Source organism: Pseudophryne corroboree, unplaced genomic scaffold, assembly GCF_028390025.1.
Source record: "Pseudophryne corroboree isolate aPseCor3 unplaced genomic scaffold, aPseCor3.hap2 scaffold_883, whole genome shotgun sequence".
Lineage (NCBI taxonomy): Eukaryota > Metazoa > Chordata > Amphibia > Anura > Myobatrachidae > Pseudophryne > Pseudophryne corroboree.
In genome coordinates, this window is record NW_026970462.1 from 100,924 (window position 1) to 244,695 (window position 143,772).

Here is a 143,772-nt window from a genome sequence, read left to right on the forward strand (position 1 = left end):
ATTTGTTTATTCATGTCAGGTTTGTGCACAGCATAAGGTTCCCCGTTCCTTGCCCATCGGGCAACTTATGCCCTTAAATGTTCCTCTCAGGCCGTGGTCTCATATTTCCATGGATTTTGTGGTTGACCTTCCCCTTTCAGCCGGATTCCGAGTCATATGGGTGGTAGTGGACCGTTTTAGTAAAATGGCTCATTTTATTGCTCTTCCCCGATTGCCTTCTGCCCAAGGGTTGGCAGTTTTGTTTCTCCGCCATGTATTCAGGCTTCATGGGTTACCTACTGATATTGTTTCTGATCGGGGTCCACAATTCATCGCACAATTCTGGAAATGTTTTTGTGCCTCATTGAAGATGAAATTGTCGTTAACATCCGGTTACCACCCACAATCCAACGGGCAAACCGAACGAGTTAACCAATCATTGAAACAATATTTGCGCTTGTATTCAGCCAAACTCCAGAATGATTGGTCCGAGTTTCTTCCGTTGGCTGAATTTGCTTACAATAATTCTTGTCATTCCTCCACTAAAGAGTCTCCATTCTTTTCAGTTTTTGGTTTTCACCCCAGAGCTAATTCTTTTTTTCATCATTCCTCAGTCTCCTCGCTTACCTTAACCTCCCATCTCAGAGCCATTTGGAAAAAGGTGCACCTTGCTCTCAGAAAAGCGGCCTTTCGAGAGAAGAAATTTTCTGACAGGCTCCGACGTCCTTGCACTTTTAAGGTGGGAGATAGGGTGTGGTTGTCGACTCGCAACATCAGGCTTCGACAATCCTCAGCTAGACTGGGACCCAAATTTATTGGGCCATTTCTTATTATTAAAAGAGTCAACCCAGTTGCCTTTCGGTTACGTTTACCAAGATCTCTCAGGATTGGAAATACGTTTCATTGTTCCCTGTTGAAACAATACGTTTCTTCCAGTAGATTTCCTCGGAAGATCTCTCAGGGTAGATCTCCAGTGGATGTACAGGGACAACAGGAGTTCTTGGTAGAGAAGGTTCTCGATTCCAAATTGTCCCGGGATCGGCTGTATTTTCTGGTTCACTGGAAAGGCTATGGTCCGGAGGAAAGGTCTTGGGTCCTGGATAAGGATCTTCATGCCCCGAGGCTCAAGAGGGCATTTTTTCGGGAATTTCCTCAGAAACCTGGCTTTAGGGGTTCCTTGACCCCTCTTTAAGGGGGGGGTACTGTTAGGCGCCGGGGTCCGCTTGATGGTCTGCGCGGCCCGGCGCCTAGCAACTAGAGATGCCATGCACGTACAGCCGCCGGCTCCCAAGCAATGCTAGACGCCGGGCGCGCTGAGCCGCACGGACCCTAGCAACGGGGACGCCACTGGTGGACCGCGTTCCCCGTTGCTAGGCTTTAGGAAATTAAGATATTCACCTGCTCTCTGGCCGTGCAGCAAGGCAGCTGCACGGCATTTATTCTAATCAGCCTTTAGCAGCTGATTGGAGGACTCCTTGTTAAATACACTCCCAGGGCTTCTCACAGATGCCGGTAATAGCTTCCTGCATGCTGCCTTTGTTTGCTGAGAGTCTGTTTCCAGTCCTGCTGTATCCGGTCATTCCAGTCCACAGAAGTCCGGTATTCGGGAGTTGTCATCTCATCCCAAGAGGTCGTTTGGTTCCCTGGAGTCCTGACTGATCACCGTTTTATATCCAGTGGTGTTCGTGAGTTGCGGCTCTGCCATGTGTTGCGGCTCAGCCGCTTTACCTTTTATATTTTGTGTTTGGAGCATTTGCGGAGGGTTCCGCTTCCACAAGTCCTCTCTGGTACTCGGCGGTGCCGGGTAGGAGAATTGGACAAGTGGATATTTTGGTTGTCCTTTTTCCTGGCGGTTTCTCCGCACATATTATAGTTTTGAGTTTGCTTAGCCCCTGGCCTGGTTGTTTAGTTAGAGGGCCTCTTGTTATCACCCTGTCTCGGGTTTCCCTTTGTCTCTCATTAAGACCGGGGGGCATCGAAGTTGGGCAGACATAATCCGCCCTTCAAACGCGGCTGCCAAGGGCTCAAGAAACCATAGTCTCGCAGGGGATTTCTGACAACACGGGTGAGACAACAGAGTTAGGGCGCCAGGGGCTATTTTCCTGTCCTGCTCCCTTCCCCAGCATTCCGTTCCAGTGCTCCGGTCCTTGCCATAAGATCTTCTCTGACCAGAGTGCTGGAATCATAACACATACTGGACACAGAAGAGGTTTTCTTCCAGTGGAAAGGCTATGGAGATCCAGAGTCTGGTCAAACAAATTCTGAAACCAGCAAGAGTGTTAATCCATCAATGCATTCAGTTGCTGGGGAAGATGGTTGTGGCCTACGAGGCCATTCAGTTTGGCAGGTTCCATGCCAGAGTGTTCCAGTGGGACCTGTTGGACAATTGGTCCGGATCCCACCTACACATGCACCGGAGGATAATCCTGTCTTCCAAGACCAGAATCTCACTCCATTGGTGGCTGCACAGTTCTCACCTCCTAGAGGGGCGATGGTTCGGGATCCAGGACTGGATCCTAGGGACCACAGATGCAACCCTCCGAGGCTGGGGAAAACGTCCAAGGAAGATGGTCAAGTCAGGAAAGTTGTCTCCACATAAATGTTCTGGAGTTAAGGGCCATTTAATAACTGCAGACACAGTACACACTGGGACGGGTGCCCAGCATCCTCAACAGACTAAGAGAAAAGGATTTACCGGTAGGTATTAAAATCCTAGTTTCTCTAACGTCCTAGAGGATGCTGGGGACTCCGTAAGGACCATGGGGATAGACGGGCTCCACAGAGTTCATGATCTTCACTGAGGTAGCGCACAGCACTGCAGCTGTGCGCCATTGCTCCCATACACCTCACATACTCCGGTCACTGTAAGGGTGCAGGGCGCAGGGGGGGCGCCCTGGGCAGCAATATAAACCTCTTTTTGGCAAAAATATAACATATATACAGCTGGGCACTGTATATATGTATGAGCCCCCACCAATTTTACAGTTTAAGCGGGACAGAAGCCCGCCGCCGAGGGGGCGGGGCTTCTCCATCAGCACTCACCAGCGCCATTTTTTCTCCACAGCACCGCTGAGAGGAAGCTCCCCGGACTCTCCCCTGCTTATACCACGGTAGAGAAGAGGGTTGAAAAGAGAGGGGGGGCACATAATTCGGCCCAAATTACATACAGCAGCGCTACTGGACAAACATTAAGTTACTGTGTTATTCCTGGGTTATATAGCGCTGGGGAGTGCGCTGGCATACTCTCTCTCTGTCTCTCCAAAGGGCCTTGTGGGGAAACTGTCTTCAGAAAAAGTATTCCCTGTGTGTGTGGTGTGTCGGTACACGTGTGTCGACATGTCTGAGGAAGAAGGCTATATTAGAGAGGAGCGGGAGCAAATTAATGTGGTGTCTCCGCTGACACCTGATTGGATGGATATGTGGAATGTTTTAAATGCTAGTGTAAACTCATTGTACAAAAGATTAGACAAGGCTGAAGCTTTGGGACAGTCAGGGACTCAACCCATGCCTGATCCTATGTTGCAGGGACTGTCAGGGTCTCATAAGCGCCCACTATCCCAGATTGTTGACACAGATACCGACACGGATTCTGACTCCAGTGTCGATTACGATGATGCAAAGTTACAGCCAAAATTGGCAAAATCCATTCGATATATGATTATGGCAATAAAAGATGTTTTGCACATCACAGAGGAACCCCCTGTCCCTGACAAGAGGGTACATATGTACAAGGGAAAGAAGCCTGAGGTAACCTTTGAGGGGGTCACACGAGCTGAACGAGTTATGTGAAAAAGCTTTGGAATCTCCAGATAAAAGACTGCAGATTTCCAAAAGGATTCTTATGGCGTATCCTTTTCCATCAACGGATAGGTTACGATGGAAATCCTCCCGTAGGATGGACAAAGCATTAACACGCACAGCTACAGTTGGAAAATCAAATTTTTTACCTTATGTTCCCTCACAGCATAAGAAAGCTCCGCATTATCAAATGCAGTCCTTTCGGTCACAAAGAAACAAGAAAGTGCGAGGTGCGTCCTTTCTTGCCAGAGGTAGGTGCAGAGGAATAAAGCTGCACAACACAGCTAGTTCCCAGGAACAGAAGTCCTCCCCGGCCTCTACAAAATCTACCTCATGACGCTGGGGCTCCACTGGCAGAGTCCGGCCCATGTGATGTCATGCAGCTGCTCTGACCACGCCTCCTGTTTCTCCGTTGCTGACCCCATTTTGAAACCGTGCCCCGCACCGCTCCATCTCTGACTTGGAAATGGAGTGTTGTTGACCCCCCTCCCCCCCCCCCCTTCACCGATTCACAGGCAGAGGTGATCGCATTATCTGCGGGGTGCCGCAGAAAATGCAGGTGGATGCGTATGCTCTTAGCAGTTTTTGCAGTTGGATTGCGATCCAACCTGAATCAGGCCCCATTACCTATCACAATGCACTGCGGGTAGTACAAAATGGGGTTAATATAGGAGAAAAAACCCCAGAGCTGTGCTCCTTAACTGTCCCTGGTGGCTAGTGGAGCGGCTGCCCAGTAATCAGTGTCCACGCCAGTGCGCACACGGCCCGCCCCCATCAGCGGCCTCGTGATCCCGGAGGGCGGTGTGTGTGTGACTGACCTTAGGAAGAAACCGGAGCCTCCGCTGCAGTGACCCAGCAACCGGGGCACGGGAGTATACTGCGCCACTGGGAGTGATGGAGCTGCAGTAAAGAGGTCTATTAGACCTAGCCTGCTGCAGCCCTTGTAGATTCTTATAAAAAAAGTTCTTCTTTTCTTGCCAAAATTAATAGCTAAGAATAGGCTGCCTGAGGCAGCCCCCTGTTAAGTGGCCTGCTACTGAAGGCACCAACTACAAACTGAGCTCCCTGTTCATGGAAGCGAGGTTATAGAGGAGGGGGCGCTGAGCATCTTGGGAACAGTCAAAAGCTTTGAGCCTGTTGGTGCCTCAGATCAAGATCCTACTCTGGTGTACATATACAATGTGAATCCTTGTGGAGTCCAGTGTACCCCACAGAAGAAATGAATGCGTCACACCCATTGGCAGCAACATTAGAATAGCTGCCGATGGGCACAATTGAGAAAGGAAGGGGGGAAAACATTTGAATCCAGCACATATATGTAATTTGAATATGTAATTTGTACCTTCCTACTTTAAAATGTAATGGATGAACCTCACCCTGTGAGAACTATCTTCATGATCAAGAGATCTCATATGCAAGATAAGTATGTGTTGGGATAGGGCTGTGGAGGGCGGCTGCTCGGGCACACCCCTGTCAAGTTAAGGAGATTCAACTGAGGAAGCACAAGGGAACTCTCATCTGGGAACAACAACTGCAGGGAGAACACATTTTCAGACGAATGTGGGAGGGCAGAAGGCTGCCTAATACTGAAGCACCCCCAAACAACAAACCAAATGCAACAACTACTGCAAGCATTCCTGGGGGAAGGCCTGCAGCAGATGGATTTGCATATAGTGATGTCATCCAAGCAGTGGGCATAGTTGGCTGCAACCCTCGTCTGCATATGAAAAGAGAAAAGGGTCACGCAGGGCATGGCGGCCTTTGTGGGGTTGCGCTTTCGAGAGTTCCCTTGTGCTGCCTCAGTTGGATCTCCTTCACTTGACAGGGGGGTGCCCGAGCAGCGACCCTCCCCAGCTCTAGCCCAACTCCTACTTACCTGCCAGGTGAGATACTATGATCAGGAAGGTGCAAAACCAGTGCTGTTGGCTGGCAATCATAACATATGTGCACAAGCAGAAGCAAATCCTGTCCCCTACCAAAGGGCCAGTGCTAGGGTGTTTGGCGCCTCCCTGCAAACTATTAATTTGGGCCCTCTCTCCAATACTTAATAAAGGGACAGTGCGCTCCTTAAAAAAAGAAGGTGTGGTATCACAAGGAAGGGGCATGGCCACACAATAGCACCCCAAATCAAAATACGCCACACAGTAGCACTATCTTATTGTCATTACACCACATGTAATAATAATAATAATAATAATAATACCCACAGTCGCAGTGCCCTTTATACACATAACCACCATATCAGTGCAGCTTACACACATAATGCCAACAGTAGCAGTGCCCCTTCTACACATGCCCACGGTGGCAATCCTTTACATGGCAAATATCAACCTGGTTTTGCCATGTAAAGGATTGCCACTTTAAAAAACAAACAATAAAAAAAAAAAAAAACAACAGGAAAAAACACAAAATCTCTCACTTTCTGATTCTCACACCCTATTACATTCCTCCCTATATATTTAAATGTTTCTATTACTGTATGTTCCCTCTTCCCTTCTCCAAACTATACACATAATCTTTTAGTATTTCCAGGTAAGTTTTGTGATGTAGGCCATGCACAATTTTAGTTGCCCTAATGTATTTACAGCCTTCTGGAGATATGGCTTCGGGAACTGAACACAGGATTCTAAATGTGGCTGTACCAAGGACCTATACAGTGGCATTACAGGTTGAGTATCCCTTATCCAAAATGCTTGGGACCAGAGGAATTTTGGATATCGGATTTTTCTGTATTTTGGAATAATTGCATACCATAACGAGATATCATGGTGATGGGACCTAAATCTAAGCACATAATGCATTTATGTTTCATATACACCTTATACACACAGCCTGAAGGTCATTTTAGCCAATATTTTTTATAACTTTGTGCATTAAACAAAGTGTGTGTACATTCACAGAATTCATTCATGTGTCATATACACCTTATACACACAGTCTGAAGTTCATTTAATACAATATTTTTAATAACTTTGAGTATTAAACAAAGTTTGTGTACACTGAGCCATCAAAAAACAAAGGTTTCACTAGATAGTGGTTGGTGGAGCAACAGAGTCAAGAGCAGAAGTAAGGGAAGCATTGTATGTGGAAGTGGCTTGTTCAGGGCATGAGAGAGAGAGAATAGGAGAGAGAAGTGAGTCAAACAGGGAGGAAAGGAATGTGGTGTCAATAGCTTCAATGTTACGCTTAGTGATGGTAGCCTTAGGAGGTAGAGATGGGGAAGTCGAGAGAGATAGGTTGAAGGAGAGCAGGTGGTGGTCAGAGAGGGGAAATGGGGAGTTGGAAAAATCAGAAATATCACAGCGGTGAGTGAAGACCAGATCCAGTGAGCTCCCATTCACATGGGAGGGTGAGGAGGTCCACTGGGAGAGACCAAGTGAAGAGGTGAGGTTAAGGAGTTTAGAGGCAGGGGATTGTGTGGGGATGTCAATAGGGATGTTGAAATCGCCTAGGATAATGGTGGGAATGTCAGAAGAGAGGAAGTGAGGAAGCCAGGAAGCAAAGTTGTCGATGAATTTGGAAGCAGTGCCAGGGGGGCGGTAAATGACAGCTACTCTAAGATGGACTGGTTGGAAGAGGCATATGGCGTGGTCCTCAAATGTAGAGAATATAAGGGATGGTTCTGGTGGTATGAGTTGGTAGGAGTAACTAGAAGGTAAAAGGATCCCAACACCACCCCCATGGCGACCCCCAGGTCGGGGTGTGTGTGTGAATGTAAGGCCCCCAGCAGAGAGAGCAGCAGCAGAAGTAGTGTCAGAGGGCGTAATCCAAGTTTCAGTAATGGCTAGTAGGTGTAGGGAGTTGGAAATGAAAAGGTCATGAGTGGGGACCAGTTTGTTACAAACAGATCTGGCATTCCAGAGGGCACAGGATAGGGGGTATGAGTTTGTGGGAGAGATGTGAATTAGATTTTCAGGGTTGCTGTAGCGATGAGGTGGGATTAACTTTGAGGGCAGGGATGATGAGAGAGTAGTGATGGTACGGGTGCCTGAGCTAGGAGTGGAAACTGCAGGAGGTGGGCAGGGAGGGAGGTCAGTGTGATGTGGATGGGGGTGTGGGGAGGTGACAGGGAAGGGAGAGAGGGAGCAGGGCTGAGTTGTGGGGTAGCAGGACCATGGGGCAGAGGTGAATGAAAGTGGGGTAACAGGAAAGGTGGGGGAAGGAAACAGAGGGATGGAGGGGAGACAGAGGAGGGGAGAGAGGAGGAGGTGGAGGAGACTAGTGGGGAAGGATAAAGATACATTATTAGGTAGACACTGAGTGATGTGGGGAGTATAAGAAAACCTTGACATAGTGTTAAGTAGGTAAATAGGTTGAAGTAGTGGAAGTAGGAGAGGAGACTGTAAGGCAATCCGAGCAGAAGAATTGCAGAAATGCAGGTGAGAAAAGCAGTGTAGGCTCAAGGGGTGTAGATTTAGTATGAAATGAGTCAAAAGCGTAGATAAAGTGGGTGCAGAAATGTATTTGGAGTGTAAGAAATGAAAGGATTGTGAGAGGTTTAAGAAGCAATGGTAATTATGTTAGATGTTTTAAGTGTTTGCAGGCAAAATTGCATTGGTGCAGCTGTGCTTAAAAAACAAAATTACAATAATACAGATACAGGCATTTGTAGGTGAAATGGATGGTTTATGAAATGTCCAAGTAAGGTAGTTCTGTGCTATGTAATCAGATGCAACAATCAGGAGGTGAGTGATCTGAGGAGTAAGTGACTCACATTTGTTATTAGTTCTTCAGTTTTCTTTGTTTTGTTAGATTGGTGTGCTTCTGTTTTCCTTCTTTTTCACTTCGATTGAACGCTGATTGAACACTGCTGTTATGTGTCAATTTTATCACGCTTTGATAAAAATGCACGCTTAGATCAATAAATGCACAGCCAAATGGCTTTGCACAGCCTACACCATTGGACTTAAGTAGAAGACTATTACAAGTGAAACCAATAATTGAAATCTGTAACCACACCCCACCCCCTCAAATGCCAGGCAATAAATTACCTTAAAAACAACAACCAGGCATTCCACAAAGATTAAACTGGGTCTATATCATTCAAAACTTTAAAAAAGTACTTCAAAATCACATACTATGCAATAATGTTTCAATTTGCATTACCCAGCAGAATTAGCTTTGCATATATAGATATAGTGCAGCAGAATATATTGGTGGTTGTAGTCAATTGTAATTACCTGGAGGTGACAAGAAGAGAAGAAACGTCAATTCACAATCGATATCAGCTGAAGATAAATTAATGCTGATTGAACACTGCTGTTATGTGTCAATTTTATCACGCTTTGATAAAAATGCATGCTTAGATCAATAAATGCACAGCCTACACCATTGGACTTAAGTAGAAGACTATTACAAGTGAAACCAATAATTGAAATCTGTAACCACACCCCACCCCCTCAAATGCCAGGCAATAAATTACCATAAAAACAACAACCAGGCATTCCACAAATATTAAACTGGGTCTATATCATTCAAAACTTTAAAAAAGTACTTCAAAATCACTTACTATGCAATAATGTTTCAATTTGCATTACCCAGCAGAATTAGCTTTGCATATATAGATATAGTGCAGCAGAATATATTGGTGGTTGTAGTCAATTGTAATTACCTGTAGGTGACAAGAAGAGAAGAAATGTCAATTCACAATCGATATCAGCTGAAGATAAATTAACGCTGATTGAACGCTGCTGTTATGTGTCAATTTTATCACGCTTTGATAAAAATGCACGCTTAGATCAATAAATGCACAGCCAAACGGCTTTGCACAGCCTACACCATTGGACTTAAGTAGAAGACTATTACAAGTGAAACCAATAATTGAAATCTGTAACCACACCCCACCCCCTCAAATGCCAGGCAATAAATTACCTTAAAAACAACAACCAGGCATTCCACAAAGATTAAACTGGGTCTATATCATTCAAAACTTTAAAAAAGTACTTCAAAATCACATACTATGCAATAATGTTTCAATTTGCATTACCCAGCAGAATTAGCTTTGCATATATAGATATAGTGCAGCAGAATATATTGGTGGTTGTAGTCAATTGTAATTAACTGTAGGTGACAAGAAGAGAAGAAACGTCAATTCACAATCGATATCAGCTGAAGATAAATTAACGCTGATTGAACGCTGCTGTTATGTGTCAATTTTATCACGCTTTGATAAAAATGCACGCTTGGATCAATAAATGCACAGCCAAACGGCTTTGCACAGCCTACACCATTGGACTTAAGTAGAAGACTATTACAAGTAAAATCAATAATTGAAATCTGTAACCAAACCCCCCCCCACCTCAAATGCCAGGCAATAAATTACCTTAAAAACAACAACCAGGCATTCCACAAAGATTAAACTGGGTCTTTATCATTCAAAACTTTAAAAAAGTACTTAAAAATCACATACTATGCAATAATGTTTCAATTTGCATTACCCAGCAGAATTAGCTTTGCATATATAGATATAGTGCAGCAGAATATATTGGTGGTTGTAGTCAATTGTAATTACTCAGCAGAATTAGCTTTGCATATATAGATAGAGTGCAGCAGAATATATTGGTGGTTGTAGTCAATTGTAATTACCCAGCAGAATTAGCTTTGCAAATATAGATATAGTGCAGCAGAATATATTGGTGGTTGTAGTCAATTGTAATTACCCAGCAGAATTAGATCTTCATATATATAGTGCAGCAGAATATATTGGTGGTTGAAGTAAATTGTAATTACCCAGCAGCAGCTCTACTGCACTCAACATCACCAGTGCTCACAATATATATAATGCTATATACTATGCCATAGTGGTGCTTACTATATAACACCTCCTACTGCGTTCCCCCTGGCAATGAGCATGACACCCAGAGAGTGAAACCCCTGGCAATGAGCATGACACCCAGCACGTGAAACTCTTGGCGTTGAGCAGTTTTTGTAAAAGTAATTAGAAGCTTTACTGTAGGGCATAGTGTATCACAGATATTGTGGTGTGTGACATAATATGTTCCAAAGGGCATTAATGTGTGGGGCTTAACATGGTGGAAATTACTGTACTTTTTTCCCTGTGGTGGCCGAGGTCTGTTGGTGCAGGGTCAAGAACTAGGGTGTAAGGTAGTCTTTGCCTGCAAGGCTACGCTCATTTTATGGAGACCATACCCATACATTTAAGTGTGGCATATACCTGCGCTTGCTCGCGGGGTGAGAACATCTCCCTAATTGAATTCAGCGATATGAATAGAGGTTGTGCAGCAGCCACAGAAAGGGTTAATCTCTGCAGCTTGTCACTAAATTACATTGTTGCAATTTTAGCTGGGAGCTGCAATAATTACTCTAATACATAACACAGCCAACACTTCTATATTCACACAATATACTGCATGGTGAATATAGAAGTGGTGCTTGCTAAACAGCACCTCCTACTGCATTCCACATCACCGCTGGTCACACTCATATCAGGCCCATAATGCTGTATACTATGCCATAGTGGTGCTTACTATATAACACCAGGTGCTGTGCAGTGGTCAAAACACACTAACTGGTCCCATGCTGTTGTTGAACTAAAGGCCAATACACACGATGAGATTCGGTCTATGCTAATAGGTTTAAAAAGGTTACATAAAAGCTACTTTATGTATTTATTCATTAAAGTTTTTAAGTTGTATTTTACAACCATACAATGATATGATATATAATGTATCGTATAATCATTACATAATGTTGATGGCATTGAATTGTCTCTGCCTTGACTAGTGGCAGCAGCTTCAGCACTAGGTGGAAGTGGATCTTGATCTTTCCCTATTTTACCCTCCACCTTTTTGTTCTCCATTTTTTAATGTGTGGAATTATATGCCAGTAATATATCTGGAATTAGACGGTGGTAATGTCTGGAATTAGATACCACTAGATAGATACCAGATATCACTGTGACTGGAATGATGACATATGCACAGTGACAGGACACTACCACAGCACCCTACAGCAGCCATATGCGGCACAAGACACTGGAGTATTAGTAATGTACTGTAGTATACTGAGCACCACAAGACAATGAGCAGTGATACGGAGCACTGATGAGATTACTAGAACTGACACTGAGCAGCCAGATGCAGCACTGGACTATTAGTAATGTTCTGTAGTATACTGAGCACCACAATGCAGCACAAGACAATGAGCAGTGATACTGAGCACTGATGAGGATACTAGAACTGACACTGAGCAGCAAGATGCAGCACTGGACTATTAGTAATGTACTCTAGTATACTGAGCACCACATTGCAGCACAAGACAATGAGCAGTGATACTGAGCACTGATGAGGATACTACTGAGAACTGACACTGAGCAGGAGAGACACACTGCAATTTCATCTTGCGCCTCTTTTTTTATTTATCTTTGCATCATGTGCTGTTTGGGGCTATTTTTTTAAGTGCCATCCTGTCTGACACTGCAGTGCCACTCCTAGATGGGCCAGGTGTTTGTGCTGCCCACTTGGGTCGCTTAGCTTAGTCATCCAGGGACCTTGGTGCAAATTTTAGGACTAAAAATAATATTGGGAGGTGTGAGGTGTTCAGAATAGACTGGAAAGGAGTAGAAATTATGGTTATTGAGCTTAATACTATAGGATCAAAATTACCCCCAAATTCTATGATTTTAGCTGTTTGAGGTTTTAAAAAAAAATCACCCGAATACAAAACCCGAAAGGGTGGTTTTGCCAAAACGCGTCCGTATCCAAAACACAACTGCGGATCCGAAACCAAAACCAAAACATGAAACACGAAAAATGCCCGCTGCACATCTCTAGTTAGGGGAGAAGCATGTAGCCTTGTAGACTATGCACAGCTATATCTAGAAAAATATACGATCTAATCTTTAACCAACCAATGCAAGAAAGTATTTAATGTGAAAATACGAAACACTAGACTAATTGGAGGTGCGCCCTAAAGCAAATTACAATGTTAGGATTAGGGGGTTCGGAAAGACCTCTAGTGTAAACACTACTATATACATTTTAAGATAGGAAGGTACAAATTACATATTCACATTGCATCTATGGGCTGGATTCAAATGTCCCTTTCCTCCCTCAATCGTGCCCGTCAGCAGCTATTCTAATGTTGCTGCCAACGGGTGCGACATGTTTATTTCAGCTAGCTACCCCCAGGGGAAACAAGCTGAAATGTGTGCAAAGAGACCCATTTGGGCAACCAAACGGTGTCTTTTCATGATCGCGCCCATTACTTTATTCAGGTTTAGGTGCTTTGTGCACCTAAACCAGAGTGTAATGGGCGCAATAATTGAGGGCATTTGAATTTCCCTTATATGTGTGTGTGTGTGATATACACACAGACACACATACTGTATTTCTTTATATAATGGACACCTCAGTTTCTATTCATTCATGTCCTGCCCCCTACTCTGTCAGACCCCTTCCCCTCTACTTTTCTGACCCCAAACGCCACTCATTCTTGTTGAGTGCTGGTGGGCCCATTCAGAATTTTGCTATGGGGCCCACAAAGGTCTAGTTACGCCACTGGGCAGGGTTGTAGAGGAGGCGGTGCAAGGCATCCTGGGAACAGTCAAAGCTTTAGCCTGTTGGTGCCTTGGATCAAGATCCAACTCTACACCCCGATGTTAGTGTAGTGCCTTTTGGGGTTAAGGTTTTACAGAAAGTTACAGGTTTTTTTAATTTAGTAAAATATGCCCCATTTTAAAGATAGGGCATTTACATTTGTTGCACCTGTGCAGTACATAGCAGCCTGCAGGGCATGTACAGTGGCTTCATTTGGGTGCACATACATTGCCGGCTCCTGGTCGCAAACTGAAATTATTGTGTGTAAGTGGAATTAGCGGTGTTTATGTCATACAGGGGGTGGGGGAGGTTTGTGATTGGTGGGGGGCACGCTGTGTGATTATTATCCTGCATCTATACATACATGCGCTAACACCTGGACATACACTGATGTACCCACACCTAATATCCATACATACACGCCCTGACACCTGGACATACACCAACATTCCCACACCTGCATCTATACATACACATGCTGACACCTGGACATACACCAACATACAAGCACCTGCATCTATATATACACGCGCTGACAAATGGACATACACCGACGTACCCACACTTGCATCTATACATACATGCACTGACATCTGGACATACAAGCACCTGCATCTATACATACACGCGCTGACACCTGAACCTACACTGACGTTCCCACACCTGCATCTATACATACACATTCTGACACCTGGACATACACAGACGTACCCACACCTGCATCTATACATACACGCGTTGACACCTGGACGTACACTGACGTACACACACCTACATCTATATATGCATGGATGCAAATGTGGGTACGTCTGTATACGTCCAGGTGTTAGCATGTGTATGTATAGATGTTAGGTGTGGGTACATCAGTGTATGTCCAGGTGTCAGCACATGTATGTATAGATTCACATGTGGGTAAGCCGGTGTACGTCCACGTGTCAGCATGTGTAGGTATAGATGCAGGTGTGGGTACGTTGGTGTACGTTTAGGGGTCAGCGTGTTTATCTATAGATGTTGGTGTGTGTATGTCAGTGTACGTACAGATATAGGTGTGTGTATGTATGTATGTATGTATGTATGTATGTATATGTATAGAGGAAGGTGTGATACATACATATAACACATACATGATAGATACATACATATATCACACACACGATAGATAGATAGATAGATAGAACACATACATACAAGATAGATACATACATACATACATGATAGATACATATATATACACACACATACGATAGATAGATAGATAGATAGATAGATAGATACATACATATATATTTATATATATATCACAAACATATATGATTCATACATATATCACACACACATACATGATACATACATGAGAAAGACCTGGGATGGTGATGAGGCCAGGGCCCCCTGCTGATGTTGCGTTGAGGAAGGCAGTGTTCCAGGGCGGATGCCAGTCGGGGAGAGCGCCGCGCAGCCCGGGAAAAATACTGCTGAGGAGCTACATCTGGAAGAGCCCCTGGGAGGGAGAGTGCCACATGCCCCATCCTGCGTGGCAGACTCTGCAGGCCTGCACATGGGAAAGGAGGTCTCTGGCCACACATACTCACCCTTCTGCTGAAGCCCCGCTGCTGTCCCCATCAGCGCTCTCCAGCGGGGAGCGGGGCCAGGATGAACCTCAACCTGTGAGAACTATCTTCATGATCAAGAGATCTCATATGCAAGATAAGTATGTGTTGGGATAGGGCTGGGGAGGGCGGCTGCTCGGGCACACCCCCGTCAAGTTAAGGAGATTTAACTGAGGAAGCACAAGGGAACTCTCGTCTGGGGACAACAACTGCAGGGAGACCACATCTTTTCAGATGAACATGGGAGGGCGGAAGGCTGCCTAATACTGAAGCACCCTCAGACATTAAACCATATGCAACAACTATTGCAAGCATTCCTGGGGGAAGGTCTGCAGCAGACGGATTTGCATACGGTGATGTCATCCAAGCAGTGGGCCAAAGTTGGCTGGAACCCTCATCTGTATATGAAAAGAGAAAAGGGGCATGCAGGGCATGGCGGCCTTTTGCGGCGCTTGTATAACCCCAAGTTTGCATTAAACACCCCCACCCTCCTTCGGTGTGGGGCTCATGTTGGCCATGCCCAAGCCCCTGAAGCATTCAAGCTGATTTCTTGCAGCAGCTGGGCACTGTAACAGCTTCAGAGCTGCTCTACAAGACAAGTAAAAGGGTGTGGGCCCTGCAGCACCACCTGTAGTTTGCATACACACATATATAGGACAGCATCTCTTATATGCCCCAGGGTCAATAAAATAGTATCCTTGTCTAGGCTATCCATCCCCTCAGATAAGGTATTTGTCCATGCCGCTACAGCACTACACACCCAGGCCGACGCAATTGCCGGTCTGAGTAAGGTACCTGAATGTGTATAAATGGACTTCAGGGTAATCTCCTGTTTGCGGTCAGCACACTCTTTGAAGGTAGCCGTATCCTGGGACGGGAGGGCTACCTTCTTGGATAAGCGTGTTAATGCTTTGTCCACCCTAGGGGAGCATTCCCATCGTAACCTATCCGTTGATGGGAAAGGATACGCCATAAGAATCCTTTTGGAAATCTGCAGTCTTTTATCTGGAGATTCCCAAGCTTTTTCACATAACTCGTTCAGCTCGTGTGAGGGGGGAAAGGTTACCTCAGGCTTCTTTCCCTTGTACATATGTACCCTCTTGTCAGCGACAGGGGGTTCCTCTGTGATGTGCAAAACATCTTTTATTGCCATAATCATAAATCGAATGGATTTTGCCAATTTTGGCTGTAACTTTGCATCATCGTAATCGACACTGGAGTCAGAATCCGTGTCGGTATCTGTGTCAACAATCTGGATAGTGGGCGCTTATGAGACCCTGACAGTCCCTGCAACATAGGATCAGGCATGGGTTGAAACCCTGACTGTCCCAAAGCTTCTGCCTTGTCTAATCTTTTGTGCAATGAGTTTACACTAGCATTTAAAACATTCCACATATCCATCCAATCAGCTGTCTGGCTATCAGAGGATGATCTCTGCTCCTGCGATCTTGAAGAGGATGCAGACCTCTTCTCTCTTCTCCTTCCTCTACCTGCAAAGAAAGGGGAATCTTAACTTCTTGCATATCTATTGGGCCGAAATGACTGCATCAGATAATGATGCGTCTTCATCCGTTGGGAGGGAACATAGGGCAAGAAGGTTGACTTACCTGCGGGAGCTGCCGAGATCAAATTAACTAGGCAGTCACCAAACAAGGCTTCACCTTCATAGGGAAGAGACTCCCTTTCTTCTTGGAGTCAGCATCAGAATTCTCTTGGTGAATCCACAATGCCCTCCTATCCGACACTGCCATGAAATTGGCCCGTGAACTCAAGAGTCCTATATCCCTTGCAGTCTCACGTAAGTATGCTGCAGTGTCCTTGATATGATACAACGTAAGGAGTATCCCATCTCTCCAGGGTATCTATATCGGATGACAAGGTATTCGACCAATTCTTGAATACTACTACTCACCCATGCACATGTAATGGCAGGTCTAAGTAATGTACCCGTGGTTACATAACTAGAAATAATGTAGCTTCCTGCATACGATCCGCTGGATTTGTGACAGGGCCCCGTGCAGAACAGGGGGTGACTCCCACTTTATTCTGTCCGCGGCGGGAAATGAATAAACAACCAGAATCCTTTTGGGGATTTGAAACCATCTTGTCGAGCTGGCCCAGACTTTCTCAAACAGAGATGGAGGAACGTTACATCAGCTTTCATTATATATCTATATATACATACATATAGACCCCTTTGTCAGGAACAGCAGGGTCTTCAGTGATTTTAATATGTCCTTAATATCCACAATCATGTACTGAATGCTCCTTGCCAATATTGGATCTAATCAGGAAACATTATGGTCGACATAAGTATCAGTATCCGTGTCAGTATCAGTGTGTAGTAACTGGGCAAAATAACATTTTTGCGACCCAGCGGGGCCTGAGGGAAAAGAAACATAGCCATGAATATCACATCTATTCTCTACGTCTGTGTCTGGGACACAGATTTATCCAACCTTACTCTGATATTACTGAAACATTTACCAAGTCAGTTATTGGTGGTGCCAACAGGGCCACCATCATATGTCTGCATTCCTAATATAGTTTCCTCTTGGGAAAAACATTCAGCCACCGACATGTTGACACACATATACCAAGTACCCACAGACACACCGGCTTATGGGGGACAGACCGTCAGTAAATCTGTCAGAGGGACACAGAGGATTTTTCAGCTCACAATCCAGCGCCAAAAGTACACAGTCTGGGAAATAATAAACTCTATAGTGATAGACTTGTAATGCTCTAAAGATGTTCTGGTGAGGTGAGGAAGAAGCCCCGCCGCTGTAATGGCGCGTATCTGTCCCGCTCAGAAATAATTAATTACGCTAGTGGGGTAAGGACAGTGCCCAGGCACTAATGTCCACTTTTTCCAGCCTTTTGTGAGGAATTTATGCTGCCCAGGGTGCCCCCCCCCCCCCCTGTGCCCTGCACCCTGCAGTGCCTGTGTTTGTGTGTGAGCATGGCGCGCAGCGTTCCGCTCGCTGCTCGGTACCTCAGAATGCCGTCACTGAAGAAGAAGTCTCTGTTCTTCTGCTACTCACCTGTCTTCTGGCTCTGTAAGGGGGTGACGGCAGGCTTCGGGAGTGTGCATCTAGGCGTACCCAGCGATCAGCACCCTCAGGAGCTAATGGTGTCCTGTCAGCCTGAAGCAGAGCCATTGAACTCACTAGAAGTTGGTCATACTTCTCTCCCCTAAGTCCCACGAAGCAGGGAGACTGTTGCCAGCAGCCTCCCTGAAAATAAAAAAAACTAACAAGTCTTTTCAGAGAAACTCAGTAGAGCTCCCCTGTAGTGCATCCAGTATCACTGCGCACAATACTAAAACTGGAGTCTGGAGGAGGGGCATAGAGGGAGGAGACAGTTCACACCCTTTGAAAGTCTTAAAGTGCCCATGTCTCCTGCGGATCCCGTCTATACCCCATGGTTCTTAATGTGACCCCAGCATCCTCTAGGACGTATGAGAAAACAAATAACGCACACACGAGGAGGAGAGAACTAAGGAAGCTATAAGGAGAAGAGGGGAGGGAGGGGGGGTTGAAAGGTAAGGTAGTAAAGGCATATTGGATAAACTACAACCTTATAGATATTCATTAATGTACCAGTAGTTAGAAGTAGAAGAGCTCTAACAGAAACCACAAAGCTTATCTAAAGCCACACCACACTGGATATGCCCAATCTCATTTGATTTTTGAAGCAAAGCAGTATTGGACTTTGTTAATACATGGATGGGAGACTGCTTGGTAGTATCAGATTCTTTAGGTGTTTTTAAACTACCAACACCATTTTCTTGGTACATTTAATTTTTACATGTATTCTTTTATGTACCAGAAGTTAGAAGTAGAAGAGCTGTAACAGAAACCACCAGCTCATCTACAGCCACAGCACACTGGATTTGCCCAATCTCTCCTGATCATGGAAGCTGAGCAGTGTTGGTCCTGGTTTTAGTACTTGGATGGGAGACCACAAGGAAATACCAGGAGCTGTGTGTATTTTTTCAATACTAACTAGAGATGAGCGCCTGAAATTTTTCGGGTTTTGTGTTTTGGTTTTGGGTTCGGTTCCGCGGCCGTGTTTTGGGTTCGAACGCGTTTTGGCAAAACCTCACCGAATTTTTTTTGTCGGATTCGGGTGTGTTTTGGATTCGGGTGTTTTTTTCAAAAAACACTAAAAAACAGCTTAAATCATAGAATTTGGGGGTCATTTTGATCCCAAAGTATTATTAACCTCAAAAACCATAATTTACACTCATTTTCAGTCTATTCTGAATACCTCACACCTCACAATATTATTTTTAGTCCTAAAATTTGCACCGAGGTCGCTGTGTGAGTAAGATAAGCGACCCTAGTGGCCGACACAAACACCGGGCCCATCTAGGAGTGGCACTGCAGTGTCACGCAGGATGTCCCTTCCAAAAAACCCTCCCCAAACAGCACACGACGCAAAGAAAAAAAGAGGCGCAATGAGGTAGCTGTGTGAGTAAGATTAGCGACCCTAGTGGCCGACACAAACACCGGGCCCATCTAGGAGTGGCACTGCAGTGTCACGCAGGATGGCCCTTCCAAAAAACCCTCCCCAAACAGCACATGACGCAAAGAAAAAAAGAGGCGCAATGAGGTAGCTGTGTGAGTAAGATTAGCGACCCTAGTGCAGAAGAAGACACAAACACCGGGCCCATCTAGGAGTGGCACTGCAGTGTCACGCAGGATGTCCCTTCCAAAAAACCCTCCCCAAACAGCACATGACGCAAAGAAAAAAAGAGGCGCAATGAGGTAGCTGTGTGAGTAAGATTAGCGACCCTAGTGGCCGACACAAACACCGGGCCCATCTAGGAGTGGCACTGCAGTGTCACGCAGGATGTCCCTTCCAAAAAACCCTCCCCAAACAGCACATGACGCAAAGAAAAAAAGAGGCGCAATGAGGTAGCTGACTGTGTGAGTAAGATTAGCGACCCTAGTGGCCGACACAAACACCGGGCCCATCTAGGAGTGGCACTGCAGTGTCACGCAGGATGGCCCTTCCAAAAAACCCTCCCCAATCAGCACATGATGCAAAGAAAAAGAAAAGAAAAAAGAGGTGCAAGATGGAATTGTCCTTGGGCCCTCCCACCCACCCTTATGTTGTATAAACAAAACAGGACATGCACACTTTAACCAACCCATCATTTCAGTGACAGGGTCTGCCACACGACTGTGACTGATATGACGGGTTGGTTTGGACCCCCCCCAAAAAAGAAGCAATTAATCTCTCATTGCACAAACTGGCTCTACAGAGGCAAGATGTCCACCTCATCTTCACCCTCCGATATATCACCGTGTACATCCCCCTCCTCACAGATTATCAATTCGTCCCCACTGGAATCCACCATCTCAGCTCCCTGTGTACTTTGTGGAGGCAATTGCTGCTGGTCAATGTCTCCGCGGAGGAATTGATTATAATTCATTTTAATGAACATCATCTTCTCCACATTTTCTGGATGTAACCTCGTACGCCGATTGCTGACAAGGTGAGCGGCGGCACTAAACACTCTTTCGGAGTACACACTTGTGGGAGGGCAACTTAGGTAGAATAAAGCCAGTTTGTGCAAGGGCCTCCAAATTGCCTCTTTTTCCTGCCAGTATAAGTACGGACTGTGTGACGTGCCTACTTGGATGCGGTCACTCATATAATCCTCCACCATTCTATCAATGTTGAGAGAATCATATGCAGTGACAGTAGACGACATGTCCGTAATCGTTGTCAGGTCCTTCAGTCCGGACCAGATGTCAGCATCAGCAGTCGCTCCAGACTGCCCTGCATCACCGCCAGCGGGTGGGCTCGGAATTCTGAGCCTTTTCCTCGCACCCCCAGTTGCGGGAGAATGTGAAGGAGGAGATGTTGACAGGTCGCGTTCCGCTTGACTTGACAATTTTGTCACCAGCAGGTCTTTCAACCCCAGCAGACTTGTGTCTGCCGGAAAGAGAGATCCAAGGTAGGCTTTAAATCTAGGATCGAGCACGGTGGCCAAAATGTAGTGCTCTGATTTCAACAGATTGACCACCCGTGAATCCTTGTTAAGCGAATTAAGGGCTCCATCCACAAGTCCCACATGCCTAGCGGAATCGCTCCGTGTTAGCTCCTCCTTCAATGTCTCCAGCTTCTTCTGCAAAAGCCTGATGAGGGGAATGACCTGACTCAGGCTGGCAGTGTCTGAACTGACTTCACGTGTGGCAAGTTCAAAGGGCATCAGAACCTTGCACAACGTTGAAATCATTCTCCACTGCGCTTGAGACAGGTGCATTCCACCTACTATATCGTGCTCAATTGTATAGGCTTGAATGGCCTTTTGCTGCTCCTCCAACCTCTGAAGCATATAGAGGGTTGAATTCCACCTCGTTACCACTTCTTGCTTCAGATGATGGCAGGGCAGGTTCAGTAGTTTTTGGTGGTGCTCCAGTCTTCTGTACGTGGTGCCTGTACGCCGAAAGTGTCCCGCAATTCTTCTGGCCACCGACAGCATCTCTTGCACGCCCCTGTCGTTTTTTAAAAAATTCTGCACCACCAAATTCAAGGTATGTGCAAAACATGGGACGTGCTGGAATTTGCCCATATTTAATGCACACACAATATTGCTGGCGTTGTCCGATGCCACAAATCCACAGGAGAGTCCAATTGGGGTAAGCCATTCCACGATGATCTTCCTCAGTTGCCGTAAGAGGTTTTCAGCTGTGTGCGTATTCTGGAAAGCGGTGATACAAAGCGTAGCCTGCCTAGGAAAGAGTTGGCGTTTGCGAGATGCTGCTACTGGTGCCGCCGCTGCTGTTCTTGCGGCGGGAGTCGATACATCTACCCAGTGGGCTGTCACAGTCATATAGTCCTGACCCTGCCCTGCTCCACTTGTCCACATGTCCGTGGTTAAGTGGACATTGGGTACAACTGCATTTTTTAGGACACTGGTGAGTCTTTTTCTGACGTCCGTGTACATTCTCGGTATCGCCTGCCTAGAGAAGTGGAACCTAGATGGTATTTGGTAACGGGGGCACACTGCCTCAATAAATTGTCTAGTTCCCTGTGAACTAACGGCGGATACCGGACGCACGTCTAACACCAACATAGTTGTCAAGGCCTCAGTTATCCGCTTTGCAGTAGGATGACTGCTGTGATATTTCATCTTCCTCGCAAAGGACTGTTGAACAGTCAATTGCTTACTGGAAGTAGTACAAGTGGGCTTACGACTTCCCCTCTGGGATGACCATCGACTCCCAGCGGCAACAACAGCAGCGCCAGCAGCAGTAGGCGTTACACGCAAGGATGCATCGGAGGAATCCCAGGCAGGAGAGGACTCGTCAGAATTGCCAGTGACATGGCCTGCAGGACTATTGGCATTCCTGGGGAAGGAGGAAATTGACACTGAGGGAGTTGGTGGGGTGGTTTGCGTGAGCTTGGTTACAAGAGGAAGGGATTTACTGGTCAGTGGACTGCTTCCGCTGTCACCCAAAGTTTTTGAACTTGTCACTGACTTATTATGAATGCGCTGCAGGTGACGTATAAGGGAGGATGTTCCGAGGTGGTTAACGTCCTTACCCCTACTTATTACAGCTTGACAAAGGGAACACACGGCTTGACACCTGTTGTCCGCATTTCTGGTGAAATACCTCCACACCGAAGAGCTGATTTTTTTGGTATTTTCACCTGGCATGTCAACGGCCATATTCCTCCCACGGACAACAGGTGTCTCCCCGGGTGCCTGACTTAAACAAACCACCTCACCATCAGAATCCTCCTGGTCAATTTCCTCCCCAGCGCCAGCAACACCCATATCCTCCTCATCCTGGTGTACTTCAACACTGACATCTTCAATCTGACTATCAGGAACTGGACTGCGGGTGCTCCTTCCAGCACTTGCAGGGGGCGTGCAAATGGTGGAAGGCGCATGCTCTTCACGTCCAGTGTTGGGAAGGTCAGGCATCGCAACCGACACAATTGGACTCTCCTTGTGGATTTGGGATTTCGAAGAATGCACAGTTCTTTGCTGTGCTGCTTTTGCCAGCTTGAGTCTTTTCATTTTTCTAGTGAGAGGCTGAGTGCTTCCATCCTCATGTGAAGCTGAACCACTAGCCATGAACATAGGCCAGGGCCTCAGCCGTTCCTTGCCACTCCGTGTGGTAAATGGCATATTGGCAAGTTTACGCTTCTCCTCCGACAATTTTATTTTAGGTTTTGGAGTCCTTTTTTTTCTGATATTTGGTGTTTTGGATTTGACATGCTCTGTACTATGACATTGGGCATCGGCCTTGGCAGACGACGTTGCTGGCATTTCATCGTCTCGGCCATGACTAGTGGCAGCAGCTTCAGCACGAGGTGGAAGTGGATCTTGATCTTTCCCTAATTTTGGAACCTCAACATTTTTGTTCTCCATATTTTAATAGGCACAACTAAAAGGCACCTCAGGTAAACAATGGAGATGGATACTAGTATACAATTATGGACTGCCTGCCGACTGCAGACACAGAGGTAGCCACAGCCGTGAACTACCGTACTGTACTGTGTCTGCAGCTAATATAGACTGGTTGATAAAGAGAAGATGTCTATGTAACTATGTATGTATAAAGAAGACTGAAAAAAATCCACGGTTAGGTGGTATACAATTATGGACGGACTGCCTGCCGAGTGCAGACACAGAGGTAGCCACAGCCGTGAACTACCGTACTGTACTGTGTCTGCAGCTAATATAGACTGGTTGATAAAGAGAAGATGTCTATGTAACTATGTATGTATAAAGAAGAATGAAAAAAAACCACGGTTAGGTGGTATACAATTATGGACGGACTGCCTGCCGAGTGCAGACACAGAGGTAGCCACAGCCGTGAACTACCGTACTGTACTGTGTCTGCAGCTAATATAGACTGGTTGATAAAGAGAAGATGTCTATGTAACTATGTATGTATAAAGAAGAATGGAAAAAATCCACGGTTAGGTGGTATTACAATTATGGACGGACTGCCTGCCGAGTGCAGAGACACAGAGGTAGCCACAGCCGTGAACTACCGTACTGTGTCTGCTGCGACTGGATGATAAATGATATAAAAAATATATATATATCACTACTGCAGCCGGACAGGTATATATTATATATTATATAATGACGGACCTGCTGGACACTGTCTGTCAGCAGAATGAGTTTTATTTTTATAGAATAAAAAAAAAAAAACACACAAGTGAAGTCACACGACGAGTGTTTAACTTTTTCAGGCAATCACAATATAAGTATACTACTAACTATACTGGTGGTCAGTGTGGTCAGGTCACTGGTCAGTCACACTGGCAGTGGCACTCCTGCAGCAAAAGTGTGCACTGTTTAATTTTAATATAATATGTACTCCTGGCTCCTGCTATAACCTATAACTGGCACTGCAGTAGTGCTCCCCAGTCTCCCCCACAATTATAAGCTGTGTGAGCTGAGCAGTCAGACAGATATATAATATATATAGATGATGCAGCACACTGGCCTGAGCCTGAGCAGTGCACACAGATATGGTATGTGACTGACTGAGTCACTGTGTGTATCGCTTTTTTCAGGCAGAGAACGGATATATTAAATAAACTGCACTGTGTGTCTGGTGGTCACTCACTATATAATATATTATGTACTCCTGGCTCCTGCTATAACCTATAACTGGCACTGCAGTAGTGCTCCCCAGTCTCCCCCACAATTATAAGCTGTGTGAGCTGAGCAGTCAGACAGATATATATAATATTATATATAGATAATAGATGATGCAGCACACTGGCCTGAGCCTGAGCAGTGCACACAGATATGGTATGTGACTGACTGAGTCACTGTGTGTATCGCTTTTTTCAGGCAGAGAACGGATATATTAAATAAACTGCACTGTGTGTCTGGTGGTCACTCACTATATAATATATTATGTACTCCTGGCTCCTGCTATAACCTATAACTGGCACTGCAGTAGTGCTCCCCAGTCTCCCCCACAATTATAAGCTGTGTGAGCTGAGCAGTCAGACAGATATATATAATATTATATATAGATAATAGATGATGCAGCACACTGGCCTGAGCCTGAGCAGTGCACACAGATATGGTATGTGACTGACTGAGTCACTGTGTGTATCTCTTTTTTCAGGCAGAGAACGGATATATTAAATAAACTGCACTGTGTGTCTGGTGGTCACTCACTATATAATATATTATGTACTCCTGGCTCCTGCTATAACCTATAACTGGCACTGCAGTAGTGCTCCCCAGTCTCCCCCACAATTATAAGCTGTGTGAGCTGAGCAGTCAGACAGATATATATAATATTATATATAGATAATAGATGATGCAGCACACTGGCCTGAGCCTGAGCAGTGCACACAGATATGGTATGTGACTGACTGAGTCACTGTGTGTATCGCTTTTTTCAGGCAGAGAACGGATATATTAAATAAACTGCACTGTGTGTCTGGTGGTCACTCACTATATAATATATTATGTACTCCTGGCTCCTGCTATAACCTATAACTGGCACTGCAGTAGTGCTCCCCAGTCTCCCCCACAATTATAAGCTGTGTGAGCTGAGCAGTCAGACAGATATATATAATATTATATATAGATAATAGATGATGCAGCACACTGGCCTGAGCCTGAGCAGTGCACACAGATATGGTATGTGACTGAGTCACTGTGTGCTGTGTATCGCTTTTTTCAGGCAGAGAACGGATTATAAAGTAAACTGCACTGTCCTCACTAGTAAACTCTCTCCACTCAGTCTCTACACTTCTACAGTAACAGTACTCCTCCTAGTCAGCTCCAGTAAATCTCTCTCAGTCTCTTATAATCTAAATGGAGAGGACGCCAGCCACGTCCTCTCCCTATCAATCTCAATGCACGTGTGAAAATGGCGGCGACGCGCGGCTCCTTATATAGAATCCGAGTCTCGCGATAGAATCCGAGCCTCGCGAGAATCCGACAGCGTCATGATGACGTTCGGGCGCGCTCGGGTTAACCGAGCAAGGCGGGAAGATCCGAGTCTGCTCGGACCCGTGAAAAAAACCATGAAGTTCTGGCGGGTTCGGATTCAGAGAAACCGAACCCGCTCATCTCTAATACTAACACCGTTCTCTTGATGCATTCCATTTTGAAACATTGGGGCAGATCTATTAAGCCTGGTGAACTGATAAAGTGCAAGGTGATAAAGTACCAGCCAGTCAGCTCCTAACTGTCATTTTTCAAACCCAGCCTGTGACATGGCAATTAGGAGCTGATTGGCTGGTACTTTATCACCATGCAAATTATCATTTCACCAGGTTTAATAAATCGGCTGCTTACTCATTTATGTACGAGTAGTTAGAAGTAGAAGAACTCTAACAGAAACCACTAAGCTCATCTACAGCCACACCACACTGTATATGCCCAATATCACCTGATTTTAGGCCTGGTTTGTTCTTGGATGTGAGACCACCTGGGAATACCAGGTGCTGTAGGTAGTTTTATACTACCAACACCGTTCTCTTGATGCATTATATTTTGAAACTTATTCATTGATGTACCAGTAGTTAGAAGTAGAAGTTAGAAACAGCAAAAATCATCTACAGCCGCATCACACTGGATATGTCCAATCTAATCTGATGTTGGAAGCTAAGCAGTGTTGTGCCTGGTTAGTTTTTGGATTTCAGGTCCTGCCTTCTGGTTTGGCCATGGCACCTCGGAAATTCACCAAGGTCATGGCCGTGATGACGACCCTTCACCATCGGTGGACCAGGGAGGAATCTCTCCTCCCGATAAACATTCTGGAATTGCGGGCAGTGTTCAATTCATTGACACTGGCCCTGCCTCTAGTACAGAACAGGCCTGTTCAAGTACAATCGGACAACGACACCACGGTAGTGTACACAAATCATCAAGGCGGCACTCGAAATTGCATGGCAAAGCTGGAAGTATCAAAAATCCTCAGTTGGGTAGAACGTCATCTGCCAGCAATATCGGCAGTGTTCATTCCCGGAGTCCTCAACTGGGAAGCGGATTTCCTCAGTCGTCAGTACGTTCACGCTGGAGAGTGGAGAGGCCGCAGCAGAAATGTCTGCACTGGTGTCAGTAGGTGACTGAGGCAGGGATGACTGGGAGATAGTGGGTGACTGAAGCATGTATGACTGGGAGATAGTGGGTGACTGAGGCCGGGGTGACTGGGAGATAGTCAGTGACTAAGGCAGGGGTGATAGGGATATAGTGGATGACTGTGGCAGGGGTGACAGGGACAGTAGGAGACTGAGGCAGGGGTGACAGGGATAGTGGGTGACTGAGGCAGGGGTGATAGGGTGACAGTGGGTGACTGAGGCAGAGGTGACAGGGATAGTGGGTGACTGAGGTAGGGGTGATATGGAGATAGTGGTTGACTGAGGCAGGGGTGACAGAGATAGTGGGTGACTAAAGCAGGGGTGACTGGTATAGTGGGTGACTGAGGCAGGGGTCGCAGGTATAGTGGTTAACTGAGGCAGCGGTGACTGGGAGATAGTGGGTAACTGGGGCAGGGGTGACAGGGAAAGTGTGTGACTCAGGCAGGGGTGATAGGGAGATAGTGGGCAGCAGATCACTGCCTCGCTGACAGCAGCACATCCCTGCTTCACTGACAGCAGCACATCCCTGCCTCATTGACAGCAGCACATACCTGCCTAACTTATAGCAGCACATCCCTGCCTCACTGGCAGCAGCAGATCCCTGCCTCACTGGCAGCAGCAGATCACTGCTTCACTGACATCAGCACATCCCTGCCTCACTGGCAGCAGCAGATCCCTGCCTTACTGACAGCTGTATTCAGACCTGATCTCTGCTGTGCATATTCACACAACAGGAGATCAGGTCTGAAGTGTGTGTGTGTGTGCTGGTGCCGCAGTGCACCTGCACATGCCAGAGATGCGATCAGCATCTCTGCCCAGTGAGCGCCTCTGCCAACACATACTTATCTTGCATATGAGATCTCTTGATCATGAAGATAGTTCTCACAGGGTGAGGTTCATCCATTACATTTTAAAGTAGGAAGGTACAAATTACATATTCAAATTACATATATGTGCTGGATTCAAATGTTTTCCCCCCTTCCTTTCTCAATTGTGCCCATCAGCAGCTATTCTAATGTTGCTGCCAATGGGTGTGACACATTCATTTCTTCTGTGGGGTACACTGGACTCCGCAAGGATTCACATTGTGGTGTAGAGTAGGATCTTGATCTGAGGCACCAACAGGCTCAAAGCTTTTGACTGTTCCCAAGATGCTCAGCGCCCCCTGCTCTATAACCTCGCTTCCATGAACAGGGAGCTCAGTTTGTAGTTGGTGCCTTCAGTAGCAGGACACTTAACAGGGGGCTGCCTCAGGCAGCCTATACTTAGCTATTAATTTTGACAAGAAAAGAAGAACTTTTTTTATAAGAATGTACAAGGGCTGCAGCAGGCTAGGTCTAATAGACATCTTTACTGCAGCTCCGTCACTCCCAGCGGCGCAGTATACTCCCGTGCCCTGGTTGCTGGGTCACTGCAGCGGAGGCTCCGGTTTCTTCCTAAGGTCAGTCACACACACACCGCCCTCCGGGATCACGAGGCCGCTGATGAAAGGGAGGTAAGGGGCTTCTGTGCCCACACTATACCGTGATCCAGCATGGCTGTAGGGGGCGGGCCGTGTGCGCACTGGCGTGGACACTGATTACTGGGCAGCCGCTCCACTAGCCACCAGGGACAGTTAAGGAGCACAGCTCTGGGGGGTTTTCTCCTATATTAACCCCATTTTGTACTACCTGCAGTGCATTGTGATAGGTAATAGAGCCTGATTCAGGTTGGATTGCAATCACAATAAGCAATTCAACTGCAAAAATTGCTAAGAGCATACGCATGCGCCAGCATTTTCTGTGACTGTCAATCGGTGCGGGGGGGGGTCAGCAACACTCCATTTCAAAGTCGGAGATGGAGCGGTGCGGGGGCAGGGCTTCAACGGAGAAACAGGAGGCGTGGTCAGAGCGGCTGCATGACATCACATGCAGCCGTTGCGATCACAAAAATGGTGGCGGCTTCCTGCGCACACGTACAGTCTGCACCAACAGGAGGCTAACCCATTTTTTATGATCACGCTGAACTGCACTGGGACTGCAATTTCAGCGTGGTCAAGAAGGGAGGCGGCATGCTGGGTGGCCATGCCCTGTGATGGGTGGCCCCAGCATGCGAACCAAAGGATTGCAAATTCTGTTACTTAGCAGAATTTGCAATCCTTACTGAATTAGGCCATTGATTACAAAATTGTAAACAATATTTGAAGTTTTTCTTCAGGGACTAACACAAAAGATGCTTGGGGCTACTAACACATGGGTAAGCCACGTAAAGCTTCCCATGGGTCAGTGGCATCACAACGGGGTTGCGGCACACACCCGAGTGTCACCCGCCAAGTGGGGTGACACCAAAGTGCCGGCTCTTCTTCAGTGACAGAATATGGGTGTTTCACTGTGACATTACGTGCAACACCCAGTTTCTGTCACTGTGCAGGAGCCAGCACCACTCACACACTAGTCCCCGGGTACAGCCCCCAACCCCCGGGATACCCGCAGCAACAAAATGGTGATTCAGGCCACGCCCCTACCTATGAGACCATGCCTCCTTTTTACCATTGCGCTGCTTATCTGCGCGCACTGCATTACAATCTCCCTCGCCGCCTCTCTGGGTGTCACCAGTGATAGTGACACCTCTGCCATGCTTGTAGCAGCTGGTCCTAAGATCTACGCCTCCAGCCCTGAGTGTTTTCCCTTGTGACTTGTTGATCATCATAGCGAAGCAGATGCTTACAGAAAACTGCAGGGGTTTAGATTGAAAAGAAAAACATTGACGAACCCATCATTTCAGCGACAGGGTCTGCCACACGACTGACTGAAATGACTGGTTGGTTTGGGCCCCCACCAAAAAAGAATCAATCTCTCCTTGCACAAACTGGCTCTACAGAGGCAAGATGTCCACCTCATCATCCTCCGATTCCTCACCCCTTTCACTGTGTACATCCCCCTCCTCACAGATTATTAATTCGTCCCCACTGGAATCCACCATCTCAGATCCCTGTGTACTTTCTGGAGGCAATTGCTGGTGAATGTCTCCACGGAGGAATTGATTATAATTAATTTTGATGATCATCATCTTCTCCACATTTTCTGGAAGTAACCTCGTACGCCGATTGCTGACAAGGTGAGCGGCCGCACTAAACACTCTTTCGGAGTACACACTGGAGGGAGGGCAACTTAGGTAGAATAAAGCCAGTTTGTGCAAGGGCCTCCAAATTGCCTCTTTTTCTCCACCATTCTTTCAAAGGTGACAGAATCATATGCAGTGACAGTAGACGACATGTCAGTAATCGTTGCAAGGTCCTTCAGTCTGGACCAGATGTCAGCACTCACTCCAGACCCCCTACCAAGAACTCCTGTTGTCCCTGTACATCCACTGGAGATCTACCCTGAGAGATCTTCCGAGGAAATCTACTGGAAGAAACGTATTGTTTCAACAGGGAACAATGAAACGTATTTCCAATCCTGAGAGATCTTGGTAAACGTAACCGAAAGGCAACTGGGTTGACTCTTTTAATAATAAGAAATGGCCCAATAAATTTGGGTCCCAGTCTAGCTGAGGATTGTCGAAGCCTGATGTTGCGAGTCGACAACCACACCCTATCTCCCACCTTAAAAGTGCAAGGACGTCGGAGCCTGTCAGAAAATTTCTTCTCTCGAAAGGCCGCTTTTCTGAGAGCAAGGTGCACCTTTTTCCAAATGGCTCTGAGATGGGAGGTTAAGGTAAGCGAGGAGACTGAGGAATGATGAAAAAAAGAATTAGATCTGGGGTGAAAACCAAAAACTGAAAAGAATGGAGACTCTTTAGTGGAGGAATGACAAGAATTATTGTAAGCAAATTCAGCCAACGGAAGAAACTCGGACCAATCATTCTGGAGTTTGGCTGAATACAAGCGCAAATATTGTTTCAATGATTGGTTAACTCGTTCGGTTTGCCCGTTGGATTGTGGGTGGTAACCGGATGTTAACGACAATTTCATCTTCAATGAGGCACAAAAACATTTCCAGAATTGTGCGATGAATTGTGGACCCCGATCAGAAACAATATCAGTAGGCAACCCATGAAGCCTGAATACATGGCGGAGAAACAAAACTGCCAACCCTTGGGCAGAAGGCAATCGGGGAAGAGCAATAAAATGAGCCATTTTACTAAAACGGTCCACTACCACCCATATGACTCGGAATCCAGCTGAAAGGGGAAGGTCAACCACAAAATCCATGGAAATATGAGACCACGGCCGGAGAGGAACATTTACGGGCATAAGTTGCCCGATGGGCAAGGAACGGGGAACCTTATGCTGTGCACAAACCTGACTTGAATAAACAAATTCCTTGACGTCTTTAGAAAGACCAGGCCACCATACTGAGCGAGAGACTAACTCCAATGTCTTAGAGACTCCTGGATGCCCTGAAACTTTGTTATCATGGAATTCCGTTAAAACAGTAACTCTCAAAAACTCAGGGACGTAAAGACGACCAGCAGGAGTAATTCTAGGAGCTTGGTGTTGAAGCTGTTTTAACTGGGTAAATAAATCTTGTGTGAGGCCCGCCCAGATGACCGAAGATGGAAGTATGGGGGTAACAGGATTGTTATTGTGAACCGGAAGAAAGCTATGTGACAGGGCATCAGCCTTAGTATTCTTGGAACCAGGCCTGAAAGTGATTATAAATTTGAAACGCGTAAAAAATAATGCCCAACGTGCCTGCCGGGCATTAAGCCGCTTAGCCGATTCAATCTATTGCAGGTTCTTATGGTCAGTCAATACCGAAATAGTATGTTTTGCTCCCTCCAGCCAATGCCTCCACTCCTCGAAAGCCCATTTTACCGCCAGTAACTCCCGATTACCAATGTCATAGTTGGATTCAGCGGAGGAGAATTTCCTGGACATAAAGGCACAAGGATGTAACTCCAGAGACTCCGGATCCTTTTGAGAAAGGATAGCCCCCACTCCAACCTCCGAGGCATCAACCTCCACCACAAAGGGCAATTCCGGATTAGGATGTCAGAGGACTGGAGCCGAGACAAAGGCTTGTTTCAAGGCCCGGAAGGACAACTCAGCTTCACGCGACCAGTTGGTAGGATCCGCTCCTTTCTTTGTCAGAGCTACAATGGGAGCAACCAGGTCAGAAAAAGAATGAATGAACCTCCTATAATAATTCGCAAACCCTAAAAAACGCTTAATTGCTTTTAAATTGGTGGGTTGCGCCCAACTAAGGATGGCCTGGAGTTTCTTTGGTTCCATGGAAAATTATGTACCCTAAAAAAGATACTTCCGTGACATGAAACTCACACTTCTCCAGCTTGGCATATAAATGATTCTCACATAACTTTTGAAGAACCAGACGCACCTGGGTAACATGTTGTTCCATTGATTTAGAAAAAATCAGGATGTCGTCTAAGTAAACGACCACGAATTTCCCTAGGAAGTCACGGAGCACATCGTTAATGAGGTCTTGAAAAACTGCCGGAGCATTGGACAGGCCGAACGGCATCACCAGGTATTCGTAGTGACCCGACTGAGTACTGAAGGCCGTTTTCCACTCATCTCCAGATTTAATTCGGATGAGGTTGTACGCTCCTCTAAGGTCAATTTTAGAAAAAATCACAGCAGAACGTAACTGATCAAAGAGTACAGAAATCAACGGCAAAGGATAGGTGTTTTTAACTGAGATCTTATTCAGGGCTCTAAAATCAATGCAAGGTCTAAGCGAGCCATCCTTTTTCTCCACAAAGAAGAAGCCTGCACTTAAAGGAGATTTTGATGGTCTAATAAATCCTTTCTCAAGGCTCTCCTTTACATAATCATTCATAGCCGCAGTTTCTGGCCCGGATAATGCATATAATCTTCCCTTTGGCAATGCGGCACCAGGAATTAACTCAATAGCACAATCATAAGGCCGATGGGGAGGCAGAATGTCCGCATTGCCTTTTGAGAAAACATCAGCAAACTCCTGGTATTCCACCGGAATGAGTTCTGGAATGATAGCTGCTACTCTGACTGGAAACGTGATACATTCCTTATCACAAAAAGTACCCCAATGTGAAATCTTCCCCGACCGCCAATCAATGGTGGGATTATGAAAGGCCAGCCAAGGGTGACCCAGAACAACTGGAACTGCTGGGCAATGTGTAAGAAAGAACTCGATTTTCTCGGAATGTAGAGCTCCTACTGTAAGTAGTACAGGGGGTGTACGGAGAGAAATAATCCCATTAGACAGCGGACTCCCATCTAAGCCATGCATGGTGACACACCTACCCTACAAGGTGAAAAAGCCTGAGGTAACCTTTGAGGGGGTCACATGAGCTGAACGAGTTATGTGAAAAAGCTTGGGAATCTCCAGATAAAAGACTGCAGATTTCCAAAAGGATTCTTATGGCGTATCCTTTCCCATCAATGGATAGGTTACGATGGGAATCCTACCCTAGGGTGGACAAAGCATTAACACGCTTATCCAAGAAGGTAGCCCTCCCGTCCCAGTATACGGCTACCCTCAAAGAGTCTGCTGACCGCAAACAGGAGATTACCCTGAAGTCCATTTATACACATTCAGGTACCTTACTCAGACCGGCAATTGCGTCGGCCTGGGTGTGTAGTGCTGTAGCGGCATGGACGGATACCTTATCTGAGGGGATGGATACCCTAGATAAGGATACTATTTTATTGACCCTGGGGCATATAAGAGATGCCGGGCATTAAGCCGCTTAGCCGATTCAATCTATTGCAGGTTCTTATGGTCAGTCAATACCGAAATAGTATGTTTTGCTCCCTCCAGCCAATGCCTCCACTCCTCGAAAGCCCATTTTACCGCCAGTAACTCCCGATTACCAACGTCATAGTTGGATTCAGCGGAGGAGAATTTCCTGGACATAAAGGCACAAGGATGTAACTCCAGAGACTCCGGATCCTTTTGAGAAAGGATAGCCCCCACTCCAACCTCCGAGGCATCAACCTCCACCACAAAGGGCAATTCCGGATTAGGATGTCAGAGGACTGGAGCCGAGACAAAGGCTTGTTTCAAGGCCCGGAAGGACAACTCAGCTTCACGCGACCAGTTGGTAGGATCCGCTCCTTTCTTTGTCAGAGCTACAATGGGAGCAACCAGGTCAGAAAAAGAATGAATGAACCTCCTATAATAATTCGCAAACCCTAAAAAACGCTTAATTGCTTTTAAATTGGTGGGTTGCGCCCAACTAAGGATGGCCTGGAGTTTCTTTGGTTCCATGGAAAATTATGTACCCTAAAAAAGATACTTCCGTGACATGAAACTCACACTTCTCCAGCTTGGCATATAAATGATTCTCACATAACTTTTGAAGAACCAGACGCACCTGGGTAACATGTTGTTCCATTGATTTAGAAAAAATCAGGATGTCGTCTAAGTAAACGACCACGAATTTCCCTAGGAAGTCACGGAGCACATCGTTAATGAGGTCTTGAAAAACTGCCGGAGCATTGGACAGGCCGAACGGCATCACCAGGTATTCGTAGTGACCCGACTGAGAACTGAAGGCCGTTTTCCACTCATCTCCAGATTTAATTCGGATGAGGTTGTACGCTCCTCTAAGGTCAATTTTAGAAAAAATCACAGCAGAACGTAACTGATCAAAGAGTACAGAAATCAACGGCAAAGGATAGGTGTTTTTAACTGAGATCTTATTCAGGGCTCTAAAATCAATGCAAGGTCTAAGCGAGCCATCCTTTTTCTCCACAAAGAAGAAGCCTGCACTTAAAGGAGATTTTGATGGTCTAATAAATCCTTTCTCAAGGCTCTCCTTTACATAATCATTCATAGCCGCAGTTTCTGGCCCGGATAATGCATATAATCTTCCCTTTGGCAATGCGGCACCAGGAATTAACTCAATAGCACAATCATAAGGCCGATGGGGAGGCAGAATGTCCGCATTGCCTTTGGAGAAAACATCAGCAAACTCCTGGTATTCCACCGGAATGAGTTCTGGAATGATAGCTGCTACTCTGACTGGAAACGTGATACATTCCTTATCACAAAAAGTACCCCAATGTGAAATCTTCCCCGACCGCCAATCAATGGTGGGATTATGAAAGGCCAGCCAAGGGTGACCCAGAACAACTGGAACTGCTGGGCAATGTGTAAGAAAGAACTCGATTTTCTCGGAATGTAGAGCTCCTACTGTAAGTAGTACAGGGGGTGTACGGAGAGAAATAATCCCATTAGACAGCGGACTCCCATCTAAGCCATGCATGGTGACACACCTACCCAAAGGTAACTGAGGAATGCCTAAGGCCTTAGCCCAAGTTAAATCCATAAAGTTTCCTGCAGCTCCACTGTCAACAAAAGCCGACACCAAAGAACTGAGGCTGCCAAAGGAAACTTTAACTGGGACTAAAAGGGAGTTATTCGAGGAGATAAGCTGCAGACCTAGGTGAACCCCCTCACAATTCACCTGGTCAAAGCGTTTCCCGACTTGTTCGGACAATTACGAGCAAAATGTCCCTTACCCCCACAGTACAGACAAAGACCAGAATTTTGCCTTCTGGCTCTTTCTTCAGGAGACAGCCGGGAGAGACCCATCTGCATGGTCTCCTCTACGTCTTCAGGAATGGAATATACACACGGACTTGTCCTTACAGGTGCTCCTTTTTCAGCCCTCCGCTCTCTGAGACGACGATCAATCTTAATAGAAAGCTCCATGAGTTTATCGAGAGTCTCAGGAGCAGGGTACTGAAGGAGACTGTCTTTTATAGACTCTGATAAGCCGAGGCGAAACTGACTGCGCAGGGCTGGGTCATTCCAGCCACAGTCGTTCGACCAACGGCGAAACTCCGTACAATAAACCTCTGCAGGATTTCTACCCTGTCTGAGAGGGCGCAACTGACTTTCAGCGGACGCCTCTCTATCAGGGTCATCATACAAGAGCCCTAAAGACTCAAAAAAAGCGTCAATTGACAACAATGCCGGATCCTCTGCTCTTAAACCAAATGCCCAGGTCTGAGGATCCCCCTGGAGCAAAGAAATAATAAACCCGACCCGCTGAGATTCAGTACCCGAGGAAGTCGGTCTTAAACGAAAATAAAGTTTACAGGATTCTTTAAAATTAAAAAACTCTTTTCTATCACCAGAAAAACGGTCAGGCAAATGCATCTTTGGTTCAGGGACTACCCTTGGGGAAGCTCGCAAAAGATCTTCCTGCGACTTCACCCGAAGAGAAAGATCCTGAACCATCTGAGTAAGTTCTTGAATCTGGCTGACTAAGAGCTGACCAGGATTTGGCCCTAAACCTGTTGGATTCATGAGGCCGATAAACTCTCACAAAACTGAATGAGAAAAAATTAAACCCCGTTTAATTTTAAGTTTTGGTATGGCCGGTAATAATGTTATGATTCCAGCACTCTGGTCAGAGAAGATCTTATGGCAAGGACTGGAGCACTGGAACGGAATGCTGGGGAAGGGAGCAGGACAGGAAAATAGCCCCTGGCGCCCTAACTCTGTTGTCTCACCCGTGTTGTCAGAAATCCCCTGCAAGACTATGGTTTCTTGAGCCCTTGGCAGCCGCGTTTGAAGGGCGGATTATGTCTGCCCAACTTCGATGCCCCCCCGGTCTTAATGAGAGACAAAGGGAAACCTGAGACAGGGTGATAACAAGAGGCCCTCTAACTAAACAACCAGGCCAGGGGCTAAGCAAACTCAAAACTATAATATGTGCGGAGAAACCGCCAGGAAACAGGACAACCAAAATATCCACTTGTCCAATTCTCCTACCCGGCACCGCCAAGTACCAGAGAGGACTTGTGGAAGCGGAACCATCCGCAAATGCTCCAAACACAAAATATAAAAGGTAAAGCGGCTGAGCCGCAACACACGGCAGAGCCGCAACTCACGAACACCACTGGATATAAAACGGTGATCAGTCAGGACTCCAGGGAACCAAACGACCTCTTGGGATGAGATGACAACTCCCGAATACCGGACTTCTGCGGACTGGAATGACCGGATACAGCAGGACTGGAAACAGACTCTCAGCAAACAAAGGCAGCATGCAGGAAGCTATTACCGGCGTCTGTGAGAAGCCCTGGGAGTGTATTTAACAAGGAGTCCTCCAATCAGCTGCTAAAGGCTGATTAGAATAAATGCCGTGCAGCTGCCTTGCTGCACGGCCAGAGAGCAGGTGAATATCTTAATTTCCTAAAGCCTAGCAACGGGGAACGCGGTCCGCCAGTGGCGTCCCCGTTGCTAGGGTCCGTGCGGCTCAGCGCGCCCGGCGTCTAGCGTTGCTAGGGAGCCGGCGGCTGTACGTGCACGGCGTCTCTAGTTGCTAGGCGCCGGGCCGCGCAGACCATCAAGCGGACCCCGGCGCCTAACAGTATGACTCCCAAAAACAACAACCGCGTCATTGGGACCAACTGCGATTTTGGCAAGTTTAGGAGCCAACCATGTTGTTGAAGAACTGTCAGGGAGAGTGCAATGTTTTGCACCAACTGGTCCCTGGATCTCACCTTTATCAGGAAATCATCCAAGTACGGGATAATTGTGACTCCTTGCTTGCGAAGGAGAACCATAATTTCCGCCATCACCCTGGTGAAAATCCTCGGAGCCGTGGACAGACCAAACGGCAATGTCTGAAATTGGTAATGACAATCCTGAATTGCAAACCTTAGGTAGCTTGAGGCAGTGGCTAAATGGGAACATGTAAGTAGGCATCCTTTATGTCTACCAAAACCATGAAATCTCCGTCCTCCGGACTGGAGATCACTGCCCTGAGAAATTCCATCTTGAAATTTAATTTCTTTAGGAAGAAATTGAGGGATTTCAGATTTAAGATTGGTCTGACTGAGCCGTCCGGCTTCGGGACCACGAAGAGGCTTGAATAAAAACCTTCTCCCTGCTGACTAAGGCCAATTTGAACAATCGGTGAGGGGGAACGTCTTGAAACCCCAGTTTGTACCCTTGGGACACTATTTGTAAAACCCACGAGTCCAGGTCCGAATGAATCCAGAACTGACTGAAGAGTTTTAGACGTGCCCCCACTGGTGTGGGCTCCTGCAAGAAAGCCCCAGTGTCATGCAGTGGATTTGGCAGAAGCAGAGGACAATCTCTGGTCCTGCGATCTTGAAGAGGCTACAGACCTCTTCCTTTTCCTTCCTCTACCTGCAAAGAAAGGGGAATCTAAACTTCTTGCATATCTATTGGGCCAAAATGACTGCGGTAGATAATGATGCGTCTTCATCCGTTGACAGGGAACATAGGGCAAGAAGGTTGACTTACCATTGAAATGAGGATGCATCTTGCTGCCTTTCCAATGAAGCAAGTTTAATTTAGTAATAGGTGAAAAACCATCCTTTTTCTCTGCAACCCACTGCTAAATTGTGCTTCCTAGCTGTTTTTATAAAATCACTGAATCAAATCTAACTCTGATTACATCAGAGAAGGCCAGGTACCCTACACCATAACAGGGGGTTTGAAATTTTGACTTGTCTACTTAAAGATCACCAAAATCTGATAACAAGGTCAATTAGGTCCCTGGGTGGGATTGAACCACCAACCTTATGGTTAATAGCCGTACATACTAACTGATTGCGCCACAGAGACACTTTGCGAAAGACCATACTGACAAAGGCTAATAAGCATTCATCTAAAACGTTTCCGTTTCCTAGAAAAACTTTAAAAAGTCAATAATCTGGAGAGTTTTTGTAAGATGTTTCTTCCATCAACCAACGAAGAAACACATTGGTACTTTCCCATGATGAGTGAGTGCTTCAGGATCTCTTGCACTTACATGTGCAGCAGAGTACTGCAATGGAAGCATGCTGGGCCCATAACCCAGAGGTAGGCAGATTGAAACTATCCTCTGCTATTTGCATTTTTTTTTGTTAATTAAAGTAATCCAAAACTGGGATTGATATTTTGGCTCTTTTATTTTTACTTAAAGTACAATAACTTTTACCATTTTAATTTGTTTTAATAGTATATTGACAGTATTGTTTTCTTTCAAAAATCCACTTCATTTTCTTTACCCTATTATTAAAATGGTAATTGACAAAAACAAACTACATTGTCACCAGAAGAGCAATACAAAATGTACAAGTGATATATTAAAATCATCTTTCCAGCTTGAATTTCAATGATGCATTGGGGCAACGATTTTGTGAGAAACATCTTCACCCTTAAATAAAGATTTTCTTAATTCCTTACCTGTGTGCTAATTAGATATCACCTTGTTTTCACATTAAACAGACTTCCACATGAGAAAGCAGCAAGGATGCAGTGGCGTTAATGTTTCCTGGTGTCAACCTGTATTATTTCAGTAGACATTGAAATGAGGATGCATCTTGCTGCCTTTCCAATGAAGCAAGTTTAATTTAGTAATAGGTGAAAAACCATCCTTACAAAGGTGTTAATCAGAGACTTGGCTTTGTGGACACTTTTCAGAGAACAAATTTGTTAGCATAAAAATAAAGCCAGAAAATAAAGAGCTGTTTAATCACTCAATTGGATTTTTCTGCCAGCATATTTTTTTTCTCTGCAACCCACTGCTAAATTGTGCTTCCTAGCTGTTTTTATAAAATCACTGAATCAAATCTAACTCTGATTACATCAGAGAAGGCCAGGTACCCTACACCATAACAGGGGGTTTGAAATTTTGACTTGTCTACTTAAAGATCACCAAAATCTGATAACAAGGTCAATTAGGTCCCTGGGTGGGATTGAACCACCAACCTTTTGGTTAATAGCCGTACATACTAACTGATTGCGCCACAGAGACACTTTGCAAAAGTACATACTGACAAAGGCTAATAAGCATTCATCTAAAACGTTTCCTAGAAAAACTTTAAAAAGTCAATAATCTGGAGAGTTTTTGTAAGATGTTTCTTCCATCAACCAACGAAGAAACACATTGGTACTTTCCCATGATGAGTGAGTGCTTCAGGATCTCTTGCACTTACATGTGCAGCAGAGTACAGCAATGGAAGCATGCTGGGCCCATAACCCAGAGGTAGGCAGATTGAAACTATCCTCTGCTATATGCATTTTTTTGTTTGTTAATTAAAGTAATCCAAAACTGGGATTGATATTTTGGCTCTTTTATTTTTACTTAAAGTACAACAACTTTTACCATTTTAATTTATTTTAATAGTATATTGACAGTATTGTTTTCTTTCAAAAATCCACTTCATTTTCTTTACCCTATTATTAAAATGGTAATTGACAAAAACAAACTACATTGTCACCAGAAGAGCAATACAAAATGTACAAGTGATATATTAAAATCATATTTCCAGCTTGAATTTCAATGATGCATTGGGGCAACGATTTTGTGAGAAACATCTTCACCCTTAAATAAAGATTTTCTTAATTCCTTACCCGTGTGCTAATTAGATATCACCTTGTTTTCATATTAAACAGACTTCCACATGAGAAAGCAGCAAGGATGCAGTGGCGTTAATGTTTCCTGGTGTCAACTTGTATTATTTCAGTAGACATTGAAATGAGGATGCATCTTGCTGCCTTTCCAATGAAGCAAGTTTAATTTAGTAATAGGTGAAAAACCATCCTTACAAAGGTGTTAATCAGAGACTTGGCTTTGTGGACACTTTTCAGAGAACAAATTTGTTAGCATAAAAATAAAGCCAGAAAATGAAGAGCTGTTTAATCACTCAATTGGATTTTTCTGCCAGCATATTTTTTTTCTCTGCAACCCACTGCTAAATTGTGCTTCCTAGCTGTTTTTATAAAATCACTGAATCAAATCTAACTCTGATTACATCAGAGAAGGCCAGGTACCCTACACCGTAACAGGGGGTTTGAAATTTTGACTTGTCTACTTAAAGATCACCAAAATCTGATAACAAGGGAAATTAGGTCCCTGGGTGGGATTGAACCACCAACCTTATGGTAAATAGCCGTACATACTAACTGATTGCGCCACAGAGACACTTTGCAAAAGTCCTTACTGACAAAGGCTAATAAGCATTCATCTAAAACGTTTCCTGGAAAAACTTTAAAAAGTCAATAATCTGGAGAGTTTTTGTAAGATGTTTCTTCCATCAACCAATGAAGAAACACATTGGTACTTTCCCATGATGAGTGAGTGCTTCAGGATCTCTTGCACTTACATGTGCAGCAGAGTACTGCAATGGAAGCATGCTGGGCCCATAACCCAGAGGTAGGCAGATTGAAACTATCCTCTGCTATATGCATTTTTTTTTGTTAATTAAAGTAATCCAAAACTGGGACTGATATTTTGTCTTTTATTTTTACTTAAAGTACAATAACTTTTACCATTTTAATTTGTTTTAATAGTATATTGACAGTATTGTTTTCTTTCAAAAATCCACTTCATTTTCTTTACCCTATTATTAAAATGGTAATTGACAAAAACAAACTACATTGTCACCAGAAGAGCAATACAAAATGTACAAGTGATATTTTAAAATCATCTTTCCAGCTTGAATTTCAATGATGCATTGGGGCAACGATTTTGTGAGAAAACATCTTCACCCTTAAATAAAGATTTTCTTAATTCCTTACCTGTGTGCTAATTAGATATCACCTTGTTTTCACATTAAACAGACTTCCACATGAGAAAGCAGCAAGGATGCAGTGGCGTTAATGTTTCCTGGTGTCAACCTGTATTATTTCAGTAGACATTGAAATGAGGATACATCTTGCTGCCTTTCCAATGAAGCAAGTTTAATTTAGTAATAGGTGAAAAACCATCCCTACAAAGGTGTTAATCAGAGACTTGGCTTTGTGGACACTTTTCAGAGAACAAATTTGTTAGCATAAAAATAAAGCCAGAAAATGAAGAGCTGTTGAATCACGCAATTTGATTTTTTTGCCAGCATATTTCTTTTTCTCTGCAACCCACTGCTAAATTGTGCTTCCTAGCTGTTTTTATAAAATCACTGAATCAAATCTAACTCTGATTACATCAGAGAAGGCCAGGTACCCTACACCATAACAGGGGGTATGAAATTTGACTTGTCTACTTAAAGATCACCAAAATCTGATAACAAGGTCAATTACGTCCCTGGGTGGGATTGAACCACCAACCTTTTGGTTAATAGCCGTACACACTAACTGATTGCGCCACAGAGACACTTTTCAAAAGTACATACTGACAAATGCTAATAAGCATTCATCTAAAACGTTTCCTAGAAAAACTTAAAAAAGTCAATAATCTGGAGCGTTTTTGTAAGATGTTTCTTCTATCAACCAACGAAGAAACACATTGGTACTTTCCCATGATGAATGAGTGATTCAGGATCTCTTGCACTTACATGTGCAGCAGAGTACAGCAATGGAAGCATGCTGGGCCCATAACCCAGAGGTAGGCAGATTGAAACTATCCTCTGCTATATGCATTTTTTTTTTGTTAATTAAAGTAATCCAAAACTGGGATTGATATTTTGGCTCTTTTATTTTTACTTAAAGTACAATAACTTTTACCATTTTAATTTGTTTTAATAGTATATTGACAGTATTGTTTTCTTTCAAAAATCCACTTCATTTTCTTTACCCTATTATTAAAATGGTAATTGACAAAAACAAACTACATTGTCACCAGAAGAGCAATACAAAATGTACAAGTGATATATTAAAATCATCTTTCCAGCTTGAATTTCAATGATGCATTGGGTCAACAAATTTGTGAGAAACATCTTCACCCTTAAATAAAGATTTTCTTAATTCCTTACCTGTGTGCTAATTAGATATCACCTTGTTTTCACATTAAACAGACTTCCACATGAGAAAGCAGCAAGGAAGCAGTGGCGTTAATGTTTCCTGGTATCAACTTGTATTATTTCAGTAGACATTGAAATGAGGATGCATCTTGCTGCCTTTCCAATGAAGCAAGTTTAATTTAGTAATAGGTGAAAAACCATCCTTACAAAGGTGTTAATCAGAGACTTGGCTTTGTGGACACTTTTCAGAGAACAAATTTGTTAGCATAAAAATAAAGCCAGAAAATGAAGAGCTGTTTAATCACTGGATTGGATTTTTCTGCCAGCATATTTTTTTTCTCTGCAACCCACTGCTAAATTGTGCTTCCTAGCTGTTTTTTTATAAAATCACTGAATAAAATCTAACTCTGATTACATCAGAGAAGGCCATGTACCCTACACCATAAGAGGGGGTTTGAAATTTTGACTTGTCTACTTAAATATCACCAAAATCTGATCACAAGTTTAATTACGTCCCTAGGTGGGATTGAACCACCAACCTTTCGGTTAATAGCCAAACACACTAACCGATTGCGCCACAGAGACACTTTGCAAAAAGTGCATACTGACAAAGGCTAATAAGCATACATCTAGAACGTTTCCTAGAAAAACATTAAAAAATCAATAATCTGGAGAGTTTTTGTAAGATGTTTCTTCTATCAACCAATGAAGAAACACATTGGTACTTTCCCATGATGAGTGAGTGCTTCAGGATCTCTTGCACTTACATGTGCAGCAGAGTACAGCAATGGAAGCATGCTGGGCCCATAACCCAGAGGTAGGCAGATTGAAACTATCCTCTGCTATATGCATTTTTTTTGTTAATTAAAGTAATCCAAAACTGGGATTGATATTTTGGCTCTTTTATTTTTACTTAAAGTACAATAACTTTTACCATTTTAATTTGTTTTAATAGTATATTGACAGTATTGTTTTCTTTCAAAAATCCACTTCATTTTCTTTACCCTATTATTAAAATGGTAATTGACAAAAACAAACTACATTGTCACCAGAAGAGCAATACAAAATGTACAAGTGATATATTAAAATCATCTTTCCAGCTTGAATTTCAATGATGCATTGGGGCAACGATTTTGTGAGAAACATCTTCACCCTTAAATAAAGATTTTCTTAATTCCTTACCTGTGTGCTAATTAGATATCACCTTGTTTTCACATTAAACAGACTTCCACATGAGAAAGCAGCAAGGATGCAGTGGCGTTAATGTTTCCTGGTGTCAACCTGTATTATTTCAGTAGACATTGAAATGAGGATGCATCTTGCTGCCTTTCCAATGAAGCAAGTTTAATTTAGTAATAGGTGAAAAACCATCCTTACAAAGGTGTTAATCAGAGACTTGGCTTTGTGGACACTTTTCAGAGAACAAATTTGTTAGCATAAAAATAAAGCCAGAAAATGAAGAGCTGTTTAATCACTCAATTGGATTTTTCTGCCAGCATATTTTTTTTCTCTGCAACCCACTGCTAAATTGTGCTTCCTAGCTGTTTTTATAAAATCACTGAATCAAATCTAACTCTGATTACATCAGAGAAGGCCAGGTACCCTACACCGTAACAGGGGGTTTGAAATTTTGACTTGTCTACTTAAAGATCACCAAAATCTGATAACAAGGGAAATTAGGTCCCTGGGTGGGATTGAACCACCAACCTTATGGTAAATAGCCGTACATACTAACTGATTGCGCCACAGAGACACTTTGCAAAAGTCCTTACTGACAAAGGCTAATAAGCATTCATCTAAAACGTTTCCTGGAAAAACTTTAAAAAGTCAATAATCTGGAGAGTTTTTGTAAGATGTTTCTTCCATCAACCAATGAAGAAACACATTGGTACTTTCCCATGATGAGTGAGTGCTTCAGGATCTCTTGCACTTACATGTGCAGCAGAGTACTGCAATGGAAGCATGCTGGGCCCATAACCCAGAGGTAGGCAGATTGAAACTATCCTCTGCTATATGCATTTTTTTTTGTTAATTAAAGTAATCCAAAACTGGGACTGATATTTTGTCTTTTATTTTTACTTAAAGTACAATAACTTTTACCATTTTAATTTGTTTTAATAGTATATTGACAGTATTGTTTTCTTTCAAAAATCCACTTCATTTTCTTTACCCTATTATTAAAATGGTAATTGACAAAAACAAACTACATTGTCACCAGAAGAGCAATACAAAATGTACAAGTGATATTTTAAAATCATCTTTCCAGCTTGAATTTCAATGATGCATTGGGGCAACGATTTTGTGAGAAAACATCTTCACCCTTAAATAAAGATTTTCTTAATTCCTTACCTGTGTGCTAATTAGATATCACCTTGTTTTCACATTAAACAGACTTCCACATGAGAAAGCAGCAAGGATGCAGTGGCGTTAATGTTTCCTGGTGTCAACCTGTATTATTTCAGTAGACATTGAAATGAGGATACATCTTGCTGCCTTTCCAATGAAGCAAGTTTAATTTAGTAATAGGTGAAAAACCATCCCTACAAAGGTGTTAATCAGAGACTTGGCTTTGTGGACACTTTTCAGAGAACAAATTTGTTAGCATAAAAATAAAGCCAGAAAATGAAGAGCTGTTGAATCACGCAATTTGATTTTTTTGCCAGCATATTTCTTTTTCTCTGCAACCCACTGCTAAATTGTGCTTCCTAGCTGTTTTTATAAAATCACTGAATCAAATCTAACTCTGATTACATCAGAGAAGGCCAGGTACCCTACACCATAACAGGGGGTATGAAATTTGACTTGTCTACTTAAAGATCACCAAAATCTGATAACAAGGTCAATTACGTCCCTGGGTGGGATTGAACCACCAACCTTTTGGTTAATAGCCGTACACACTAACTGATTGCGCCACAGAGACACTTTTCAAAAGTACATACTGACAAATGCTAATAAGCATTCATCTAAAACGTTTCCTAGAAAAACTTAAAAAAGTCAATAATCTGGAGCGTTTTTGTAAGATGTTTCTTCTATCAACCAACGAAGAAACACATTGGTACTTTCCCATGATGAATGAGTGATTCAGGATCTCTTGCACTTACATGTGCAGCAGAGTACAGCAATGGAAGCATGCTGGGCCCATAACCCAGAGGTAGGCAGATTGAAACTATCCTCTGCTATATGCATTTTTTTTTTGTTAATTAAAGTAATCCAAAACTGGGATTGATATTTTGGCTCTTTTATTTTTACTTAAAGTACAATAACTTTTACCATTTTAATTTGTTTTAATAGTATATTGACAGTATTGTTTTCTTTCAAAAATCCACTTCATTTTCTTTACCCTATTATTAAAATGGTAATTGACAAAAACAAACTACATTGTCACCAGAAGAGCAATACAAAATGTACAAGTGATATATTAAAATCATCTTTCCAGCTTGAATTTCAATGATGCATTGGGTCAACAAATTTGTGAGAAACATCTTCACCCTTAAATAAAGATTTTCTTAATTCCTTACCTGTGTGCTAATTAGATATCACCTTGTTTTCACATTAAACAGACTTCCACATGAGAAAGCAGCAAGGAAGCAGTGGCGTTAATGTTTCCTGGTATCAACTTGTATTATTTCAGTAGACATTGAAATGAGGATGCATCTTGCTGCCTTTCCAATGAAGCAAGTTTAATTTAGTAATAGGTGAAAAACCATCCTTACAAAGGTGTTAATCAGAGACTTGGCTTTGTGGACACTTTTCAGAGAACAAATTTGTTAGCATAAAAATAAAGCCAGAAAATGAAGAGCTGTTTAATCACTGGATTGGATTTTTCTGCCAGCATATTTTTTTTCTCTGCAACCCACTGCTAAATTGTGCTTCCTAGCTGTTTTTTTATAAAATCACTGAATAAAATCTAACTCTGATTACATCAGAGAAGGCCATGTACCCTACACCATAAGAGGGGGTTTGAAATTTTGACTTGTCTACTTAAATATCACCAAAATCTGATCACAAGTTTAATTACGTCCCTAGGTGGGATTGAACCACCAACCTTTCGGTTAATAGCCAAACACACTAACCGATTGCGCCACAGAGACACTTTGCAAAAAGTGCATACTGACAAAGGCTAATAAGCATACATCTAGAACGTTTCCTAGAAAAACATTAAAAAATCAATAATCTGGAGAGTTTTTGTAAGATGTTTCTTCTATCAACCAACGAAGAAACACATTGGTACTTTCCCATGATGAGTGAGTGCTTCAGGATCTCTTGCACTTACATGTGCAGCAGAGTACAGCAATGGAAGCATGCTGGGCCCATAACCCAGAGGTAGGCAGATTGAAACTATCCTCTGCTATATGCATTTTTTTTGTTAATTAAAGTAATCCAAAACTGGGATTGATATTTTGGCTCTTTTATTTTTACTTAAAGTACAATAACTTTTACCATTTTAATTTGTTTTAATAGTATATTGACAGTATTGTTTTCTTTCAAAAATCCACTTCATTTTCTTTACCCTATTATTAAAATGGTAATTGACAAAAACAAACTACATTGTCACCAGAAGAGCAATACAAAATGTACAAGTGATATATTAAAATCATCTTTCCAGCTTGAATTTCAATGATGCATTGGGGCAACGATTTTGTGAGAAACATCTTCACCCTTAAATAAAGATTTTCTTAATTCCTTACCTGTGTGCTAATTAGATATCACCTTGTTTTCACATTAAACAGACTTCCACATGAGAAAGCAGCAAGGATGCAGTGGCGTTAATGTTTCCTGGTGTCAACCTGTATTATTTCAGTAGACATTGAAATGAGGATGCATCTTGCTGCCTTTCCAATGAAGCAAGTTTAATTTAGTAATAGGTGAAAAACCATCCTTACAAAGGTGTTAATCAGAGACTTGGCTTTGTGGACACTTTTCAGAGAACAAATTTGTTAGCATAAAAATAAAGCCAGAAAATGAAGAGCTGTTTAATCACTCAATTGGATTTTTCTGCCAGCATATTTTTTTTCTCTGCAACCCACTGCTAAATTGTGCTTCCTAGCTGTTTTTATAAAATCACTGAATCAAATCTAACTCTGATTACATCAGAGAAGGCCAGGTACCCTACACCGTAACAGGGGGTTTGAAATTTTGACTTGTCTACTTAAAGATCACCAAAATCTGATAACAAGGGAAATTAGGTCCCTGGGTGGGATTGAACCACCAACCTTATGGTAAATAGCCGTACATACTAACTGATTGCGCCACAGAGACACTTTGCAAAAGTCCTTACTGACAAAGGCTAATAAGCATTCATCTAAAACGTTTCCTGGAAAAACTTTAAAAAGTCAATAATCTGGAGAGTTTTTGTAAGATGTTTCTTCCATCAACCAATGAAGAAACACATTGGTACTTTCCCATGATGAGTGAGTGCTTCAGGATCTCTTGCACTTACATGTGCAGCAGAGTACTGCAATGGAAGCATGCTGGGCCCATAACCCAGAGGTAGGCAGATTGAAACTATCCTCTGCTATATGCATTTTTTTTTGTTAATTAAAGTAATCCAAAACTGGGACTGATATTTTGTCTTTTATTTTTACTTAAAGTACAATAACTTTTACCATTTTAATTTGTTTTAATAGTATATTGACAGTATTGTTTTCTTTCAAAAATCCACTTCATTTTCTTTACCCTATTATTAAAATGGTAATTGACAAAAACAAACTACATTGTCACCAGAAGAGCAATACAAAATGTACAAGTGATATTTTAAAATCATCTTTCCAGCTTGAATTTCAATGATGCATTGGGGCAACGATTTTGTGAGAAAACATCTTCACCCTTAAATAAAGATTTTCTTAATTCCTTACCTGTGTGCTAATTAGATATCACCTTGTTTTCACATTAAACAGACTTCCACATGAGAAAGCAGCAAGGATGCAGTGGCGTTAATGTTTCCTGGTGTCAACCTGTATTATTTCAGTAGACATTGAAATGAGGATACATCTTGCTGCCTTTCCAATGAAGCAAGTTTAATTTAGTAATAGGTGAAAAACCATCCCTACAAAGGTGTTAATCAGAGACTTGGCTTTGTGGACACTTTTCAGAGAACAAATTTGTTAGCATAAAAATAAAGCCAGAAAATGAAGAGCTGTTGAATCACGCAATTTGATTTTTTTGCCAGCATATTTCTTTTTCTCTGCAACCCACTGCTAAATTGTGCTTCCTAGCTGTTTTTATAAAATCACTGAATCAAATCTAACTCTGATTACATCAGAGAAGGCCAGGTACCCTACACCATAACAGGGGGTATGAAATTTGACTTGTCTACTTAAAGATCACCAAAATCTGATAACAAGGTCAATTACGTCCCTGGGTGGGATTGAACCACCAACCTTTTGGTTAATAGCCGTACACACTAACTGATTGCGCCACAGAGACACTTTTCAAAAGTACATACTGACAAATGCTAATAAGCATTCATCTAAAACGTTTCCTAGAAAAACTTAAAAAAGTCAATAATCTGGAGCGTTTTTGTAAGATGTTTCTTCTATCAACCAACGAAGAAACACATTGGTACTTTCCCATGATGAATGAGTGATTCAGGATCTCTTGCACTTACATGTGCAGCAGAGTACAGCAATGGAAGCATGCTGGGCCCATAACCCAGAGGTAGGCAGATTGAAACTATCCTCTGCTATATGCATTTTTTTTTTGTTAATTAAAGTAATCCAAAACTGGGATTGATATTTTGGCTCTTTTATTTTTACTTAAAGTACAATAACTTTTACCATTTTAATTTGTTTTAATAGTATATTGACAGTATTGTTTTCTTTCAAAAATCCACTTCATTTTCTTTACCCTATTATTAAAATGGTAATTGACAAAAACAAACTACATTGTCACCAGAAGAGCAATACAAAATGTACAAGTGATATATTAAAATCATCTTTCCAGCTTGAATTTCAATGATGCATTGGGTCAACAAATTTGTGAGAAACATCTTCACCCTTAAATAAAGATTTTCTTAATTCCTTACCTGTGTGCTAATTAGATATCACCTTGTTTTCACATTAAACAGACTTCCACATGAGAAAGCAGCAAGGAAGCAGTGGCGTTAATGTTTCCTGGTATCAACTTGTATTATTTCAGTAGACATTGAAATGAGGATGCATCTTGCTGCCTTTCCAATGAAGCAAGTTTAATTTAGTAATAGGTGAAAAACCATCCTTACAAAGGTGTTAATCAGAGACTTGGCTTTGTGGACACTTTTCAGAGAACAAATTTGTTAGCATAAAAATAAAGCCAGAAAATGAAGAGCTGTTTAATCACTGGATTGGATTTTTCTGCCAGCATATTTTTTTTCTCTGCAACCCACTGCTAAATTGTGCTTCCTAGCTGTTTTTTTATAAAATCACTGAATAAAATCTAACTCTGATTACATCAGAGAAGGCCATGTACCCTACACCATAAGAGGGGGTTTGAAATTTTGACTTGTCTACTTAAATATCACCAAAATCTGATCACAAGTTTAATTACGTCCCTAGGTGGGATTGAACCACCAACCTTTCGGTTAATAGCCAAACACACTAACCGATTGCGCCACAGAGACACTTTGCAAAAAGTGCATACTGACAAAGGCTAATAAGCATACATCTAGAACGTTTCCTAGAAAAACATTAAAAAATCAATAATCTGGAGAGTTTTTGTAAGATGTTTCTTCTATCAACCAACGAAGAAACACATTGGTACTTTCCCATGATGAGTGAGTGCTTCAGGATCTCTTGCACTTACATGTGCAGCAGAGTACAGCAATGGAAGCATGCTGGGCCCATAACCCAGAGGTAGGCAGATTGAAACTATCCTCTGCTATATGCATTTTTTTTGTTAATTAAAGTAATCCAAAACTGGGATTGATATTTTGGCTCTTTTATTTTTACTTAAAGTACAATAACTTTTACCATTTTAATTTGTTTTAATAGTATATTGACAGTATTGTTTTCTTTCAAAAATCCACTTCATTTTCTTTACCCTATTATTAAAATGGTAATTGACAAAAACAAACTACATTGTCACCAGAAGAGCAATACAAAATGTACAAGTGATATATTAAAATCATCTTTCCAGCTTGAATTTCAATGATGCATTGGGGCAACGATTTTGTGAGAAACATCTTCACCCTTAAATAAAGATTTTCTTAATTCCTTACCTGTGTGCTAATTAGATATCACCTTGTTTTCACATTAAACAGACTTCCACATGAGAAAGCAGCAAGGATGCAGTGGCGTTAATGTTTCCTGGTGTCAACCTGTATTATTTCAGTAGACATTGAAATGAGGATGCATCTTGCTGCCTTTCCAATGAAGCAAGTTTAATTTAGTAATAGGTGAAAAACCATCCTTACAAAGGTGTTAATCAGAGACTTGGCTTTGTGGACACTTTTCAGAGAACAAATTTGTTAGCATAAAAATAAAGCCAGAAAATGAAGAGCTGTTTAATCACTCAATTGGATTTTTCTGCCAGCATATTTTTTTTCTCTGCAACCCACTGCTAAATTGTGCTTCCTAGCTGTTTTTATAAAATCACTGAATCAAATCTAACTCTGATTACATCAGAGAAGGCCAGGTACCCTACACCGTAACAGGGGGTTTGAAATTTTGACTTGTCTACTTAAAGATCACCAAAATCTGATAACAAGGGAAATTAGGTCCCTGGGTGGGATTGAACCACCAACCTTATGGTAAATAGCCGTACATACTAACTGATTGCGCCACAGAGACACTTTGCAAAAGTCCTTACTGACAAAGGCTAATAAGCATTCATCTAAAACGTTTCCTAGAAAAACTTTAAAAAGTCAATAATCTGGAGAGTTTTTGTAAGATGTTTCTTCCATCAACCAATGAAGAAACACATTGGTACTTTCCCATGATGAGTGAGTGCTTCAGGATCTCTTGCACTTACATGTGCAGCAGAGTACTGCAATGGAAGCATGCTGGGCCCATAACCCAGAGGTAGGCAGATTGAAACTATCCTCTGCTATATGCATTTTTTTTTGTTAATTAAAGTAATCCAAAACTGGGACTGATATTTTGTCTTTTATTTTTACTTAAAGTACAATAACTTTTACCATTTTAATTTGTTTTAATAGTATATTGACAGTATTGTTTTCTTTCAAAAATCCACTTCATTTTCTTTACCCTATTATTAAAATGGTAATTGACAAAAACAAACTACATTGTCACCAGAAGAGCAATACAAAATGTACAAGTGATATTTTAAAATCATCTTTCCAGCTTGAATTTCAATGATGCATTGGGGCAACGATTTTGTGAGAAAACATCTTCACCCTTAAATAAAGATTTTCTTAATTCCTTACCTGTGTGCTAATTAGATATCACCTTGTTTTCACATTAAACAGACTTCCACATGAGAAAGCAGCAAGGATGCAGTGGCGTTAATGTTTCCTGGTGTCAACCTGTATTATTTCAGTAGACATTGAAATGAGGATACATCTTGCTGCCTTTCCAATGAAGCAAGTTTAATTTAGTAATAGGTGAAAAACCATCCCTACAAAGGTGTTAATCAGAGACTTGGCTTTGTGGACACTTTTCAGAGAACAAATTTGTTAGCATAAAAATAAAGCCAGAAAATGAAGAGCTGTTGAATCACGCAATTTGATTTTTTTGCCAGCATATTTCTTTTTCTCTGCAACCCACTGCTAAATTGTGCTTCCTAGCTGTTTTTATAAAATCACTGAATCAAATCTAACTCTGATTACATCAGAGAAGGCGAGGTACCCTACACCATAACAGGGGGTATGAAATTTGACTTGTCTACTTAAAGATCACCAAAATCTGATAACAAGGTCAATTACGTCCCTGGGTGGGATTGAACCACCAACCTTTTGGTTAATAGCCGTACACACTAACTGATTGCGCCACAGAGACACTTTTCAAAAGTACATACTGACAAATGCTAATAAGCATTCATCTAAAACGTTTCCTAGAAAAACTTAAAAAAGTCAATAATCTGGAGCGTTTTTGTAAGATGTTTCTTCTATCAACCAACGAAGAAACACATTGGTACTTTCCCATGATGAATGAGTGATTCAGGATCTCTTGCACTTACATGTGCAGCAGAGTACAGCAATGGAAGCATGCTGGGCCCATAACCCAGAGGTAGGCAGATTGAAACTATCCTCTGCTATATGCATTTTTTTTTTGTTAATTAAAGTAATCCAAAACTGGGATTGATATTTTGGCTCTTTTATTTTTACTTAAAGTACAATAACTTTTACCATTTTATTTTGTTTTAATAGTATATTGACAGTATTGTTTTCTTTCAAAAATCCACTTCATTTTCTTTACCCTATTATTAAAATGGTAATTGACAAAAACAAACTACATTGTCACCAGAAGAGCAATACAAAATGTACAAGTGATATATTAAAATCATCTTTCCAGCTTGAATTTCAATGATGCATTGGGTCAACAAATTTGTGAGAAACATCTTCACCCTTAAATAAAGATTTTCTTAATTCCTTACCTGTGTGCTAATTAGATATCACCTTGTTTTCACATTAAACAGACTTCCACATGAGAAAGCAGCAAGGAAGCAGTGGCGTTAATGTTTCCTGGTATCAACTTGTATTATTTCAGTAGACATTGAAATGAGGATGCATCTTGCTGCCTTTCCAATGAAGCAAGTTTAATTTAGTAATAGGTGAAAAACCATCCTTACAAAGGTGTTAATCAGAGACTTGGCTTTGTGGACACTTTTCAGAGAACAAATTTGTTAGCATAAAAATAAAGCCAGAAAATGAAGAGCTGTTTAATCACTGGATTGGATTTTTCTGCCAGCATATTTTTTTTCTCTGCAACCCACTGCTAAATTGTGCTTCCTAGCTGTTTTTTTATAAAATCACTGAATAAAATCTAACTCTGATTACATCAGAGAAGGCCATGTACCCTACACCATAAGAGGGGGTTTGAAATTTTGACTTGTCTACTTAAATATCACCAAAATCTGATCACAAGTTTAATTACGTCCCTAGGTGGGATTGAACCACCAACCTTTCGGTTAATAGCCAAACACACTAACCGATTGCGCCACAGAGACACTTTGCAAAAAGTGCATACTGACAAAGGCTAATAAGCATACATCTAGAACGTTTCCTAGAAAAACATTAAAAAATCAATAATCTGGAGAGTTTTTGTAAGATGTTTCTTCTATCAACCAACGAAGAAACACATTGGTACTTTCCCATGATGAGTGAGTGCTTCAGGATCTCTTGCACTTACATGTGCAGCAGAGTACAGCAATGGAAGCATGCTGGGCCCATAACCCAGAGGTAGGCAGATTGAAACTATCCTCTGCTATATGCATTTTTTTTGTTAATTAAAGTAATCCAAAACTGGGATTGATATTTTGGCTCTTTTATTTTTACTTAAAGTACAATAACTTTTACCATTTTAATTTGTTTTAATAGTATATTGACAGTATTGTTTTCTTTCAAAAATCCACTTAATTTTCTTTACCCTATTATTAAAATGGTAATTGACAAAAACAAACTACATTGTCACCAGAAGAGCAATACAAAATGTACAAGTGATATATTAAAATCATCTTTCCAGCTTGAATTTCAATGATGCATTGGGGAAACGATTTTGTGAGAAACATCTTCACCCTTAAATAAAGATTTCTTAATTCCTTACCTGTGTGATAATTAGATATCACCTTGTTTTCGCATTAAACAGACTTCCACATGAGAAAGCAGCAAGGATGCAGTGGCGTTAATGTTTCCTGGTGTCAACTTGTATTATTTCAGTAGACATTGAAATGAGGATGCATCTTGCTGCCTTTCCAATGAAGCAAGTTTAATTTAGTAATAGGTGAAAAACCATCCTTACAAAGGTGTTAATCAGAGACTTGGCTTTGTGGACACTTTTCAGAGAACAAATTTGTTAGCATAAAAATAAAGCCAGAAAATGAAGAGCTGTTTAATCACTCAATTGAATTTTTCTGCCAGCATATTTTTTTTCTCTGCAAACCACTGCTAAATTGTGCTTCCTAGCTGTTTTTATAAAATCAATGAATCAAATCTAACTCTGATTACATCAGAGAAGGCCAGGTACCCTACACCATAAGAGGGGGTTTGAAATTTTGACTTGTCAATTTAAAGATCACCAAAATCTGATAACAAGATCAATTACATCCCTGGGTGGGATTTAACCACCAACCTTTTAGTTAATAGCCGTACACACTAACTGATTGTGCCACAGAGACACTTTGCGAAAGTGCATACTGACAAAGGCTAATAAGCATTCATCTAAAACGTTTCCTAGAAAAACTTTAAAAAGTCAATAATCTGGAGAGTTTTTGTAAGATGTTTCTTCCATCAACCAACGAAGAAACACATTGGTACTTTCCCATGATGAGTGAGTGCTTCAGGATCTCTTGCACTTACATGTGCAGCAGAGTACAGCAATGGAAGCATGCTGGGCTCATAACCCAGAGGTAGGCAGATTGAAACTATCCTCTGCTGTATGCTTTTTTTTTTAATTAAAGTAATCCAAAACTGGGATTGATATTTTGGCTCTTTTATTTTTACTTAAAGTACAATAACTTTTACCATTTTAATTTGTTTTAATAGTATATTGACAGTATTGTTTTCTTTCAAAAATACACTTAATTTTCTTTACCCTATTATTAAAATGGTAATTGACAAAAACAAACTACATTGTCACCAGAAGAGCAATACAAAATGTACAAGTGATATATTAAAATCATCTTTCCAGCTTGAATTTCAATGATGCATTGGGGCAACGATTTTGTGAGAAACATCTTCACCCTTAAATAAAGATTTTCTTAATTCCTTACCTGTGTGCTAATTAGATATCACCTTGTTTTCGCATTAAACAGACTTCCACATGAGAAAGCAGCAAGGATGCAGTGGCGTTAATGTTTCCTGGTGTCAACTTGTATTATTTCAGTAGACATTGAAATGAGGATGCATCTTGCTGCCTTTCCAATGAAGCAAGTTTAATTTAGTAATAGGTGAAAAACCATCCCTACAAAGGTGTTAATCAGAGACTTGGCTTTGTGGACACTTTTCAGAGAACAAATTTGTTAGCATAAAAATAAAGCCAGAAAATGAAGAGCTGTTTAATCACTCAATTGGATTTGTTTTGCCAGCATATTTTTTTTCTCTGCAACCCACTGCTAAATTGTGCTTCCTAGCTGTTTTTTATAAAATCACTGAATCAAATCTAACTCTGATTACATCAAAGAAGGCCAGGTACCCTACACAATAAGAGGGGGTTTGAAATTTTGACTTGTCTACTTAAATATCACCAAAATCTGATCACAAGGTCAATTACGTTCCTGGGTGGGATTGAACCACCAACCTTTTGGTTATTAGCCTTACACACTAACCAATTGCACCACAGAGACACATTGCAAGAAGTACATACTGACAAAGGCTAATAAGCATTCATCAAGAACGTTTCCTAGAAAAACTTTAAAAAGTCAATAATCTGGAGAGTTTTTGTAAGATGTTTCTTCCATCAACCAACAAAGAAACACATTGGTACTTTCCCATGATAAGTGAGTGCTTCAGGATCTCTTGCACTTACATGTGCAGCAGAGTACTGCAATGGAAGCATGCTGGGCCCATAACCCAGAGATAGGCAGATTGAAACTATCCTCTGCTATATGCATTTTTTTTTGTTAATTAAAGTAATCCAAAACTGGGATTGATATTTTGTCTCTTTTATTTTTACTTAAAGTACAATAACTTTTACCATTTTAATTTGTTTTAATAGTATATTGACAGTATTGTTTTCTTTCAAAAATCCACTTCATTTTCTTTACCCTATTATTAAAATGGTAATTGACAAAAACAAACTACATTGTCACCAGAAGAGCAATACAAAATGTACAAGTGATATATTAAATTCATCTTTCCAGCATGAATTTCAATGATGCATTGGGTCAACAATTTTGTGAGAAACATCTTCACCCTTAAATAAAGATTTTCTTAATTCCTTACCTGTGTGCTAATTAGATATCACCTTGTTTTCACATTAAACAGACTTCCACATGAGAAAGCAGCAAGGATGCAGTGGCGTTAATGTTTCCTGGTGTCAACTTGTATTATTTCAGTAGACATTGAAATGAGGATGCATCTTGCTGCCTTTCCAATGAAGCAAGTTTAATTTAGTAATAGGTGAAAAACCATCCTTACAAAGGTGTTAATCAGAGACTTGGCTTTGTGGACACTTTTCAGAGAACAAATTTGTTAGCATAAAAATAAAGCCAGAAAATGAAGAGCTGTTTAATCACTCAATTGGATTTTTCTGCCAGCATATTTTTTTTCTCTGCAACCCACTGCTAAATTGTGCTTCCTAGCTGTTTTTATAAAATCACTGAATCAAATCTAACTCTGATTACATCAGAGAAGGCCAGGTACCCTACATAATAAGAGGGGGTTTGAAATTTTGACTTGTCTACTTAAATATCACCAAAATCTGACCACAAGGTCAATTACGTCCCTGGGTAGGATTGAACCACCAACCTTTTGGTTAATAGCCGAACACACTAACCGATTGCGCCACAGAGACACTTTGTGAAAAGTTCATACTGACAAAGGCTAATAAGCATACATCTAGAACGTTTCCTAGAAAAACATTAAAAAATCAATAATCTGGAGAGTTTTTGTAAGATGTTTCTTCCATCAACCAACAAATAAACACATTGGTACTTTCCCATGATGAGTGAGTGCTTCAGGATCTCTTGCACTTACATGTGCAGCAGAGTACTGCAATGGAAGCATGCTGGACCCATAACCCAGAGGTAGGCAGATTGAAACTATTCTTTGCTATATGCATTTTTTTTTGTTAATTTAAGTAATCAAAACTGGGATTGATATTTTTGCTCTTTTATTTTTACTTAAAGTACAATAACTTTTACCATTTTAATTTGTTTTAATAGTATATTGACAGTATAGTTTTCTTTCAAAAATCCACTTAATTTTCTTTACCCTATTATTAAAATGGTAATTGACAAAAAAAACTACATTGTCACCAGAAGAGCAATACAAAATGTACAAGTGATATATTAAAATCATCTTTCCAGCTTGAATTTCAATGATGCATTGGGGCAACAATTTTGTGAGAAACATCTTCACCCTTAAATAAAGATTTTCGTAATTCCTTACCTGTGTGCTAATTAGATATCACCTTGTTTTCACATTAAACAGACTTCCACATGAGAAAGCAGCAAGGATGCAGTGGCGTTAATGTTTCCTGGTTTCAACCTGTATTATTTCAGTAGACATTGAAATGAGGATGCATCTTGCTGCCTTTCCAATGAAGCAAGTTTAATTTAGTAATAGGTGAAAAACCATCCCTACAAAGGTGTTAATCAGAGACTTGGCTTTGTGGACATTTTTCAGAGAACAAATTTGTTAGCATAAAAATAAAGCCAGAAAATGAAGAGCTGTTTAATCACGCAATTTGATTTTTTTGCCAGCATATTTCTTTTTCTCTGCAACCCACTGCTAAATTGTGCTTCCTAGATGTTTTTATAAAATCACTGAATCAAATCTAACTCTGATTACATCTGAGAAGGCCAGGTACCCTACACAATAACAGGGGGTATGAAATTTGACTTGTCTACTTAAAGATCACCAAAATCTGATAACAAGGTCAATTACGTCCCTGGGTGGGATTGAACCACCAACCTTTTGGTTAATAGCCGTACACACTAACTGATTGCGCCACAGATACACTTTGCAAAAGTACATACTGACAAATGCTAATAAGCATTCATCTAAAACGTTTCCTAGAAAAACTTAAAAAAGTCAATAATCTGGAGAGTTTTTGTAAGATGTTTCTTCTATCAACCAACGAAGAAACACATTGGTACTTTCCCATGATGAGTGAGTGCTTCAGGATCTCTTGCACTTACATGTGCAGCAGAGTACAGCAATGGAAGCATGCTGGGCCCATAACCCAGAGGTAGGCAGATTGAAACTATCCTCTGCTATATGCATTTTTTTTTGTTAATTAAAGTAATCCAAAACTGGGATTGATATTTTGGCTCTTTTATTTTTACTTAAAGTACAATAACTTTTACCATTTTAATTTGTTTTAATAGTATATTGACAGTATTGTTTTCTTTCAAAAATCCACTTCATTTTCTTTACCCTATTATTAAAATGGTAATTGACAAAAACAAACTACATTGTCACCAGAAGAGCAATACAAAATGTACAAGTGATATATTAAATTCATCTTTCCAGCATGAATTTCAATGATGCATTGGGTCAACAATTTTGTGAGAAACATCTTCACCCTTAAATAAAGATTTTCTTAATTCCTTACCCGTGTGCTAATTAGATATCACCTTGTTTTCACAGTAAACAGACTTCCACATGAGAAAGCAGCAAGGATGCAGTGGCGTTAATGTTTCCTGGTGTCAACTTGTATTATTTCAGTAGACATTGAAATGAGGATGCATCTTGCTGCCTTTCCAATGAAGCAAGTTTAATTTAGTAATAGGTGAAAAACCATCCTTACAAAGGTGTTAATCAGAGACTTGGCTTTGTGCACACTTTTCAGAGAACAAATTTGTTAGCATAAAAATAAAGCCAGAAAATGAAGAGCTGTTTAATCACTCAATTGGATTTTTCTGCCAGCATATTTTTTTTCTCTGCAACCCACTGCTAAATTGTGCTTCCTAGCTGTTTTTTATAAAATCACTGAATCAAATCTAACTCTGATTACATCAGAGAAGGCCAGGTACCCTACACAATAAGAGGGGGTTTGAAATTTGACTTGTCTACTTAAATATCACCAAAATCTGACCACAAGGTCAATTACGTCCCTGGGTGGGATTGAACCACCAACCTTTTGGTTAATAGCCGAACACACTAACCGATTGCGCCACAGAGACACTTTGCGAAAAGTACATACTGACAAAGGCTAATAAGTATACATCTAGAACGTTTCCTAGAAAAACATTAAAAAATCAATAATCTGGAGAGTTTTTGTAAGATGTTTCTTCCATCAACCAACAAATAAACACATTGGTACTTTCCCATGATGAGTGAGTGCTTCAGGATCTCTTGCACTTACATGTGCAGCAGAGTACTGCAATGGAAGCATGCTGGACCCATAACCCAGAGGTAGGCAGATTGAAACTATTCTTTGCTATATGCATTTTTTTTTGTTAATTTAAGTAATCAAAACTGGGATTGATATTTTTGCTCTTTTATTTTTACTTAAAGTACAATAACTTTTACCATTTTAATTTGTTTTAATAGTATATTGACAGTATTGTTTTCTTTCAAAAATCCACTTCATTTTCTTTACCCTATTATTAAAATGGTAATTGACAAAAAAAACTACATTGTCACCAGAAGAGCAATACAAAATGTACAAGTGATATATTAAAATCATCTTTCCAGCTTGAATTTCAATGATGCATTGGGGCAACAATTTTGTGAGAAACATCTTCACCCTTAAATAAAGATTTTCGTAATTCCTTACCTGTGTGCTAATTAGATATCACCTTGTTTTCACATTAAACAGACTTCCACATGAGAAAGCAGCAAGGATGCAGTGGCGTTAATGTTTCCTGGTTTCAACCTGTATTATTTCAGTAGACATTGAAATGAGGATGCATCTTGCTGCCTTTCCAATGAAGCAAGTTTAATTTAGTAATAGGTGAAAAACCATCCATACAAAGGTGTTAATCAGAGACTTGGCTTTGTGGACACTTTTCAGAGAACAAATTTGTTAGCATAAAAATAAAGCCAGAAAATGAAGAGCTGTTTAATCACGCAATTTGATTTTTTTGCCAGCATATTTCTTTTTCTCTGCAACCCACTGCTAAATTGTGCTTCCTAGCTGTTTTTATAAAATCAATGAATCAAATCTAACTCTGATTACATCAGAGAAGGCCAGGTACCCTACACCATAAGAGGGGGTTTGAAATTTTGACTTGTCTACTGAAAGATCACCAAAATCTGATAACAAGATCAATTACACCTCTGGGTGGGATTGAACCACCAACCTTTTAGTTAATAGCCGTACACACTAACTGATTGCGCCACAGAGACACTTTGCGAAAGTGCATACTGACAAAGGCTAATAAACATTCATCTAAAACGTTTCCTAGAAAAACTTTAAAAAGTCAATAATCTGGAGAGTTTTTGTAAGATGTTTCTTCCATCAACCAACGAAGAAACACATTGGTACTTTCCCATGATGAGTGAGTGCTTCAGGATCTCTTGCACTTACATGTGCAGCAGAGTACAGCAATGGAAGCATGCTGGGCTCATAACCCAGAGGTAGGCAGATTGAAACTATCCTCTGCTGTATGCTTTTTTTTTTTAATTTAAGTAATCCAAAACTGGGATTGATATTTTGGCTCTTTTATTTTTACTTAAAGTACAATAACTTTTACCATTTTAATTTGTTTTGATAGTATATTGACAGTATTGTTTTCTTTCAAAAATCCACTTAATTTTCTTTACCCTATTATTAAAATGGTAATTGACAAAAACAAACTACATTGTCACCAGAAGAGCAATACAAAATGTACAAGTGATATATTAAAATCATCTTTCCAGCTTGAATTTCAATGATGCATTAGGGCAACGATTTTGTGAGAAACATCTTCACCCTTAAATAAAGATTTTCTTAATTCCTTACCTGTGTGATAATTAGATATCACCTTGTTTTCGCATTAAACAGACTTCCACATGAGAAAGCAGCAAGGATGCAGTGGCGTTAATGTTTCCTGGTGTCAACTTGTATTATTTCAGTAGACATTGAAATGAGGATGCATCTTGCTGCCTTTCCAATGAAGCAAGTTTAATTTAGTAATAGGTGAAAAACCATCCTTACAAAGGTGTTAATCAGAGACTTGGCTTTGTGGACACTTTTCAGAGAACAAATTTGTTAGCATAAAAATAAAGCCAGAAAATGAAGAGCTGTTTAATCACTCAATTGGATTTTTCTGCCAGCATATTTTTTTTCTCTGCAAACCACTGCTAAATTGTGCTTCCTAGCTGTTTTTATAAAATCAATGAATCAAATCTAACTCTGATTACATCAGAGAAGGCCAGGTACCCTACACAATAAGATGGGGTTTGAAATTTTGACTTGTCTACTTAAATATCACCAAAATCTGATCACAAGGTCAATTACGTCCCTGGGTGGGATTGAACCACCAACCTTTTGGTTAATAGCCTTACACACTAACCAATTGCGCCACAGAGACACTTTGCAAAAGTACATACTGACAAAGGCTAATAAGCAATCATCTAGAACGTTTCCTAGAAAAACTTTAAAAAGTCAATAATCTGGAGAGTTTTTGTAAGATGTTTCTTCCATCAACCAATGAAGAAACACATTGGTACTTTCCCATGATGAGTGAGTGCTTCAGGATCTCTTGCACTTACATGTGCAGCAGAGTACTGCAATGGAAGCATGCTGGGCTCATAACCCAGAGGTAGGCAGATTGAAATTATCCTTTGCTATATGCATTTTTTTTGTTAAAGTAATCCAAAACTGGGATTGATATTTTTGCTCTTTTATTTTTACTTAAAGTACAATAACTTTTACCATTTTAATTTGTTTTAATAGTATATTGACAGTATTGTTTTCTTTCAAAAATCCACTTAATTTTCTTTACCCTATTATTAAAATGGTAATTGACAAAAACAAACTACATTGTCACCAGAAGAGCAATACAAAATGTACAAGTGATATATTAAAATCATCTTTCCAGCTTGAATTTCAATGATGCATTGGGGCAACGATTTTGTGAGAAACATCTTCACCCTTAAATAAAGATTTTCTTAATTCCTTACCTGTGTGCTAATTAGATATCACCTTGTTTTCACATTAAACAGACTTCCACATGAGAAAGCAGCAAGGATGCAGTGGCGTTAATGTTTCCTGGTGTCAACCTGTATTATTTCAGTAGACATTGAAATGAGGATGCATCTTGCTGCCTTTCCAATGAAGCAAGTTTAATTTAGTAATAGGTGAAAAACCATCCTTACAAAGGTGTTAATCAGAGACTTGGCTTTGTGGACACTTTTCAGAGAACAAATTTGTTAGCATAAAAATAAAGCCAGAAAATGAAGATCTGTTTAATCACTCAATTGGATTTTTCTGCCAGCATATTTTTTTTCTCTGCAAACCACTGCTAAATTGTGCTTCCTAGCTGTTTTTATAAAATCAATGAATCAAATCTAACTCTGATTACATCAGAGAAGGCCAGGTACCCTACACAATAAGATGGGGTTTGAAATTTTGACTTGTCTACTTAAATATCACCAAAATCTGATCACAAGGTCAGTTACGTCCCTGGGTGGGATTGAACCACCAACCTTTTGGTTAATAGCCTTACACACTAACCAATTGCGCCACAGAGACACTTTGCAAAAGTACATACTGACAAAGGCTAATAAGCATTCATCTAGAACGTTTCCTAGAAAAACTTTAAAAAGTCAATAATCTGGAGAGTTTTTGTAAGATGTTTCTTCCATCAACCAATGAAGAAACACATTGGTACTTTCCCATGATGAGTGAGTGCTTCAGGATCTCTTGCACTTACATGTGCAGCAGAGTACTGCAATAGAAGCATGCTGGGCCCATAACCCAGAGGTAGGCAGATTGAAACTATCCTTTGCTATATGCATTTTTTTTGTTAATTAAAGTAATCCAAAACTGGGATTGATATTTTGGCTCTTTTATTTTTACTTAAAGTACAATAACTTTTACCATTTTAATTTGTTTTGATAGTATATTGACAGTATTGTTTTCTTTCAAAAATCCACTTAATTTTCTTTACCCTATTATTAAAATGGTAATTGACAAAAACAAACTACATTGTCACCAGAAGAGCAATACAAAATGTACAAGTGATATATTAAAATCATCTTTCCAGCTTGAATTTCAATGATGCATTGGGGCAACGATTTTGTGAGAAACATCTTCACCCTTAAATAAAGATTTTCTTAATTCCTTACCTGTGTGCTAATTAGATATCACCTTGTTTTCACATTAAACAGACTTCCACATGAGAAAGCAGCAAGGATGCAGTGGCGTTAATGTTTCCTGGTGTCAACCTGTATTATATCAGTAGACATTGAAATGAGGATGCATCTTGCTGCCTTTCCAATGAAGCAAGTTTAATTTAGTAATAGGTGAAAAACCATCCCTACAAAGGTGTTAATCAGAGACTTGGCTTTGTGGACACTTTTCAGAGAACAAATTTGTTAGCATAAAAATAAAGCCAGAAAATGAAGAGCTGTTTAATCACTCAATTGTATTTTTTTGCCAGCATATTTTTTTTATCTGCAACCCACTGCTAAATTGTGCTTCCTAGCTGTTTTTTATAAAATCACTGAATCAAATCTAACTCTGATTACATCAGAGAAGGCCAGGTACCCTACACAATAAGAGGGGGTTTGAAATTTTGACTTGTCTACTTAAATATCACCAAAATCTGATCACAAGGTCAATTACATTCCTGGGTGGGATTGAACCACCAACCTTTTGTTAATAGCCTTACACACTAACCAATTGCGCCACAGAGACACTTTGCAAAAGTACATACTGACAAAGGCTAATAAGCATTCATCTAGAACGTTTCCTAGAAAAACTTTAAAAAGTCAATAATCTGGAGAGTTTTTTAAGATGTTTCTTCCATCAACCAACGAAGAAACACATTGGTACTTTCCCATGATGAGTGAGTGCTTCAGGATCTCTTGCACTTACATGTGCAGCAGAGTACTGCAATGGAAGCATGCTGGGCTCATAACCCAGAGGTAGGCAGATTGAAATTATCCTTTGCTATATGCATTTTTTTTTGTTAATTAAAGTAATCCAAAACTGGGATTGATATTTTTGCTCTTTTATTTTTACTTAAAGTACAATAACTTTTACCATTTTAATTTGTTTTAATAGTATATTGACAGTATTGTTTTCTTTCAAAAATCCACTTAATTTTCTTTACCCTATTATTAAAATGGTAATTGACAAAAACAAACTACATTGTCACCAGAAGAGCAATACAAAATGTACAAGTGATATATTAAAATCATCTTTCCAGCTTGAATTTCAATGATGCATTGGGGCAACGATTTTGTGAGAAACATCTTCACCCTTAAATAAAGATTTTCTTAATTCCTTACCTGTGTGCTAATTAGATATCACCTTGTTTTCACATTAAACAGACTTCCACATGAGAAAGCAGCAAGGATGCAGTGGCGTTAATGTTTCCTGGTGTCAACCTGTATTATTTCAGTAGACATTGAAATGAGGATGCATCTTGCTGCCTTTCCAATGAAGCAAGTTTAATTTAGTAATAGGTGAAAAACCATCCCTACAAAGGTGTTAATCAGAGACTTGGCTTTGTGGACACTTTTCAGAGAACACATTTGTTAGCATAAAAATAAACCAGAAAATGAAGAGCTGTTTAATCACTCAATTGGATTTTTTTGCCAGCATATTTTTTTTCTCTGCAACCCACTGCTAAATTGTGCTTCCTAGCTGTTTTTTATAAAACCACTGAATCAAATCTAACTCTGATAACATCAGAGAAGGCCAGGTACCCTACACAATAAGATGGGGTTTGAAATTTTGACTTGTCTACTTAAATATCACCAAAATCTGATCACAAGGTCAATTACGTCCCTGGGTGGGATTGAACCACCAACCTTTTGGTTAATAGCCTTACACACTAACCAATTGCGCCACAGAGACACTTTGCAAAAGTCCATACTGACAAAGGCTAATAAGCATTCATCTAGAACGTTTCCTAGAAAAACTTTAAAAAGTCAATAATCTGGAGAGTTTTTGTAAGATGTTTCTTCCATCAACCAATGAAGAAACACATTGGTACTTTCCCATGATGAGTGAGTGCTTCAGGATCTCTTGCACTTACATGTGCAGCAGAGTACTGCAATGGAAGCATGCTGGGCCCATAACCCAGAGGTAGGCAGATTGAAACTATCCTTTGCTATATGCATTTTTTTTTGTTAATTAAAGTAATCCAAAACTGGGATTGATATTTTTGCTCTTTTATTTTTACTTAAAGTACAATAACTTTTACCATTTTAATTTGTTTTAATAGTATATTGACAGTATTGTTTTCTTTCAAAAATCCACTTAATTTTCTTTACCCTATTATTAAAATGGTAATTGACAAAAACAAACTACATTGTCACCAGAAGAGCAATACAAAATGTACAAGTGATATATTAAAATCATCTTTCCAGCTTGAATTTCAATGATGCATTGGGGCAACGATTTTGTGAGAAACATCTTCACCCTTAAATAAAGATTTTCTTAATTCCTTACCTGTGTGCTAATTAGATATCACATTGTTTTCACATTAAACAAACTTCCACATGAGAAAGCAGCAAGGATGCAGTGGCGTTAATGTTTCCTGGTGTCAACCTGTATTATTTCAGTAGACATTGAAATGAGGATGCATCTTGCTGCCTTTCCAATGAAGCAAGTTTAATTTAGTAATAGGTGAAAAACCATCCCTACAAAGGTGTTAATCAGAGACATGGCTTTGTGGACACTTTTCAGAGAACAAATTTGTTAGCATAAAAATAAAGCCAGAAAATGAAGAGCTGTTTAATCACTCAATTGGATTTTTCTGCCAGCATATTTTTTTTATCTGCAACCCACTGCTAAATTGTGCTTCCTAGCTGTTTTTTATAAAATCACTGAATCAAATCTAACTCTGATTACATCAGAGAAGGCCAGGTACCCTACACAATAAGAGGGGGTTTGAAATTTTGACTTGTCTACTTAAATATCACCAAAATCTGATCACAAGGTCAATTACATTCCTGGGTGAGATTGAACCACCAACCTTTTGATTAATAGCCTTACACACTAACTAATTGCGCCACAGAGACACTTTGCAAAAGTACATACTGACAAAGGCTAATAAGCATTCATCTAGAACGTTTCCTAGAAAAACTTTAAAAAGTCAATAATCTGGAGAGTTTTTGTAAGATGTTTCTTCCATCAACCAACGAAGAAACACATTGGTACTTTCCCATGATGAGTGAGTGCTTCAGGATCTCTTGCACTTACATGTGCAGCAGAGTACTGCAATGGAAGCATGCTGGGCCCATAACCCAGAGGTAGGCAGATTGAAACTATCCTTTGCTATATGCATTTTTTTTTGTTAATTAAAGTAATCCAAAACTGGGATTGATATTTTTGCTCTTTTATTTTTACTTAAAGTACAATAACTTTTACCATTTTAATTTGTTTTAATAGTATATTGACAGTATTGTTTTCTTTCAAAAATCCACTTAATTTTCTTTACCCTATTATTAAAATGGTAATTGACAAAAACAAACTACATTGTCACCAGAAGAGCAATACAAAATGTACAAGTGATATATTAAAATCATCTTTCCAGCTTGAATTTCAATGATGCATTGGGGCAACGATTTTGTGAGAAACATCTTCACCCTTAAATAAAGATTTTCTTAATTCCTTACCTGTGTGCTAATTAGATATCACCTTGTTTTCACATTAAACAGACTTCCACATGAGAAAGCAGCAAGGATGCAGTGGCGTTAATGTTTCCTGGTGTCAACTTGTATTATTTCAGTAGACATTGAAATGAGGATGCATCTTGCTGCCTTTCCAATGAAGCAAGTTTAATTTAGTAATACGTGAAAAACCATCCCTACAAAGGTGTTAATCAGAGACTTGGCTTTGTGGACACTTTTCAGAGAACAAATTTGTTAGCATAAAAATAAAGCCAGAAATGAAGAGCTGTTTAATCACTCAATTGGATTTTTTTGCCAGCATATTTCTTTTTCTCTGCAACCCACTGCTAAATTGTGCTTCCTAGCTGTTTTTATAAAATCACTGAATCAAATCTAACTCTGATTACATCAGAGAAGGCTAGGTACCCTACACAATAAGAGGGGGTTTGAAATTTTGACTTGTCTACTTAAATATTACCAAAATCTGATCACAAGGTCAATTACGTCCCTGGGTAGGATTTAACCACCAACCTTTTGGTTAATAGCCGTACACACTAACCAATTGCGCCACAGAGACACTTTGCAAAAAGTACATACTGACAAAGGCTAATAAGCATTCATCTAGAACGTTTCCTAGAAAAACTTTAAAAAGTCAATAATCTGGAGAGTTTTTGTAAGATGTTTCTTCCATCAACCAACAAAGAAACACATTGGTACTTTCCCATGATGAGTGAGTGCTTCAGAATCTCTTGCACTTACATGTGCAGCAGAGTACTGCAATGGAAGCATGCTGGGCCCATAACCCAGAGGTAGGCAGATTGAAACTATCCTTTGCTATATGCATTTTTTTTGTTAATTAAAGTAATCCAAAACTGGGATGGATATTTTTGCTCTTTTATTTTTACTTAAAGTACAATAACTTTTACCATTTTAATTTGTTTTAATAGTATATTGACAGTATTGTTTTCTTTCAAAAATCCACTTAATTTTCTTTACCCTATTATTAAAATGGTAATTGACAAAAACAAACTACATTGTCACCAGAAGAGCAATACAAAATGTACAAGTGATATATTAAAATCATCTTTCCAGGTTGAATTTCAATGATGCATTGGGGCAACGATTTTGTGAGAAACATCTTCACCCTTAAATAAAGATTTTCTTAATTGCTTACCTGTGTGCTAATTAGATATCACCTTGTTTTCACATTAAACAGACTTCCACATGAGAAAGCAGCAAGGATGCAGTGCCGTTAATGTTTCCTGGTGTCAACCTGTATTATTTCAGTAGACATTGAAATGAGGATGCATCTTGCTGCCTTTCCAATGAAGCAAGTTTAATTTAGTAATAGGTGAAAAACCATCCTTACAAAGGTGTTAATCAGAGACTTGGCTTTGTGGACACTTTTCAGAGAACAAATTTGTTAGCATAAAAATAAAGCCAGAAAATGAAGAGCTGTTTATTCACTCAATTGGATTTTTCTGATAGCATATTTTTTTTTTCTCTGCAACCTACTGCTAAATTGTGCTTCCTAGCTGTTTTTATAAAATCACTGAATCAAATCTAACTCTGATTACATCAGGGAAGGCCAGGTACCCACACCATAACAGGGGGTTTGAAATTTTGACTTGTCTACTTTAAGATCACCAAAATCTGATCACAAGGTAAATTACGTCCCTGGGTGGGATTGAACCACCAACCTTTTAGATAATAACCGAACACGCTAACTGATTGCGCCACAGAGACACTTTGCAAACTTACATTCTGACAAACGCTAATAAGCATTCATCTAGAACGTTTCCTAGAAAAACTTTAAAAAGTCAATTATCTGGAGAGTTTTTGTAAGATGTTTCTTCCATCAATCAACGAAGAACATTCATGCTGATTTCTTGCAGCAGCTGGGCACTGTAACAGCTCCAGAGCTGCTCTGTAAGGCAACTAAAAGGGTGTGGGCCCTGCAGCACTACCTGTAGTTCGCATTGTGCGTTGGAAGGCACAAAGTAAGCAGACGGGAGAAGTCAGGATAGTGCGCAAGGGCATAGAAGGGAGCGGCTCAAGAAAAGAGAAGTGGAAACTGACAGCAAACTAGGCTGGAGAGAGACCTGAGACAAAGAGATCTGAATTATACGAGAGCCGACCAGGGGAAACACAAATTATGCAGTCGAGTTTCCCACATTTGGGGAAATAGCTGGAGCAGCACACACAGAGTGCAATGGGTGAGCCTTGCCCTGGGAGAAGCACCTTCATGATCATAGTATCTCACCTGGCAGGTAAGTAGGAGTTGGGCAAGAGCTGAGGAGGGTCGCTGCTCGGGCACCCCCCTGTCAAGTGAAGGAGATCCAACTGAGGCAGCACAAGAGAACTCTCGAAAGAAGAACAAGGCTAGAGGAAGATCTGAGACACAGAAATCTGGCTTTTACCAGAGCTGACCAGAGGAAAGCACAAACACAGTCCCCCACTACCACAAATAATGCAGTCGAGTTTCCCACATTTGGGGAAATCACAGGGGTCAGCATACCCAGAATGCAATGAATGAACCTCACCCTGGGAGAACAATCTTCATGACCATGGTATCTCCTATGCAAAATAAGTATGATTTGGGATAGGGCTGGGGAGGGCCGCTGCTCAGGCACATCTCTGTCAAGTAAAGGAGATTCAACTGAGGCAGCACAAGGGAACTCTCATCTGGGGACAACAACTGCAGGGAGAACACATATTTTCAGATGAACATGGGAGGGCAGAAGGCTGCCTAATACTGAAGCACCCCCAAACAACAAACCAAATGCAACAACTAGTGCAAGCATTCCTGGGGGAAGGCCTGCAGCAGATGGATTTGCATATGGTGATGTCATCCAAGCAGTGGGTCAAAGTTGGCTTCAACCCTCGTCTGCATATGAAAAGAAAAAAGGGATGTGCAGGGCATGGCGGCCTTTTGCGGCGCTTGCATGACCCCTAATTCGCATTAAACACCTCCACCCTCCTTAGGTGTGGGGCTCATGTTGGCTATGCCCCAGCACCTGAAGCATTCAAGCTGATTTCTTGCAGCAGCTGGGCACTGTAACAGCTCCAGAGCTGCTCTGTAAGGCAAGTAAAAGGGTGTGGGCCCTGCAGCACTACCTGTAGTTCGCATTGTGCGTTGGAAGGCACAAAGTAAGCAGACGGGAGAAGTCAGGATAGTGCGCAAGGGCATAGAAGGGAGCGGCTCAAGAAAAGAGAAGTGGAAACAGACAGCAAACTAGGCTGGAGAGAGACCTGAGACAAAGAGATCTGAATTATACGAGAGCCGACCAGAGGAAACACAAATTATGCAGTCAAGTGTCCCACATTTGGGGAAATCGCAGGAGCAGCACACCCAGAGTGCAATGGGTGAGCCTTGCCCTGGGAGAAGCACCTTCCTGATCATAGTATCTCACCTGGCAGGTAAGTAGGAGTTGGGCTAGAGCTGGGGAGGGTCGCTGCTCGGGCACCCCCCTGTCAAGTGAAGGAGATCCAACTGAGGCAGCACAAGGGAACTCTCGAAAGAAGAACAAGGCTAGAGGAAGATCTGAGACAAAGAAATCTGACTTTTACCAGAGCTGACCAGAGGAAAGCACAAACACAGTCCCCCTCTACCACAAATAATGCAGTCGAGTTTCCCACATTTGGGGAAATCACAGGGGTCATCATACCCAGAATGCAATGAATGAACCTCACCCTGGGAGAACAATCTTCATGACCATGATATCTCCTATGCAAAATAAGTATGATTTGGGATAGGGCTGGGGAGGGCCGCTGCTCAGGCACATCTCTGTCAAGTAAAGGCGATTCAACTGAGGCAGCACAAGGGAACTCTCATCTGGGGACAACAACTGCAGGGAGAACACATATTTTCAGATGAACATGGGAGGGCAGAAGGCTGCCTAATACTGAAGCACCCCCAAACAACAAACCAAATGCAACAACTAGTGCAAGCATTCCTGGGGGAAGGCCTGCAGCAGATGGATTTGCATATGGTGATGTCATCCAAGCAGTGGGTCAAAGTTGGCTTCAACCCTCGTCTGCATATGAAAAGAAAAAAGGGATGTGCAGGGCATGGCGGCCTTTTGCGGCGCTTGCATGACCCCTAATTCGCATTAAACACCTCCACCCTCCTTAGGTGTGGGGCTCATGTTGGCTATGCCCCAGCACCTGAAGCATTCAAGCTGATTTCTTGCAGCAGCTGGGCACTGTAACAGCTCCAGAGCTGCTCTGTAAGGCAACTAAAAGGGTGTGGGCCCTGCAGCACTACATGTAGTTCGCATTGTGCGTTGGAAGGCACAAAGTAAGCAGACAGGAGAAGTCAGGATAGTGCGCAAGGGCATAGAAGGGAGCGGCTCAAGAAAAGAGAAGTGGAAACAGACAGCAAACTAGGCTGGAGAGAGACCTGAGACAAAGAGATCTGAATTATACGAGAGCCGACCAGAGGAAACACAAATTATGCAGTCAAGTGTCCCACATTTGGGGAAATCGCAGGAGCAGCACACCCAGAGTGCAATGGGTGAGCCTTGCCCTGGGAGAAGCACCTTCCTGATCATAGTATCTCACCTGGCAGATAAGTAGGAGTTGGGCTAGAGCTGGGGAGGGTCGCTGCTCGGGCACCCCCCTGTCAAGTGAAGGAGATCCAACTGAGGCAGCACAAGGGAACTCTCGAAAGAAGAACAAGGCTAGAGGAAGATCTGAGACAAAGAAATCTGACTTTTACCAGAGTTGACCAGAAGAAAGCACAAACACAGTCCCCCACTACCACAAATAATGCAGTCGAGTTTCCCACATTTGGGGAAATCACAGGGGTCAGCATACCCAGAATGCAATGAATGAACCTCACCCTGGGAGAACAATCTTCATGACCATGGTATCTCCTATGCAAAATAAGTATGATTTGGGATAGGGCTGGGGAGGGCCGCTGCTCAGGCACATCTCTGTCAAGTAAAGGAGATTCAACTGAGGCAGCACAAGGGAACTCTCATCTGGGGACAACAACTGCAGGGAGAACACATATTTTCAGATGAACATGGGAGGGCAGAAGGCTGCCTAATACTGAAGCACCCCCAAACAACAAACCAAATGCAACAACTAGTGTAAGCATTCCTGGGGGAAGGCCTGCAGCAGATGGATTTGCATATGGTGATGTCATCCAAGCAATGGGTCAAAGTTGGCTTCAACCCTCGTCTGCATATGAAAAGAAAAAAGGGATGTGCAGGGCATGGCGTCCTTTTGTGGCGCTTGGATGACCCTTAATTCGCATTAAACATCTCCACCCTCCTTCGGTGTGGGGCTCATGTTGGCTATGCCCCAGCCCCTGAAGCATTCAAGATGATTTCTTGCAGCAGCTGGGCACTGTAACAGCTCCAGAGCTGTTCTTTAAAGCATGTAAAAGGGTGTGGGCCCTGCAGCACTACCTGTAGTATGCATTGTGCGTTGGAAGGCACAAAGTAAGCAGACGGGAGAGGTCAGGATAGTGCGCAAGGGCATAGAAGGGAGCGGCTCAAGAAAAGAGAAGTGGAAACAGACAGCAAACTAGGCTGGAGAAAGACCTGAGACAAAGAGATCTGAATTATACGAGAGCCGACCAGAGGAAACACAAATTATGCAGTCAAGTTTCCCACATTTGGGGAAATCGCAGTAGCAGCACACCCAGAGTGCAATGGGTGAGCCTTGCCCTGGGAGAAGCACCTTCCTGATCATAGTATCTCACCTGGCAGGTAAGTAGGAGTTGGGCTAGAGCTGGGGAGGGTCGCTGCTCGGGCACCCCCCTGTCAAGTGAAGGAGATCCAACTGAGGCAGCACAAGGGAACTCTCGAAAGAAGAACAAGGCTAGAGGAAGATCTGAGACAAAGAAATCTGACTTTTACCAGAGCTGAGCAGAGGAAAGCACAAACACAGTCCCCCACTACCACAAATAATGCAGTCGAGTTTCCCACATTTGGGGAAATCACAGGGGTCAGCATACCCAGAATGCAATGAATGAACCTCACCCTGGGAGAACAATCTTCATGACCATGGTATCTCCTATGCAAAATAAGTATGATTTGGGATAGGGCTGGGGAGGGCCGCTGCTCAGGCACATCTCTGTCAAGTAAAGGAGATTCAACTGAGGCAGCACAAGGGAACTCTCATCTGGGGACAACAACTGCAGGGAGAACACATATTTTCAGATGAACATGGGAGGGCAGAAGGCTGCCTAATACCGAAGCACCCCCAAACAACAAACCAAATGCAACAACTAGTGCAAGCATTCCTGGGGGAAGGCCTGCAGCAGATTGATTTGCATATGGTAATGCCATCCAAGCAGTGGGTCAAAGTTGGCTTCAACCCTCGTCTGCATATGAAAAGAGAAAAGGGGCGTGCAGGGCATGGCGGCCTTTTGCGGCGCTTGGGTGACCCTTAGTTCGCATTAAACACCTCCACCCTCCTTCGGTGTGGGGCTCATGTTGGCAATGCCCCAGCCCCTGAAGCATTCAAGCTGATTTCTTGCAGCAGCTGGGTACTGTAACAGCTCCAGAGCTGCTCTGTGAGGCAAGTAAAAGGGTGTGGGCCCTGCAGCACTACCTGTAGTTTGCATTGTGTGTTGGAAGGCACAAAGTAAGCAGACGGGAGAAGTCAGGATAGTGCGCAAGGGCATAGAAGGGAGCGGCTCAAGAAAAGAGAAGTGGAAACAGACAGCAAACTAGGCTGGAGAGAGACCTGAGACAAAGAGATCTGAATTATACGAGAGACGACCAGGGGAAACACAAATTATGCAGTCAAGTTTCCCACATTTGGGGAAATCACAGGGGCAGCACACCCAGAGTGCAATGGGTGAGCCTTGCCCTGGGAGAAGCACCTACATGATCATAGTATCTCACCTGGCAGGTAAGTAGGAGTTGGGCTAGAGCTGGGGAGGGTCGCTGCTCGGGTACCCCCCTGTCAAGTGAAGGAGATCCAACTGAGGCAGCACAAGGGAACTCTCGAAAGAGGAACAAGGCTAGAGGAAGATCTGAGACAAAGAAATCTGATTTTTACCAGAGTTGACCAGAAGAAAGCACAAACACAGTCCCCCACTACCACAAATAATGCAGTCGAGTTTCCCACATTTGGGGAAATCACAGGGGTCATCATACCCAGAATGCAATGAATGAACCTCACCCTGGGAGAACAATCTTCATGACCATGGTATCTCCTATGCAAAATAAGTATGATTTGGGATAGGGCTGGGGAGGGCCGCTGCTCAGGCACATCTCTGTCAAGTAAAGGAGATTCAACTGAGGCAGCACAAGGGAACTCTCATCTGGGGACAACAACTGCAGGGAGAACACATATTTTCAGATGAACATGGGAGGGCAGAAGGCTGCCTAATACTGAAGCACCCCCAAACAACAAACCAAATGCAACAACTAGTGCAAGCATTCCTGGGGGAAGGCCTGCAGCAGATGGATTTGCATATGGTGATGTCATCCAAGCAGTGGGTCAAAGTTGGCTTCAACCCTCGTCTGCATATGAAAAGAAAAAAGGGATGTGCAGGGCATGGCGGCCTTTTTCGGCGCTTGCATGACCCCTAATTCGCATTAAACACCTCCACCCTCCTTAGGTGTGGGGCTCATGTTGGCTATGCCCCAGCACCTGAAGCATTCAAGCGGATTTCTTGCAGCAGCTGGGCACTGTAACAGCTCCAGAGCTGCTCTGTAAGGCAACTAAAAGGGTGTGGGCCCTGCAGCACTACCTGTAGTTCGCATTGTGCGTTGGAAGGCACAAAGTAAGCAGACGGGAGAAGTCAGGATAGTGCGCAAGGGCATAGAAGGGAGCGGCTCAAGAAAAGAGAAGTGGAAACAGACAGCAAACTAGGCTGGAGAGAGACCTGAGACAAAGAGATCTGAATTATACGAGAGCCGACCAGAGGAAACACAAATTATGCAGTCAAGTGTCCCACATTTGGGGAAATCGCAGGAGCAGCACACCCAGAGTGCAATGGGTGAGCCTTGCCCTGGGAGAAGCACCTTCCTGATCATAGTATCTCACCTGGCAGGTAAGTAGGAGTTGGGCTAGAGCTGGGGAGGGTCGCTGCTCGGGCACCCCCCTGTCAAGTGAAGGAGATCCAACTGAGGCAGCACAAGGGAACTCTCGAAAGAAGAACAAGGCTAGAGGAAGATCTGAGACAAAGAAATCTGACTTTTACCAGAGCTGACCAGAGGAAAGCACAAACACAGTCCCCCTCTACCACAAATAATGCAGTCGAGTTTCCCACATTTGGGGAAATCACAGGGGTCATCATACCCAGAATGCAATGAATGAACCTCACCCTGGGAGAACAATCTTCATGACCATGATATCTCCTATGCAAAATAAGTATGATTTGGGATAGGGCTGGGGAGGGCCGCTGCTCAGGCACATCTCTGTCAAGTAAAGGCGATTCAACTGAGGCAGCACAAGGGAACTCTCATCTGGGGACAACAACTGCAGGGAGAACACATATTTTCAGATGAACATGGGAGGGCAGAAGGCTGCCTAATACTGAAGCACCCCCAAACAACAAACCAAATGCAACAACTAGTGCAAGCATTCCTGGGGGAAGGCCTGCAGCAGATGGATTTGCATATGGTGATGTCATCCAAGCAGTGGGTCAAAGTTGGCTTCAACCCTCGTCTGCATATGAAAAGAAAAAAGGGATGTGCAGGGCATGGCGGCCTTTTGCGGCGCTTGCATGACCCCTAATTCGCATTAAACACCTCCACCCTCCTTAGGTGTGGGGCTCATGTTGGCTATGCCCCAGCACCTGAAGCATTCAAGCTGATTTCTTGCAGCAGCTGGGCACTGTAACAGCTCCAGAGCTGCTCTGTAAGGCAACTAAAAGGGTGTGGGCCCTGCAGCACTACATGTAGTTCGCATTGTGCGTTGGAAGGCACAAAGTAAGCAGACAGGAGAAGTCAGGATAGTGCGCAAGGGCATAGAAGGGAGCGGCTCAAGAAAAGAGAAGTGGAAACAGACAGCAAACTAGGCTGGAGAGAGACCTGAGACAAAGAGATCTGAATTATACGAGAGCCGACCAGAGGAAACACAAATTATGCAGTCAAGTGTCCCACATTTGGGGAAATCGCAGGAGCAGCACACCCAGAGTGCAATGGGTGAGCCTTGCCCTGGGAGAAGCACCTTCCTGATCATAGTATCTCACCTGGCAGATAAGTAGGAGTTGGGCTAGAGCTGGGGAGGGTCGCTGCTCGGGCACCCCCCTGTCAAGTGAAGGAGATCCAACTGAGGCAGCACAAGGGAACTCTCGAAAGAAGAACAAGGCTAGAGGAAGATCTGAGACAAAGAAATCTGACTTTTACCAGAGTTGACCAGAAGAAAGCACAAACACAGTCCCCCACTACCACAAATAATGCAGTCGAGTTTCCCACATTTGGGGAAATCACAGGGGTCAGCATACCCAGAATGCAATGAATGAACCTCACCCTGGGAGAACAATCTTCATGACCATGGTATCTCCTATGCAAAATAAGTATGATTTGGGATAGGGCTGGGGAGGGCCGCTGCTCAGGCACATCTCTGTCAAGTAAAGGAGATTCAACTGAGGCAGCACAAGGGAACTCTCATCTGGGGACAACAACTGCAGGGAGAACACATATTTTCAGATGAACATGGGAGGGCAGAAGGCTGCCTAATACTGAAGCACCCCCAAACAACAAACCAAATGCAACAACTAGTGTAAGCATTCCTGGGGGAAGGCCTGCAGCAGATGGATTTGCATATGGTGATGTCATCCAAGCAATGGGTCAAAGTTGGCTTCAACCCTCGTCTGCATATGAAAAGAAAAAAGGGATGTGCAGGGCATGGCGTCCTTTTGTGGCGCTTGGATGACCCTTAATTCGCATTAAACATCTCCACCCTCCTTCGGTGTGGGGCTCATGTTGGCTATGCCCCAGCCCCTGAAGCATTCAAGATGATTTCTTGCAGCAGCTGGGCACTGTAACAGCTCCAGAGCTGTTCTTTAAAGCATGTAAAAGGGTGTGGGCCCTGCAGCACTACCTGTAGTATGCATTGTGCGTTGGAAGGCACAAAGTAAGCAGACGGGAGAGGTCAGGATAGTGCGCAAGGGCATAGAAGGGAGCGGCTCAAGAAAAGAGAAGTGGAAACAGACAGCAAACTAGGCTGGAGAAAGACCTGAGACAAAGAGATCTGAATTATACGAGAGCCGACCAGAGGAAACACAAATTATGCAGTCAAGTTTCCCACATTTGGGGAAATCGCAGTAGCAGCACACCCAGAGTGCAATGGGTGAGCCTTGCCCTGGGAGAAGCACCTTCCTGATCATAGTATCTCACCTGGCAGGTAAGTAGGAGTTGGGCTAGAGCTGGGGAGGGTCGCTGCTCGGGCACCCCCCTGTCAAGTGAAGGAGATCCAACTGAGGCAGCACAAGGGAACTCTCGAAAGAAGAACAAGGCTAGAGGAAGATCTGAGACAAAGAAATCTGACTTTTACCAGAGCTGAGCAGAGGAAAGCACAAACACAGTCCCCCACTACCACAAATAATGCAGTCGAGTTTCCCACATTTGGGGAAATCACAGGGGTCAGCATACCCAGAATGCAATGAATGAACCTCACCCTGGGAGAACAATCTTCATGACCATGGTATCTCCTATGCAAAATAAGTATGATTTGGGATAGGGCTGGGGAGGGCCGCTGCTCAGGCACATCTCTGTCAAGTAAAGGAGATTCAACTGAGGCAGCACAAGGGAACTCTCATCTGGGGACAACAACTGCAGGGAGAACACATATTTTCAGATGAACATGGGAGGGCAGAAGGCTGCCTAATACCGAAGCACCCCCAAACAACAAACCAAATGCAACAACTAGTGCAAGCATTCCTGGGGGAAGGCCTGCAGCAGATTGATTTGCATATGGTAATGCCATCCAAGCAGTGGGTCAAAGTTGGCTTCAACCCTCGTCTGCATATGAAAAGAGAAAAGGGGCGTGCAGGGCATGGCGGCCTTTTGCGGCGCTTGGGTGACCCTTAGTTCGCATTAAACACCTCCACCCTCCTTCGGTGTGGGGCTCATGTTGGCAATGCCCCAGCCCCTGAAGCATTCAAGCTGATTTCTTGCAGCAGCTGGGTACTGTAACAGCTCCAGAGCTGCTCTGTGAGGCAAGTAAAAGGGTGTGGGCCCTGCAGCACTACCTGTAGTTTGCATTGTGTGTTGGAAGGCACAAAGTAAGCAGACGGGAGAAGTCAGGATAGTGCGCAAGGGCATAGAAGGGAGCGGCTCAAGAAAAGAGAAGTGGAAACAGACAGCAAACTAGGCTGGAGAGAGACCTGAGACAAAGAGATCTGAATTATACGAGAGACGACCAGGGGAAACACAAATTATGCAGTCAAGTTTCCCACATTTGGGGAAATCACAGGGGCAGCACACCCAGAGTGCAATGGGTGAGCCTTGCCCTGGGAGAAGCACCTACATGATCATAGTATCTCACCTGGCAGGTAAGTAGGAGTTGGGCTAGAGCTGGGGAGGGTCGCTGCTCGGGTACCCCCCTGTCAAGTGAAGGAGATCCAACTGAGGCAGCACAAGGGAACTCTCGAAAGAGGAACAAGGCTAGAGGAAGATCTGAGACAAAGAAATCTGATTTTTACCAGAGTTGACCAGAAGAAAGCACAAACACAGTCCCCCACTACCACAAATAATGCAGTCGAGTTTCCCACATTTGGGGAAATCACAGGGGTCATCATACCCAGAATGCAATGAATGAACCTCACCCTGGGAGAACAATCTTCATGACCATGGTATCTCCTATGCAAAATAAGTATGATTTGGGATAGGGCTGGGGAGGGCCGCTGCTCAGGCACATCTCTGTCAAGTAAAGGAGATTCAACTGAGGCAGCACAAGGGAACTCTCATCTGGGGACAACAACTGCAGGGAGAACACATATTTTCAGATGAACATGGGAGGGCAGAAGGCTGCCTAATACTGAAGCACCCCCAAACAACAAACCAAATGCAACAACTAGTGCAAGCATTCCTGGGGGAAGGCCTGCAGCAGATGGATTTGCATATGGTGATGTCATCCAAGCAGTGGGTCAAAGTTGGCTTCAACCCTCGTCTGCATATGAAAAGAAAAAAGGGATGTGCAGGGCATGGCGGCCTTTTTCGGCGCTTGCATGACCCCTAATTCGCATTAAACACCTCCACCCTCCTTAGGTGTGGGGCTCATGTTGGCTATGCCCCAGCACCTGAAGCATTCAAGCGGATTTCTTGCAGCAGCTGGGCACTGTAACAGCTCCAGAGCTGCTCTGTAAGGCAACTAAAAGGGTGTGGGCCCTGCAGCACTACCTGTAGTTCGCATTGTGCGTTGGAAGGCACAAAGTAAGCAGACGGGAGAAGTCAGGATAGTGCGCAAGGGCATAGAAGGGAGCGGCTCAAGAAAAGAGAAGTGGAAACAGACAGCAAACTAGGCTGGAGAGAGACCTGAGACAAAGAGATCTGAATTATACGAGAGCCGACCAGAGGAAACACAAATTATGCAGTCAAGTGTCCCACATTTGGGGAAATCGCAGGAGCAGCACACCCAGAGTGCAATGGGTGAGCCTTGCCCTGGGAGAAGCACCTTCCTGATCATAGTATCTCACCTGGCAGGTAAGTAGGAGTTGGGCTAGAGCTGGGGAGGGTCGCTGCTCGGGCACCCCCCTGTCAAGTGAAGGAGATCCAACTGAGGCAGCACAAGGGAACTCTCGAAAGAAGAACAAGGCTAGAGGAAGATCTGAGACAAAGAAATCTGACTTTTACCAGAGTTGACCAGAAGAAAGCACAAACACAGTCCCCCACTACCACAAATAATGCAGTCGAGTTTCCCACATTTGGGGAAATCACAGGGGTCAGCATACCCAGAATGCAATGAATGAACCTCACCCTGGGAGAACAATCTTCATGACCATGGTATCTCCTATGCAAAATAAGTATGATTTGGGATAGGGCTGGGGAGGGCCGCTGCTCAGGCACAGCTCTGTCAAGTAAAGGAGATTCAACTGAGGAAGCACAAGGGAACTCTCATCTGGGGACAACAACTGCAGGGAGAACACATATTTTCAGATGAACATGGGAGGGCAGAAGGCTGCCTAATACTGAAGCACCCCCAAACAACAAACCAAATGCAACAACTAGTGTAAGCATTCCTGGGGGAAGGCCTGCAGCAGATGGATTTGCATATGGTGATGTCATCCAAGCAGTGGGTCAAAGTTGGCTTCAACCCTCGTCTGCATATGAAAACAAAAAAGGGATGTGCAGGGCATGGCGTCCTTTTGTGGCGCTTGGATGACCCTTAATTCGCATTAAACATCTCCACCCTCCTTCGGTGTGGGGCTCATGTTGGCTTTGCCCCAGCCCCTGAAGCATTCAAGATGATTTCTTGCAGCAGCTGGGCACTGTAACAGCTCCAGAGCTGTTCTGTAAAGCATGTAAAAGGGTGTGGGCCCTGCAGCACTACCTGTAGTATGCATTGTGCGTTGGAAGGCACAAAGTAAGCAGACGGGAGAGGTCAGGATAGTGCGCAAGGGCATAGAAGGGAGCGGCTCAAGAAAAGAGAAGTGGAAACAGACAGCAAACTAGGCTGGAGAAAGACCTGAGACAAAGAGATCTGAATTATACGAGAGCCGACCAGAGGAAACACAAATTATGCAGTCAAGTTTCCCACATTTGGGGAAATCACAGGAGCAGCACACCCAGAGTGCAATGGGTGAGCCTTGCCCTGGGAGAAGCACCTTCCTGATCATAGTATCTCACCTGGCAGGTAAGTAGGAGTTGGGCTAGAGCTGGGGTGGGTCGCTGCTCGGGCACCCCCCTGTCAAGTGAAGGAGATCCAACTGAGGCAGCACAAGGGAACTCTCGAAAGAAGAACAAGGCTAGAGGAAGATCTGAGACAAAGAAATCTGACTTTTACCAGAGCTGAGCAGAGGAAAGCCCAAACACAGTCCCCCACTACCACAAATAATGCAGTCGAGTTTCCCACATTTGGGGAAATCACAGGGGTCAGCATACTCAGAATGCAATGAATGAACCTCACCCTGGGAGAACAATCTTCATGACCATGGTATCTCCTATGCAAAATAAGTATGATTTGGGATAGGGCTGGGGAGGGCCGCTGCTCAGGCACATCTCTGTCAAGTAAAGGAGATTCAACTGAGGCAGCACAAGGGAACTCTCATCTGGGGACAACAACTGCAGGGAGAACACATATTTTCAGATGAACATGGGAGGGCAGAAGGCTGCCTAATACTGAAGCACCCCCAAACAACAAACCAAATGCAACTACTAGTACAAGCATTCCTGGGGGAAGGCCTGCAGCAGATGGATTTGCATATGGTGATGTCATCCAAGCAGTGGGTCAAAGTTGGCTTCAACCCTCATCTGCATATGAAAAGAGAAAAGGGGCGTGCAGGGCATGGCGGCCTTTTGCGGCGCTTGGATGACCCCTAGTTCGCATTAAACACCTCCACCCTCCTTCGGTGTGGGGCTCATGTTGGCTATGCCCCAGCCCCTGAAGCATTCAAGCTGATTTCTTGCAGCAGCTGGGCACTGTAACAGCTCCAGAGCTGCTCTGTAAGGCAAGTAAAAGGGTGTGGGCCCTGCAGCACTACCTGTAGTTCGCATTGTGCGTTGGAAGGCACAAAGTAAGCAGATGGGAGAAGTCAGGATAGTGCGCAAGGGCATAGAAGGGAGCGGCTCAAGAAAAGAGAAGTGGAAACAGACAGCAAACTAGGCTGAAGAGAGACCTGAGACAAAGAGATCTGAATTATATGAGAGCCGACCAGGGGAAACACAAATTATGCAGTCAAGTTTCCCACATTTGGGGAAATCAAAGGGGCAGCACACCCAGAGTGCAATGGGTGAGCCTTGCCCTGGGAGAAGCACCTACATCATCATAGTATCTCACCTGGCAGGTAAGTAGGAGTTGGGCTAGAGCTGGGGAGGGTCGCTGCTCGGGCACCCCCCTGTCAAGTGAAGGAGATCCAACTGAGGCAGCACAAGGGAACTCTCGAAAGAAGAACAAGGCTAGAGGAAGATCTGAGACAAAGAAATCTGACTTTTACCAGAGCTGACCAGAGGAAAGCACAAACACAGTCCCCCACTACCACAAATAATGCAGTCGAGTTTCCCACATATGGGGAAATCACAGGGGTCATCATACCCAGAATGCAATGAATGAACCTCACCCTGGGAGAACAATCTTCATGACCATGATATCTCCTATGCAAAATAAGTATGATTTGGTATAGGGCTGGGGAGGGCCGCTGCTCAGGCACATCTCTGTCAAGTAAAGGCGATTCAACTGAGGCAGCACAAGGGAACTCTCATCTGGGGACAACAACTGCAGGGAGAACACATATTTTCAGATGAACATGGGAGGGCAGAAGGCTGCCTAATACTGAAGCACCCAAAAAACAACAAACCAAATGCAACAACTAGTGCAAGCATTCCTGGGGGAAGGCCTGCAGCAGATGGATTTGCATATGGTGATGTCATCCAAGCAGTGGGTCAAAGTTGGCTTCAACCCTCGTCTGCATATGAAAAGAAAAAAGGGATGTGCAGGGCATGGCGGCCTTTTGCGGCGCTTGCATGACCCCTAATTCGCATTAAACACCTCCACCCTCCTTCGGTGTGGGGCTCATGTTGGCTATGCCCCAGCACCTGAAGCATTCAAGCTGATTTCTTGCAGCAGCTGGGCACTGTAACAGCTCCAGAGCTGCTCTGTAAGGCAAGTAAAAGGGTGTGGGCCCTGCAGCACTACCTGTAGTTCGCATTGTGCGTTGGAAGGCACAAAGTAAGCAGACGGGAGAAGTCAGGATAGTGCGCAAGGGCATAGAAGGGAGCGGCTCAAGAAAAGAGAAGTGGAAACAGACAGCAAACTAGGCTGGAGAGAGACCTGAGACAAAGAGATCTGAATTATACGAGAGCCGACCAGAGGAAACACAAATTATGCAGTCAAGTGCCCCACATTTGGGGAAATCGCAGGAGCAGCACACCCAGAGTGCAATGGGTGAGCCTTGCCCTGGGAGAAGCACCTTCCTGATCATAATATCTCACCAGGCAGGTAAGTAGGAGTTGGGCTAGAGCTGGGGAGGGTCGCTGCTAGGGCACCCCCCTGTCAAGTGAAGGAGATCCAACTGAGGCAGCACAAGGGAACTCTCGAAAGAAGAACAAGGCTAGAGGAAGATCTGAGACAAAGAAATCTGACTTTTACCAGAGCTGAGCAGAGGAAAGCACAAACACAGTCCCCCACTACCACAAATAATGCAGTTGAGTTTCCCACATTTGGGGAAATCACAGGGGTCAGCATACCCAGAATGCAATGAATGAACCTCACCCTGGGAGAACAATCTTCATGACCATGGTATCTCCTATGCAAAATAAGTATGATTTGGGATAGGGCTGGGGAGGGCCGCTGCTCAGGCATATATCTGTCAAGTAAAGGAGATTCATCTGAGGCAGCACAAGGGAACTCTCATCTGGGGACAACAACTGCAGGGAGAACACATATTTTCAAATGAACATGGGAGGGCAGAAGGCTGCCTAATACTGAAGCACCCCCAAACAACAAACCAAATGCAACAACTAGTACAAGCATTCCTGGGGGAAGGTCTGCAGAAGACGGATTTGCATACAGTGATGTCATCCAAGCAGTGGGCCAAAGTTGGCTGGAACCCTCATCTGCATATGAAAAGAGAAAAGGGGTATGCAGGGCATGGCGGCCTTTTGCGGCGCTTGGATGACCCTCAGTTCGCATTAAACACCCCCACCCTCCTTCGGTGTGGGGCTCATGTTGGCAATGCCCCAGCCCCTGAAGCATTCCAGCTGATTTCTTGCAGCAGCTGGGCACTGTAACAGCTCCAGAGCTGCTCTGTAAGGCAACTAAAAGGGTGTGGGCCCTGCAGCACTACCTGTAGTTCGCATTGTGCGTTGGAAGGCACAAAGTAAGCAGACGGGAGAAGTCAGGATAGTGCGCAAGGGCATAGAAGGGAGCGGCTCAAGAAAAGAGAAGTGGAAACAGACAGCAAACTAGGCTGGAGAGAGACCTGAGACAAAGAGATCTGAATTATACGAGAGCCGACCAGAGGAAACACAAATTATGCAGTCAAGTGTCCCACATTTGGGGAAATCGCAGGAGCAGCACACCCAGAGTGCAATGGGTGAGCCTTGCCCTGGGAGAAGCACCTTCCTGATCATAGTATCTCACCTGGCAGGTAAGTAGGAGTTGGGCTAGAGCTGGGGAGGGTCGCTGCTCGGGCACCCCCCTGTCAAGTGAAGGAGATCCAACTGAGGCAGCACAAGGGAACTCTCGAAAGAAGAACAAGGCTAGAGGAAGATCTGAGACAAAGAAATCTGACTTTTACCAGAGCTGACCAGAGGAAAGCACAAACACAGTCCCCCACTACCACAAATAATGCAGTCGAGTTTCCCACATTTGGGGAAATCACAGGGGTCAGCATACCCAGAATGCAATGAATGAACCTCACCCTGGGAGAACAATCTTCATGACCATGGTATCTCCTATGCAAAATAAGTATGATTTGGGATAGGGCTGGGGAGGGCCGCTGCTCAGGCATATCTCTGTCAAGTAAAGGAGATTCAACTGAGGCAGCACAAGGGAACTCTCATCTGGGGACAACAACTGCAGGGAGAACACATATTTTCAAATGAACATGGGAGGGCAGAAGGCTGCCTAATACTGAAGCACCCCCAAACAACAAACCAAATGCAACAACTAGTACAAGCATTCCTGGGGGAAGGTCTGCAGAAGACGGATTTGCATACAGTGATGTCATCCAAGCAGTGGGCCAAAGTTGGCTGGAACCCTCATCTGCATATGAAAAGAGAAAAGGGGTATGCAGGGCATGGCGGCCTTTTGCGGCGCTTGGATGACCCTTAGTTCGCATTAAACACCCCCACCATCCTTCGGTGTGGGGCTCATATTGGCAATGCCCCAGCATTCAAGCTGATTTCTTGCAGCAGCTTGGCACTGTAACAGCTCCAGAGCTGCTCTGTAAGGCAAGTAAAAGGTTGTGGGCCCTGCAGCACTACCTGTAGTTTGCATTGTGCATTGGAAGGCACAAAGTAAGCAGACAGGAGTAGAAGTCAGGATAGTGCACAAGGGTATAGAAGGGAGGGGCTCAAAAAAAAAGAAGTGGAAACAGACAGCAAACTAGGCTGGAGAGAGACCTGAGACAAAGAGATCTGAATTATATGAAAGCCGACCAGTGGAAACACAAATTATGCAGTCAAGTTTCCCACATTTGGGGAAATCACAGGAGCAGCACACCCAGAGTGCAATGGATGAGCCTTGCCCTGGGAGAAGCACCTTCATGATCATAGTATCTCACCTGGCAGGTAAGTAGGAGTTGGGCTAGAGCTGGGGAGGGTCGCTGCTCGGGCACCCCCCTGTCAAGTGAAGGAGATCCAACTGAGGCAGCACAAGGGAACTCTCGAAAGAAGAACAAGGCTAGAGGAAGATCTGAGACAAAGAAATCTGACTTTTACCAGAGCTGACCAGAGGAAAGCACAAACACAGTCCCCCACTACCACAAATAATGCAGTCGAGTTTCCCACATTTGGGGAAATCACAGGGGTCAGCATACCCAGAATGCAATGAATGAACCTCACCCTGGGAGAACAATCTTCATGACCATGGTATCTCCTATGCAAAATAAGTATGATTTGGGATAGGGCTGGGGAGGGCCGCTGCTCAGGCACATCTCTGTCAAGTAAAGGAGATTCAACTGAGGCAGCACAAGGGAACTCTCATCTGGGGACAACAACTGCAGGGAGAACACATATTTTCAGATGAACATGGGAGGGCAGAAGGCTGCCTAATACTGAAGCACCCCCAAACAACAAACCAAATGCAACAACTAGTGCAAGCATTCCTGGGGGAAGGCCTGCAGCAGATGGATTTGCATATGGTGATGTCATCCAAGCAGTGGGTCAAAGTTGGCTTCAACCCTCGTCTGCATATGAAAAGAGAAAAGGGGCATGCAGGGCATGGCGGCCTTTTGCGGCGCTTGGATGACCCCTAGTTCGCATTAAACACCTCCACCCTCCTTCGGTGTGGGGCTCATGTTGGCTATGCCCCAGCCCCTGAAGCATTCAAGCTGATTTCTTGCAGCAGCTGGGCACTGTAACAGCTCCAGAGCTGCTCTGTAAGGCAAGTAAAAGGGTGTGGGCCCTGCAGCACTACCTGTAGTTCGCATTGTGCGTTGGAAGGCACAAAGTAAGCAGATGGGAGAAGTCAGGCTAGTGTGCAAGGGCATAGAAGGGAGCGGCTCAAGAAAAGAGAAGTGGAAACAGACAGCAAACTAGGCTGAAGAGAGACCTGAGACAAAGAGATCTGAATTATATGAGAGCCGACCAGGGGAAACACAAATTATGCAGTCAAGTGTCCCACATTTGGGGAAATCAAAGGGGCAGCACACCCAGAGTGCAATGGGTGAGCCTTGCCCTGGGAGAAGCACCTTCCTGATCATAGTATCTCACCTGGCAGGTAAGTAGGAGTTGGGCTAGAGCTGGGGAGGGTCGCTGCTCGGGCACCCCCCTGTCAAGTGAAGGAGATCCAACTGAGGCAGCACAAGGGAACTCTCGAAAGAAGAACAAGGCTAGAGGAAGATCTGAGACAAAGAAATCTGACTTTTACCAGAGCTGACCAGAGGAAAGCACAAACACAGTCCCCCACTACCACAAATAATGCAGTCGAGTTTCCCATATTTGGGGAAATCACAGGGGTCATCATACCCAGAATGCAATGAATGAACCTCACCCTGGGAGAACAATCTTCATGACCATGATATCTCCTATGCAAAATAAGTATGATTTGGGATAGGGCTGTGGAGGGCCGCTGCTCAGGCACATCTCTGTCAAGTAAAGGCGATTCAACTGAGGCAGCACAAGGGAACTCTCATCTGGGGACAACAACTGCAGGGAGAACACATATTTTCAAATGAACATGGGAGGGCAGAAGGCTGCCTAATACTGAAGCACCCCCAAACAACAAACCAAATGCAACAACTAGTACAAGCATTCCTGGGGGAAGGTCTGCAGAAGACGGATTTGCATACAGTGATGCTGGGCCCATAACCCAGAGGTAGGCAGATTGAAACTATCCTCTGCTATATGCATTTTTTTTGTGTTAATTAAAGTAATCCAAAACTGGGATTGATATTTTGTCTCTTTTATTTTTACTTAAAGTACAATAACTTTTACCATTTTAATTTGTTTTAATAGTATATTGACAGTATTGTTTTCTTTCAAAAATCCACTTCATTTTCTTTACCCTATTATTAAAATGGTAATTGACAAAAACAAACTACATTGTCACCAGAAGAGCAATACAAAATGTACAAGTGATATATTAAAATCATCTTTCCAGCTTGAATTTCAATGATGCATTGGGGCAACGATTTTGTGAGAAACATCTTCACCCTTAAATAAAGATTTTCTTAATTCCTTACCTGTGTGCTAATTAGATATCACCTTGTTTTCACATTAAACAGACTTCCACATGAGAAAGCAGCAAGGATGCAGTGGCGTTAATGTTTCCTGGTGTCAACCTGTATTATTTCAGTAGACATTGAAATGAGGATGCATCTTGCTGCCTTTCCAATGAAGCAAGTTTAATTTAGTAATAGGTGAAAAACCATCCTTACAAAGGTGTTAATCAGAGACTTGGCTTTGTGGACACTTTTCAGAGAACAAATTTGTTAGCATAAAAATAAAGCCAGAAAATAAAGAGCTGTTTAATCACTCAATTGGATTTTTCTGCCAGCATATTTTTTTTCTCTGCAACCCACTGCTAAATTGTGCTTCCTAGCTGTTTTTATAAAATCACTGAATCAAATCTAACTCTGATTACATCAGAGAAGGCCAGGTACCCTACACCATAAAAGGGGGTATGAAATTTTGACTGTCTACTTAAAGATCACCAAAATCTGATAACAAGGTCAATTAGGTCCCTGGGTGGGATTGAACCACCAACCTTTTGGTTAATAGCCGTACATACTAACTGATTGCGCCACAGAGACACTTTGCAAAAGTCCATACTGACAAAGGCTAATAAGCATTCATCTAAAACGTTTCCTAGAAAAACTTTAAAAAGTCAATAATCTGGAAAGTTTTTGTAAGATGTTTCTTCCATCAACCAACGAAGAAACACATTGGTACTTTCCCATGATGAGTGAGTGCTTCAGGATCTCTTGAACTTACATGTGCAGCAGAGTACTGCAATGGAAGCATGCTGGGCCCATAACCCAGAGGTAGGCAGATTGAAACTATCCTCTGCTATATGCATTTTTTTGTTTGTTAATTAAAGTAATCCAAAACTGGGATTGATATTTTGTCTGTTTTATTTTTACTTAAAGTACAATAACTTTTACCATTTTAATTTGTTTTAATAGTATATTGACAGTATTGTTTTCTTTCAAAAATCCACTTCATTTTCTTTACCCTATTATTAAAATGGTAATTGACAAAAACAAACTACATTGTCACCAGAAGAGCAATACAAAATGTACAAGTGATATATTAAAATCATCTTTCCAGCTTGAATTTCAATGATGCATTGGGTCAACAATTTTGTGAGAAACATCTTCACCCTTAAATAAAGATTTTCTTAATTCCTTACCTGTGTGCTAATTAGATATCACCTTGTTTTCACATTAAACAGACTTCCACATGAGAAAGCAGCAAGGATGCAGTGGCGTTAATGTTTCCTGGTGTCAACCTGTATTATTTCAGTAGACATTGAAATGAGGATACATCTTGCTGCCTTTCCAATGAAGCAAGTTTAATTTAGTAATAGGTGAAAAACCATCCCTACAAAGGTGTTAATCAGAGACTTGGCTTTGTGGACACTTTTCAGAGAACAAATTTGTTAGCATAAAAATAAAGCCAGAAAATGAAGAGCTGTTTAATCACGCAATTTGATTTTTTTGCCAGCATATTTCTTTTTCTCTGCAACCCACTGCTAAATTGTGCTTCCTAGATGTTTTTATAAAATCACTGAATCAAATCTAACTCTGATTACATCAGAGAAGGCCAGGTACCCTACACCATAACAGGGGGTATGAAATTTGACTTGTCTACTTAAAGATCACCAAAATCTGATAACAAGGTCAATTACGTCCCTGGGTGGGATTGAACCACCAACCTTTTGGTTAATAGCCGTACACACTAACTGATTGCGCCACAGAGACACTTTGCAAAAGTACATACTGACAAATGCTAATAAGCATTCATCTGAAACGTTTCCTAGAAAAACTTAAAAAAGTCAATAATCTGGAGAGTTTTTGTAAGATGTTTCTTCTATCAACCAACGAAGAAACACATTGGTACTTTCCCATGATGAGTGAGTGCTTCAGGATCTCTTGCACTTACATGTGCAGCAGAGTACTGCAATGGAAGCATGCTGGGCCCATAACCCAGAGGTAGGCAGATTGAAACTATCCTCTGCTATATGCATTTTTTTTTTTGTTAATTAAAGTAATCCAAAACTGGGATTGATATTTTGTCTCTTTTATTTTTACTTAAAGTACAATAACTTTTACCATTTTAATTTGTTTTAATAGTATATTGACAGTATTGCTTTCTTTCAAAAATCCACTTCATTTTCTTTACCCTATTATTAAAATGGTAATTGACAAAAACAATCTACATTGTCACCAGAAGAGCAATACAAAATGTACAAGTGATATATTAAAATCATCTTTCCAGCTTGAATTTCAATGTTGCATTGGGTCAACAATTTTGTGAGAAACATCTTCACCCTTAAATAAAGATTTTCTTAATTCCTTACCTGTGTGCTAATTAGATATCACCTTGTTTTCACATTAAACAGACTTCCACATGAGAAAGCAGCAAGGATGCAGTGGCATTAATGTTTCCTGGTGTCAACTTGTATTATTTCAGTAGACATTGAAATGAGGATGCATCTTGCTGCCTTTCCAATGAAGCAAGTTTAATTTAGTAATAGGTGAAAAACCATCCTTACAAAGGTGTTAATCAGAGACTTGGCTTTGTGGACACTTTTCAGAGAACAAATTTGTTAGCATAAAAATAAAGCCAGAAAATGAAGAGCTGTTTAATCACTCGATTGGATTTTTCTGCCAGCATATTTTTTTTCTCTGCAACCCACTGCTAAATTGTGCTTCCTAGCTGTTTTTTATAAAATCACTGAATCAAATCTAACTCTGATTACATCAGAGAAGGCCATGTACCCTACACCATAAGAGGAGGTTTGAAATTTTGACTTGTCTACTTAAATATCACCAAAATCTGATCACAAGGTTAATTACGTCCCTGGGTGGGATTGAACCACCAACCTTTTGGTTAATAGCCAAACACACTAACCGATTGCGCCACAGAGACACTTTGCAAAAGTCCATACTGACAAAGGCTAATAAGCATTCATCTAAAACGTTTCCTAGAAAAACTTTAAAAAGTCAATAATCTGGAGAGTTTTTGTAAGATGTTTCTTCCATCAACCAACGAAGAAACACATTGGTACTTTCCCATGATAAGTGAGTGCTTCAGGATCTCTTGCACTTACATGTGCAGCAGAGTACTGCAATGGAAGCATGCTGGGCCCATAACCCAGAGGTAGGCAGATTGAAACTATCCTCTGCTATATGCATTTTTTTGTTTGTTAATTAAAGTAATCCAAAACTGGGATTGATATTTTGGCTCTTTTATTTTTACTTAAAGTACAATAACTTTTACCATTTTAATTTGTTTTAATAGTATATTGACAGTATTGTTTTCTTTCAAAAATCCACTTAATTTTCTTTACCCTATAATAAAATGGTAATTGACAAAAACAAACTACATTGTCACCAGAAGAGCAATACAAAATGTACAAGTGATATATTAAAATCATCTTTCCAGCTTGAATTTCAATGATGCATGGGGGCAACGATTTTGTGAGAAACATCTTCACCCTTAAATAAAGATTTTCTTAATTCCTTACCTGTGTGCTAATTAGATATCACCTTGTTTTCACATTAAACAGACTTCCACATGAGAAAGCAGCAAGGATGCAGTGGCGTTAATGTTTCCTGGTGTCAACCTGTATTATTTCAGTAGACATTGAAATGAGGATGCATCTTGCTGCCTTTCCAATGAAGCAAGTTTTATTTAGTAATAGGTGAAAAACCATCCTTACAAAGGTGTTAATCAGAGACTTGGCTTTGTGGACACTTTTCAGAGAACAAATTTGTTAGCATAAAAATAAAGCCAGAAAATAAAGAGCTGTTTAATCACTCAATTGGATTTTTCTGCCAGCATATTTTTTTTCTCTGCAACCCACTGCTAAATTGTGCTTCCTAGCTGTTTTTATAAAATCACTGAATCAAATCTAACTCTGATTACATCAGAGAAGGCCAGGTACCCTACACCATAACAGGGGGTTTGAAATTTTGACTTGTCTACTTAAAGATCACCAAAATCTGATAACAAGGTCAATTAGGTCCCTGGGTGGGATTGAACCACCAACCTTTTGGTTAATAGCCGTACATACTAACTGATTGCGCCACAGAGACACTTTGCAAAAGTCCATACTGACAAAGGCTAATAAGCATTCATCTAAAACGTTTCCTAGAAAAACTTTAAAAAGTCAATAATCTGGAGAGTTTTTGTAAGATGTTTCTTCCATCAACCAACGAAGAAACACATTGGTACTTTCCCATGATGAGTGAGTGCTTCAGGATCTCTTGAACTTACATGTGCAGCAGAGTACTGCAATGGAAGCATGCTGGGCCCATAACCCAGAGGTAGGCAGATTGAAACTATCCTCTGCTATATGCATTTTTTTTTTGTTAATTAAAGTAATCCAAAACTGGGATTGATATTTTGTCTCTTTTATTTTTACTTAAAGTACAATAACTTTTACCATTTTAATTTGTTTTAATAGTATATTGACAGTATTGTTTTCTTTCAAAAATCCACTTCATTTTCTTTACCCTATTATTAAAATGGTAATTGACAAAAACAAACTACATTGTCACCAGAAGAGCAATACAAAATGTACAAGTGATATATTAAAATCACATTTCCAGCTTGAATTTCAATGATGCATTGGGGCAACGATTTTGTGAGAAACATCTTCACCCTTAAATAAAGATTTTCTTAATTCCTTACCTGTGTGCTAATTAGATATCACCTTGTTTTCATATTAAACAGACTTCCACATGAGAAAGCAGCAAGGATGCAGTGGCGTTAATGTTTCCTGGTGTCAACTTGTATTATTTTAGTAGACATTGAAATGAGGATGCATCTTGCTGCCTTTCCAATGAAGCAAGTTTAATTTAGTAATAGGTGAAAAACCATCCTTACAAAGGTGTTAATCAGAGACTTGGCTTTGTGGACACTTTTCAGAGAACAAATTTGTTAGCATAAAAATAAAGCCAGAAAATGAAGAGCTGTTTAATCACTCAATTGGATTTTTCTGCCAGCATATTTTTTTTCTCTGCAACCCACTGCTAAATTGTGCTTCCTAGCTGTTTTTATAAAATCACTGAATCAAATCTAACTCTGATTACATCAGAGAAGGCCAGGTACCCTACACCATAACAGGGGGTTTGAAATTTTGACTTGTCTACTTAAAGATCACCAAAATCTGATAACAAGGTCAATTAGGTCCCTGGGTGGGATTGAACCACCAACCTTTTGGTTAATAGCCGTACACACTAACTGATTGTGCCACAGAGACACTTTGCAAAAGCACATACTGACAAAGGCTAATAAGCATTCATCTAAAACGTTTCCTAGAAAAACTTTCAAAAGTTAATAATCTGGAGAGTTTTTGTAAGATGTTTCTTCCATCAACCAACGAAGAAACACATTGGTACTTTCCCATGATGAGTGAGTGCTTCAGGATCTCTTGCACTTACATGTGCAGCAGAGTACTGCAATGGAAGCATGCTGGGCCCATAACCCAGAGGTAGGCAGATTGAAACTATCCTCTGCTATATGCATTTTTTTTTTGTTAATTAAAGTAATCCAAAACTGGGATTGATATTTTGTCTCTTTTATTTTTACTTAAAGTACAATAACTTTTACCATTTTAATTTGTTTTAATAGTATATTGACAGTATTGTTTTTTTTCAAAAATCCACTTCATTTTCTTTACCCTATTATTAAAATGGTAATTGACAAAAACAAACTACATTGTCACCAGAAGAGCAATACAAAATGTACAAGTGATATATTAAAATCATCTTTCCAGCTTGAATTTCAATGTTGCATTGGGTCAACAATTTTGTGAGAAACATCTTCACCCTTAAATAAAGATTTTCTTAATTCCTTACCTGTGTGCTAATTAGATATCACCTTGTTTTCACATTAAACAGACTTCCACATGAGAAAGCAGCAAGGATGCAGTGGCGTTAATGTTTCCTGGTGTCAACCTGTATTATTTCAGTAGACATTGAAATGAGGATACATCTTGCTGCCTTTCCAATGAAGCAAGTTTAATTTAGTAATAGGTGAAAAACCATCCCTACAAAGGTGTTAATCAGAGACTTGGCTTTGTGGACACTTTTCAGAGAACAAATTTGTTAGCATAAAAATAAAGCCAGAAAATGAAGAGCTGTTTAATCACGCAATTTGATTTTTTTGCCAGCATATTTCTTTTTCTCTGCAACCCACTGCTAAATTGTGCTTCCTAGATGTTTTTATAAAATCACTGAATCAAATCTAACTCTGATTACATCAGAGAAGGCCAGGTACCCTACACCATAACAGGGGGTATGAAATTTGACTTGTCTACTTAAAGATCACCAAAATCTGATAACAAGGTCAATTACGTCCCTGGGTGGGATTGAACCACCAACCTTTTGGTTAATAGCCGTACACACTAACTGATTGCGCCACAGAGACACTTTGCAAAAGCACATACTGACAAATGCTAATAAGCATTCATCTAAAACGTTTCCTAGAAAAACTTAAAAAAGTCAATAATCTGGAGAGTTTTTGTAAGATGTTTCTTCTATCAACCAACGAAGAAACACATTGGTACTTTCCCATGATGAGTGAGTGCTTCAGGATCTCTTGCACTTACATGTGCAGCAGAGTACAGCAATGGAAGCATGCTGGGCCCATAACCCAGAGGTAGGCAGATTGAAACTATCCTCTGCTATATGCATTTTTTTGTTTGTTAATTAAAGTAATCCAAAACTGGGATTGATATTTTGGCTCTTTTATTTTTACTTAAAGTACAATAACTTTTACCATTTTAATTTGTTTTAATAGTATATTGACAGTATTGTTTTCTTTCAAAAATCCACTTCATTTTCTTTACCCTATTATTAAAATGGTAATTGACAAAAACAAACTACATTGTCACCAGAAGAGCAATACAAAATGTACAAGTGATATATTAAAATCATCTTTCCAGCTTGAATTTCAATGATGCATTGGGGCAACGATTTTGTGAGAAACATCTTCACCCTTAAATAAAGATTTTCTTAATTCCTTACCTGTGTGCTAATTAGATATCACCTTGTTTTCACATTAAACAGACTTCCACAAGAGAAAGCAGCAAGGATGCAGTGGCGTTAATGTTTCCTGGTGTCAACCTGTATTAATTCAGTAGACATTGAAATGAGGATGCATCTTGCTGCCTTTCCAATGAAGCAAGTTTAATTTAGTAATAGGTGAAAAACCATCCTTACAAAGGTGTTAATCAGAGACTTGGCTTTGTGGACACTTTTCAGAGAACAAATTTGTTAGCATAAAAATAAAGCCAGAAAATAAAGAGCTGTTTAATCACTCAATTGGATTTTTCTGCCAGCATATTTTTTTTCTCTGCAACCCACTGCTAAATTGTGCTTCCTAGCTGTTTTTATAAAATCACTGAATCAAATCTAACTCTGATTACATCAGAGAAGGCCAGGTACCCTACACCATAACAGGGGGTTTGAAATTTTGACTTGTCTACTTAAAGATCACAAAAATCTGATAACAAGGTCAATTAGGTCCCTGGGTGGGATTGAACCACCAACCTTATGGTTAATAGCCGTACATACTAACTGATTGCGCCACAGAGACACTTTGCAAAAGTCCATACTGACAAAGGCTAATAAGCATTCATCTAAAACGTTTCCTAGAAAAACTTTCAAAAGTCAATTATCTGGAGAGTTTTTGTAAGATGTTTCTTCCATCAACCAACGAAGAAACACATTGGTACTTTCCCATGATGAGTGAGTGCTTCAGGATCTCTTGAACTTACATGTGCAGCAGAGTACTGCAATGGAAGCATGCTGGGCCCATAACCCAGAGGTAGGCAGATTGAAACTATCCTCTGCTATATGCATTTTTTTTTTTGTTAATTAAAGTAATCCAAAACTGGGATTGATATTTTGTCTCTTTTATTTTTACTTAAAGTACAATAACTTTTACCATTTTAATTTGTTTTAATAGTATATTGACAGTATTGCTTTCTTTCAAAAATCCACTTCATTTTCTTTACCCTATTATTAAAATGGTAATTGACAAAAACAAACTACATTGTCACCAGAAGAGCAATACAAAATGTACAAGTGATATATTAAAATCATCTTTCCAGCTTGAATTTCAATGTTGCATTGGGTCAACAATTTTGTGAGAAACATCTTCACCCTTAAATAAAGATTTTCTTAATTCCTTACCTGTGTGCTAATTAGATATCACCTTGTTTTCACATTAAACAGACTTCCACATGAGAAAGCAGCAAGGATGCAGTGGCGTTAATGTTTCCTGGTGTCAACTTGTATTATTTCAGTAGACATTGAAATGAGGATGCATCTTGCTGCCTTTCCAATGAAGCAAGTTTAATTTAGTAATAGGTGAAAAACCATCCTTACAAAGGTGTTAATCAGAGACTTGGCTTTGTGGACACTTTTCAGAGAACAAATTTGTTAGCATAAAAATAAAGCCAGAAAATGAAGAGCTGTTTAATCACTCGATTGGATTTTTCTGCCAGCATATTTTTTTTCTCTGCAACCCACTGCTAAATTGTGCTTCCTAGCTGTTTTTTATAAAATCACTGAATCAAATCTAACTCTGATTACATCAGAGAAGGCCATGTACCCTACACCATAAGAGGAGGTTTGAAATTTTGACTTGTCTACTTAAATATCACCAAAATCTGATCACAAGGTTAACTACGTCCCTGGGTGGGATTGAACCACCAACCTTTTGGTTAATAGCCAAACACACTAACTGATTGCGCCACAGAGACACTTTGCAAAAGTCCATACTGACAAAGGCTAATAAGCATTCATCTAAAACGTTTCCTAGAAAAACTTTAAAAAGTCAATAATCTGGAGAGTTTTTGTAAAATGTTTCTTCCATCAACCAACGAAGAAACACATTGGTACTTTCCCATGATAAGTGAGTGCTTCAGGATCTCTTGCACTTACATGTGCAGCAGAGTACTGCAATGGAAGCATGCTGGGCCCATAACCCAGAGGTAGGCAGATTGAAACTATCCTCTGCTATATGCATTTTTTTGTTTGTTAATTAAAGTAATCCAAAACTGGGATTGATATTTTGGCTCTTTTATTTTTACTTAAAGTACAATAACTTTTACCATTTTAATTTGTTTTAATAGTATATTGACAGTATAGTTTTCTTTCAAAAATCCACTTAATTTTCTTTACCCTGTTATTAAAATGGTAATTGACAAAAAAACTACATTGTCACCAGAAGAGCAATACAAAATGTACAAGTGATATATTAAAATCATCTTTCCAGCTTGAATTTCAATGATGCATTGGGGCAACAATTTTGTGAGAAACATCTTCACCCTTAAATAAAGATTTTCGTAATTCCTTACCTGTGTGCTAATTAGATATCACCTTGTTTTCACATTAAACAGACTTCCACATGAGAAAGCAGCAAGGATGCAGTGGCTTTAATGTTTCCTGGTGTCAACCTGTATTATTTCAGTAGACATTGAAATGAGGATGCATCTTGCTGCCTTTCCAATGAAGCAAGTTTAATTTAGTAATAGGTGAAAAACCATCCTTACAAAGGTGTTAATCAGAGACTTGGCTTTGTGGACACTTTTCAGAGAACAAATTTGTTAGCATAAAAATAAATTCCAGAAAATGAAGAGCTGTTTAATCACTCAATTGGATTTTTCTGCCAGCATATTTTTTTTCTCTGCAACCCACTGCTAAATTGTGCTTCCTAGCTGTTTTTTTTATAAAATCACTGAATCAAATCTAACTCTGATTACATCAGAGAAGGCCAGGTACCCTACACAATAAGAGGGGGTTTGAAATTTTGACTTGTCTACTTAAATATCACCAAAATCTGATCACAAGGTCAATTACGTCCCTGGGTGGGATTGAACCACCAACCTTTTGGTTAATAGCCAAACACACTAACCGATTGCGCCACCGAGACACTTTGCAAAAAGTACATACTGACAAAGGCTAATAAGCATACATCTAGAACGTTTCCTAGAAAAATATTAAAAAATCAATAATCTGGAGAGTTTTTGTAAGATGTTTCTTCCATCAACCAATGAATAAACACATTGGTACTTTCCCATGATGAGTGAGTGCTTCAGGATCTCTTGCACTTACATGTGCAGCAGAGTACTGCAATGGAAGCATGCTGGACCCATAACCCAGAGGTAGGCAGATTGAAACTATCCTTTGCTATATGCATTTTTTTTTGTTAATTTAAGTAATCAAAACTGGGATTGATATTTTTGCTCTTTTATTTTTACTTAAAGTACAATAACTTTTACCATTTTAATTTGTTTTAATAGTATATTGACAGTATAGTTTTCATTCAAAAATCCACTTAATTTTCTTTACCCTATTATTAAAATGGTAATTGACAAAAAAAACTACATTGTCACCAGAAGAGCAATACAAAATGTACAAGTGATATATTAAAATCATCTTTCCAGCTTGAATTTCAATGTTGCATTGGGTCAACAATTTTGTGAGAAACATCTTCACCCTTAAATAAAGATTTTCTTAATTCCTTACCTGTGTGCTAATTAGATATCACCTTGTTTTCACATTAAACAGACTTCCACATGAGAAAGCAGCAAGGATGCAGTGGCGTTAATGTTTCCTGGTGTCAACTTGTATTATTTCAGTAGACATTGAAATGAGGATGCATCTTGCTGCCTTTCCAATGAAGCAAGTTTAATTTAGTAATAGGTGAAAAACCATCCTTACAAAGGTGTTAATCAGAGACTTGGCTTTGTGGACACTTTTCAGAGAACAAATTTGTTAGCATAAAAATAAAGCCAGAAAATGAAGAGCTGTTTAATCACTCGATTGGATTTTTCTGCCAGCATATTTTTTTTCTCTGCAACCCACTGCTAAATTGTGCTTCCTAGCTGTTTTTTATAAAATCACTGAATCAAATCTAACTCTGATTACATCAGAGAAGGCCATGTACCCTACACCATAAGATGAGGTTTGAAATTTTGACTTGTCTACTTAAATATCACCAAAATCTGATCACAAGGTTAATTATGTCCCTGGGTGGGATTGAACCACCAACCTTTTGGTTAATAGCCAAACACACTAACCGATTGCACCACAGAGACACTTTGCAAAAGTCCATACTGACAAAGGCTAATAAGCATTCATCTAAAACGTTTCCTAGAAAAACTTTAAAAAGTCAATAATCTGGAGAGTTTTTGTAAGATGTTTCTTCCATCAACCAACGAAGAAACACATTGGTACTTTCCCATGATGAGTGAGTGCTTCAGGATCTCTTGCACTTACATGTGCAGCAGAGTACTGCAATGGAAGTATGCTGGGCCCATAACCCAGAGGTAGGCAGATTGAAACTATCCTCTGCTATATGCATTTTTTTGTTTGTTAATTAAAGTAATCCAAAACTGGGATTGATATTTTGGCTCTTTTATTTTTACTTAAAGTACAATAACTTTTACCATTTTAATTTGTTTTAATAGTATATTGACAGTATAGTTTTCTATCAAAAATCCACTTAATTTTCTTTACCCTGTTATTAAAATGGTAATTGACAAAAAAACTACATTGTCACCAGAAGAGCAATACAAAATGTACAAGTGATATATTAAAATCATCTTTCCAGCTTGAATTTCAATGATGCATTGGGGCAACAATTTTGTGAGAAACATCTTCACCCTTAAATAAAGATTTTCGTAATTCCTTACCTGTGTGCTAATTAGATATCACCTTGTTTTCACATTAAACAGACTTCCACATGAGAAAGCAGCAAGGATGCAGTGGCTTTAATGTTTCCTGGTGTCAACCTGTATTATTTCAGTAGACATTGAAATGAGGATGCATCTTGCTGCCTTTCCAATGAAGCAAGTTTAATTTAGTAATAGGTGAAAAACCATCCTTACAAAGGTGTTAATCAGAGACTTGGCTTTGTGGACACTTTTCAGAGAACAAATTTGTTAGCATAAAAATAAATTCCAGAAAATGAAGAGCTGTTTAATCACTCAATTGGATTTTTCTGCCAGCATATTTTTTTTCTCTGCAACCCACTGCTAAATTGTGCTTCCTAGCTGTTTTTTTTATAAAATCACTGAATCAAATCTAACTCTGATTACATCAGAGAAGGCCAGGTACCCTACACAATAAGAGGGGGTTTGAAATTTTGACTTGTCTACTTAAATATCACCAAAATCTGATCACAAGGTCAATTACGTCCCTGGGTGGGATTGAACCACCAACCTTTTGGTTAATAGCCAAACACACTAACCGATTGCGCCACCGAGACACTTTGCAAAAAGTACATACTGACAAAGGCTAATAAGCATACATCTAGAACGTTTCCTAGAAAAATATTAAAAAATCAATAATCTGGAGAGTTTTTGTAAGATGTTTCTTCCATCAACCAATGAATAAACACATTGGTACTTTCCCATGATGAGTGAGTGCTTCAGGATCTCTTGCACTTACATGTGCAGCAGAGTACTGCAATGGAAGCATGCTGGACCCATAACCCAGAGGTAGGCAGATTGAAACTATCCTTTGCTATATGCATTTTTTTTTGTTAATTTAAGTAATCAAAACTGGGATTGATATTTTTGCTCTTTTATTTTTACTTAAAGTACAATAACTTTTACCATTTTAATTTGTTTTAATAGTATATTGACAGTATAGTTTTCATTCAAAAATCCACTTAATTTTCTTTACCCTATTATTAAAATGGTAATTGACAAAAAAAACTACATTGTCACCAGAAGAGCAATACAAAATGTACAAGTGATATATTAAAATCATCTTTCCAGCTTGAATTTCAATGATGCATTGGGGCAACAATTTTGTGAGAAACATCTTCACCCTTAAATAAAGATTTTCGTAATTTCTTACCTGTGTGCTAATTAGATATCACCTTGTTTTCACATTAAACAGACTTCCACATGAGAAAGCAGCAAGGATGCAGTGGCTTTAATGTTTCCTGGTGTCAACCTGTATTATTTCAGTAGACATTGAAATGAGGATGCATCTTGCTGCCTTTCCAATGAAGCAAGTTTAATTTAGTAATAGGTGAAAAACCATCCTTACAAAGGTGTTAATCAGAGACTTGGCTTTGTGGACACTTTTCAGAGAACAAATTTGTTAGCATAAAAATAAATTCCAGAAAATGAAGAGCTGTTTAATCACTCAATTGGATTTTTCTGCCAGCATATTTTTTTTCTCTGCAACCCACTGCTAAATTGTGCTTCCTAGCTGTTTTTTTTATAAAATCACTGAATCAAATCTAACTCTGATTACATCAGAGAAGGCCAGGTACCCTACACAATAAGAGGGGGTTTGAAATTTTGACTTGTCTACTTAAATATCACCAAAATCTGATCACAAGGTCAATTACGTCCCTGGGTGGGATTGAACCACCAACCTTTTGGTTAATAGCCAAACACACTAACCGATTGCGCCACCGAGACACTTTGCAAACAGTACATACTGACAAAGGCTAATAAGCATACATCTAGAACGTTTCCTAGAAAAATATTAAAAAATCAATAATCTGGAGAGTTTTTGTAAGATGTTTCTTCCATCAACCAATGAATAAACACATTGGTACTTTCCCATGATGAGTGAGTGCTTCAGGATCTCTTGCACTTACATGTGCAGCAGAGTACTGCAATGGAAGCATGCTGGACCCATAACCCAGAGGTAGGCAGATTGAAACTATCCTTTGCTATATGCATTTTTTTTTGTTAATTTAAGTAATCAAAACTGGGATTGATATTTTTGCTCTTTTATTTTTACTTAAAGTACAATAACTTTTACCATTTTAATTTGTTTTAATAGTATATTGACAGTATAGTTTTCTTTCAAAAATCCACTTAATTTTCTTTACCCTATTATTAAAATGGTAATTGACAAAAAAAACTACATTGTCACCAGAAGAGCAATACAAAATGTACAAGTGATATATTAAAATCATCTTTCCAGCTTGAATTTCAATGATGCATTGGGGCAACAATTTTGTGAGAAACATCTTCACCCTTAAATAAAGATTTTCGTAATTTCTTACCTGTGTGCTAATTAGATATCACCTTGTTTTCACATTAAACAGACTTCCACATGAGAAAGCAGCAAGGATGCAGTGGCGTTAATGTTTCCTGGTGTCAACCTGTATTATTTCAGTAGACATTGAAATGAGGATGCATCTTGCTGCCTTTCCAATGAAGCAAGTTTAATTTAGTAATAGGTGAAAAACCATCCCTACAAAGGTGTTAATCAGAGACTTGGCTTTGTGGACACTTTTCAGAGAACAAATTTGTTAGCATAAAAATAAAGCCAGAAAATGAAGAGCTGTTTAATCACGCAATTTGATTTTTTTGCCAGCATATTTCTTTTTCTCTGCAACCCACTGCTAAATTGTGCTTCCTAGATGTTTTTATAAAATCACTGAATCAAATCTAACTCTTATTACATCAGAGAAGGCCAGGTACCCTACACCATAACAGGGGGATATGAAATTTGACTTGTCTACTTAAAGATCACCAAAATCTGATAACAAGGTCAATTAGGTCCCTGGGTGGGATTGAACCACCAACCTTTTGGTTAATAGCTGTACATACTAACTGATTGCGCCACAGAGACACTTTGCGAAAGTCCATACTGACAAAGGCTAATAAGCATTCATCTAAAACGTTTCCTAGAAAAACTTTAAAAAGTCAATAATCTGGAGAGTTTTTGTAAGATGTTTCTTCCATCAACCAACGAAGAAACACATTGGTACTTTCCCATGATGAGTGAGTGCTTCAGGATCTCTTGAACTTACATGTGCAGCAGAGTACTGCAATGGAAGCATGCTGGGCCCATAACCCAGAGGTAGGCAGATTGAAACTATCCTCTGCTATATGCATTTTTTTTTTTGTTAATTAAAGTAATCCAAAACTGGGATTGATATTTTGTCTCTTTTATTTTTACTTAAAGTACAATAACTTTTACCATTTTAATTTGTTTTAATAGTATATTGACAGTATTGTTTTCTTTCAAAAATCCACTTCATTTTCTTTACCCTATTATTAAAATGGTAATTGACAAAAACAAACTACATTGTCACCAGAAGAGCAATACAAAATGTACAAGTGATATATTAAAATCATCTTTCCAGCTTGAATTTCAATGTTGCATTGGGTCAACAATTTTGTGAGAAACATCTTCACCCTTAAATAAAGATTTTCTTAATTCCTTACCTGTGTGCTAATTAGATATCACCTTGTTTTCACATTAAACAGACTTCCACATGAGAAAGCAGCAAGGATGCAGTGGCGTTAATGTTTCCTGGTGTCAACTTGTATTATTTCAGTAGACATTGAAATGAGGATGCATCTTGCTGCCTTTCCAATGAAGCAAGTTTAATTTAGTAATAGGTGAAAAACCATCCTTACAAAGGTGTTAATCAGAGACTTGGCTTTGTGGACACTTTTCAGAGAACAAATTTGTTAGCATAAAAATAAAGCCAGAAAATGAAGAGCTGTTTAATCACTCGATTGGATTTTTCTGCCAGCATATTTTTTTTCTCTGCAACCCACTGCTAAATTGTGCTTCCTAGCTGTTTTTTATAAAATCACTGAATCAAATCTAACTCTGATTACATCAGAGAAGGCCATGTACCCTACACCATAAGATGAGGTTTGAAATTTTGACTTGTCTACTTAAATATCACCAAAATCTGATCACAAGGTTAATTATGTCCCTGGGTGGGATTGAACCACCAACCTTTTGGTTAATAGCCAAACACACTAACCGATTGCACCACAGAGACACTTTGCAAAAGTCCATACTGACAAAGGCTAATAAGCATTCATCTAAAACGTTTCCTAGAAAAACTTTAAAAAGTCAATAATCTGGAGAGTTTTTGTAAGATGTTTCTTCCATCAACCAACGAAGAAACACATTGGTACTTTCCCATGATGAGTGAGTGCTTCAGGATCTCTTGCACTTACATGTGCAGCAGAGTACTGCAATGGAAGTATGCTGGGCCCATAACCCAGAGGTAGGCAGATTGAAACTATCCTCTGCTATATGCATTTTTTTGTTTGTTAATTAAAGTAATCCAAAACTGGGATTGATATTTTGGCTCTTTTATTTTTACTTAAAGTACAATAACTTTTACCATTTTAATTTGTTTTAATAGTATATTGACAGTATAGTTTTCTATCAAAAATCCACTTAATTTTCTTTACCCTGTTATTAAAATGGTAATTGACAAAAAAACTACATTGTCACCAGAAGAGCAATACAAAATGTACAAGTGATATATTAAAATCATCTTTCCAGCTTGAATTTCAATGATGCATTGGGGCAACAATTTTGTGAGAAACATCTTCACCCTTAAATAAAGATTTTCGTAATTCCTTACCTGTGTGCTAATTAGATACCACCTTGTTTTCACATTAAACAGACTTCCACATGAGAAAGCAGCAAGGATGCAGTGGCATTAATGTTTCCTGGTGTCAACCTGTATTATTTCAGTAGACATTGAAATGAGGATACATCTTGCTGCCTTTCCAATGAAGCAAGTTTAATTTAGTAATAGGTGAAAAACCATCCCTACAAAGGTGTTAATCAGAGACTTGGCTTTGTGGACACTTTTCAGAGAACAAATTTGTTAGCATAAAAATAAAGCCAGAAAATAAAGAGCTGTTTAATCACTCAATTGGATTTTTCTGCCAGCATATTTTTTTTCTCTGCAACCCACTGCTAAATTGTGCTTCCTAGCTGTTTTTATAAAATCACTGAATCAAATCTAACTCTGATTACATCAGAGAAGGCCAGGTACCCTACACCATAACAGGGGGTTTGAAATTTTGACTTGTCTACTTAAAGATCACCAAAATCTGATAACAAGGTCAATTAGGTCCCTGGGTGGGATTGAACCACCAACCTTTTGGTTAATAGCCGTACATACTAACTGATTGCGCCACAGAGACACTTTGCAAAAGTCCATACTGACAAAGGCTAATAAGCATTCATCTAAAACGTTTCCTAGAAAAACTTTAAAAAGTCAATAATCTGGAGAGTTTTTGTAAGATGTTTCTTCCATCAACCAACGAAGAAACACATTGGTACTTTCCCATGATGAGTGAGTGCTTCAGGATCTCTTGAACTTACATGTGCAGCAGAGTACTGCAATGGAAGCATGCTGGGCCCATAACCCAGAGGTAGGCAGATTGAAACTATCCTCTGCTATATGCATTTTTTTTTTGTTAATTAAAGTAATCCAAAACTGGGATTGATATTTTGTCTCTTTTATTTTTACTTAAAGTACAATAACTTTTACCATTTTAATTTGTTTTAATAGTATATTGACAGTATTGTTTTCTTTCAAAAATCCACTTCATTTTCTTTACCCTATTATTAAAATGGTAATTGACAAAAACAAACTACATTGTCACCAGAAGAGCAATACAAAATGTACAAGTGATATATTAAAATCATCTTTCCAGCTTGAATTTCAATGTTGCATTGGGTCAACAATTTTGTGAGAAACATCTTCACCCTTAAATAAAGATTTTCTTAATTCCTTACCTGTGTGCTAATTAGATATCACCTTGTTTTCACATTAAACAGACTTCCACATGAGAAAGCAGCAAGGATGCAGTGGCGTTAATGTTTCCTGGTGTCAACTTGAATTATTTCAGTAGACATTGAAATGAGGATGCATCTTGCTGCCTTTCCAATGAAGCAAGTTTAATTTAGTAATAGGTGAAAAACCATCCTTACAAAGGTGTTAATCAGAGACTTGGCTTTGTGGACACTTTTCAGAGAACAAATTTGTTAGCATAAAAATAAAGCCAGAAAATGAAGAGCTGTTTAATCACTCGATTGGATTTTTCTGCCAGCATATTTTTTTTCTCTGCAACCCACTGCTAAATTGTGCTTCCTAGCTGTTTTTTATAAAATCACTGAATCAAATCTAACTCTGATTACATCAGAGAAGGCCAGGTACCCTACACAATAAGAGGGGGTTTGAAATTTTGACTTGTCTACTTAAATATCACCAAAATCTGATCACAAGGTCAATTACGTCCCTGGGTGGGATTGAACCACCAACCTTTTGGTTTATAGCCGAACACACTAACCGATTGCGCCACCGAGACACTTTGTAAACAGTACATACTGACAAAGGCTAATAAGCATACATCTAGAACGTTTCCTAGAAAAATATTAAAAAATCAATAATCTGGAGAGTTTTTGTAAGATGTTTCTTCCATCAACCAATGAATAAACACATTGGTACTTTCCCATGATGAGTGAGTGCTTCAGGATCTCTTGCACTTACATGTGCAGCAGAGTACTGCAATGGAAGCATGCTGGACCCATAACCCAGAGGTAGGCAGATTGAAACTATCCTTTGCTATATGCATTTTTTTTGTTAATTTAAGTAATCAAAACTGGGATTGATATTTTTGCTCTTTTATTTTTACTTAAAGTACAATAACTTTTACCATTTTAATTTGTTTTAATAGTATATTGACAGTATAGTTTTCTTTCAAAAATCCACTTAATTTTCTTTACCCTATTATTAAAATGGTAATTGACAAAAAAAACTACATTGTCACCAGAAGAGCAATACAAAATGTACAAGTGATATATTAAAATCATCTTTCCAGCTTGAATTTCAATGATGCATTGGGGCAACGATTTTGTGAGAAACATCTTCACCCTTAAATAAAGATTTTCTTAATTCCTTACCTGTGTGCTAATTAGATATCACCTTGTTTTCATATTAAACAGACTTTTACATGAGAAAGCAGCAAGGATGCAGTGGCGTTAATGTTTCCTGGTGTCAACCTGTATTATTTCAGTAGACATTGAAATGAGGATGCATCTTGCTGCCTTTCCAATGAAGCAAGTTTAATTTAGTAATAGGTGAAAAACCATCCTTACAAAGGTGTTAATCAGAGACTTGGCTTTGTGGACACTTTTCAGAGAACAAATTTGTTAGCATAAAAATAAAGCAAGAAAATAAAGAGCTGTTTAATCACTCAATTGGATTTTTCTGCCAGCATATTTTTTTTCTCTGCAACCCACTGCTAAATTGTGCTTCCTAGCTGTTTTTATAAAATCACTGAATCAAATCTAACTCTGATTACATCAGAGAAGGCCAAGTACCCTACACCATAACAGGGGGTTTGAAATTTTGACTTGTCTACTTAAAGATCACCAAAATCTGATAACAAGGTCAATTAGGTCCCTGGGTGGGATTAAACCACCAACCTTTTGGTTAAAAGCCATACATACTAACTGATTGCGCCACAGAGACACTTTGCAAATTTCCATACTGACAAAGGCTAATAAGCATTCATCTAAAACGTTTCCTAGAAAAACTTTAAAATGTCAATAATCTGGAGAGTTTTTGTAAGATGTTTCTTCCATCAACCAACGAAGAAACACATTGGTACTTTCCCATGATGAGTGAGTGCTTCAGGATCTCTTGCACTTACATGTGCAGCAGAGTACTGCAATGGAAGCATGCTGGGCCCATAACCCAGAGGTAGGCAGATTGAAACTATCCTCTGCTATATGCATTTTTTTTTGTTAATTAAAGTAATCCAAAACTGGGATTGATATTTTGTCTCTTTTATTTTTACTTAAAGTACAATAACTTTTACCATTTTAATTTGTTTTAATAGTATATTGACAGTATTGTTTTCTTTCAAAAATCCACTTCATTTTCTTTACCCTATTATTAAAATGGTAATTGACAAAAACAAACTACATTGTCACCAGAAGAGCAATACAAAATGTACAAGTGATATATTAAAATCATCTTTCCAGCTTGAATTTCAATGATGCATTGGGTCAACAATTTTGTGAGAAACATCTTCACCCTTAAATAAAGATTTTCTTAATTCCTTACCTGTGTGCTAATTAGATATCACCTTGTTTTCACATTAAACAGACTTCCACATGAGAAAGCAGCAAGGATGCAGTGGCGTTAATGTTTCCTGGTGTCAACTTGTATTATTTCAGTAGACATTGAAATGAGGATGCATCTTGCTGCCTTTCCAATGAAGCAAGTTTAATTTAGTAATAGGTGAAAAACCATCCTTACAAAGGTGTTAATCAGAGACTTGGCTTTGTGGACACTTTTCAGAGAACAAATTTGTTAGCATAAAAATAAAGCCAGAAAATGAAGAGCTGTTTAATCACTCGATTGGATTTTTCTGCCAGCATATTTTTTTTCTCTGCAACCCACTGCTAAATTGTGCTTCCTAGCTGTTTTTTATAAAATCACTGAATCAAATCTAACTCTGATTACATCAGAGAAGGCCATGTACCCTACACCATAAGAGGAGGTTTGAAATTTTGACTTGTCTACTTAAATATCACCAAAATCTGATCACAAGGTTAATTACGTCCCTGGGTGGGATTGAACCACCAACCTTTTGGTTAACAGCCAAACACACTAACCGATTGCGCCACAGAGACACTTTGCAAAAAGTACATACTGACAAAGGCTAATAAGCATACATCTAGAACGTTTCCTAGAAAAACATTAAAAAATCAATAATCTGGAGAGTTTTTGTAAGATGTTTCTTCCATCAACCAACGAATAAACACATTGGTACTTTCCCATGATGAGTGAGTGCTTCAGGATCTCTTGCACTTACATGGGCAGCAGAGTACTGCAATGGAAGCATGCTGGACCCATAACCCAGAGGTAGGCAGATTGAAACTATCCTTTGCTATATGCATTTTTTTTGTTAATTTAAGTAATCAAAACTGGGATTGATATTTTTGCTCTTTTATTTTTACTTAAAGTACAATAACTTTTACCATTTTAATTTGTTTTAATAGTATATTGACAGTATAGTTTTCTTTCAAAAATCCACTTAATTTTCTTTACCCTGTTATTAAAATGGTAATTGACAAAAAAACTACATTGTCACCAGAAGAGCAATACAAAATGTACAAGTGATATATTAAAATCATCTTTCCAGCTTGAATTTCAATGATGCATTGGGGCAACAATTTTGTGAGAAACATCTTCACCCTTAAATAAAGATTTTCGTAATTCCTTACCTGTGTGCTAATTAGATATCACCTTGTTTTCACATTAAACAGACTTCCATGTGAGAAAGCAGCAAAGATGCAGTGGCGTTAATGTTTCCTGGTGTCAACCTGTATTATTTCAGTAGACATTGAAATGAGGATGCATCTTGCTGCCTTTCCAATGAAGCAAGTTTAATTTAGTAATAGGTGAAAAACCATCCTTACAAAGGTGTTAATCAGAGACTTGGCTTTGTGGACACTTTTCAGAGAACAAATTTGTTAGCATAAAAATAAATTCCAGAAAATGAAGAGCTGTTTAATCACTCAATTGGATTTTTCTGCCAGCATATTTTTTTTCTCTGCAACCCACTGCTAAATTGTGCTTCCTAGCTGTTTTTTATAAAATCACTGAATCAAATCTAACTCTGATTACATCAGAGAAGGCCAGGTACCCTACACAATAAGAGGGGGTTTGAAATTTTGACTTGTCTACTTAAATATCACCAAAATCTGATCACAAGGTCAATTACGTCCCTGGGTGGGATTGAACCACCGACCTTTTGGTTAATAGCCGAACACACTAACCGATTGCGCCACCAAGACACTTTGCAAACAGTACATACTAACAAAGGCTAATAAGCATACATCTAGAACGTTTCCTAGAAAAATATTAAAAAATCAATAATCTGGAGAGTTTTTGTAAGATGTTTCTTCCATCAACCAATGAATAAACACATTGGTACTTTCCCATGATGAGGGAGTGCTTCAGGATCTCTTGCACTTACATGTGCAGCAGAGTACTGCAATGGAAGCATGCTGGACCCATAACCCAGAGGTAGGCAGATTGAAACTATCCTTTGCTATATGCATTTTTTTTTGTTAATTTAAGTAATCAAAACTGGGATTGATATTTTTGCTCTTTTATTTTTACTTAAAGTACAATAACTTTTACCATTTTAATTTGTTTTAATAGTATATTGACAGTATAGTTTTCTTTCAAAAATCCACTTAATTTTCTTTACCCTATTATTAAAATGGTAATTGACAAAAAAAACTACATTGTCACCAGAAGAGCAATACAAAATGTACAAGTGATATATTAAAATCATCTTTCCAGCTTGAATTTCAATGATGCATTGGGGCAACAATTTTGTGAGAAACATATTCACCCTTAAATAAAGATTTTCGTAATTTCTTACCTGTGTGCTAATTAGATATCACCTTGTTTTCACATTAAACAGACTTCCACATGAGAAAGCAGCAAGGATGCAGTGGCGTTAATGTTTCCTGGTGTCAACCTGTATTATTTCAGTAGACATTGAAATGAGGATGCATCTTGCTGCCTTTCCAATGAAGCAAGTTTAATTTAGTAATAGGTGAAAAACCATCCCTACAAAGGTGTTAATCAGAGACTTGGCTTTGTGGACACTTTTCAGAGAACAAATTTGTTAGCATAAAAATAAAGCCAGAAAATGAAGAGCTGTTTAATCACGCAATTTGATTTTTTTGCCAGCATATTTCTTTTTCTCTGCAACCCACTGCTAAATTGTGCTTCCTAGATGTTTTTATAAAATCACTGAATCAAATCTAACTCTGATTACATCAGAGAAGGCCAGGTACCCTACACCATAACAGGGGGTATGAAATTTGACTTGTCTACTTAAAGATCACCAAAATCTGATAACAAGGTCAATTAGGTCCCTGGGTGGGATTGAACCACCAACCTTTTGGTTAATAGCCGTACATACTAACTGATTGCGCCACAGAGACACTTTGCAAAAGTTCATACTGACAAAGGCTAATAAGCATTCATCTAAAACGTTTCCTAGAAAAACTTTAAAAAGTCAATAATCTGGAGAGTTTTTGTAAGATGTTTCTTCCATCAACCAACGAAGAAACACATTGGTACTTTCCCATGATGAGTGAGTGCTTCAGGATCTCTTGCACTTACATGTGCAGCAGAGTACTGCAATGGAAGCATGCTGGGCCCATAACCCAGAGGTAGGCAGATTGAAACTATCCTCTGCTATATGCATTTTTTTTTGTTAATTAAAGTAATCCAAAACTGGGATTGATATTTTGGCTCTTTTATTTTTACTTAAAGTACAATAACTTTTACCATTTTAATTTGTTTTAATAGTATATTGACAGTATTGTTTTCTTTCAAAAATCCACTTCATTTTCTTTACCCTATTATTAAAATGGTAATTGACAAAAACAAACTACATTGTCACCAGAAGAGCAATACAAAATGTACAAGTGATATATTAAAATCATCTTTCCAGCTTGAATTTCAATGATGCATTGGGGCAACGATTTTGTGAGAAACATCTTCACCCTTAAATAAAGATTTTCTTAATTCCTTACCTGTGTGCTAATTAGATATCACCTTGTTTTCATATTAAACAGACTTTTACATGAGAAAGCAGCAAGGATGCAGTGGCGTTAATGTTTCCTTGTGTCAACCTGTATTATTTCAGTAGACATTGAAATGAGGATGCATCTTGCTGCCTTTCCAATGAAGCAAGTTTAATTTAGTAATAGGTGAAAAACCATCCTTACAAAGGTGTTAATCAGAGACTTGGCTTTGTGGACACTTTTCAGAGAACAAATTTGTTAGCATAAAAATAAAGCCAGAAAATAAAGAGCTGTTTAATCACTCAATTGGATTTTTCTGCCAGCATATTTTTTTTCTCTGCAACCCACTGCTAAATTGTGCTTCCTAGCTGTTTTTATAAAATCACTGAATCAAATCTAACTCTGATTACATCAGAGAAGGCCAAGTACCCTACACCTTAACAGGGGGTTTGAAATTTTGACTTGTCTACTTAAAGATCACCAAAATCTGATAACAAGGTCAATTAGGTCCCTAGGTGGGATTAAACCACCAACCTTTTGGTTAAAAGCCGTACATACTAACTGATTGCGCCACAGAGACACTTTGCAAATTTCCATACTGACAAAGGCTAATAAGCATTCATCTAAAACGTTTCCTAGCAAAACTTTAAAAAGTCAATAATCTGGAGAGTTTTTGTAAGATGTTTCTTCCATCAACCAACGAAGAAACACATTGGTACTTTCCCATGATGAGTGAGTGCTTCAGGATCTCTTGAACTTACATGTGCAGCAGAGTACTGCAATGGAAGCATGCTGGGCCCATAACCCAGAGGTAGGCAGATTGAAACTATCCTCTGCTATATGCATTTTTTTTTTGTTAATTAAAGTAATCCAAAACTGGGATTGATATTTTGTCTCTTTTATTTTTACTTAAAGTACAATAACTTTTACCATTTTAATTTGTTTTAATAGTATATTGACAGTATTGTTTTCTTTCAAAAATCCACTTAATTTTCTTTACCCTATTATTAAAATGGTAATTGACAAAAACAAACTACATTGTCACCAGAAGAGCAATACAAAATGTACAAGTGATATATTAAAATCATCTTTCCAGCTTGAATTTCAATGATGCATTGGGTCAACAATTTTGTGAGAAACATCTTCACCCTTAAATAAAGATTTTCTTAATTCCTTACCTGTGTGCTAATTAGATATCACCTTGTTTTCACATTAAACAGACTTCCACATGAGAAAGCAGCAAGGATGCAGTGGCGTTAATGTTTCCTGGTGTCAACTTGTATTATTTCAGTAGACATTGAAATGAGGATGCATCTTGCTGCCTTTCCAATGAAGCAAGTTTAATTTAGTAATAGGTGAAAAACCATCCTTACAAAGGTGTTAATCAGAGACTTGGCTTTGTGGACACTTTTCAGAGAACAAATTTGTTAGCATAAAAATAAAGCCAGAAAATGAAGAGCTGTTTAATCACTCGATTGGATTTTTCTGCCAGCATATTTTTTTTCTCTGCAACCCACTGCTAAATTGTGCTTCCTAGCTGTTTTTTATAAAATCACTGAATCAAATCTAACTCTGATTACATCAGAGAAGGCCATGTACCCTACACCATAAGAGGAGGTTTGAAATTTTGACTTGTCTACTTAAATATCACCAAAATCTGATCACAAGGTTAATTACGTCCCTGGGTGGGATTGAACCACCAACCTTTTGGTTAATAGCCGAACACACTAACCGATTGCGCCACAGAGACACTTTGCAAACAGTACATACTGACAAAGGCTAATAAGCATACATCTAGAACGTTTCCTAGAAAAACATTAAAAAATCAATAATCTGGAGAGTTTTTGTAAGATGTTTCTTCCATCAACCAATGAATAAACACATTGGTACTTTCCCATGATGAGTGAGTGCTTCAGGATCTCTTGCACTTACATGTGCAGCAGAGTACTGCAATGGAAGCATGCTGGACCCATAACCCAGAGGTAGGCAGATTGAAACTATCCTTTGTTATATGCATTTTTTTTTGTTAATTTAAGTAATCAAAACTGGGATTGATATTTTTGCTCTTTTATTTTTACTTAAAGTACAATAACTTTTACCATTTTAATTTGTTTTAATAGTATATTGACAGTATAGTTTTCTTTCAAAAATCCGCTTAATTTTCTTTACCCTATTATTAAAATGGTAATCGACAAAAAAAACTACATTGTCACCAGAAGAGCAATACAAAATGTACAAGTGATATATTAAAATCATCTTTCCAGCTTGAATTTCAAAGATGCATTGGGGCAACAATTTTGTGAGAAACATCTTCACCCTTAAATAAAGATTTTCGGAATTTCTTACCTGTGTGCTAATTAGATATCACCTTGTTTTCACATTAAACAGACTTCCACATGAGAAAGCAGCAAGGATGCAGTGGCGTTAATGTTTCCTGGTGTCAACTTGTATTATTTCAGTAGACATTGAAATGAGGATGCATCTTGCTGCCTTTCCAATGAAGCAAGTTTAATTTAGTAATAGGTGAAAAACCATCCCTACAAAGGTGTTAATCAGAGACTTGGCTTTGTGGACACTTTTCAGAGAACAAATTTGTTAGCATAAAAATAAAGCCAGAAAATGAAGAGCTGTTTAATCACGCAATTTGATTTTTTTGCCAGCATATTTCTTTTTCTCTGCAACCCACTGCTAAATTGTGCTTCCTAGATGTTTTTATAAAATCACTGAATCAAATCTAACTCTGATTACATCAGAGAAGGCCAGGTACCCTACACCATAACAGGGGGTATGAAATTTGACTTGTCTACTTAAATATCACCAAAATCTGATAACAAGGTCAATTGGTGGGATTGAACCACCAACCTTTTGGTTAATAGCCGTACATACTAACTGATTGCGCCACAGAGACACTTTGCAAAAGTTCATACTGACAAAGGCTAATAAGCATTCATCTAAAACGTTTCCTAGAAAAACTTTAAAATGTCAATTATCTGGAGAGTTTTTGTAAGATGTTTCTGCCATCAACCAACGAAGAAACACATTGGTACTTTCCCATGATGAGTGAGTGCTTCAGGATCTCTTGCACTTACATGTGCAGCAGAGTACTGCAATGGAAGCATGCTGGGCCCATAACCCAGAGGTAGGCAGATTGAAACTATCCTCTGCTATATGCATTTTTTTTTGTTAATTAAAGTAATCCAAAACTCGGATTGATATTTTGTCTCTTTTATTTTTACTTAAAGTACAATAACTTTTACCATTTTAATTTGTTTTAATAGTATATTGACAGTATTGTTTTCTTTCAAAAATCCACTTCATTTTCTTTACCCTATTATTAAAATGGTAATTGACAAAAACAAACTACATTGTCACCAGAAGAGCAATACAAAATGTACAAGTGATATATTAAAATCATCTTTCCAGCTTGAATTTCAATGATGCATTGGGTCAACAATTTTGTGAGAAACATCTTCACCCTTAAATAAAGATTTTCTTAATTCCTTACCTGTGTGCTAATTAGATATCACCTTGTTTTCACATTAAACAGACTTCCACATGAGAAAGCAGCAAGGATGCAGTGGCGTTAATGTTTCCTGGTGTCAACTTGTATTATTTCAGTAGACATTGAAATGAGGATGCATCTTGCTGCCTTTCCAATGAAGCAAGTTTAATTTAGTAATAGGTGAAAAACCATCCTTACAAAGGTGTTAATCAGAGACTTGGCTTTGTGGACACTTTTCAGAGAACAAATTTGTTAGCATAAAAATAAAGCCAGAAAATGAAGAGCTGTTTAATCACTCGATTGGATTTTTCTGCCAGCATATTTTTTTTCTCTGCAACCCACTGCTAAATTGTGCTTCCTAGCTGTTTTTTATAAAATCACTGAATCAAATCTAACTCTGATTACATCAGAGAAGGCCATGTACCCTACACCATAAGAGGAGGTTTGAAATTTTGACTTGTCTACTTAAATATCACCAAAATCTGATCACAAGGTTAATTACATCCCTGGGTGGGATTGAACCACCAACCTTTTGGTTAACAGCCAAACACACTAACCGATTGCGCCACAGAGACACTTTGCAAAAAGTACATACTGACAAAGGCTAATAAGCATACATCTAGAACGTTTCCTAGAAAAACATTAAAAAATCAATAATCTGGAGAGTTTTTGTAAGATGTTTCTTCCATCAACCAACGAATAAACACATTGGTACTTTCCCATGATGAGTGAGTGCTTCAGGATCTCTTGCACTTACATGGGCAGCAGAGTACTGCAATGGAAGCATGCTGGACCCATAACCCAGAGGTAGGCAGATTGAAACTATCCTTTGCTATATGCATTTTTTTTGTTAATTTAAGTAATCAAAACTGGGATTGATATTTTTGCTCTTTTATTTTTACTTAAAGTACAATAACTTTTACCATTTTAATTTGTTTTAATAGTATATTGACAGTATAGTTTTCTTTCAAAAATCCACTTAATTTTCTTTACCCTGTTATTAAAATGGTAATTGACAAAAAAACTACATTGTCACCAGAAGAGCAATACAAAATGTACAAGTGATATATTAAAATCATCTTTCCAGCTTGAATTTCAATGATGCATTGGGGCAACAATTTTGTGAGAAACATCTTCACCCTTAAATAAAGATTTTCGTAATTCCTTACCTGTGTGCTAATTAGATATCACCTTGTTTTCACATTAAACAGACTTCCATGTGAGAAAGCAGCAAAGATGCAGTGGCGTTAATGTTTCCTGGTGTCAACCTGTATTATTTCAGTAGACATTGAAATGAGGATGCATCTTGCTGCCTTTCCAATGAAGCAAGTTTAATTTAGTAATAGGTGAAAAACCATCCTTACAAAGGTGTTAATCAGAGACTTGGCTTTGTGGACACTTTTCAGAGAACAAATTTGTTAGCATAAAAATAAATTCCAGAAAATGAAGAGCTGTTTAATCACTCAATTGGATTTTTCTGCCAGCATATTTTTTTTCTCTGCAACCCACTGCTAAATTGTGCTTCCTAGCTGTTTTTTATAAAATCACTGAATCAAATCTAACTCTGATTACATCAGAGAAGGCCAGGTACCCTACACAATAAGAGGGGGTTTGAAATTTTGACTTGTCTACTTAAATATCACCAAAATCTGATCACAAGGTCAATTACGTCCCTGGGTGGGATTGAACCACCAACCTTTTGGTTAATAGCCGAACACACTAACCGATTGCGCCACCGAGACACTTTGCAAACAGTACATACTGACAAAGGCTAATAAGCATACATCTAGAACGTTTCCTAGAAAAATATTAAAAAATCAATAATCTGGAGAGTTTTTGTAAGATGTTTCTTCCATCAACCAATGAATAAACACATTGGTACTTTCCCATGATGAGGGAGTGCTTCAGGATCTCTTGCACTTACATGTGCAGCAGAGTACTGCAATGGAAGCATGCTGGACCCATAACCCAGAGGTAGGCAGATTGAAACTATCCTTTGCTATATGCATTTTTTTTGGTTAATTTAAGTAATCAAAACTGGGATTGATATTTTTGCTCTTTTATTTTTACTTAAAGTACAATAACTTTTACCATTTTAATTTGTTTTAATAGTATATTGACAGTATAGTTTTCTTTCAAAAATCCACTTAATTTTCTTTACCCTATTATTAAAATGGTAATTGACAAAAAAAACTACATTGTCACCAGAAGAGCAATACAAAATGTACAAGTGATATATTAAAATCATCTTTCCAGCTTGAATTTCAATGATGCATTGGGGCAACAATTTTGTGAGAAACATCTTCACCCTTAAATAAAGATTTTCGTAATTTCTTACCTGTGTGCTAATTAGATATCACCTTGTTTTCACATTAAACAGACTTCCACATGAGAAAGCAGCAAGGATGCAGTGGCGTTAATGTTTCCTGGTGTCAACCTGTATTATTTCAGTAGACATTGAAATGAGGATGCATCTTGCTGCCTTTCCAATGAAGCAAGTTTAATTTAGTAATAGGTGAAAAACCATCCCTACAAAGGTGTTAATCAGAGACTTGGCTTTGTGGACACTTTTCAGAGAACAAATTTGTTAGCATAAAAATAAAGCCAGAAAATGAAGAGCTGTTTAATCACGCAATTTGATTTTTTTGCCAGCATATTTCTTTTTCTCTGCAACCCACTGCTAAATTGTGCTTCCTAGATGTTTTTATAAAATCACTGAATCAAATCTAACTCTGATTACATCAGAGAAGGCCAGGTACCCTACACCATAACAGGGGGTATGAAATTTGACTTGTCTACTTAAAGATCACCAAAATCTGATAACAAGGTCAATTAGGTCCCTGGGTGGGATTGAACCAACAACCTTTTGGTTAATAGCCGTACATACTAACTGATTGCGCCACAGAGACACTTTGCAAAAGTTCATACTGACAAAGGCTAATAAGCATTCATCTAAAACGTTTCCTAGAAAAACTTTAAAAAGTCAATAATCTGGAGAGTTTTTGTAAGATGTTTCTTCCATCAACCAACGAAGAAACACATTGGTACTTTCCCATGATGAGTGAGTGCTTCAGGATCTCTTGCACTTACATGTGCAGCAGAGTACTGCAATGGAAGCATGCTGTGCCCATAACCCAGAGGTAGGCAGATTGAAACTATCCTCTGCTATATGCATTTTTTTGTTTGTTAATTAAAGTAATCCAAAACTGGGATTGATATTTTGTCTCTTTTATTTTTACTTAAAGTACAATAACTTTTACCATTTTAATTTGTTTTAATAGTATATTGACAGTATTGTTTTCTTTCAAAAATCCACTTCATTTTCTTTACCCTATTATTAAAATGGTAATTGACAAAAACAAACTACATTGTCACCAGAAGAGCAATACAAAATGTACAAGTGATATATTAAAATCATCTTTCCAGCTATAATTTCAATGATGCATTGGGGCAACGATTTTGTGAGAAACATCTTCACCCTTAAATAAAGATTTTCTTAATTCCTTACCTGTGTGCTAATTAGATATCACCTTCTTTTCACATTAAACAGACTTCCACATGAGAAAGCAGCAAGGATGCAGTGGCGTTAATGTTTCCTGGTGTCAACCTGTATTATTTCAGTAGACATTGAAATGAGGATGCATCTTGCTGCCTTTCCAATGAAGCAAGTTTAATTTAGTAATAGGTGAAAAACCATCCTTACAAAGGTGTTAATCAGAGACTTGGCTTTGTGGACACTTTTCAGAGAACAAATTTGTTAGCATAAAAATAAAGCCAGAAAATAAAAAACTGTTTAATCACTCAATTGGATTTTTCTGCCAGCATATTTTTTTTCTCTGCAACCCACTGCTAAATTGTGCTTCCAAGCTGTTTTTATAAAATCACTGAATCAAATCTAACTCTGATTACATCAGAGAAGGCCAAGTACCCTACACCATAACAGGGGGTTTGAAATTTTGACTTGTCTACTTAAAGATCACCAAAATCTGATAACAAGGTCAATTAGGTCCCTGGGTGGGATTGAACCACCAACCTTTTGGTTAATAGCCGTACATACTAACTGATTGCGCCACAGAGACACTTTGCAAAAGTCCATACTGACAAAGGCTAATAAGCATTCATCTAAAACGTTTCCTAGCAAAACTTTAAAAAGTCAATAATCTGGAGAGTTTTTGTAAGATGTTTCTTCCATCAACCAACGAAGAAACACATTGGTACTTTCCCATGATGAGTGAGTGCTTCAGGATCTCTTGCACTTACATGTGCAGCAGAGTACTGCAATGGAAGCATGCTGGACCCATAACCCAGAGGTAGGCAGATTGAAACTATCCTCTGCTGTATGCTTTTTTTTTTTGTTAATTAAAGTAATCCAAAACTGGGATTGATATTTTGTCTCTTTTATTTTTACTTAAAGTACAATAACTTTTACCATTTTAATTTGTTTTAATAGTATATTGACAGTATTGTTTTCTTTCAAAAATCCACTTCATTTTCTTTACCCTATTATTAAAATGGTAATTGACAAAAAAAACTACATTGTCACCAGAAGAGCAATACAAAATGTACAAGTGATATATTAAAATCATCTTTCCAGCTTGAATTTCAATGATGCATTGGGGCAACAATTTTGTGAGAAACATCTTCACCCTTAAATAAAGATTTTCGTAATTTCTTACCTGTGTGCTAATTAGATATCACCTTGTTTTCACATTAAACAGACTTCCACATGAGAAAGCAGCAAGGATGCAGTGGCGTTAATGTTTCCTGGTGTCAACCTGTATTATTTCAGTAGACATTGAAATGAGGATGCATCTTGCTGCCTTTCCAATGAAGCAAGTTTAATTTAGTAATAGGTGAAAAACCATCCTTACAAAGGTGTTAATCAGAGACTTGGCTTTGTGGACACTTTTCAGAGAACAAATTTGTTAGCATAAAAATAAAGCCAGAAAATGAAGAGCTGTTTAATCACGCAATTTGATTTTTTTGCCAGCATATTTCTTTTTCTCTGCAACCCACTGCTAAATTGTGCTTCCTAGATGTTTTTATAAAATCACTGAATCAAATCTAACTCTGATTACATCAGAGAAGGCCAGGTACCCTACACCATAACAGGGGGTATGAAATTTGACTTGTCTACTTAAAGATCACCAAAATCTGATAACAAGGTCAATTAGGTCCCTGGGTGGGATTGAACCACCAACCTTTTGGTTAATAGCCGTACATACTAACTGATTGCGCCACAGAGACACTTTGCAAAAGTTCATACTGACAAAGGCTAATAAGCATTCATCTAAAACGTTTCCTAGAAAAACTTTAAAAAGTCAATAATCAGGAGAGTTTTTGTAAGATGTTTCTTCCATCAACCAACGAAGAAACACATTGGTACTTTCCCATGATGAGTGAGTGCTTCAGGATCTCTTGCACTTACATGTGCAGCAGAGTACTGCAATGGAAGCATGCTGGGCCCATAACCCAGAGGTAGGCAGATTGAAACTATCCTCTGCTATATGCATTTTTTTGTTTGTTAATTAAAGTAATCCAAAACTGGGATTGATATTTTGTCTCTTTTATTTTTACTTAAAGTACAATAACTTTTACCATTTTAATTTGTTTTAATAGTATATTGACAGTATTGTTTTCTTTCAAAAATCCACTTCATTTTCTTTACCCTATTATTAAAATGGTAATTGACAAAAACAAACTACATTGTCACCAGAAGAGCAATACAAAATGTACAAGTGATATATTAAAATCATCTTTCCAGCTATAATTTCAATGATGCATTGGGGCAACGATTTTGTGAGAAACATCTTCACCCTTAAATAAAGATTTTCTTAATTCCTTACCTGTGTGCTAATTAGATATCACCTTGTTTTCACATTAAACAGACTTCCACATGAGAAAGCAGCAAGGATGCAGTGGCGTTAATGTTTCCTGGTGTCAACCTGTATTATTTCAGTAGACATTGAAATGAGGATGCATCTTGCTGCCTTTCCAATGAAGCAAGTTTAATTTAGTAATAGGTGAAAAACCATCCTTACAAAGGTGTTAATCAGAGACTTGGCTTTGTGGACACTTTTCAGAGAACAAATTTGTTAGCATAAAAATAAAGCCAGAAAATAAAAAACTGTTTAATCACTCAATTGGATTTTTCTGCCAGCATATTTTTTTTCTCTGCAACCCACTGCTAAATTGTGCTTCCTAGCTGTTTTTATAAAATCACTGAATCAAATCTAACTCTGATTACATCAGAGAAGGCCAAGTACCCTACACCATAACAGGGGGTTTGAAATTTTGACTAGTCTACTTAAAGATCACCAAAATCTGATAACAAGGTCAATTAGGTCCCTGGGTGGGATTGAACCACCAACCTTTTGGTTAATAGCCGTACATACTAACTGATTGCGCCACAGAGACACTTTGCAAAAGTCCATACTGACAAAGGCTAATAAGCATTCATCTAAAACGTTTCCTAGCAAAACTTTAAAAAGTCAATAATCTGGAGAGTTTTTGTAAGATGTTTCTTCCATCAACCAACGAAGAAACACATTGGTACTTTCCCATGATGAGTGAGTGCTTCAGGATCTCTTGCACTTACATGTGCAGCAGAGTACTGCAATGGAAGCATGCTGGACCCATAACCCAGAGGTAGGCAGATTGAAACTATCCTCTGCTGTATGCTTTTTTTTTTGTTAATTAAAGTAATCCAAAACTGGGATTGATATTTTGGCTCTTTTATTTTTACTTAAAGTACAATAACTTTTACCATTTTAATTTGTTTTAATAGTATATTGACAGTATTGTTTTCTTTCAAAAATCCACTTAATTTTATTTACCCTATTATTAAAATGGTAATTGACAAAAACAAACTACATTGTCACCAGAAGAGCAATACAAAATGTACAAGTGATATATTAAAATCATCTTTCCAGCTTGAATTTCAATGATGCATTGGGGCAACGATTTTGTGAGAAACATCTTCACCCTTAAATAAAGATTTTCTTAATTCCTTACCTGTGTGCTAATTAGATAATTAGATATCACCTTGTTTTCACATTAAACAGACTTCCACATGAGAAAGCAGCAAGGATGCAGTGGCGTTAATGTTTCCTGGTGTCAACCTGAATTATTTCAGTAGACATTGAAATGAGGATGCATCTTGCTGACAGCCAACATCCCGAAGGCGAGTATTGGAGGGAGGGTTAGGACCGGGGGAGGGGGTGTTAGGGAAGGCACTAGGGGGGGGGGGGTTAGTCCTAGCTGCCATCCCCTGAGGGTTAGCCCTATCCGCCACCCCCCCAGAGGGTTAGGATTAGGTATCATATGACTGCTGGAATCCCGAGCGCCGGATGCCATACCCAACCCCCTTTACTTTTTCAGGCATTTCTATCTCTCCTCTCTCTATGGTGTTCCGATTGCCCACTTTCCCTTGTGCTTTTCTCTCTCTCTCTCTCTCCTTTGTTTAGAGCATCAGTTTCTGTAGTCCACTTTATCCTTATTTTTTCCAGTGTTTCACTATCTCTCTGATGTAATGAGGATGTATGGTCTAGAGGGATCAGTAATGCATTGTACTGTATAGAGGCGTCAGGGATGTAGCGTAGGGTATAGAGGCGTCAGGGATGTAGCGTAGGTTATAGAGGCATCAGGAATGTAGCGTAGGGAATAGAGGCATCAGGGATGTAGCGTAGGGTATAGAGGCGTCAGGGATGTAGCATAGGGAATAGAGGCGTCAGGGATGTAGCGTAGGGAATAGAGGCGTCAGGGATTTAGCTTAGGAAATATAGGCATCAGGGATGTACTAGCAGGTATATAGAGGTCAGTGTACTGTATAGAGGGTAGAGATGAGCGGGTTCGGTTCCTCGGAATCCGAACCCGCCCGAACTTCAGGTTTTTTTACACGGGGCCGAGCGACTCGGATCTTCCCGCCTTGCTCGGTTAACCCGAGCGCGCCCGAACGTCATCATCCCGCTGTCGGATTCTCGCGAGGCTCGTATTCTATCGCGAGACTCGGATTCTATATAAGGAGCCGCGCGTCGCCGCCATTTTCACACGTGCATTGAGATTGATAGGGAGAGGACGTGGCTGGCGTCCTCTCCGTTTAGACTAGAGTACTAGAGAGAGACACAAATTTTGGGGAGCATATTATTAGGAGGAGTACTACTTGCTGCTGATAGTGTGACCAGTGACCACCAGTTTAATTAATCCGTTCTCTGCCTGAAAAAAAACGATACACAGTGTGACACAGTCACATACCATATCTGTGCTCAGCCCAGTGTGCTGCATTATATGTAATACTGTATATCATTATCTGACTGTGCTGAGTGCTCACTGCTCACACAGCTTAATTGTGGGGGAGACTGGGGAGCAGTTATAGCAGGAGTACATATTTTAAGTACAGTGCACACTTTTGCTGCCAGAGTGCCACTGCCAGTGTGACTGACCAGTGACCACTGACCACCAGTATTGTGATTGTCTGCTGACCACCAGTATATTGTGATTGTCTGCCTGAAAAAGTTAAACACTCGTCGTGTGGTGTTTTTATAAACGCATTCTGCAGACAGTGTCCAGCAGGTCCGTCATTACATAATATATACCTGTCCGGCTGCAGTACTAGTGTGATATATATATATATTTTAATTTTATCTCACTATCATCCAGTCTATATTAGCAGCAGACACAGTACGGTAGTCCACGGCTGTAGCTACCTCTGTGTCGGCAGTCGCTCGTCCATCCATAATTGTATACCACCTACCCGTGGTTTTTTTTTTCTATCTTCTTGATACTAGTAGCTTACTTTAGGAGTCTGCAGTGCTGAGTCTGACAGACAGTGTCCAGCAGGTCCGTCATTACATAATATATACCTGTCCGGCTGCAGTACTAGTGTGATATATAATATATATATATTTTAATTTTATCTCATTATCATCCAGTCTATATTAGCAGCAGACACAGTACGGTAGTCCACGGCTGTAGCTACCTCTGTGTCGGCAGTCGCTCGTCCATCCATAATTGTATACCACCTACCCGTGTTTTTTCTTTTCTTCTATCTTCTTGATACTAGTAGCTTACTTTAGGAGTCTGCAGTGCTGACAGACAGTGTCCAGCAGGTCCGTCATTACATAATATATACCTGTCCGGCGCCAGTACTAGTGTGATATATATATATATATATATATATTTTAATTTTATCTCATTATCATCCAGTCTATATTAGCAGCAGACACAGTACGGTAGTCCACGGCTGTAGTAGCTACCTCTGTGTCGGCAGTCGCTCGTCCATCCATAATTGTATACCACCTACCCGTGTTTTTTTTTTTTCTATCTTCTTGATACTAGTAGCTTACTTTAGGAGTCTGCAGTGCTGACAGACAGTGTCCAGCAGGTCCGTCATTACATAATATATACCTGTCCGGCTGCAGTACTAGTGTGATATATATATATATTTTAATTTTATCTCATTATCATCCAGTCTATATTAGCAGCAGACACAGTACGGTAGTCCACGGCTGTAGCTACCTCTGTGTCGGCAGTCGCTCGTCCATCCATAATTGTATACCACCTACCCGTGTTTTTTTTTTTTCTATCTTCTTGATACTAGTAGCTTACTTTAGGAGTCTGCAGTGCTGACAGACAGTGTCCAGCAGGTCCGTCATTACATAATATATACCTGTCCGGCTGCAGTACTAGTGTGATATATATATATATTTTAATTTTATCTCATTATCATCCAGTCTATATTAGCAGCAGACACAGTACGGTAGTCCACGGCTGTAGTTACCTCTGTGTCGGCAGTCGCTCGTCCATCCATAATTGTATACCACCTACCCGTGGTTTTTTTTTTTCTATCTTCTTGATACTAGTAGCTTACTTTAGGAGTCTGCAGTGCTGACAGACAGTGTCCAGAAGGTCCGTCATTACATAATATATACCTGTCCGGCTGCAGTACTAGTGTGATATATATATATATATTTTAATTTTATCTCATTATCATCCAGTCTATATTAGCAGCAGACACAGTACGGTAGTCCACGGCTGTAGCTACCTCTGTGTCGGCAGTCGCTCGTCATCCATAAGTATACTAGTATCCATCCATCTCCATTGTTTACCTGAGGTGCCTTTTAGTTGTGCCTATTAAAATATGGAGAACAAAAATGTTGAGGTTCCAAAAATAGGGAAAGATCAAGATCGACTTCCACCTCGTGCTGAAGCTGCTGCCACTAGTCATGGCCGAGACGATGAAATGCCAGCAACGTTGTCTGCCAAGGCCGATGCCCAATGTCATAGTACAGAGCATGTAAAATCCAAAACACCAAATATCAGTAAAAAAAGGACTCAAAAATCTAAAATAAAATTGTCGGAGGAGAAGCGTAAACTTGCCAATATGCCATTTACCACACGGAGTGGCAAGGAACGGCTGAGGCCCTGGCCTATGTTCATGGCTAGTGGTTCAGCTTCACATGAGGATGGAAGCACTCAGCCTCTCGCTAGAAAAATGAAAAGACTCAAGCTGGCAAAAGCACAGCAAAGAACTGTGCGTTCTTTGAAATCCCAAATCCACAAGGAGAGTCCAATTGTGTCGGTTGCGATGCCTGACCTTCCCAACACTGGACGTGAAGAGCATGCGCCTTCCACCATTTGCACGCCCCCTGCAAGTGCTGGAAGGAGCACCCGCAGTCCAGTTCCTGATAGTCAGATTGAAGATGTCAGTGTTGAAGTACACCAGGATGAGGAGGATATGGGTGTTGCTGGCGCTGGGGAGGAAATTGACCAGGAGGATTCTGATGGTGAGGTGGTTTGTTTAAGTCAGGCACCCGGGGAGACACCTGTTGTCCGTGGGAGGAATATGGCCATTGACATGCCTGGTGAAAATACCCCAAAAATCAGCTCTTCGGTGTGGAAGTATTTCAACAGAAATGCGGACAACAGGTGTCAAGCCGTGTGTTGCCTTTGTCAAGCTGTAATAAGTAGGGGTAAGGACGTTAACCACCTCGGAACATCCTCCCTTATACGTCACCTGCAGCGCATTCATAATAAGTCAGTGACAAGTTCAAAAACTTTGGGCGACAGCGGAAGCAGTCCACTGACCAGTAAATCCCTTCCTCTTGTAACCAAGCTCACGCAAACCACCCCACCAACTCCCTCAGTGTCAATTTCCTCCTTCCCCAGGAATGCCAATAGTCCTGCAGGCCATGTCACTGGCAATTCTGACGAGTCCTCTCCTGCCTGGGATTCCTCCGATGCATCCTTGCGTGTAACGCCTACTGCTGCTGGCGCTGCTGTTGTTGCTGCTGGGAGTCGATGGTCATCCCAGAGGGGAAGTCGTAAGCCCACTTTTACTACTTCCACCAAGCAATTGACTGTCCAACAGTCCTTTGCGAGGAAGATGAAATATCACAGCAGTCATCCTGTTGCAAAGCGGATAACTGAGGCCTTGACAACTATGTTGGTGTTAGACGTGCGTCCGGTATCCGCCGTTAGTTCACAGGGAACTAGACAATTTCTTGAGGTAGTGTGCCCCCGTTACCAAATACCATCTAGGTTCCACTTCTCTAGGCAGGCGATACCGAGAATGTACACGGACGTCAGAAAAAGACTCACCAGTGTCCTAAAAAATGCAGTTGTACCCAATGTCCATTTAACCACGGACATGTGGACAAGTGGAGCAGGGCAGGGTCAGGACTATATGACTGTGACAGCCCACTGGGTAGATGTATGGACTCCCGCCGCAAGAACAGCAGCGGCGGCACCAGTAGCAGCATCTCGCAAACGCCAACTCTTTCCTAGGCAGGCTACGCTTTGTATCACCGGTTTCCAGAATACGCACACAGCTGAAAACCTCTTACGGCAACTGAGGAAGATCATCGCGGAATGGCTTACCCCAATTGGACTCTCCTGTGGATTTGTGGCATCGGACAACGCCAGCAATATTGTGTGTGCATTAAATATGGGCAAATTCCAGCACGTCCAATGTTTTGCACATACCTTGAATTAGAGATGAGCGGGTTCGGTTCCTCGGAATCCGAACCCGCCCGAACTTCAGCTTTTTTTACACGGATCCGAGCGACTCGGATCTTCCCGCCTTGCTCGGTTAACCCGAGCGCGCCCGAACGTCATCATGACGCTGTCGGATTCTCGCGAGGCTCGGATTCTATCGCGAGACTCGGATTCTATATAAGGAGCCGCGCGTCGCCGCCATTTTCACACGTGCATTGAGATTGATAGGGAGAGGACGTGGCTGGCGTCCTCTCCATTTAGATTAGGGTTGAGAGAGAGAGAGAGAGATTGACCTGAGGCTGTGATACTGTAGAAGAGAGTGCAGAGTTTAGTGACTGACGACCACAGTGACCACCAGACAGTGCAGTTGTTTGTTTTATTTAATATATCCGTTCTCTGCCTGAAAAAAACGATACACACAGTGACTCAGTCACATACCATATCTGTGTGCACTGCTCAGCCCAGTGTGCTGCATCAATGTATATATATATCTGACTGTGCTCAGCTCACACAGCTTATAATTGTGGGGGAGACTGGGGAGCACTGCAGTGCCAGTTATAGGTTATAGCAGGAGCCAGGAGTACATAATATTATATTAAAATTAAACAGTGCACACTTTTGCTGCAGGAGTGCCACTGCCAGTGTGACTAGTGACCAGTGACCTGACCACCAGTATATATAATATTAGTAGTATACTATCTCTTTATCAACCAGTCTATATTAGCAGCAGACACAGTACAGTGCGGTAGTTCACGGCTGTGGCTACCTCTGTGTCGGCACTCGGCAGCCCGTCCATAATTGTATATACCACCTAACCGTGGTTTTTTTTTCTTTCTTTATAGTCATACTAGTTACGAGTATACTATCTCTTTATCAACCAGTCTATATTAGCAGCAGACACAGTACAGTGCGGTAGTTCACGGCTGTGGCTACCACTGTGTCGGCACTCGGCAGCCCGTCCATAATTGTATATACCACCTAACCGTGGTTTTTTTTTCTTTCTTTATACATACATACTAGTTACGAGTATACTATCTCTTTATCAACCAGTCTATATTAGCAGCAGACACAGTACAGTGCGGTAGTTCACGGCTGTGGCTACCTCTGTGTCGGCACTCGGCAGCCCGTCCATAATTGTATATACCACCTAACCGTGGTTTTTTTTTCTTTCTTTATACATACATACTAGTTACGAGTATACTATCTCTTTATCAACCAGTCTATATATTAGCAGCAGACACAGTACAGTGCGGTAGTTCACGGCTGTGGCTACCTCTGTGTCAGCTCAGCCAATTGCTGCGCGAACTACAGGTCATGCTGGAGGTATTCAGCGTGCCTATCGCACCAGAAAAACTGAGGGCCCAAGACAGTTTTAGCATCCAAGGGTTCAAAGCATCGATGTTGGCATACAATAGGAGGCTAGGAAGGTTTTTCCTAACTAACTGCTTTGAAGCGTTGGGCCACGGTCTGCCGGCAGCGGAGATGCATAGAGGCAGCTGGTTCCCGAGGGTTCGTAACCATTGAGGTTCGCATTTAGCGTGCTACTGGTTTTGTTAGCAGAAGTCAATGGAAATGCAGCAGGATCCAATGGGGGGCAACCATTGATGTTAGCATCAGATGTTAGGAGGATAGAACCGTTTGCCTCTTCTAGCTATTTCTCGTGAGTTAGGCCCGGGCGGGGGCAGGGAGATAAGCTGCGACAGCATGAAATTTATCACTGCGGTTTCTTAGTCAGGAACAGTGCAAGGCACATTCAGAAACAGCCAGGGCACCTGGTCAGGTTTGGCAGTTTGGTGACATTTGAAGCACAGGCAGCTGGCAGAGATGCAGGAATCAGGGAGTGTCCAGCAGGGGCCAAAGCAGTTTATCTGGCCAAGAAGCTGGCCGGGAGAAGGCGGCATGATGGTGGCCGTCAACAGGCGGGCTGGCGGCATAAGGGGCCACAGGCTGGCCAGCTTGTATGGCGAAGCCAGACAGAGGAACAAGGGAGCCAAGTGCCAGCAAGCGAGGAGGGGGCTGGCGGCAGGGCGCCTGCGCAGCAGCATCAAGTTCAGTGTGAATCAAATACTTGAACTGGCAGGTTGGGAACCAGGGCAGTCGGAGTGTGTCCCCTTCCCCCCCCCCCCCATCCCGGGTAAGGAAACTGGACTCCCGCAGGAGAGAGCGCGGCGGTGCCAAGTAATGGGAATCCCACCCACCCCTTTTTTGAATGTATAATTTCTACATTATGCCAATCAATGAGCTAACCAAGGATGTGGCGATAGTAGATGTGTTCTCAGTAGCAGAGGCCATGGGAATATGGGCCCACAGGATGGCCAACAGGAATATCCAATTATGCTACAGGAGTGTGAGGGGAGTGCAGGTGGTAAACAAGCAGCGTGCATCACCCCGCCGGTAGGCAAACTGCTTAGAAGGCTAGCGTTGGTGCCACAGTATCACGATCAGGACAAAGTCCATTCAAGAGGACAGTAGGATACGGAAAAAGTATGCGACTCTGGAAAAGGCACCAGTTCCAATCTACGGGGAGGGTAAGCCCTGACCCCTCCCCTCCCAAAAAACAGCAGAGTACAGTCGAGCAACACGTGACTGCAGCAGCCATGTTGGTAGCTGGACACATCCAGCTGCCCAGGGACAATTGTCAGGTCATAATATGGTGCTCGATCGCTTGGGACTGAGGCTGCAATATCAGCAGCTAGAAAGGGATGCTAGGTAGAGGATTACAGCATTCGGGCGGAGTGCAATATTTACATAGCAGGCGACAGGTCCGCACCAAAGGTCCTGTGGCATGATTGCAAGGGGCTTTAGCGGTAGCGGTACAGGCAGAAAAAGGAGGTTATTGCTATACCTACGGAAGGCGACCTTAGGAGAGTCCCTGGACCTAATCGGTTATAAGGGGGGACCAGGATCGTGGGAAAAGAGTAAGGGCATGCTGCAAAATGGTTTACGGTGCACCATGACTCCAGGTTGCCTTGGCAGGGAGCCTGGAGAGGAGCGGGCTGAGAGGGAGCCCAGAAAAAAATAGGGGGTGCAGCCGTAAAATGAGGTGCAGCGCTGCCAGGAATGCAAAGGGGCGTACCGCACAAAGACATCAGAAATAAAACATAGGGCAGGTACAGGGGGGTCAGGGGGCATTTGTCAGATACTGGCACTGACAAGTAAAATAACCCGAGGCAGGAAGTGCAAGAAGGCAGAGGGGTAGGGCGGGTTGCAGGGTGGGGGCTTCGGTGCTCAGGCATGTCTGAGAACCTTGTGTGGCGGGAAAAAGCGGTGCGCAAGGCATGGTGAAGGGGGGAGCCAGCTGAGGTATGCAGATTCACCCTCGGTGAATGGACGCACGCCCGGCTCCAGCCGTGGACGGTTGGGCCCGTGGGCTGCACGCCAGGCGAGCGTGATATGCACCACAGGGGCTGGTTCCCAAGGGGGGCGTTGCCGCGGTGCCTACTGGGTAGGCAGGGCACGCCCCAGGAAAAATGGAATGAGTGGGTAACACATTCCACCTTGCCCACCACTTTCTGTCCATGCCCTGCAACCTAGTAAGGTGGTATATTAATAAACTGTGGCCAGTGATTTTACCCAAAGCTGGCACTGCAGTAGTGCTCCCCAGTCTCCCCCACAATTATAAGCTGTGTGAGCTGAGCAGTCAGACAGATATATATAATATTATATATAGATAATAGATGATGCAGCACACTGGCCTGAGCCTGAGCAGTGCACACAGATATGGTATGTGACTGACTGAGTCACTGTGTGTATCTCTTTTTTCAGGCAGAGAACGGATATATTAAATAAACTGCACTGTGTGTCTGGTGGTCACTCACTATATAATATATTATGTACTCCTGGCTCCTGCTATAACCTATAACTGGCACTGCAGTAGTGCTCCCCAGTCTCCCCCACAATTATAAGCTGTGTGAGCTGAGCAGTCAGACAGATATATATAATATTATATATAGATAATAGATGATGCAGCACACTGGCCTGAGCCTGAGCAGTGCACACAGATATGGTATGTGACTGACTGAGTCACTGTGTGTATCGCTTTTTTCAGGCAGAGAACGGATATATTAAATAAACTGCACTGTGTGTCTGGTGGTCACTCACTATATAATATATTATGTACTCCTGGCTCCTGCTATAACCTATAACTGGCACTGCAGTAGTGCTCCCCAGTCTCCCCCACAATTATAAGCTGTGTGAGCTGAGCAGTCAGACAGATATATATAATATTATATATAGATAATAGATGATGCAGCACACTGGCCTGAGCCTGAGCAGTGCACACAGATATGGTATGTGACTGAGTCACTGTGTGCTGTGTATCGCTTTTTTCAGGCAGAGAACGGATTATAAAGTAAACTGCACTGTCCTCACTAGTAAACTCTCTCCACTCAGTCTCTACACTTCTACAGTAACAGTACTCCTCCTAGTCAGCTCCAGTAAATCTCTCTCAGTCTCTTATAATCTAAATGGAGAGGACGCCAGCCACGTCCTCTCCCTATCAATCTCAATGCACGTGTGAAAATGGCGGCGACGTGCGGCTCCTTATATAGAATCCGAGTCTCGCGATAGAATCCGAGCCTCGCGAGAATCCGACAGCGTCATGATGACGTTCGGGCGCGCTCGGGTTAACCGAGCAAGGCGGGAAGATCCGAGTCTGCTCGGACCCGTGAAAAAAACCATGAAGTTCTGGCGGGTTCGGATTCAGAGAAACCGAACCCGCTCATCTCTAATACTAACACCGTTCTCTTGATGCATTCCATTTTGAAACATTGGGGCAGATCTATTAAGCCTGGTGAACTGATAAAGTGCAAGGTGATAAAGTACCAGCCAGTCAGCTCCTAACTGTCATTTTTCAAACCCAGCCTGTGACATGGCAATTAGGAGCTGATTGGCTGGTACTTTATCACCATGCAAATTATCATTTCACCAGGTTTAATAAATCGGCTGCTTACTCATTTATGTACGAGTAGTTAGAAGTAGAAGAACTCTAACAGAAACCACTAAGCTCATCTACAGCCACACCACACTGTATATGCCCAATATCACCTGATTTTAGGCCTGGTTTGTTCTTGGATGTGAGACCACCTGGGAATACCAGGTGCTGTAGGTAGTTTTATACTACCAACACCGTTCTCTTGATGCATTATATTTTGAAACTTATTCATTGATGTACCAGTAGTTAGAAGTAGAAGTTAGAAACAGCAAAAATCATCTACAGCCGCATCACACTGGATATGTCCAATCTCATCTGATGTTGGAAGCTAAGCAGTGTTGTGCCTGGTTAGTTTTTGGATTTCAGGTCCTGCCTTCTGGTTTGGCCATGGCACCTCGGAAATTCACCAAGGTCATGGCCGTGATGACGACCCTTCACCATCGGTGGACCAGGGAGGAATCTCTCCTCCCGATAAACATTCTGGAATTGCGGGCAGTGTTCAATTCATTGACACTGGCCCTGCCTCTAGTACAGAACAGGCCTGTTCAAGTACAATCGGACAACGACACCACGGTAGTGTACACAAATCATCAAGGCGGCACTCGAAATTGCATGGCAAAGCTGGAAGTATCAAAAATCCTCAGTTGGGTAGAACGTCATCTGCCAGCAATATCGGCAGTGTTCATTCCCGGAGTCCTCAACTGGGAAGCGGATTTCCTCAGTCGTCAGTACGTTCACGCTGGAGAGTGGAGAGGCCGCAGCAGAAATGTCTGCACTGGTGTCAGTAGGTGACTGAGGCAGGGATGACTGGGAGATAGTGGGTGACTGAAGCATGTATGACTGGGAGATAGTGGGTGACTGAGGCCGGGGTGACTGGGAGATAGTCAGTGACTAAGGCAGGGGTGATAGGGATATAGTGGATGACTGTGGCAGGGGTGACAGGGACAGTAGGAGACTGAGGCAGGGGTGACAGGGATAGTGGGTGACTGAGGCAGGGGTGATAGAGTGACAGTGGGTGACTGAGGCAGAGGTGACAGGGATAGTGGGTGACTGAGGTAGGGGTGATATGGAGATAGTGGTTGACTGAGGCAGGGGTGACAGAGATAGTGGGTGACTAAAGCAGGGGTGACTGGTATAGTGGGTGACTGAGGCAGGGGTCGCAGGTATAGTGGTTAACTGAGGCAGCGGTGACTGGGAGATAGTGGGTAACTGGGGCAGGGGTGACAGGGAAAGTGTGTGACTCAGGCAGGGGTGATAGGGAGATAGTGGGCAGCAGATCACTGCCTCGCTGACAGCAGCACATCCCTGCTTCACTGACAGCAGCACATCCCTGCCTCATTGACAGCAGCACATACCTGCCTCACTTATAGCAGCACATCCCTGCCTCACTGGCAGCAGCAGATCCCTGCCTCACTGGCAGCAGCAGATCACTGCTTCACTGACATCAGCACATCCCTGCCTCACTGGCAGCAGCAGATCCCTGCCTTACTGACAGCTGTATTCAGACCTGATCTCTGCTGTGCATATTCACACAACAGGAGATCAGGTCTGAAGTGTGTGTGTGTGTGCTGGTGCCGCAGTGCACCTGCACATGCCAGAGATGCGATCAGCATCTCTGCCCAGTGAGCGCCTCTGCCAACACATACTTATCTTGCATATGAGATCTCTTGATCATGAAGATAGTTCTCACAGGGTGAGGTTCATCCATTACATTTTAAAGTAGGAAGGTACAAATTACATATTCAAATTACATATATGTGCTGGATTCAAATGTTTTCCCCCCTTCCTTTCTCAATTGTGCCCATCAGCAGCTATTCTAATGTTGCTGCCAATGGGTGTGACACATTCATTTCTTCTGTGGGGTACACTGGACTCCGCAAGGATTCACATTGTGGTGTAGAGTAGGATCTTGATCTGAGGCACCAACAGGCTCAAAGCTTTTGACTGTTCCCAAGATGCTCAGCGCCCCCTGCTCTATAACCTCGCTTCCATGAACAGGGAGCTCAGTTTGTAGTTGGTGCCTTCAGTAGCAGGACACTTAACAGGGGGCTGCCTCAGGCAGCCTATACTTAGCTATTAATTTTGACAAGAAAAGAAGAACTTTTTTTATAAGAATGTACAAGGGCTGCAGCAGGCTAGGTCTAATAGACATCTTTACTGCAGCTCCGTCACTCCCAGCGGCGCAGTATACTCCCGTGCCCTGGTTGCTGGGTCACTGCAGCGGAGGCTCCGGTTTCTTCCTAAGGTCAGTCACACACACACCGCCCTCCGGGATCACGAGGCCGCTGATGAAAGGGAGGTAAGGGGCTTCTGTGCCCATACTATACCGTGATCCAGCATGGCTGTAGGGGGCGGGCCGTGTGCGCACTGGCGTGGACACTGATTACTGGGCAGCCGCTCCACTAGCCACCAGGGACAGTTAAGGAGCACAGCTCTGGGGGGTTTTCTCCTATATTAACCCCATTTTGTACTACCTGCAGTGCATTGTGATAGGTAATAGAGCCTGATTCAGGTTGGATTGCAATCACAATAAGCAATTCAACTGCAAAAATTGCTAAGAGCATACGCATGCGCCTGCATTTTCTGTGACTGTCAATCGGTGCGGGGGGGGGTCAGCAACACTCCATTTCAAAGTCGGAGATGGAGCGGTGCGGGGGCAGGGCTTCAACGGAGAAACAGGAGGCGTGGTCAGAGCGGCTGCATGACATCACATGCAGCCGTTGCGATCACAAAAATGGTGGCGGCTTCCTGCGCACACGTACAGTCTGCACCAACAGGAGGCTAACCCATTTTTTATGATCACGCTGAACTGCACTGGGACTGCAATTTCAGCGTGGTCAAGAAGGGAGGCGGCATGCTGGGTGGCCATGCCCTGTGATGGGTGGCCCCAGCATGCGAACCAAAGGATTGCAAATTCTGTTACTTAGCAGAATTTGCAGTTATAGGTTATAGCAGGAGCCAGGAGTACATAATATATTATATAGTGAGTGACCACCAGACACACAGTGCAGTTTATTTAATATATCCGTTCTCTGCCTGAAAAAAGCGATACACACAGTGACTCAGTCAGTCACATACCATATCTGTGTGCACTGCTCAGGCTCAGGCCAGTGTGCTGCATCATCTATTATCTATATATAATATTATATATATCTGTCTGACTGCTCAGCTCACACAGCTTATAATTGTGGGGGAGACTGGGGAGCACTACTGCAGTGCCAGTTATAGGTTATAGCAGGAGCCAGGAGTACATAATATATTATATAGTGAGTGACCACCAGACACACAGTGCAGTTTATTTAATATATCCGTTCTCTGCCTGAAAAAAGCGATACACACAGTGACTCAGTCAGTCACATACCATATCTGTGTGCACTGCTCAGGCTCAGGCCAGTGTGCTGCATCATCTATATATATTATATATCTGTCTGACTGCTCAGCTCACACAGCTTATAATTGTGGGGGAGACTGGGGAGCACTACTGCAGTGCCAGTTATAGGTTATAGCAGGAGCCAGGAGTACATATTATATTAAAATTAAACAGTGCACACTTTTGCTGCAGGAGTGCCACTGCCAGTGTGACTGACCAGTGACCTGACCACACTGACCACCAGTATAGTTAGTAGTATACTTATATTGTGATTGCCTGAAAAAGTTAAACACTCGTCGTGTGACTTCACTTGTGTGTTTTTTTTTTTTTATTCTATAAAAATAAAACTCATTCTGCTGACAGACAGTGTCCAGCAGGTCCGTCATTATATAATATATAATATATACCTGTCCGGCTGCAGTAGTGATATATATATATTTTTTATATCATTTATCATCCAGTCGCAGCAGACACAGTACGGTAGTTCACGGCTGTGGCTACCTCTGTGTCTCTGCACTCGGCAGGCAGTCCGTCCATAATTGTAATACCACCTAACCGTGGATTTTTTCCATTCTTCTTTATACATACATAGTTACATAGACATCTTCTCTTTATCAACCAGTCTATATTAGCTGCAGACACAGTACAGTACGGTAGTTCACGGCTGTGGCTACCTCTGTGTCTGCACTCGGCAGGCAGTCCGTCCATAATTGTATACCACCTAACCGTGGTTTTTTTTCATTCTTCTTTATACATACATAGTTACATAGACATCTTCTCTTTATCAACCAGTCTATATTAGCTGCAGACACAGTACAGTACGGTAGTTCACGGCTGTGGCTACCTCTGTGTCTGCACTCGGCAGGCAGTCCGTCCATAATTGTATACCACCTAACCGTGGATTTTTTTCAGTCTTCTTTATACATACATAGTTACATAGACATCTTCTCTTTATCAACCAGTCTATATTAGCTGCAGACACAGTACAGTACGGTAGTTCACGGCTGTGGCTACCTCTGTGTCTGCAGTCGGCAGGCAGTCCATAATTGTATACTAGTATCCATCTCCATTGTTTACCTGAGGTGCCTTTTAGTTGTGCCTATTAAAATATGGAGAACAAAAATGTTGAGGTTCCAAAATTAGGGAAAGATCAAGATCCACTTCCACCTCGTGCTGAAGCTGCTGCCACTAGTCATGGCCGAGACGATGAAATGCCAGCAACGTCGTCTGCCAAGGCCGATGCCCAATGTCATAGTACAGAGCATGTCAAATCCAAAACACCAAATATCAGAAAAAAAAGGACTCCAAAACCTAAAATAAAATTGTCGGAGGAGAAGCGTAAACTTGCCAATATGCCATTTACCACACGGAGTGGCAAGGAACGGCTGAGGCCCTGGCCTATGTTCATGGCTAGTGGTTCAGCTTCACATGAGGATGGAAGCACTCAGCCTCTCGCTAGAAAAATGAAAAGACTCAAGCTGGCAAAAGCAGCACAGCAAAGAACTGTGCATTCTTCGAAATCCCAAATCCACAAGGAGAGTCCAATTGTGTCGGTTGCGATGCCTGACCTTCCCAACACTGGACGTGAAGAGCATGCGCCTTCCACCATTTGCACGCCCCCTGCAAGTGCTGGAAGGAGCACCCGCAGTCCAGTTCCTGATAGTCAGATTGAAGATGTCAGTGTTGAAGTACACCAGGATGAGGAGGATATGGGTGTTGCTGGCGCTGGGGAGGAAATTGACCAGGAGGATTCTGATGGTGAGGTGGTTTGTTTAAGTCAGGCACCCGGGGAGACACCTGTTGTCCGTGGGAGGAATATGGCCGTTGACATGCCAGGTGAAAATACCAAAAAAATCAGCTCTTCGGTGTGGAGGTATTTCACCAGAAATGCGGACAACAGGTGTCAAGCCGTGTGTTCCCTTTGTCAAGCTGTAATAAGTAGGGGTAAGGACGTTAACCACCTCGGAACATCCTCCCTTATACGTCACCTGCAGCGCATTCATAATAAGTCAGTGACAAGTTCAAAAACTTTGGGTGACAGCGGAAGCAGTCCACTGACCAGTAAATCCCTTCCTCTTGTAACCAAGCTCACGCAAACCACCCCACCAACTCCCTCAGTGTCAATTTCCTCCTTCCCCAGGAATGCCAATAGTCCTGCAGGCCATGTCACTGGCAATTCTGACGAGTCCTCTCCTGCCTGGGATTCCTCCGATGCATCCTTGCGTGTAACGCCTACTGCTGCTGGCGCTGCTGTTGTTGCCGCTGGGAGTCGATGGTCATCCCAGAGGGGAAGTCGTAAGCCCACTTGTACTACTTCCAGTAAGCAATTGACTGTTCAACAGTCCTTTGCGAGGAAGATGAAATATCACAGCAGTCATCCTACTGCAAAGCGGATAACTGAGGCCTTGACAACTATGTTGGTGTTAGACGTGCGTCCGGTATCCGCCGTTAGTTCACAGGGAACTAGACAATTTATTGAGGCAGTGTGCCCCCGTTACCAAATACCATCTAGGTTCCACTTCTCTAGGCAGGCGATACCGAGAATGTACACGGACGTCAGAAAAAGACTCACCAGTGTCCTAAAAAATGCAGTTGTACCCAATGTCCACTTAACCACGGACATGTGGACAAGTGGAGCAGGGCAGGGTCAGGACTATATGACTGTGACAGCCCACTGGGTAGATGTATGGACTCCCGCCGCAAGAACAGCAGCGGCGGCACCAGTAGCAGCATCTCGCAAACGCCAACTCTTTCCTAGGCAGGCTACGCTTTGTATCACCGCTTTCCAGAATACGCACACAGCTGAAAACCTCTTACGGCAACTGAGGAAGATCATCGCGGAATGGCTTACCCCAATTGGACTCTCCTGTGGATTTGTGGCATCGGACAACGCCAGCAATATTGTGTGTGCATTAAATATGGGCAAATTCCAGCACGTCCCATGTTTTGCACATACCTTGAATTTGGTGGTGCAGAATTTTTTAAAAAACGACAGGGGCGTGCAAGAGATGCTGTCGGTGGCCAGAAGAATTGCGGGACACTTTCGGCGTACAGGCACCACGTACAGAAGACTGGAGCACCACCAAAAACTACTGAACCTGCCCTGCCATCATCTGAAGCAAGAAGTGGTAACAAGGTGGAATTCAACCCTCTATTTGCTTCAGAGGTTGGAGGAGCAGCAAAAGGCCATTCAAGCCTATACAATTGAGCACGATATAGTAGGTGGAATGCACCTGTCTCAAGCGCAGTGGAGAATGATTTCAACGTTGTGCAAGGTTCTGATGCCCTTTGAACTTGCCACACGTGAAGTCAGTTCAGACACTGCCAGCCTGAGTCAGGTCATTCCCCTCATCAGGCTTTTGCAGAAGAAGCTGGAGACATTGAAGGAGGAGCTAACACGGAGCGATTCCGCTAGGCATGTGGGACTTGTGGATGGAGCCCTTAATTCGCTTAACAAGGATTCACGGGTGGTCAATCTGTTGAAATCAGAGCACTACATTTTGGCCACCGTGCTCGATCCTAGATTTAAAGCCTACCTTGGATCTCTCTTTCCGGCAGACACAAGTCTGCTGGGGTTGAAAGACCTGCTGGTGACAAAATTGTCAAGTCAAGCGGAACGCGACCTGTCAACATCTCCTCCTTCACATTCTCCCGCAACTGGGGGTGCGAGGAAAAGGCTCAGAATTCCGAGCCCACCCGCTGGCGGTGATGCAGGGCAGTCTGGAGCGACTGCTGATGCTGACATCTGGTCCGGACTGAAGGACCTGACAACGATTACGGACATGTCGTCTACTGTCACTGCATATGATTCTCTCAACATTGATAGAATGGTGGAGGATTATATGAGTGACCGCATCCAAGTAGGCACGTCACACAGTCCGTACTTATACTGGCAGGAAAAAGAGGCAATTTGGAGGCCCTTGCACAAACTGGCTTTATTCTACCTAAGTTGCCCTCCCACAAGTGTGTACTCCGAAAGAGTGTTTAGTGCCGCCGCTCACCTTGTCAGCAATCGGCGTACGAGGTTACATCCAGAAAATGTGGAGAAGATGATGTTCATTAAAATGAATTATAATCAATTCCTCCGCGGAGACATTGACCAGCAGCAATTGCCTCCACAAAGTACACAGGGAGCTGAGATGGTGGATTCCAGTGGGGACGAATTGATAATCTGTGAGGAGGGGGATGTACACGGTGATATATCGGAGGGTGAAGATGAGGTGGACATTTTGCCTCTGTAGAGCCAGTTTGTGCAATGAGAGATTAATTGCTTCTTTTTTGGGGGGGGTCCAAACCAACCCGTCATATCAGTCACAGTCGTGTGGCAGACCCTGTCACTGAAATGATGGGTTGGTTAAAGTGTGCATGTCCTGTTTTGTTTATACAACATAAGGGTGGGTGGGAGGGCCCAAGGACAATTCCATCTTGCACCTCTTTTTTCTTTTCTTTTTCTTTGCATCATGTGCTGATTGGGGAGGGTTTTTTGGAAGGGCCATCCTGCGTGACACTGCAGTGCCACTCCTAGATGGGCCCGGTGTTTGTGTCGGCCACTAGGGTCGCTAATCTTACTCACACAGTCAGCTACCTCATTGCGCCTCTTTTTTTCTTTGCGTCATGTGCTGTTTGGGGAGGGTTTTTTGGAAGGGACATCCTGCGTGACACTGCAGTGCCACTCCTAGATGGGCCCGGTGTTTGTGTCGGCCACTAGGGTCGCTAATCTTACTCACACAGCTACCTCATTGCGCCTCTTTTTTTCTTTGCGTCATGTGCTGTTTGGGGAGGGTTTTTTGGAAGGGACATCCTGCGTGACACTGCAGTGCCACTCCTAGATGGGCCCGGTGTTTGTGTCTTCTTCTGCACTAGGGTCGCTAATCTTACTCACACAGCTACCTCATTGCGCCTCATTTTTTCTTTGCGTCATGTGCTGTTTGGGGAGGGTTTTTTGGAAGGGACATCCTGCGTGACACTGCAGTGCCACTCCTAGATGGGCCCGGTGTTTGTGTCGGCCACTAGGGTCGCTAATCTTACTCACACAGCTACCTCATTGCGCCTCTTTTTTTCTTTGCGTCATGTGCTGTTTGGGGAGGGTTTTTTGGAAGGGACATCCTGCGTGACACTGCAGTGCCACTCCTAGATGGGCCCGGTGTTTGTGTCGGCCACTAGGGTCGCTTATCTTACTCACACAGCGACCTCGGTGCAAATTTTAGGACTAAAAATAATATTGTGAGGTGTGAGGTATTCAGAATAGACTGAAAATGAGTGTAAATTATGGTTTTTGAGGTTAATAATACTTTGGGATCAAAATGACCCCCAAATTCTATGATTTAAGCTGTTTTTTAGTGTTTTTTGAAAAAAACACCCGAATCCAAAACACACCCGAATCCGACAAAAAAAATTCGGTGAGGTTTTGCCAAAACGCGTTCGAACCCAAAACACGGCCGCGGAACCGAACCCAAAACCAAAACACAAAACCCGAAAAATTTCAGGCGCTCATCTCTAGTTAGTATTGAAAAAATACACACAGCTCCTGGTATTTCCTTGTGGTCTCCCATCCAAGTACTAAAACCAGGACCAACACTGCTCAGCTTCCATGATCAGGAGAGATTGGGCAAATCCAGTGTGCTGTGGCTGTAGATGAGCTGGTGGTTTCTGTTACAGCTCTTCTACTTCTAACTTCTGGTACATAAAAGAATACATGTAAAAATTAAATGTACCAAGAAAATGGTGTTGGTAGTTTAAAAACACCTAAAGAATCTGATACTACCAAGCAGTCTCCCATCCATGTATTAACAAAGTCCAATACTGCTTTGCTTCAAAAATCAAATGAGATTGGGCATATCCAGTGTGGTGTGGCTTTAGATAAGCTTTGTGGTTTCTGTTAGAGCTCTTCTACTTCTAACTACTGGTACATTAATGAATATCTATAAGGTTGTAGTTTATCCAATATGCCTTTACTACCTTACCTTTCAACCCCCCCTCCCTCCCCTCTTCTCCTTATAGCTTCCTTAGTTCTCTCCTCCTCGTGTGTGCGTTATTTGTTTTCTCATACGTCCTAGAGGATGCTGGGGTCACATTAAGAACCATGGGGTATAGACGGGATCCGCAGGAGACATGGGCACTTTAAGACTTTCAAAGGGTGTGAACTGTCTCCTCCCTCTATGCCCCTCCTCCAGACTCCAGTTTTAGTATTGTGCGCAGTGATACTGGATGCACTACAGGGGAGCTCTACTGAGTTTCTCTGAAAAGACTTGTTAGTTTTTTTTATTTTCAGGGAGGCTGCTGGCAACAGTCTCCCTGCTTCGTGGGACTTAGGGGAGAGAAGTATGACCAACTTCTAGTGAGTTCAATGGCTCTGCTTCAGGCTGACAGGACACCATTAGCTCCTGAGGGTGCTGATCGCTGGGTACGCCTAGATGCACACTCCCGAAGCCTGCCGTCACCCCCTTACAGAGCCAGAAGACAGGTGAGTAGCAGAAGAACAGAGACTTCTTCTTCAGTGACGGCATTCTGAGGTACCGAGCAGCGAGCGGAACGCTGCGCGCCATGCTCACACACAAACACAGGCACTGCAGGGTGCAGGGCACAGGGGGGGGGGGGGGGGCACCCTGGGCAGCATAAATTCCTCACAAAAGGCTGGAAAAAGTGGACATTAGTGCCTGGGCACTGTCCTTACCCCACTAGCGTAATTAATTATTTCTGAGCGGGACAGATACGCGCCATTACAGCGGCGGGGCTTCTTCCTCACCTCACCAGAACATCTTTAGAGCATTACAAGTCTATCACTATAGAGTTTATTATTTCCCAGACTGTGTACTTTTGGCGCTGGATTGTGAGCTGAAAAATCCTCTGTGTCCCTCTGACAGATTTACTGACGGTCTGTCCCCCATAAGCCGGTGTGTCTGTGGGTACTTGGTATATGTGTGTCAACATGTCGGTGGCTGAATGTTTTTCCCAAGAGGAAACTATATTAGGAATGCAGACATATGATGGTGGCCCTGTTGGCACCACCAATAACTGACTTGGTAAATGTTTCAGTAATATCAGAGTAAGGTTGGATAAATCTGTGTCCCAGACACAGACGTAGAGAATAGATGTGATATTCATGGCTATGTTTCTTTTCCCTCAGGCCCCGCTGGGTCGCAAAAATGTTATTTTGCCCAGTTACTACACACTGATACTGACACGGATACTGATACTTATGTCGACCATAATGTTTCCTGATTAGATCCAATATTGGCAAGGAGCATTCAGTACATGATTGTGGATATTAAGGACATATTAAAATCACTGAAGACCCTGCTGTTCCTGACAAAGGGGTCTATATGTATGTATATATAGATATATAATGAAAGCTGATGTAACGTTCCTCCATCTCTGTTTGAGAAAGTCTGGGCCAGCTCGACAAGATGGTTTCAAATCCCCAAAAGGATTCTGGTTGTTTATTCATTTCCCGCCGCGGACAGAATAAAGTGGGAGTCACCCCCTGTTCTGCACGGGGCCCTGTCACAAATCCAGCGGATCGTATGCAGGAAGCTACATTATTTCTAGTTATGTAACCACGGGTACATTACTTAGACCTGCCATTACATGTGCATGGGTGAGTAGTAGTATTCAAGAATTGGTCGAATACCTTGTCATCCGATATAGATACCCTGGAGAGATGGGATACTCCTTACGTTGTATCATATCAAGGACACTGCAGCATACTTACGTGAGACTGCAAGGGGTATAGGACTCTTGAGTTCACGGGCCAATTTCATGGCAGTGTCGGATAGGAGGGCATTGTGGATTCACCAAGAGAATTCTGATGCTGACTCCAAGAAGAAAGGGAGTCTCTTCCCTATGAAGGTGAAGCCTTGTTTGGTGACTGCCTAGTTAATTTGATCTCGGCAGCTCCCGCAGGTAAGTCAACCTTCTTGCCCTATGTTCCCTCCCAACGGATGAAGACGCATCATTATCTGATGCAGTCATTTCGGCCCAATAGATATGCAAGAAGTTAAGATTCCCCTTTCTTTGCAGGTAGAGGAAGGAGAAGAGAGAAGAGGTCTGCATCCTCTTCAAGATCGCAGGAGCAGAGATCATCCTCTGATAGCCAGACAGCTGATTGGATGGATATGTGGAATGTTTTAAATGCTAGTGTAAACTCATTGCACAAAAGATTAGACAAGGCAGAAGCTTTGGGACAGTCAGGGTTTCAACCCATGCCTGATCCTATGTTGCAGGGACTGTCAGGGTCTCATAAGCGCCCACTATCCAGATTGTTGACACAGATACCGACACGGATTCTGACTCCAGTGTCGATTACGATGATGCAAAGTTACAGCCAAAATTGGCAAAATCCATTCGATTTATGATTATGGCAATAAAAGATGTTTTGCACATCACAGAGGAACCCCCTGTCGCTGACAAGAGGGTACATATGTACAAGGGAAAGAAGCCTGAGGTAACCTTTCCCCCCTCACACGAGCTGAACGAGTTATGTGAAAAAGCTTGGGAATCTCCAGATAAAAGACTGCAGATTTCCAAAAGGATTCTTATGGCGTATCCTTTCCCATCAACGGATAGGTTACGATGGGAATGCTCCCCTAGGGTGGACAAAGCATTAACACGCTTATCCAAGAAGGTAGCCCTCCCGTCCCAGGATACGGCTACCTTCAAAGAGTGTGCTGACCGCAAACAGGAGATTACCCTGAAGTCCATTTATACACATTCAGGTACCTTACTCAGACCGGCAATTGCGTCGGCCTGGGTGTGTAGTGCTGTAGCGGCATGGACAAATACCTTATCTGAGGGGATGGATAGCCTAGACAAGGATACTATTTTATTGACCCTGGGGCATATAAGAGATGCTGTCCTATATATGTGTGTATGCAAACTACAGGTGGTGCTGCAGGGCCCACACCCTTTTACTT

At 41.7% G+C, this 143,772-nt stretch overlaps 35 non-coding genes and 2 pseudogenes across 35 annotated transcripts; all 37 read right to left on the bottom strand.

Annotated features, from left to right (window-relative positions):
- Positions 1 to 69,321: 69,321 nt before the first annotated feature.
- LOC135043848 (U1 spliceosomal RNA) lies at positions 69,322 to 69,484 on the bottom strand. Its single transcript, XR_010236644.1, has one exon. It is a non-coding gene; the product is annotated as a U1 spliceosomal RNA (small nuclear RNA).
- A 152-nt stretch (positions 69,485 to 69,636) lies between these two features.
- On the bottom strand, positions 69,637 to 69,800 carry LOC135043815 (U1 spliceosomal RNA). Its single transcript, XR_010236612.1, has one exon. It is a non-coding gene; the product is annotated as a U1 spliceosomal RNA (small nuclear RNA).
- A 671-nt stretch (positions 69,801 to 70,471) lies between these two features.
- Positions 70,472 to 70,634, bottom strand: LOC135043832 (U1 spliceosomal RNA). The gene has a single exon (XR_010236628.1). It is a non-coding gene; the product is annotated as a U1 spliceosomal RNA (small nuclear RNA).
- Positions 70,635 to 70,786: 152 nt separating this feature from the next.
- On the bottom strand, positions 70,787 to 70,950 carry LOC135043826 (U1 spliceosomal RNA). The gene has a single exon (XR_010236622.1). It is a non-coding gene; the product is annotated as a U1 spliceosomal RNA (small nuclear RNA).
- A 671-nt stretch (positions 70,951 to 71,621) lies between these two features.
- LOC135043839 (U1 spliceosomal RNA) lies at positions 71,622 to 71,784 on the bottom strand. Its single transcript, XR_010236635.1, has one exon. It is a non-coding gene; the product is annotated as a U1 spliceosomal RNA (small nuclear RNA).
- Positions 71,785 to 71,936: 152 nt separating this feature from the next.
- On the bottom strand, positions 71,937 to 72,100 carry LOC135043822 (U1 spliceosomal RNA). Its single transcript, XR_010236619.1, has one exon. It is a non-coding gene; the product is annotated as a U1 spliceosomal RNA (small nuclear RNA).
- A 671-nt stretch (positions 72,101 to 72,771) lies between these two features.
- LOC135043837 (U1 spliceosomal RNA) lies at positions 72,772 to 72,934 on the bottom strand. Its single transcript, XR_010236633.1, has one exon. It is a non-coding gene; the product is annotated as a U1 spliceosomal RNA (small nuclear RNA).
- A 152-nt stretch (positions 72,935 to 73,086) lies between these two features.
- Positions 73,087 to 73,250, bottom strand: LOC135043816 (U1 spliceosomal RNA). Its single transcript, XR_010236613.1, has one exon. It is a non-coding gene; the product is annotated as a U1 spliceosomal RNA (small nuclear RNA).
- A 671-nt stretch (positions 73,251 to 73,921) lies between these two features.
- On the bottom strand, positions 73,922 to 74,084 carry LOC135043843 (U1 spliceosomal RNA). Its single transcript, XR_010236639.1, has one exon. It is a non-coding gene; the product is annotated as a U1 spliceosomal RNA (small nuclear RNA).
- Positions 74,085 to 74,236: 152 nt separating this feature from the next.
- On the bottom strand, positions 74,237 to 74,400 carry LOC135043828 (U1 spliceosomal RNA). Its single transcript, XR_010236624.1, has one exon. It is a non-coding gene; the product is annotated as a U1 spliceosomal RNA (small nuclear RNA).
- Positions 74,401 to 75,071: 671 nt separating this feature from the next.
- Positions 75,072 to 75,234, bottom strand: LOC135043833 (U1 spliceosomal RNA). Its single transcript, XR_010236629.1, has one exon. It is a non-coding gene; the product is annotated as a U1 spliceosomal RNA (small nuclear RNA).
- A 152-nt stretch (positions 75,235 to 75,386) lies between these two features.
- Positions 75,387 to 75,550, bottom strand: LOC135043827 (U1 spliceosomal RNA). The gene has a single exon (XR_010236623.1). It is a non-coding gene; the product is annotated as a U1 spliceosomal RNA (small nuclear RNA).
- A 671-nt stretch (positions 75,551 to 76,221) lies between these two features.
- On the bottom strand, positions 76,222 to 76,384 carry LOC135043840 (U1 spliceosomal RNA). The gene has a single exon (XR_010236636.1). It is a non-coding gene; the product is annotated as a U1 spliceosomal RNA (small nuclear RNA).
- A 152-nt stretch (positions 76,385 to 76,536) lies between these two features.
- Positions 76,537 to 76,700, bottom strand: LOC135043824 (U1 spliceosomal RNA). The gene has a single exon (XR_010236620.1). It is a non-coding gene; the product is annotated as a U1 spliceosomal RNA (small nuclear RNA).
- A 671-nt stretch (positions 76,701 to 77,371) lies between these two features.
- On the bottom strand, positions 77,372 to 77,534 carry LOC135043838 (U1 spliceosomal RNA). The gene has a single exon (XR_010236634.1). It is a non-coding gene; the product is annotated as a U1 spliceosomal RNA (small nuclear RNA).
- A 152-nt stretch (positions 77,535 to 77,686) lies between these two features.
- LOC135043817 (U1 spliceosomal RNA) lies at positions 77,687 to 77,850 on the bottom strand. The gene has a single exon (XR_010236614.1). It is a non-coding gene; the product is annotated as a U1 spliceosomal RNA (small nuclear RNA).
- A 671-nt stretch (positions 77,851 to 78,521) lies between these two features.
- LOC135043844 (U1 spliceosomal RNA) lies at positions 78,522 to 78,684 on the bottom strand. The gene has a single exon (XR_010236640.1). It is a non-coding gene; the product is annotated as a U1 spliceosomal RNA (small nuclear RNA).
- A 152-nt stretch (positions 78,685 to 78,836) lies between these two features.
- On the bottom strand, positions 78,837 to 79,000 carry LOC135043829 (U1 spliceosomal RNA). The gene has a single exon (XR_010236625.1). It is a non-coding gene; the product is annotated as a U1 spliceosomal RNA (small nuclear RNA).
- A 671-nt stretch (positions 79,001 to 79,671) lies between these two features.
- Positions 79,672 to 79,834, bottom strand: LOC135043834 (U1 spliceosomal RNA). Its single transcript, XR_010236630.1, has one exon. It is a non-coding gene; the product is annotated as a U1 spliceosomal RNA (small nuclear RNA).
- Positions 79,835 to 79,986: 152 nt separating this feature from the next.
- Positions 79,987 to 80,150, bottom strand: LOC135043825 (U1 spliceosomal RNA). Its single transcript, XR_010236621.1, has one exon. It is a non-coding gene; the product is annotated as a U1 spliceosomal RNA (small nuclear RNA).
- A 671-nt stretch (positions 80,151 to 80,821) lies between these two features.
- LOC135043836 (U1 spliceosomal RNA) lies at positions 80,822 to 80,984 on the bottom strand. Its single transcript, XR_010236632.1, has one exon. It is a non-coding gene; the product is annotated as a U1 spliceosomal RNA (small nuclear RNA).
- A 152-nt stretch (positions 80,985 to 81,136) lies between these two features.
- LOC135043821 (U1 spliceosomal RNA) lies at positions 81,137 to 81,300 on the bottom strand. Its single transcript, XR_010236618.1, has one exon. It is a non-coding gene; the product is annotated as a U1 spliceosomal RNA (small nuclear RNA).
- A 692-nt stretch (positions 81,301 to 81,992) lies between these two features.
- Positions 81,993 to 82,134, bottom strand: LOC135043849 (U1 spliceosomal RNA; annotated as a pseudogene).
- Positions 82,135 to 82,286: 152 nt separating this feature from the next.
- LOC135043831 (U1 spliceosomal RNA) lies at positions 82,287 to 82,450 on the bottom strand. Its single transcript, XR_010236627.1, has one exon. It is a non-coding gene; the product is annotated as a U1 spliceosomal RNA (small nuclear RNA).
- Positions 82,451 to 83,122: 672 nt separating this feature from the next.
- LOC135043842 (U1 spliceosomal RNA) lies at positions 83,123 to 83,285 on the bottom strand. Its single transcript, XR_010236638.1, has one exon. It is a non-coding gene; the product is annotated as a U1 spliceosomal RNA (small nuclear RNA).
- A 152-nt stretch (positions 83,286 to 83,437) lies between these two features.
- LOC135043813 (U1 spliceosomal RNA) lies at positions 83,438 to 83,601 on the bottom strand. Its single transcript, XR_010236610.1, has one exon. It is a non-coding gene; the product is annotated as a U1 spliceosomal RNA (small nuclear RNA).
- Positions 83,602 to 84,272: 671 nt separating this feature from the next.
- LOC135043835 (U1 spliceosomal RNA) lies at positions 84,273 to 84,435 on the bottom strand. The gene has a single exon (XR_010236631.1). It is a non-coding gene; the product is annotated as a U1 spliceosomal RNA (small nuclear RNA).
- A 152-nt stretch (positions 84,436 to 84,587) lies between these two features.
- Positions 84,588 to 84,751, bottom strand: LOC135043818 (U1 spliceosomal RNA). The gene has a single exon (XR_010236615.1). It is a non-coding gene; the product is annotated as a U1 spliceosomal RNA (small nuclear RNA).
- Positions 84,752 to 85,416: 665 nt separating this feature from the next.
- LOC135043841 (U1 spliceosomal RNA) lies at positions 85,417 to 85,579 on the bottom strand. Its single transcript, XR_010236637.1, has one exon. It is a non-coding gene; the product is annotated as a U1 spliceosomal RNA (small nuclear RNA).
- Positions 85,580 to 85,731: 152 nt separating this feature from the next.
- LOC135043819 (U1 spliceosomal RNA) lies at positions 85,732 to 85,895 on the bottom strand. Its single transcript, XR_010236616.1, has one exon. It is a non-coding gene; the product is annotated as a U1 spliceosomal RNA (small nuclear RNA).
- Positions 85,896 to 86,587: 692 nt separating this feature from the next.
- Positions 86,588 to 86,729, bottom strand: LOC135043845 (U1 spliceosomal RNA; annotated as a pseudogene).
- A 152-nt stretch (positions 86,730 to 86,881) lies between these two features.
- Positions 86,882 to 87,045, bottom strand: LOC135043830 (U1 spliceosomal RNA). The gene has a single exon (XR_010236626.1). It is a non-coding gene; the product is annotated as a U1 spliceosomal RNA (small nuclear RNA).
- Positions 87,046 to 90,522: 3,477 nt separating this feature from the next.
- Positions 90,523 to 90,596, bottom strand: TRNAN-AUU (transfer RNA asparagine (anticodon AUU)). The gene has a single exon. It is a non-coding gene; the product is annotated as a tRNA-Asn (tRNA).
- Positions 90,597 to 98,710: 8,114 nt separating this feature from the next.
- TRNAN-AUU (transfer RNA asparagine (anticodon AUU)) lies at positions 98,711 to 98,784 on the bottom strand. The gene has a single exon. It is a non-coding gene; the product is annotated as a tRNA-Asn (tRNA).
- Positions 98,785 to 103,392: 4,608 nt separating this feature from the next.
- Positions 103,393 to 103,466, bottom strand: TRNAN-AUU (transfer RNA asparagine (anticodon AUU)). Its single transcript has one exon. It is a non-coding gene; the product is annotated as a tRNA-Asn (tRNA).
- Positions 103,467 to 105,730: 2,264 nt separating this feature from the next.
- Positions 105,731 to 105,804, bottom strand: TRNAY-AUA (transfer RNA tyrosine (anticodon AUA)). Its single transcript has one exon. It is a non-coding gene; the product is annotated as a tRNA-Tyr (tRNA).
- Positions 105,805 to 108,065: 2,261 nt separating this feature from the next.
- Positions 108,066 to 108,139, bottom strand: TRNAN-GUU (transfer RNA asparagine (anticodon GUU)). The gene has a single exon. It is a non-coding gene; the product is annotated as a tRNA-Asn (tRNA).
- Between the last annotated feature and the right edge of the window lie 35,633 nt (positions 108,140 to 143,772).